The sequence below is a fragment of the Glycine soja genome, chromosome 10 (assembly GCF_004193775.1).
Source record: "Glycine soja cultivar W05 chromosome 10, ASM419377v2, whole genome shotgun sequence".
NCBI lineage: Eukaryota > Viridiplantae > Streptophyta > Magnoliopsida > Fabales > Fabaceae > Glycine > Glycine soja.
The window spans coordinates 40,906,858-41,028,038 of NC_041011.1; the positions used below are offsets into that span (position 1 = coordinate 40,906,858).

Here is a 121,181-nt window from a genome sequence, read left to right on the forward strand (position 1 = left end):
AATTTGATTATTTCTATCTTGGTGCTCAACAGATAAAAATAAATGAAAGGGTACATGTTCACTTACTGCAAATGACAAAGTGCAAGACAGTGACAGAGTTAAACAATACCATATGATGAAGTGGGTGAGTGTGAAATAATAAGTTTACATAAAGAAACATTTATACAATCTTAAAAAAGATATGCCATAGAAAGTCAATCACAGACACAACAGCTGTAAAACAATCAACTGCTGATTATGGCAAAAAATTCATCTTATCATAAGCAAAAATGTAAACTGTCTAAATAAATGTTTGCCAAATTGCCAGTGCACCAGTTTAACAATTTAATCATAAACATTCCTTCTAGTTTTCTTTTTCAACAGCAAGCACACAAATAAGCACTTGATGATTCTGAAATAAGCGATCCACATTTCTAATTTCTAGGGATATATTACATTTCCAAAAAAAGCACTAAATCTTCAATATCGTTTGACCTCTTGCCCAATCAATCACTCTTCACTCCAGACTATAAACAGAGAACTGAGCATGACAGCTTATGCTAAGGAGCAATAAATCGGAATTAAGATTCTAGCAAAGTTCCGTCTGTTTTCAGCAGAAACCATATTTTACCTCGCTGATCAAAAACAGATTTCGAACTTCACCGGAGTAGTACTAGCCCTAGACACATATAAAGCCCCAAATCTAAGTTCCAATACACAAATGAATTCACTAAAAGTACGAATTAAAGTTCCAAACACACAAATGAATTCACTACAAGTAAAAATAAAAAACAATTCACGGCATCTCCTCAATTAATCACAACGAAAGAGTAACATTGCAGGAAGTGAATTTTCAACAATTGAGCAAGAAGAGTGCAAGACCTTACCCAGTACTGCCTCGACAGCGCCTCCGCCACATCATCCTTGTTCCGCGCCGAATCGATTCGATGGCCTCCCAAGCTCAAAAGCGTCGCCGCGTGGATCTGATCCTTCTCAGGATCCTCACGGAACTCCGAATTCGAAGCGCTGATAGCTAGGGCTAGCTGAACCTGAAACTCCTCCTCCGACGAGAAAAAGTCCTGCCGATTCATCACCGGACTCGCGCCGCCGCCTCCTCCTCCGGGAGTCACCACCACCGTGGACGCCGACGCCGACGCCGACGAAGGACTCGCCGGAGTGGCGGCGGAGCTCTGGGACTGATCGGCAACGCACGGCGGCGACGGCACAGACGGTGAAGCCTCATTGGATCGATGAGGATCGTGGCTGCTACCTATGTGCAGCTTCTTGAAGATGTTCTTCATCCTCTCCCTTTTCTCCCCCGTTTGCTTTTCTTTCTTCACTCTCTCACTCATCAAAGCGAAAATTGAAGTAACTTTCCAACTCTAAACTACAATCGGAATCAGCTTTCGTGATTCTCAGCTCAGTGTTCGGTTCCTTTTCTCCCCGATTTCTTTTCCCTTCAATTTCTTCGGTTTTTCTGTGTCCTGTGGCTTTCAGGGTCAAGCAAGGGACTCAAAGGGGAAAAAGTGTTAGGAGGGAAAAAGAAAAAAAAAAAAACTTAGGCGAGTAGAACAAGCGTTGGAATGGCTGGTAATAAAATGGGCTCAGCAATTCGCTAAATAACGAAAATGACATGCACACTTGGATACGCTACGATCACCGCGCTAGATAAACGCGTCAATTCGATGTTGACATGGGAACCTACGTGTCTCATGAATAGTCTACGTGGAACTCATAACATCTTAACTCTACTTATATTATACGCTTTTTAATTTTTCCTTCATCATCCATGTCCTTCAATTGATGAATATTCTCATTAACTTTCTTTTATTATTGATTTTTTTATGTCTTAATAAATAATAATGATTGAATTTTACTTATTTTTCTCTTCCGATTATAATTGTGTTACTTATAATGATAATTTTTTCTCAGATCGATCTCGCAAACTTTTGTTATTCCCATGCTCATGTTTTTTTCTTTCTTTTATTAAACAACCATCCGTGGCTCCTTTCTTAGCTTTATGAACCATCATCATCATATGCAAAAGTTTAATGCAAATGGCTTTTCTGTTTCAATAATTCAAATTCTGTGTACATATTTTCATAAAATTGCTTGCGAAAAATAGTTAGGGAAAAAGTTAAATAGAAGGATCGAAAGTAAAAGAAGGAAAAGAACGTCAAATAAATAAATATATAAGGCTATAAGCATAACAAAGAATATATATATATATATATATATATATATTGTTTAAGAAATACTAATAATTATGAACAGATCATAAAGTTCTTTTTAATCAGATTTAGATCATAAAGTTAATATTGGATTGCATAGTATATTAGAATAATTACACAGCATAGTAAATTGGCGCTTATAATTTATTTATGGTTCACTTTTTTTAACTAAAAAGAATTATATAACACGCTATGCTAGTAAGTAGTAAGAAACTTTTTTATGTGTTTTTTCAAACATCAACGTTTTTTTAATATTTGAAATTTATTAAAAAAATAATAAATTTGTAGTTTCGGATGGATTTTAAATAATAGCAAAAAGGAAAATGCCCAATATAATTTCACATTAATAAAAATAATTTATTTAATTAAATAATTCGTGTTTAATTTTTATCGTGTGTAAAATTATCTTAGACTAACAATAAACATGTACCATGAGTAAAATTAGTCTCTAATTCGATGAAATTAGAAATATCTGTCATCTCTAATCTAAGACAAAAAATACATTAGATAGTATTTGTAATTATATATGGATATGGATAAAAATATAAGTAAAACTTGTAGTACAATGTAACAATCTCAGTGGTATCCCTCACAAGAATCTTGAGTTATTTTATTAACCAATCAAAAGAGTTAAAAAAAAAAAAAGGAAGTTTGAGATTTTAAAGATAAAAAACATATTGTAAATATTAGGGAATTCAAATCAATAAAATGACAAATCTATTGGTTAAGTTTTTTAATCAAACTTATTTAATTTCTAAAGATTTAACTTTTTTTGTTGATTTAATCATTGTTTGACCCCAAAAATAATCAATTAAATATCTATCAATTTTTAGAAAATTCATATTGAATTACACTTTTTATCTAAAAAATATAAAAAAATAGATAAATATTTATTGTCCACGTTGAAAAATCGGTTTTCAAGAACCAATCCCTGAATGTGAACAACTATTTTTTTTTCCCTTACTTTAGAAATCGATTCTTGAATTAAGTTTTTTTTACACGCGTTATGAAATTGGTTCTACGTTTTTTTTATAATGTGGTTTTTAAAAAAAATAGTTTTTTTCAAAAGAAGATTTAAAAAAAATTAACTAGTTTTTTATTTGTTTTAATTTGTGTCAATTTTTTATTTTACTTATTTATATATATTAATTTATAAAAAAATATAATTTATCTAGAATAATATTGTGTGTGTGTGTGATGAAATATATGTTAGGGTGAGTTCTTGTCCAATTTTTTTTTTAAAGTAATGAAATACTAAATATTGCTATTTTTAACTAAATGATTTTTAAATCAACTTTATTTTATTATAATAAAATATTTTAAAATAAATCTATTTAATAATTGAAATATGAATTAGAAAATAAAATACATGGAGGGATGTGTTTAACGTAATGCGTGTAAGTGTTCCTAATATTTATAAAAAAAAAATATTATACTTTAGAGTATCTTCAATGAGAGTTTTTTAAGTGAAAAAACTGTTACTTACATCTTCTTTTCCATTATAGCAAATTTGTGTGGCATGAAAAGTTTCTTAAAAATAAGATTTGTATGTTTTGCAAGAAATTATTTCTTAGCAATAAAAAATAATATTTATATAAAATATAACAATACTATAATTAAACTATAATTAAGTAAAAAAAAATATAAAAGTGTAAATTTTTTGAATTTATCTACAGTTTTTTTTTATCATTGGAACAAAATTGTGTATAAATTTCTTATAATGATATAGTATCATAGTGACCACAAAAAATAATTTAAGAAATTTTCATTGAAGATGCTCTTATCATCTCATTATGTCATGTTAAATATTTTATTTCATTCATGTCTTTCTTTAGCTTCTAAACACATGGTTATAAATTCATGGTATGCAAAATGTTTATATTTCCATGTTGTTATCACAAACTTTGCAGGTGCTCAAACTACAAATAATACAAAATAAAAGTATTTTGAGTTTAAACAATTTAAACATAAATATAGATAATTCAAAAATAAATATTAAAAATAGAAAAAACAGTTAGAAAAACAAAAAAAAATTAAAATAAATAACAAAAAACATAAATAAATAAAACCAGTTAAGAAATATGTTCATGAGGAACCAATTTCATAACATTGTTCCAGGAACTGATTTTTAAAAAGTGTGTTCAGGTTGTAAACAGTATTATTTGTGTAAATATTTTTTCACTTGTATTATTTGGATAAATATTTATTTTATTTACATAAAAAAGTCTATCGAATTAAGCATTCAATATATAATTAATTTTTGAGTTTAATTACTTATTTGATTTTTATTGCTGATCCAAAAAACAACTTGTACAATCTTTGTTTTAATTCCTACACCTGAAAACTAGTTGCTTTAGTACTTACACATGCAAGAGCATGAACCAACATATCTTTAAAGTTAGACCCCACTAAACTCACCCCTTAAACTTTATGATAGAAATTAATTATTAATAAAGTCGATCAAAACATCGTACTTATATAATTGAAAAAAAAAGATGAAATTTAATTTACATATCAATTTAGATTTTATCCTTTTTGAAATGAATCGTAAGCATTCAATTTAATACTATTAGTTGGTAATATCTTGAAAAATAATGAATTGTAAACAAGAAAATTAATTTTTAGATCAATTTAATTTAATTTAAATTCAATCCAACTAATTGATCGAAAAATTCAATCCAATTAACTTTTTAATCTTAATTTTTTCAAAAGCATTAAAAGTCGACAAGCTCATCCATTTAGTAGGCGTGTTTATTTTAAGGCATCAAGATAGATTCTCGAGAATGAGAACTTAGGAAAATATCTCATTCTCATGCTTGGTACAAATTTTGTAAAGACATTTTGAGGAATGATTGATTTCCAAAAATATCAAATGTTCATATTTATGTTACTTCCTATTTCCATGGGAAGTAGTATCTTCCATTCACATGAAAATGAAAGTTATTTTTGTACAATAATTACCTCTTCTTCCACATTTCTTATTTCACTTTTTTTTTAATTAAATAATTTTTTTTTTCTGAAACTACTAACCAGTTAAATTTGGTCTTTAATCAGCTATAATAATGAGCAATCATATCAGAAACATAAGTTATAAATCAATAAAACACGACAAGTTCATAATCTGTCCAATTCGGGTAGGGAGTTCGATTCAACTTTTAAATATGTTTGCTCTACTGTTGCTCTTCCATTCACAAAAGGGAAAAACTTATTAACTCACAAAACATAAATTATTTTTAAGGGTTTAGACATTTATAATGTCATTTTCCAATAAAAATATGTCGTCTTTAATACTCCAACTATAAGACTTGAAAGAATAAAGTAGATAAAAAATACTCGTCATGTTTTTATTGATAGGAAAAAAAAACCTCACATATATGTAATAAGATTTATCTAGCCAGATTTTAATTGAAATATTCCTCAAAAGTTTAAGATTCTTAAGAGTGAAGTAGAAAATAATTTTGAGCTAAGGATTAAAATGTCATTCTAACAGAATGTAACTTATATCTATACGTAATCTATGAAGAAAAAAAATGCATATGCAATCTTCATAGTAATTATAGAGGTTGTTGTTAGGTACAACCAGCATTATTGCTGGTGCATCTAGCATAGTTAAAAAAATTCTAAAATTGCCCTTGCCTTATTTGTATTTGTGGAAGAAGAATCAGAAGCTCGCGGAAGATTGATACTCAACTCGCGGAAGAAGGGAATGCACGAAAGAACGAAAAGAAGGAGCAAAATGGCGAAATAACAAAAGGTTGGGGAGTTGTTGGGTGCACAAAAACATTTTTAAAAATACACAAGGGTATTTATGCCTTTTCATGTTAAGTGCTGGGTGCACCTAGCAACACTCAATCATAGACGGTGTAACTAAAGTTCTTTGGGTATTGCTAGGGGCACCCAACAACATTGCTGGTGCACCCAACATTTTTTATAATTTCCAAAATACCCTTCACCGTGTTTTTTTCTACAAAAAACTGGTTTATTTCATTTTTGTTTACGTTGTTGCTTTCTTTGTTTCTCCGTGGTAGTGTTGTGTGGTATTTGGAGCTTTGAAAGAGTTTGGGGTGTGTTGAAGTTAGAGATCTTTGCTTTGGTGTGTTATTTTTCAACCAAGGTACATATTTTATAACTTTTGTGGGTATGATGTTTTTTTTGGGTACGGGAATGTCGGAATACACTGTTTCAAAGGCACGAAAGAACTTCTTCCGTGAGAGTGCACAAAAGAACCTTCTTCTGCAGTTGAAATTAACAACTGCGGAAGAACCTTCTTCCGTGCATTCTTGCGGAAGAACTTCTTCTGTGAGAGTGCATGGAAGAACCTTCTTCTGCAGCTGAAAATAACAACTGCAGAGGAACCTTCTTCCGTGCATTTTTGCAGAAGAAGTTCTTCCGCAGGAATGCACGGAAGAAGGTTCTTCCGTAATTAATGTTACAATTTCGGAAGAACCTTCTTCCGCAGTTGAAAATAACAACTGCCGAAGAAGGTTCTTCCGTGAGTTAATTTGTTTTTCTAATTTTTAGATTATTTTGTATATGTATGTGTTATATTGGTTAATTCTATTTGTAATGTATGTCAAACATAAAATACATAAGATATTATTATATTAGTTGGTTGAAGTGTTGATTTTTTCGCCTAGGTTGAAGTATTTTTTGGTGATATGAACTATGTAGTTATAATGTTGAAATTAGGTAATTAAAACTTGAATTTGTTTTTTGTTAAATTATATATGTAGATAAAATATTTGTATTAGGTTGTTAAATCTTGAATTAGTCGATATTCATAGTTTGAAGTAATTATTTAGTTAATTTATTTAGGTTATTGTATTGTTCAAATTATTTAGTTGAATGTTGAATTAGGTGATAGTTATAGTTTGAATTAAGATGGACGAAGATCAATGGGCGTATAACAATACGATGTTTGAAGAAGTTGATATGGATTTTGAAGATGAACAACATTGTGGTGTGAATGAAGGATATGTTGATTGTTTAGACGCTTTTAATACTTCTCAGGTAATCATGTTGATTAGTTTCAGTCGTTTGGTTTAATGTATGATTTGTGTAAAAATTAATATGTTGGGGTTGCGTTGTAGGTCTTTGCAACCCGAGACGACATTTTGTAGTGGGCTCGAACGATTGCCCATGAAAACGGGTTTGTTGCAGTAATTATGAGGTTTGATACATATACTGGTAGTAGAGGAAGAACTTCATTTATGTTAATTGGGTGTGAAAGAAGCAGTCAGTACAAATGTAGGAAGAAAAAAATTGTTAGAAGAGACACAGGCACTAGGAAATGTGATTGTCCCTTTAAGCTTCGTTGGAAACTAGCATGGAAGAGAAGGTTGGATCGTGAAGTTGATCTGTGGGATTTACAACCATGAATTGGCGAAGACCTTAGTTGGACATCCATATGCTGGGAGATTGACAAATGATGAGAAGAATATCATTGTGGATATGACAAAGTCGAATGTGAAACCAAGAAACATCCTGCTAACGTTGAAGGAGCACAACGCCAACAGTTGCACAACAATCAAACAAATCTACAATGCAAGAAGTGCATATCGTTCTTCAATCAGAGGAGATGACACTGAAATGCAACACCTAATGAGGCTTCTTGAACGTGATCAATACATTCATTGACATAGATTGAAGGATGAAGTTGTGGTACATGATTTGTTTTAGTGTCACCTAGATGCAGTTAAGTTATGTAATGTGTGTCATCTTGTTTTTTGATAGACAGTACCTACAAAACAAATAGGTACAAACTCCAATTGCTTGACTTTGTGGGGGTGACACCAACAGGGATGACTTTCTCTGCTGGGTTTGCATACCTGGAGGGTGAGCGTGTGAGCAATATTGTATGGGCATTGGAACGGTTTTGAGGCTTATTTTTAAGAAATGATCGCCTCCCTGTTATTATTGTCACAGACAGAGACCTAGCCTTCATGAATGCACTGAAAATTATGTTTCCGGAGTGTACAAACTTGTTGTGCAGGTTTCACATAGACAAGAATGTGAAGGCAAAGTGCAAATCGCTAATTGGTCAAAAAAATGTCTGGGAGTACGTAATGGATAGCTGGGGTACTCTGGTAGATTGTCCTTCGGAACAACAGTTCCCTGAGCACCTTCAAAAGTTTCAAGTAGTGTGTTCCCTGTGGCCAATGTTCGTTGACTATGTATGTGAGACATGGATTGTCCCACACAAGGAGAAATTTATCACGGTCTGGACGAATAAGGTGATGCACCTAAACAACACAACAATAATTAGGTATTTAAATGTTTTATTATTTTAGTCAAGTTTCTTTTAATGATTTTTAGGAACATGATTGTTATTAATTTGTCTTGTCTGTTGTGTGTTTTAAATGTAGGGTTGAATCTGCTCATTGAGCTCTGAAAATGGTATTACATAATAGCCTTAGAGACCTTTGTAGTGTTTGGGATGCCATGAACAATATGATCACGCTGCAACACACTTAAATTAAAGCATCATTCAAAACAAGCACGCATGTCGTTGGAGATGTATATAAAAAAACCTTTTACAAAAGGCTTTTGGGAATGGTTTCGAGGTACGCTTTAAATGAAATTGCGTATGAGTTTGAGCGTGTATGCTATTTCAAAAACAATCCATCTTCTTGTGGTTGTGTCTTGAGAACCACGCTAGGTCCTTCTTGTGCATGTGAGCTACAAAGGTATGATGGTGGCAGCATCCCACTCGATGTTGTCCATATGTACTGGAGGAGACTTAGTTTTTTAGACCAGGGGTTATGTGAGGACGAAGTCAGCATCAAGGAAGAGATGAATAGAATATATAAAAGATTTGAGGAACTTGATGTCTGTGGCAAAGTTACTTTCAAGAGTAAACTTTGAGAATTTGCGTATCTCGATGAGAACTCTATGTGTCCTCCTTCGTCAAAGGTTAACACCAAAGGTGCACCAAAGAAACTGATGAAAATAAGCCAAAGATCGACAAAGTGTGATCTATCATATTGGGAGTATGTTGATGCTTATCATTTAATTCAAAATAGAAACACTTCAATCAGACGTAATGCATCATCTTCTGAACCACCGAAGCCAGCAAGGATGATCCCGATGTTGGATCAATTTACGCCATTTATACAGGGTTTCATTGAGGACATTGTTGATGTGAAAGTGGATGGTAACTGTGGATATCGGTCAGTTGCCATTTTGTTAGGTATGGGAGAATAATCTTGGGCACTGATGCGCAACGAATTGATTAAAGAACTTGGCAAATGGTCGCAAGACTACATAAAGCTCTTTGGTGGCACAGAGAGATTTGAACAGTTGAGGTTGTCCCTACATGTAGATAGGTTATCCAAGGTATGTTGTTTATGCTTTTTTTTTTTATAAATAATGTTTACATGACTGACACATGTATGTTTTTGTGATTTAGGTTAGTGTGGACAAGTGGATGGATATAACGGAGATGAGATATGTCATTGCATCAAGATATAATGTAATCCTTGTATCGTTGTCACGACAACAAAACTTCACATTTTTTCCTCTCAGAAGTCAACCACCGCCCGATTCTTCTACACACCGCATGATATGCGTCGGTCATATGTTTGGAAATCATTTTGTTCAGGTCCATTTGAAAATTCATTTACTGAAATATTTTCAATTATTCAATAACTTGGCTTGTTCGTTTAACTTATTATTGTTATTTCACTTACAACAGGTTTATCTCAAAGATCGTTGTCCCTTACTGCCTATAGCATTGTTGTGGTCAAGCAATTCATATCCTCAGGCAAAACAGTGGTCAATTGCATACGTAGGTAGAATGTAGTAGTACTTAAGCCTAATGACAATTAAAACAATGCATGTAGACCTAAACGAACACTGAAGCTGTAACATTTATGTATTTGTATTTACGATTGGATTTGTCTTGATGTAACACGTCAATATTGAAATACTAATGAATTGTTGCGTGAACAAATCGATGAGCTGGTCCATTTAAAAGCAATGACATGCTTGTCATGTGTCAGTGTCGTAAGTCACAAAGCATTGCATGACGTGACTCGACATTCATTGATGTGATAGGACAAGTAGTGATGTGATACGACAATGACTAACGTGACACGACATGACTATGAATGATTTGACTCGACAGTGATTGACGTGACACGACAATTACTGATGTGACACGACAATGACTAACGTGACACGATATTGAATGACGTGATGCATCTGTTAAAAGTGAAGCCACGCACCTGCATGCCATGTATATAAATGAGATATGGCCAGGCGCCCATCTGTCGCACATCAAGTGGTATTCACATTTTGTCAAAAAAAAAATCGACAAACAATGACATTCTTAGGAGAAACTTCCTCTCAGACGATCGTCAACTCAAGGTTGGCCTTCATTTTTCCAAATGAATTCATTATTCACAACGAGTGTGGGGTTTATTTTCAAAGTTCAACTCCAATGCCCATGCGAGTACAAAACATGTGCGATTTTTCAACTCTTAAAAGTAGAATACACAACACCCTTCAGCTAAACGACAATCAAGTTGTGGATGAAATTCATTACCGGTGACCACTCGAAGATACAGGTAACAAAATTCACTTCCAATGTATGCAATTGAAAGATGACATGGATGTGAACACAATGTTAATGTCTAATGATCGATTTTCATGTGTTGGACCGATTGAGTTGTTATGCACCGTTGGTAGAACACTAGATGAAATTTTAAACTTACTTGAACGCACTATGACTCCTACTCATGATGCGGTTTTGTATTACAACGGAAGGTGGAACATGCCACACCAAAACAACTTTGTAGGTTACGCATTCACAGGAAAAATTCCCCAAAAATTTGATATTACAAAAGGATGTGCCATAGATGAACTGAAGGATTTGATGAAGCAAGTAGCACCTAAAGGGATTCCTCCTCATGGGATTCATGAATCCTAACTTGTAAGGCATTTGTTTTTTCGACAACCTGCTCATTTGGAGTATTCTGACAAAGTTTTAAAATTTGAAATTATTGAGCTGAAATCTGACGATGACGTGCTGAAGGTGTTGGTAGAGTCCAATTATTGGAAACAATTTGTGCCAATAGAAATTTTGGCTCTCTTTAGTAAACCGGTTATGGAAAATGAGGATGAGGTGGTTACGTCGTTGTAGGATTGAATGCTAGTTTTATTTCGCGGTGTTTCATGCGAATTATATTTGTGTCCACCATATTCAACTGAATGTAATGTGTTAGTGTGTAAACAACTCTTTATTGCTTTGTTTACGATTATTGTTGTTTGTATGTGACCTATTTCTTATGTGTATTATATATGAAAAAAGGATGTTTAATGTCGTTGGTACTAATTAATTGTTTTTCTAACTTTTATGACTAATTATAATATGTGTGGAAGCAATGACTTCCAAGGTTATTTTGATGATGCCAAAGAATCAAGAGTTAAGCAAAGTTTCAAGCAAAGATTCAAGAATCAAGTTTCAAGATTCAAGAATCAAGAATCAAGAAGAATTAAGATCAAGATTCAAGAATCACGAGAAGACTTAATCAAGATAAGTATTAAAAAGTTTTTTCAAAAACTGAGTAGCACATGAATTTTTCTCAAAACCTTTTACCAAAGAGTTTTTACTCTCTTGTAATCGATTACCAGTAGCAAAATGGTTTTCAAAAAGCTTTCAACTGAATTTACAACGTTCCAATTGATTTCAAAATGTTGTAATCGATTACAATGTTTTGGTAATCGATTACCAGTGTGCTTGAACGTTGAAATTCAAATTCAAATGTGAAGAGTCACATCCTTTCACAAAAAAGTTTTGTGTAATCGATTACACTGATTTGGTAATCGATTACCAGTGATTATTTCTGAATAAATCAAAAGATGTAACTCTTCAAATAGTTTTTGACCTTTTCAAATTGGTTTTAAGTTTTTCTAAAAGTCATAACTCTTCTAATGGTTCTCTTGACTAGACATGAATAGTCTATAAAAACAAGACTTTGTTTTGCATTTCACAACAATCCAATCTATTAATCTACACATCTATCTTCTCCAATTCATTCTTTACACAAGCAAATTTTCTACATTAATTTCTGAGTCTCTTTGAACTTCTTCTTCCTCCTTTTGCCAAAAGCTTTCCAAAGTTTTCTGGTCTTCTAAACCATGAAAACTTGTGCTATTCATCTTTTTCATCTCTTCTCCCTTTGCCAAAAAGAATTCGCCAAGGACTAACCGCCTGAATTCTTTGTGTCTCTCTTCTCCCTTTTCCAAAAGAACAAAGGACTAACTGCCTAAATTCTTTTGTGTCTCCCTTCTCCCTTGTCAAAAAATTCAAAACGACACAGTCTGAGAATTCTTTTGATTCTTCCCTTTCTCATATACAAAAGATTTCAAAAGACTAACCGCCTGAGAATTCTTTTGTATCCCCATTCACAAAGTATCAAAGGTTTAACCGCCTGAGATCTTTGTCTTAACACATTGGAGGGTACATCCTTTGTGGTACAAGTAGATGGTACATCTACTTGGGTTTGACTGAGAACAAGAGAGGGTACATCTCTTGTGGATCAGTTCTAGTGGAGGGTACATCCACTAGGGTTTCAAAGAGAACAATGGAGGGTGCATCCCTTGTGGATCTTTGCTTGTAAAAGGATTTTTACAAGGTTGAAAGAAATCTCAAGGACCGCAGGTCGCCTGGGGACTGGATGTATGCATTTTAATTTCCGCTTTTACTTTTGGTTAAGTTTCTCTTCTACTCCTTATTCTCTTAACAACATAGTAAAAGTCTTAGAAGAGTAAATTTTTAATTAGTAAATGTTTAGGAATAATTAATTCAACCCCCTTCTTAATTATTCTGAGACCACTTGATCTAACAATATGTTCAAAATTATGTATAATTGTTAAAGTATGTTATTATTATAGTAATTGAATAATAAATTTATATAATTAAATGATAAACCCTTTCAATCTTTTTTATATATAACTTAATGCATTGGTTTGTTTGCCAAGTTTTGTTTTTTTTAATTATTATTTTATCTCAAATTGACGTAAAATGTGGGGGGAAGTGATTTTCTTGATTTCACTTTTTTCCTTTTAATTTCTTAAGAAATTAAATCATTTTTTTGTTGGATAATTCAAAAATAATAAATAATTTATGTTAATAAAAAAATAGAGTAAAAAATTATATTTTAATTAGTATAAAATATTTCTAAATAACTTATTTATTTATTTTCACTCTGTTTTCCATTGTCCCAAACGGGTAAAAAAAAATTATTCATTTATTTTATTTTATTTCTATTTATTCAAATATTATATTTTTTTACAATATTTTCATCTATTTTTATTGTTTGATTTTTTTCTCTATTTTGAACTCATAATCTAAATTAACTTAAAGAAAGTAATTGTTCTTCAAAATCTTTGAAAAAAAATTCCCATGTAATTTTTTTAATAAATTACAAATTTCTGTCTCCCAAGATGAAATAATATTATTTTTTAGTTTCTCCAAAGCGGGAGTAAATCACCTTGTTTCATTATTTTATCTTCTCTATTTTATATATTGAAAAAAAATTAATTTCATAATTTTTAGTTATTTACCTGTATCTTGTTTTATTTGGATAAATACTTTTTAACTCTCTATGTACGTGTGTGTGGTTTATATTTAAATTAAAAATGCTCTAAGTATATTTGTCTTATCACATATATAAAGGAATACTAAAATTAAAACTTTAAATACAATAAAAATATGTATCCTATTCTATGCGTCGTCTTTGTCGCGGCCTAAGGCTTCCATCGTGGTGTCACCTCTAGCGATCCTGAGACAACGAGTCATGATGTCATATAACTCAGTGCCTTCAGTGACCATCCTGAGGTTGAAGATCCGCTCTAAATCCTCAGCAATCACTTGACATCCTTGGCAGTCAACCTGTCACAATCAAAATAACAAAGTTAGTATCAGATTTTTAAAAAATTTAAATTATGAAAAATTACACAATTTTAGCTTACCACGACACCGTCCTCGGTCGGCGTGACGAACGGGTGCGAAATCCGGAAAAACCAATCCATGTAGTCTGGCGCTACCTGGCCAGGAACTACACAGATCTCCCCCGCGGGCACTAGATGGTCTGAAAAGTGCAGCCATCGGTCGTCTATATCAGGACCCGTAAACGAATCACGAACAGGCAACGGAGGGACGGTCTGAATGTACCCGAACTGTCGAAGCACCCGCTCTGGTCGAACGTAGACGACTATCTGACCCCATCTGAGCTGGCCCGTGTAGGTTGAGATCAGGTCGAAGCCCCTAACTACTCGGTGCTCTGCATAGGGCATCCAACACACGTCCGTGACAGGCAGGGCTTCTATACGTGCCCGGTATGGGATTCCCTTGATCCCCGTCATATGAGCCTTACTCGTAAGCCACCTGGAGGCACGTGGGCTTGCCTCAGCATAAGCATCATCAACGATGCACTGATGCATCATCGAAAAGTGCTTGTAAATCCAGCACTACAAACACGAAGTCAACATCAATAAAAAAAAACATGTATTTCGTCCTAGTTCAATTTAAATTATAAGTAACACAATATTTACCTGAAATAATGTCATGTAACCGGTCATCTACCGTGTAAGGGTCTGCGACGCTTCATTCAGATGGTCATACAAGTGCACCAATGCTGCTGCTCCCCAAGAGAATCCCCCTGCTTGGGCCAGGTCCCTGAAAGCCTCCAGGTGCACGACATAAACATGTGTTGCACTCTTGTTAGCGAAAAGAGTGCAACCGACCAAGTGGAGGAGATACGCGCGGGCTGCTACAACCCAACGTCTGGCCTGACACCTGCTCTGATACATTTCCCGGAGCCAGGACAATCGAACATAAGGCCCAGACGCCTGACGGGTCTCAGCTTTAGCCTCCTCAAAGCTGACCTCAAGCAGCTCCGTCAACAGCACGACCGCCTTGGAAGTAACCAACGACTCAAAGGTATGCAACGCGCCAGTGATGGGAAGGTGTAGGAGTGACGCTACATCATCCAGAGTGATCGTCAACTCTCCTACTGGCTGGTGGAAGGTGCTGGTCTCCCTATGCCACCTCTCAACGAACGCGGATATAAGTCCAGGATCAGTGGTGATTACCGAACACCTGATCAGTGGACTCAATCCGGTGGCCGCAATCATGTCTTCTATCTCAGGCGTTGGTCTCCCAAATTTATCTACTTTTCTACCGTGAGAGACCAACTTCAGCTCGGGTCGTTCCTAAATTGAATAACACATAACAGTTTATAAAAATGTCTATATAAAAAACAATCCAACTATAAATAATTATCATATAATTACTCAACGTCAAAATGTAAGTACCTCTCCACTCCAGATGCTATGTGCCACATGCTTGGCAAAACCAGTCAAAACCGATGGGTCGCGTGGCCCACCAGGGAATCCCTCATCAACAGCAGATGAATCCTCACTACCATTAATAGCCACTCCCTCTGCGTCCGCAGCATCGACGACACCTGTCATCTCCGGAGTAACGTTAGACACATGAGAAACATCCTCATTCAACTGAGGTACATCCTCAGGTGTTTGAGTAACGTCCTCAGTCACATGAACTCGTTGCCTACGTACTGAAGCAATAGACCTACGACGCTGAGGAACTTCAGGCTGATGCGCATCCTGACTCATGTCTCTGCCTCTACCAGTTCCTGAGGCACGACCTAACCCTCTTGTTCTAACCATCGTGGAGAATGGTGCCGCCAATGTCGCAGTCGTGATTAAAGAGCATGAGGCGGTCAACTATCAACTTGAGTCTAATGAGTTGGAGAGGTAGTGGTTGAGGTCAACAATGGTGTTGAAGAAGAAAGTGTGTACCATGGATTGAGAAACTTGTAATAAGCACGCATGTATTGCATATTGGTTAATCTGTACTACATTTGTATCATGGATTACCCAATCCAAAATACATTTGTATGTATTACGGAATGTATTATGAATTACACAATTCATAATACATACATGAGTATTATGGATTGATCAATCTATAATTATATAGAAGTGGTACACCACAATGGTGGGTCAATGCATCGTGGAGGTTCATGGTCATAGTCGTGCGCATGATGGTGTGATGTGGAGGTGGCATTGAGTGCAACAATGGTGTGTTGTGTGTAGTGGTGATATATCTAGGTTTGCTAGGGAAATATTAAAATTTTTGGAAGTGCTCCAAGTAAAAAATGGGATGCATCTAGTTCTCTCCTCACAGGAAATCCAAACTATTATTAGAAAAAGATAGAAATCCAAAATAAATACTAATTGGTATCTTTTGTCACCGGAAAGGATATAAAAATAAGCTGAAGTGGCTTTTGCACATGCATGAGTTTTTTTTTTTGCTAATGTAATGAATAAGAAGGGAGAAAAGTTTTTTTTCTTCTCATGCAGCATCATAGTCAAAGGACGTAAGTTCCAAGCTTTTGACTCAAAATACCAACAAGATTTCCATCAATGTCTATGTGATGTTTACCCGGAAGAGGAGATCAGGGAGCATAATAAAATCTATTTCGAATTTGGAGAAGTGAAAATGATATCAATGATAATTGTGCCATTGTTACATAGATCTTTGTCATTGTAGCAAGTAGGTACTATTTGATATATCTTGTCTATCATCACCTTGAAGAGTTTCTTATTGACTTAAGTATTGGAGTGTTTTTACTAGTATTTATCATTTTTTATGATATCTAAGTTGTATCAGAACTCTAAAGAACTAACTAATAATTCAATTTGTCATTTCTCATATACATATGCACTTTGTAATAGCAAATAAATAAAAAAACTAACTAATAATATGAATAAAATGATGGTTCAGGGATAATTTTCAAAATAAATGAGCAATATACAATAAAACATGTTGATGCGGAAGAAGGTTCTTCCGCAAGAAAGATTTCCTTCATGCGGAAAAACATTCTTCTGCAGGTGAAAGATGGTTTGTCTCCTTTGTGCGGAAGATGTTCTTCCGTTCGTTCATGCGGAAGAAGGTTCTTCTGCATGAACCAACAGAAGAACTATCTTCCGCACGAAGGAGACAAACCATCTTTCACCTACGGAAGAAGGTTCTTCCGCACGTTCACGCGGAAGAACCTCCGTCTTCTCCCTTGCGCAACAAGCAAAAACACAGAGGTCGTCTATCCTAAGGCCCGCATACACGATTAAAAGAGAAAGGAAGTTAGAACAGTACCCTAGATGGTGGAAGGTGACAAAAACGCAACAAAAAACCTTCTTAGCTTCGGCAATGGAGGAAGCGCGGAGAAGAAATGGACGCCTGAGGAGAGGAAGGAAGCGCAAAGAAGAAATGGTGCTGGGCAGAAACGTTTTTCTTTTTTTTTTAATTTTTTTTTAATAAAGGACAATTTTGCCAAATCAACTAATTGCTGGGTGCACCTAGCACAGCAACACCCAAGTTCTTTTTTTTTTTTTTTTTTGCTACAATGCAATTAAAGTTCTTAATCACATTAAAACAAAAATCTTATATCTTACATAACACCTAAAATGTATTCACCAAAAAATAAAACTTAAAAGGTGGACCGGCTTATCCCTTTTACTACTGATTACATATTTTTTATTTATTTATAGAAATTAAACACCAGGAATTTATAACAATCATATATTTCGCTGAACCAACTTACTACATATGGTAGATAGACTCTTTATTAATCATTAGAGAGAAAAGTATATAGTTCCATATTCAGTACACATGTATAATAAATCACGAGTATGTGAAGATATTAACCATTGATTTTCTTATAAACGACAAAACTTACTCCTTTTATCCTTGTTCATTTTCGAAGAGTATAGTTCTCTTCTACTAATTATATGTAATACCCTGTCTTGTTTACACTAATTTACCTCACTTAACCACGGAGCTAGAGGTAGCTCTATTAGCTCTTCTTCCTCCTCGTCATCATTAGATATCCAGCCATAGCTAGGTTTATACCTTTTGTCACTAAGTCCCGTCCCAAGTTGTGGGGAATGCGATACATGATTTTCGGCCAAAGCCCAATCTGGCTGAAACTCTGCAAGACAGTAACCTACGAGATAATTAATCACAAATACGTTTAGTTATGCTCTGAACCTTTGCTTGAAAACCAATTAAAAAAAATAAAGAAAATGGATAGTTGATAACCTGATTCTTTTTCTGCCTCAATGGGAGTTTCACTGGCAGCCTCGATTCTTTTTCTGCCTTGATAACCTGATTCTTTTTCTGCCCTGATGGGAGTTTCACTGGCAGCCTTGATTAAAAGTTGATTGGCAGGTTCAATGGGAAGTTCACTAGCAGTTTTTGCAGATACAGTATCCACACCATTGATGGGAAGTTGAATAGCAGTTCCACTGGGTGACGATACAATGTCCATCGCCTGATTAGTTAATGGTGTATCATCAGAAGTTTTTGTGTTAGAGCAAGCTAGAAAGGCACTGTTTGAGCATCCGGCAGGTGTTACCTCATTCGGACCATCTGGATTAGCCTCTATCAAACCATCCTTCACACAAAACAATACAAGACCACAGAACTAGCCCTTGTTAATACTAACTTTATAAGAATATATAGGTCATCAGATCAAAGATCCACCGGCAGATTTCCACAGGGCTGCAGGCCATGTTTTCCAGAAGTAAAAGAAGTTTTCATGGGATTACTCGATAAGATTACATGTCATCTCAATCATTTTTAAAATATTATATGAATCTCTCAAAATTGTAGCCCATGATTCACCATTACTTGGAGCTACTGAACCTCTCAAAAGAAAAGATTTTAATTTACACGTAAAATTAGGATTCTAAAGAAGCAACCACAGGAATTTAAATACAGAATCCTATTAACAAGTATCTTAATGTCTGAATGTCATTAGTTAGAAAATAAAGAAATAAAATGTATTTAATAAAGTACAACATTTAATACACTGACAACTTCAAAAACATTATTTCTCATTTAACATCATACAATAACAAATTAGAAGCTATGGCCTTTGCAAACATGTGTAAGCAGAACAAAAATTGTTCCCTTGGGGGGACGGTGAATCACATAATAGTAGGCATATTTGAAGAACTAATATAAAGTAATTGCATAGAGTCTTTCTTCAAAAAAAATATTACATAGAGTCTCAATCTGGAAAGTAATATGCTTTTGGAGACACAGCAGCTCATTGGCCATTGCTGCCCATGACATATCTAGAAATTGAAATAATATTGAATTTGGGAAGACACCAAAGCTGAAAGACTGAAAAATGAAGGACATATATAAAAACTAACCCATTTCTAAACTTAACATCATCCTAAAATATTTAATTTGGAAAGACATGATTGGCTAACGGTTATAATTAATGTCTCATGTGAGAGACATGTGATTTATGTAGGAATTAATAAATAAATAAATAATAATTATGGACTAAATTATAATTGGGTTAAATAGGAGAGTAACTGTTGGGGAGATTCGAGGGGTACACCTGTGAACCACGAGTCACCACATAAGGAGACCTGACACCACACTCTAACCCAAAACCTTAAGGCTCAGGTTTATGGGTCTTCTCCTAATTTATATGGTGTTCAACCTTTCCACTTCTACCCGATGTGGGACTTCACCTCACACTTGTAACCCAACACATCTCCCCCTCAAGTGTGAGTCTCTTCCACATGATAGTCTCTCCCTCGAGCGGAAGTCTTTATCATCCACGAGTATAGCCATGGCCACCTGCGGTACTTGCCCTGCCCGCTAGCCATTCTGGCCACCTGCGGTACTTGCATAATCGTCTGAGCCGGTCACCAACTTGAACCATCGGCTCTGATACCAATTGTTGGGGAGATTCGAGGGGTACACCTGTGGACCACGAGCCACCACATAAGGAGACCTGACACCACACTCCAACCCAAAACCTTAAGGCTCAGGTTTATGGGTCTTCTCCTCACTTATATGGTGTTTAACCTTTCCACTTCACTTCACACTTGTAACCCAGCACTGCTGCTTGGGAGTAGTGGTTATAAAAGGGATAATACCCACTGATGTGAAATAAGGTCGTCTTAAAAAAAATAGTCAAGGAAGTGAAATTTTCTTTTTCTCCTCTTTCAAGTATACTAGAGAGAAGCTCCACTATGGAGAAAGGAGAAAGGTACGTACTGTTTATTTATTATTTTTTATTTGTGAGAATAATAAATTTCAAGATCCTATTGATTTCCTATAATTGTTAATTTAGGAAATTCTTAAAATTTTTACATGCATGTGTTATAAAATTTATAATTCTCCAAGAATAATTTATTTTCTCCCAATTATACATGAACCTTAATTATGAAATTTAGGGATTTTTTTTTATTGCAAGTATGAAATTTTATGATTGTTAAAATTATCTCTCCAATTTCCGCTGCACATATGGAACCCATCATGATTTAATCTGTTGTACATGTTTTTGTTGTAAGTTATTCTTTGAAAAGCGGAAGTCTGTCAGCATTGCATTTTAGGGTAATTGAAAGAAAGCCAAAGCCGTATGGTTTTAGGAATTCTTGGAATTGCTATTCTCAATCCCACATGCTCATTTTTCCCCCGAATATTATTGTTGAATGCCATTAAAGGATTGAAAGTTTATGTCTTGGAATTAAATTAATGTGAATGCTTTGAAACTGTTGATAGCAATAAATATGTATATGCTACAAATTTGCTTGGACGTGCTTAAATGCAAAAGACAAATAAATGATATGTTTATGATTACCTGTTCTCTATGTTTGCATGCATGTTTGTATTAGAGTAATGTTAACATGTTTGTCTTGACTAAAGACATTATGTTGGACCAATTATGTACTCCTAACTAATGGTCATATTAAGGAGAAAACTAATTTATAATACATGGAAGAGACTATGTTGATTAAATAATGTACAACCGCCATGACTCAAATTGGTTCTTATTCTTAATCATGAAATTATGATGTACCCAATGTATAAAATAATTTAGTCATTTTAATGCGCATTATGTTAGTTTAAACTACTTATTTATTTAGTCCATAATGTTTAGTAATGTCACATGAGTCAAGTGGGAGAATGTAAGAATTAATGTCTCATATGAGAGACATATGATTTATGTAGGGACTAATAAATAAATAATTAATAATTAGGGACTAAATTGTAATTGGATTAAATAGGAGAAATTTGTAAAAGTAACTGCTACTTAATGAGAGTAATAGTTATAAAAAGGATTAATACCCACTAATGTGAAATAAAGTTTCTTTCCTGACAAAAAAAGAGTTCTTTCTAATCCTAGTCATCACGAACATAAAGAGACAGAAAAAATAGTTAAGGAAGTGAAATTTTTTTATCTCTTCTTCCAAGAAAATCAAAGTACACCGGAAAGAAACTCCACTATGAAAAAAGATACGCACTATTTATCTATTATTTGTTATTTGTAAGAATCATAGATTTTGATACGCACTATTTATCTATTATTTGTTATTTGTAAGAATCATAGGTTTCAAGTTGGTCTATAATTATTAATTTAGGAAATTCTTAAAATTTTTACACTAACTACTTCTATTCTCTTTCCGTTGAGTAGAACTTTAGTCTGAAACTCCCAACTTGTAAGTTGGTTCAGTGAAGGGAACTATAAAACAACTTTCAAACAGAAAAATATCAAGAAGTTGGTGAAACTGAACCAGTAACTTGCACCAAAGTTTAAGCTTTTACATCATTAGTTATATTTGAATTATAAGATAGTTTGGAACTAAATGTCAATCTTTTCATATGTAGAAGAACCCGTTGGAAACAAATAAAGGAAAATTGTACCCATTAGGGTTATGATTAGTTTTTACTAGGGACTTCAATGTAAGCATGATGATTCTTCCGCATCAATGGATGGCACTGGGGATTGACCAGGAACGGTATTGTTTTGAGTACTTTTAAGCTCAGGAGGTTTATTTTCCACAGTTTTGTAATGCACAGGCGCCTTGCCCGTTCCTTTTATTTTGAATGGGTTAAGATCTTCAAAAAGGCAACAAGGATCGTTGGGGTTGCTATGACTTATGGGTATATGGTGCAACTTTGATATTCAATCTTGTCCCATCACCAATATTCATTCCAAGAGTCCCTTTGTACATAGAAGTACCAGATAAGGCTAGAAAATTTTCTCGCTGGTTAGGAGTCCCTCTATTGGGAATTTTAAAAGGACCAACACCAGTGTCTCTGCTCAAACCCAAGTTTGAAGGCTCTGGCTTCTCAAAATATGATTTTTAATTCCAGGGCAGTGGATGATATCTTATCACAGGATTTTGATTACTACATTCACCATGAGAAGTTGGGATAAGTCTTGAGTGAAATTCAGTATCCTTAATGGAAGGTAAATTAAACAAAATCTTGGGATTGTAAGACTTGAAGGTCCTATCCTTGGTGCTTAAAATATCAGCTGGGATAAGTGTCCTGGAGCTGCTATGAGATCAACCAAAAACTCCCTTTCACCCTCCAAATTGAAAACATCAAGGCTTATTAAAATAAAAGAAAAATACCACGAAACATCTTATGATAAGAACAAACAAAACTTTGAAAAGCCAAAAAAAAAATGTAACTTTCCTACAAAAACCCTGAGGTATTCATATTTCATACCATTCTACTATGAATTAAACGAGCCAACGACAGAAACTGACTGCCAGATATTTTTTTTGGTCTTGAGTCAAAGATCGCAGGTGTCTCTCAACCACTGGGTCAGAAACTAATCTCGCTTACGATTTGTGGCTGCCACTAACCCAAGGAAATTTTACACACGGTGAGAATCAAACACGAGTTCTCCTGCTAAATATATCGTTCTCACTCATGTGAACGCAGTGGGACCTTAAACCCTTGCGGCAACCCTTTGGGTTCTGGCTGTTAGATATGCTAATTTGTTTCTAGAAAGAGAATAAAATAAGCAATCTAATTCCCAAGAGGCAGATCTTGGTTAAATTTTCCTGAAGTAAATGTTTTGTGCGAGTATGATACTGTTCTGTTCAACAAAAATTGACTCGGTTTTTCACAGCCAGCAAACAAGTCCACAACATAAACACAAAACAGATCAAGATAAATCATAATTATTACGATTGAAGCAATACATTACGACATAACAATAGCAGAAAATGAAAATCCAGAAAAAAGAACGCAGAGACCATATAGTTGCTTGGAGGGTAAGAAACAACAGAAGAAGCGTTACCTGAGGTGAAGAACTGGCTTGTTCTTCAAGAAGCGTTTCGATCAACAGAGAGTAAGCGGATTCTTCGATGAAGACCCAGCCTTTGTTGCCACCGTAAACCTAAATCCACAAACATTATGATTTTGGCGATAAAATAAAATCAAATAATTTAGGTTGAATGAAGAGAATAGTTTTTTTTTTTTTTACTTTGAGGAGGCTATTAACGGCAGTTCGGACGAGTCTGTTGGGGAAGCCGTAGGGTTTCATGGCGTCGAGTGCTGCCTCCATTCGCGACTCGCCTTTCTGCAAATCACAAACACGAATCAGTTCATGGAGAGAAGAAAATAAAAAGTGATTGATTGAATGAGAAAAGAGAATGTGAAACGACATACCTTAGGACGTCGTTTCGGAGCCATGAGAAGAAGAAGAAGAAAAAATTGCAGAGGGAATTGGGTTTATGTTTGCATTTGCTCACACAATGTCAGTTGGTAGTAGTCACTTGGGGTGGCATAAGACACGTGACGGGGACGCGCGAAAATGATGAGACACAGACTGACAAACAGACTCTTCAATCTTTTCAGTTTTCATTATTCTAGGGGAACTCTAAATTTTTAAAATAATAATAAAAGAAAAAAATGAAAAAGAAACAAAACAGACGTTAAATATAATTAATAAAAAAGAGTGACTGAGTAAAAATTAATAATATAAAGATAGTGGAAAGTTACTATAAGTTATAAAAGAAAAATTTGAAAAACTTATGAAGTAATTCAAGGGTGCGTGAATTTGTTTTATGAGATCTGAACACTAAATAAAAATATTTTTTTATTAATAGTTTAGAAATATAGATTAGGCTCAAAATTAGTGGACTCAATCCACACCACTTCACTTCATAAAAATTTATTTTTTTGAGTTTGATTAAATTTAATTTCATAAATGATCACTTAATTCTATAGTTTTAGATTCAATTTAAAATTGTGATTATATTACACATTTTATTTATATTTAATTTTATACAAAAATATAAATAATTAAAATTTAAAGTCAAATGATTTATTTGATCTTTTATTTTATTTTGATATTTTATTTAATTAATTTTATTTACATATTTTTCAAATTGATTTGAAATGATTCTTTTGTTTGTTTTTTACAATAAAAAATTGTCCTTCTATTCTTGTAATGTTATCGCTGATAATGAAATAAATACACTAAATATTTTCATTATATACACTCTATTAAATATATTGAATATTAATATATATATTACTGGAATACGAAATATAAATCAGTTGCAATTTTCTTTTGATGGGGCAACACATAAGAAATATGCATGCATATATCAACACGCATGTTGTAAATGGACGAAAAGAGATTAAAAGGAGAGATATAGTGTTATATTTATAGAAAAAGCTTGCTACTATACATGTAGCATTTTCGGAAAAAAAGGGCAACAAAGATAAATAGACTCGGTTATGACGGAGACGCTCTAAATGACATTTGTCTTCGCTTTCTCAAACAAACGTCAACAACCAATGGTTTCATTGAGCCACACAAAAACAAGTCCCAATTAGTTTCACGCCAAGTGTTGCTGGCAAGTCCACCGTGTTTCTCTCTAACATTCGCCACGTGTCATCACTGCATGCCCCATGCACGTACAAACAACTAATCATATATATATGTGTATATATCATCCATCCTATCTCATTCCACACCCCTTTCAACTTTGCATGCACATCACCAAAATAAAACTAATAGACAAACAGTGTGTTGAAGAATTAAGATGAGTCAAGAACAGCCTCAGAAGGAGAATCATGAGGAGGAAGGAATCAAATATGGAGATGTGTTCAATGTGAAGGGAGAGATGAAAAGCAAGCCGGAGGCGCCGGTGGACGCGGGGATGATGCAAAAGGCGGAGACGGAAACCACTGGTAAGACCCAAAAGGCTGGTGCCGCGATGCAATCGGCGGCGGCGAAAGATGAGAGAGGAGGGATGGCGGGGCACAAAGATAAGAATAACGTTGCCGCTGATGGTGGTGTTAGTGTGACTCAGACTGAGGCTCATCTTTCGGGGAGCCAGGTGATATCGGAGTCCGTTGCAGGACAGGTTCTCCTTATATATATATATATATATATATATATATATATATATACTCACACATTATACGCCAAGAAACTCTAATTTATTATTATCATTTAATTATTTGGATTTTGGAGTGAGGTTTTTGTTTTTAATTCTTTTTTTATTAATTGGTTTTGTAGGTTGTTAACAAACTAGAGGAAAAGAAAAGGAAAGTTAATAAGTTGGTTGAGGTATTAATTCAATCTTTCAACACAAATCATGATATCCTGTATGTTTTACTTATAAGTGATGCTTAATTATTTTTTTCGCCTTAATTAGTTTTCCTGGCATAACCGAAAGCTACCGGCCTAATCTAAAAAAAATTATAATCTTCTACTATATATTGCATGTGTTTCCTATTTTATTTCCACTTCATTTTTTTTAATCTTTCTTTTACATTAGGTTATTATTTGGTGATTAATTACCATATATTCATATTTACATTACGTAATAACCAAAAAAATATAATATGATGGGAATTACGTACTTACTGAGATGTATAGGTGGTGAAGCAATTTAACCAAAAGGCTCCACTGAATACGATGACGCCACCTTCTATTGTTCAAGAAATGGGCGCTGGAGGTGCTGGAAGCGGGATCACCATAGGCGAAGCACTCGAGGCCACGGTTCTGACCGCCGGAAAGAAGCCCGTCGAGTGGAGCGACGCCGCGGCGATTCAGGCCGCCGAAGTCAGAGCCACTGGACGCACCAACATCGTCCCCGGCGGTGTTGCCGCCGCGGCTCAATCTGCCGCCACACTCAATGCTCGAGTTACAAAGGATGAGGAGAAGATCAAACTCGCAGATATTCTCGCGGTACGTCACGATTAATTAATTTCAATCATTTGATAACACACAAGTTGAAGGTTCGATTCTTTTTAACAAAAAGAAAAAAAACTAACAATTAATATTTATGGATAAAAAAAAATAAGACACAAGTTGTTGCTGTTGTTTTCAGGATGCGACTTCGAAGTTACCTTCAGACAGAGCAGCGACTCGGCGAGATGCAGAAGGGGTGACGGGTGCAGAAATGAGAAATGATCCAAACCTCACTACTCATCCTGGGGGCGTCTCTGCATCCGTCGCTGCTGCTGCTAGGCTTAACAAAACCAATACCAACACCTAATAATAATAATAATCATATTTAAACTCATATACCATACCATACCATACCATGTATGTTATCGCTTTATTTCCCTTTTACTTTCTTTCATCCAATGAATGAAAAATGAGAGTGAACAAATCTTATGACCAAGTGTTAATTAAGGTGCTCGGGGTATCTTCAGGGGACCATTTTCTATCAATAATCTTATAAACTCCATTTTCCTTTTAATTCTTTGATCTAGCTAGTTTTCTCCAAAGCAGATGGGTAGAGGTAGACATTTAATCCCCCCCTGCATCTGCTTGGAATCGCTACAACCAGGAGTATGGTTGTAACTTCATGAAATGAAATTCTAGTTTACAAAATAAATAAGAAATACACCTTTACTTTTTAGGATGATGTGTTGTTCTTTTAGACAATTTTCTTTAATTAATATTAAGGTAATTAAAGTGAAAATATGAGCAATAACTTATGATGAGTTGGTAAAAATGTTTAAGTAAAAATAAATGTAACTAATCGGAAAAAGCAAGTTTTGATTAATAGTTAAGTTGTGCATAAAAATAAAGTTGTATAATTTTTTATAAGAACTTCTACTATAAAATAAAAGATATATTTTTCTTTTATAAGTAATTGAGATTTTATGAAATTAGACAAATTCTCTCACGTTATTTTAACGTATTTTATAAGTAATTAGATTTTATGAAATTACATAAATTCTCTCATGTTATTTTAGCATAAGTAATTGAGATTTTAACATACTTTTTAAGTAATTGAGATTTTATGAAATTACACAAATCTTCTTGTTATTTTATCGCTTATAAAAAGAACACAATGTAATATTTTTAAAATAATTAAGAGAGATTAATTTAAGCAATTAGAAAAAATTGATGTAAGGGCAAAAGAATAAGGGGATTTTGTACAATTTTACAAAAACCTGTCACTGTAATTACTCATTCTTTATAGCAATCTATTCATAGTTTTTATTTTATTATTAAATCTCTTCATTAAGCGACTTTATATAATAAATTGTATTTTATTAAGAATATTTTATTGAAAACCGTCTTTATTAAGAAACTTCATATGCTCGTTTTGTTTAATAATTATATCTGGAGTATAATCATGGAAAACATGTTTTTTTTATTAAAAGAATTAAGGAACATAAAGATACCTAAAATGTGTGTAAGTTGTTCTTCGCATCTGATTAGCTGAATATTAAGATGCATATACATTGCAATGACTATAAATAAAACGAGCGAGGATATAACAAATAAAGAATTGCAATATCCCAAATACTTATGATTTTTGCTCCGAGTTTCCCAGATACTTTGATCTTTCGGCTCTATGAACACTTCGTAAAAAACAGATAATTATTCTCCAAAAGTTAACCATCATAATTCAAACGTCATTGTTTTGATATGAAGCGTAGTTTTTCAAATAAATTTGAAAACATATGGGCGCTCATCCTACAATAATTTTCTCAATTAACAACATTTAGGAACGGGGATGGAATTGAAACTATTTCTTCTCCAGGGGACATGTTCAAATCTAATTCAAGAATTCCGAAATATAATGCCCGTTTGTTTCTCAGTCTCCAATCAATAAGATATTAATACATACATTGAGCATTTAAAGGACCAAGAAGGTTAGCACTAACAAACAAACAAAAATAAGGCCTGGGCCCGAGTTTAAAAAAATTGGGCTCAAAGTCAGACTCATTTCAGTGTGATTTGGTACAACAAAATTGGCAATGCAAGGGGCATATTGATCCTCTTACTAGGACCATTTTAACGGATTTCTTCCTCTTCCTTAGCGGTTCCTGTCTTTAGAATATCTGGTAAACCACACAATTCTGTCAGGTGCTCCATTGTTTTTCCCAGATTTATGGCTCTCCAAGTTTTGCCCCAAATAAATTGTATTGGGTTGGAGAACCTCAAACGGTTTAACAATGGACTACTGGAAAACTTTGATCTGTCGTAACTTGAGGTAGGCCAATCATGGGCATGTAGCTGATGGAGCTGAGAAAGTATGGATGACCATAATTTATGACAGGCAACAGAGAAAAGACTGGGAAAACCTCCTACAGGTGGTTCTAGTCTAGTCTACAGAAAAAAAAAATAAATATACAATCCTAGACAAGGGTAAAAGAAGAAAAGCTAGGTATTTCATCACCTTAAAAATTTCGAAGCAAACAACTTATTAAATGGGCTTATCTGGAAGTATTCTTTTCACTCGCCAAGCTGAGCTTTTCCAGAGACAATTCCTTGGTGACTAATCGAAGCAGTACTTGCACCAGCTCCCGTATTCTTAATTCTCTGTCCATCGAAAGAACAAAATTTTGAAACAGAAAAGGAAGAAGAAAGAAATATATAATGAAAAACAGGAAAAAAAAAATCTCGGTTTTCTCTCAATTTTCTAGAAACGAAGGTCCCTTCCAAGATTATATAGTCTTCGTTTAAACAAGCACTTGATATGATTATAAAAAAAAAGCATATGTATTGTTGGACACGTAGGCCAAACTATGCCTTTTGCCATTGTGAAGTGACCTAGCATCTTTTGAACTAGCTTGTGCTGTTGGAGGTAGTTTTGAGATTGTTCGACTACTTTAGAAGATTTTTTTAGTACTCATTATCAAGTTTTTGTAAAATGCATGGATAGGATAAACAAGAACCGTGTAACTTTTGTTTATATTTGTATATCAAGTTTTTCACAAGTCTGTTTCAGTGGTTTTGTGACTTTTGACTCCCGTGACAGACTTGTATCTTCGGCTCCTTATGGGTTTAAATCTAATGACATCTGGGGTTTTCTTTACCCGCTTGTCAAAGAGATTGTCAACCACTTTTTAAGCATATATATATATATATATATGTATATATTTTTTCTTGCTTGATTATTATTAGTATTTTGTTCTGTGAGAAAAATAGAAATAGAGGTTAAGAAAATATAACATTAATGCATATTATGAAATCTCATTTCCAATCTCCAACCAACCCCCGGACATCCACTTGCAAAAAGATTCCACGTGTGTGCATGCCATATAAAGCATGGTTGCTCAAATTTATAGTTACTTTACCTTGATGTAACAAGCTCACAAAAGGAAGGTAATAGCGCAAACAGATGGGGACGGTTGTCATGCTTCTCCTTTTCCCTTGCTAGTTCAGTTCTCAAGAATGGGTGTAAAGGGAGACTGGATGCTGCATCTGGATGAATTACAAGATGCGCCAGTTCTTGGAGAACATAAATAATTTCTTCAAGTCTTGCTTTTGGTAATGGACAGTCACCTGCAGGAAAAAGAAAATAGTTAAGTAGGCAAAAACAGGGAGATGAAATGAAGATTATTGATGCTGTTTATCTTTCATTAAAATAGAAGCACACCTAAGCCATTTTCATCTGTCAGAAACCTGCTCAAGATGTATTCACATCTGGTCATGAGCACTGTAATTGAGATTTTGCTGACTTCAGATCTTGTCATATTCCAATTGACTTCATTAGAATAACTAACCAAACATAAAATCGGTCAACATATCAAGATAATATATATAGTAAAACTAAAAAGCAAAGAGAGAGAAGAAAATAAGGACTAGAGATCAAAGCTAGTTAAAATAAACAATACGTATAAAAAGCAAGAGCGTGGGGGGTGGGGGGAGTCAGGAATTGGTGGCAATCTTATACTTAGCTAGGGCGAATTGATCAGATCTCAACAATGTAAATTTTAGGACATGGATTCATCAGAATTTTTTCCCAAAGAAAGCAGTCAATTGCATACAAAAATGCATGATAAAGGTAGATTACTAAAAGCATCCATGATATCTCACAGAAGAGACATGTCTACATCCATGACATCAATTAAAAGATACTTTACATTCAGAATTTAGATATTGGAGAAAATTTTCTAATATGAACTAAAGAAGGTTTCAAAGGATGGCACCTGCTCAAAGAAAATAACTTCTGTAAACAAGTCAAGGAAAATCTGCTGCAGTGAGGAGGCATAAGCTCTACAGTCTCAACAGGTAATGAGCATGTGCGTGATGCACAACGGTCCAATGTGGAGACCAGTCGCTGCAGAATCTGAGAACATGCACATTGTTAGAACATACGAAAAATATCCAGTAGGATTAGTTTCCCTATTTCTTTGGTTTCCATATCTCCTTATATTTCACAATTTCTTTCCTTATTTGATTAGGATTAAGAGTTTAGTATTAGTATAAATAAAGGTTGTTGCTTTATGTTTTGCATCTCATATACAACACAAGACAATAACAAGAGTATATTATTCAAAATCTCTTCACATTTTCCTCCCTCAATAGTCAATACCTAAAATGTTATAATTTCAACAGTATTAAAAAGGATAAGTAAAATGTCCCACTGAAACCTCAAGCCAATGGCAGGTCCATTCAACTACATAATCTGGAGTGCAACAAAAGCTCAAAACAAGTCCATTTCGGTGACTTTCGCAGCAAACTAAGCAAACAACTTTAGTACCAATGACAAATATATAATCGTTAACCGAATTAATTATTACTCAAAAGTCATGCATAGGAAGGGATGTGTCGTCATTCAATAATAGAGCTAGATCCAATAAACAAAATATAAGAACTCTTAATATTAAATTAATAGATAATTTACATGTTAGTTTCTCCACAACAGTGATACAGAATGATAAGAGGCAGCACCACCATGTGCAAATATAATCATTGTAACAAGGCAGAGTCATATCTTGCAAGAAATACAACTAAAACTTATAAATAGTTTTAAGTATTTTTATTATTCATTATGGTGGGAATCTTCTATATCAACTTTTTTCAATACCTCTTTTATAGTTTTATGGATGATGATTCAAAAGTTAGCAATGCAATTCTTGGACGAAAATTTTTGAAGTGTAAGTACATCATATTATCATTGATGAGATAAATTATATTTATTTTGAGGATATGGGTAAGTGCTGGGGAACCTGATCGAAACTGATACTTAATTATGGAACAATGTGACTAGCTCCTTAAAACAGTAGTCCTCTGTAATTCATCAAAACAGAAAAAGAAAAGATACCTTATGCAACCTCTCCACCAAAAACTTCCTTTCCTCTCTCTCTCTCTCTCTCTCTCTCTCTCTCTATATATATATATATATATATATATATATATATATATATAGATTCCATTTAGACATTATGTTATTCCTGTAATAGAATTTTCTCTCAGCTATCACCATTGCCAAGGTGGGTTGGTTCCATGATCCTCTTATCACCCTACCCAATGCACACCTTCGTAATAGGAGGTCTAACAGTAACTTGAAAACTATTGACAGTGTAGATCTTTTTTGCTTCTAGCTCCATGTGTGGTTACGTATCAAATTATTCCTGTTGGGCTTCTTAATGCTTAAGTATCTTACATATTGGGTTGAGATTATGATGACAAACAACACACCCCTTAACATTGACCTGGTAAGTCAAGAATTTTGTTTTCTTCATGCAGCCTGATCAGCCTAGTCAAACTCAAACAAGCAAGTAAATACGTAACTCAACCCTCTATTACATTGGATGCTCATGCTCATAACAACTTCATGAAGTACAAACTATAACTAACAATATTGGATGAGTTTATTTAAACGTAAAAAAATCAACTTTAAAATAAGCACTTTTTTAAGAAGCAGATAGGATTTGCTTCTCAAAATAAGCAGAAAATTGCTTTTTTTTTTTTTTTAAGGAGAGACAGTTAGGCAAACACACTAAAAAAATAGAAAGTTGCTTATTTTATTAAAATAAGCGTTTATTTCAACAAATAAGTTTAAACAAACTGGCCCATTATTGGTGATTAACTTACATCCGAAGGAGTGTCAACTGGCAACTTAAGGATTGTGTCACCAAGAATATTTAATATGGACATCTCAAGGGACTCATCAGCCTCTAGCACCACTGCTGAGATGGAATTTGAAGGAAGAGCTCGTCCACAATATCCAATTAGGAATATTTCATAAACATCTGCAATTTCTTTCCATATTCGTGTTCTGACAGGTTTGCTAATCGTTGAATCTGGACCTCCATTGGTTAATTTGGTGACATAGTGAACAAGAACACGATTGAATGCTTCAACAGCTAACCTCCAAAGTGCATTATCTGGATTGTCTCTTCTTGTTGTCATACACCTGAAAAGTTAACATAATAGTATTATAGCGCAATACTCATGAATCTATAGACAAAAGGAAGATATATATACGTATCAAGCAGGAGAATATCTTCAGCCATTAGGGTTGCATATTTTATGGCATAAAAAAAGAGCTGACCAAATGGTAAAAAGTTTACAGCTGTCAATTCCAAGTGTAAAAGATGTAGCTTTAGGAGGGGCAACTTCAAAAGTTGTTGGTGAGTGAAGCAGAATGTACTTCTCTTTTTTTCTCTCACTCTTAACAAATTATCAACTACTTTTTGCGTTTCATTCTTCTTCACTTTAACTCCGGGAATAGAAGAGTTAAGTGAAGCCAAAAATCTTTTTATCTCTCTGAAGGCATGCAAATTATAATAAAACTTAAAATATTCAGAATCTTTTCCTTATATCTCAACAGATAAAAGGAAGAGAATTCCTACCTATGAAAAGAACTTCCAGGAGCACACAAGAGTAGCATTCATCTCGAGCAAGACATGCCAAGTCATTTTTAACCCCAGTTTCCAAATTCCAATTTAAACATTTTCGAAAACCTGATGTTTGAAGCTATAGTAACCTATAAACTCTAGAATCCACTATCCACAGAAATGGAGTCTCAGCATTTCCTGGCTAGTGACTACAGTATACAAATCTTTCCAACTAAAATTTTTAAAAATAACTCTCTGACCCTTAAGTGAGTTATCCTATCCTACCCCTTAACTGTAAGTAGCAAAACAGAATTGACATTAATTAAGAGCAACTACTACCTTCCAAGGCTTTGAATAATTTCAGGGTATATAATATACTTTTCAACAGCAGGTGCCTGCAAGAAAAGATCTACTAGCACGGGAACTAGCTTTTCTGCAAATATGTAACTAGGAATGGCTGCAGTTGATCCAGAACCCGGGGATACTGCTATTTTGTTGGGTGATATTGGAGTAGCACCATTAGGTGCATCATAGTTCACCTGAGAATCTGCAAACACAAGCATAGGTTTTACACTTTTACTTAAAGGAAAACTGAAAACTAGATTAGATACAACCAGACACTTCCATAACTAAAATAAGATCATAACCTCTTGCTTGATCGATTTTACCATCCTCATTCTGTAAATGAGAATCCTGTCTAGGAAGATACTTCAGAAACTCTCGAAGAAGAACAGGCCACGTAGAAGATATGTGCTCTGTTGGACGTAACAGCGGTAAGATTTCCAATATAGTCCGTAGCACTGGTGGGACATTCCCCTAGAAAAATGGAACATCACATTCATATGAAAGTTTCTACTAAAAAATGAAAATTCTACTACAACTACAACTACTAAATAGGTTCTTTGAATAACACTGCAGGATACTTGTTCGATGTAAAGTCACTCATATATGCTTTCACCTAACAGCTTAAGTTTTTTTTTGCTTAGTTGGTTGATGACAACTTTTTCTTTTAAAGCAAAGCAAGATTTGAGATACCAAATGCTTTTGTAAAACAAGACTGCAAAGAAATCACTTGGGCCTTGTGCCTTGTTAGTTCACCGTGCTGTGTCATCTATATATTGATGACTCTTTCCTTTGTGTCATTTCAACCAATTCATGATGAAATAAGTAAATATTCAGTTACAATTTTCTCTCTGCCTCTGAAACTGATCAGGACAGCTTGCGCTCATAAAAGTTATGAATTTTTTTCTAATATGATTGTTAGTATAGACCATATATTATTTCCTTTTCATTTTATTCCACTGTGAAGAACTGAATACAAAAGTGAACAATGAACGGGGATACTCCAAGTTAACACTTCAAAGAATGCCAGCGGTGTTTTTACTTATACAACAACAAACTCTTCGGCTATGTAGGGGTTATAAGGTTGAGTTAGTGGTGAAGGGAGAAGGAAGGGGAGGAAAGGTCGTGGGTTCGAATCTTCCCTATTACCAAAAAAAAATAACTAACAACTAAAATTTGCCGATAAAAAAAAAAAAAAAAACTCTGTGGCAAAGTTAGTATAAAGAATTATTAAGGATGCTAATAAAGTTAAAGGAATTTTTTTTTTTGAATGTACAACTAAGAAATCACAAGTGCATAATACAATAAGTTCACAACTTATTGGTAACTATGTATAAAATTTAAGGTGTATGAATAGTATAACAGTTACAATTTAGTGACAAAAACATTTGATTGCATAGTTAATTTAATTTATTTTTCAAGCACATAATAGGTTAGGTTCACAAAGTTGAAATAGCATGTACTCTGTAAAGCATATATGTGATATTTGTAATGTGTTGTGGATTAATATTTTTTTTTCATGTTATGTAAAGAATATTTGCTTGCTTCATATTCCCCAGTATTGTTAGAAAAACTAATGAACATAATAATAACGGTTTGAAGTTCCAATTTACAAGAGAATAAGAAAAAAATAATTAAGAAACATTGATAAAGTTATTAGAAAGTGGACTTACGAATTCCATTTCAAAGTTATCATTAGTCAACATGGCTTGCTTCACAGCCAAATCTATTATTGCTATTAGTTGTGTGTATATGACATCATTGAACAATCCTTGAGCCTGCACGTAAAGCTCTCCTGATAGATGATCAAAATATGAAGTAAATCAGTCTCATGAAATCTGAATAACACTATCTAAAGCTACTTGACTATGGGCATAAGGTACAAACAAAGGAACAACTGTTAATCCATAAGCAATGTATACAGAAAAATAAAAACTTAATTAAATGAAAATCGATATATTACCAAGACCATGCAAAATCTCCTGCGTCACTTTATCAGCAGCATTGCCACGGTAACTAGAAGGCTTTCTCAGAACAAGCTCGTAAACATCAATTACTGAAATAAGGTAAGGCATTGGCATATTTCCCTAATTCAAAAACTTCTGTCAGTACTTAAATGAGTATATTTCAACCAGTTCTACTTTCTTGATTCCTATATTTGTTAATTGATTAAAAGCCAACATGGCTAGTGTCAAAGATGGTCGAGAATCAATTCAGCTATCTATTCTTCATCTACAAACAGAAGATCAACTCCAATTCAGACCATTATCCCTACCTTAGATGAATGAGAGTTAACAGTTGTCTGCAAACAATTTATTGCTGCAAGTGCTACCTCTTTACTACCATTTAAAATGCTATTCTCAACAAATTGAAGCAATGATTCCCAGCCTACACGGAACAAAATTAAATCAGGACTACTTGTAAATTACACCAAATGAAAATACCAGATACATGATCTTTTAATAGTGAACCCACCAGACCAGAAGTTACTTAAGCTCGTGAAAAAAGGAAAGAACAACCGTAATATACGTGCAATTCCACCCAAAACAAGCACAAGAGTTTCATCCCACTGCTTCTGAGCCGTGTTACGACTGCAAAATTCATTAGAATGTACACATATATCAAGTGATTTTGGAAAATTTTATGAGATTACTGAAGTAGCTAACTACAGTGCACCCGTAAAAGGTTTATGCAGTCATGGTATCAGCATAAACACAGGCTAGAAGTCAGTATTATATACACTACTTCTGAGTTTTTCAATCCTACTCTAACTTTTCAGTCTCCCTATACCTCAACATTTTATTAGAACTATTTACCCTCCTCCCTCAGTTTCTATGCTGGTTTTGTGGATCAAAAAATCATATTACATATTCACGTTCTCATGATTTAACACATGAGCTATCATCCATTGATTTCATTGCAATTTGTGGACTGTTAAGTTGTCATTCATTGATCTCTACAAGTTCTTTGCTACGTTTGTTAGTTTATAGCTAATTGTTCTTGAAGCTCCTACAAGTAGATTTGTTAATTGCAAGTCATGATTCTTTGTTTTGGGCAGAGTTTAATCTTCAATTTGTCAGGTTCGGTTTATTGACTTTATTCCAAAGAAGATGAAAGCTTATTGTAGAAAACCAGAATTAATATTATAATAATAGCGGTTTATAGGCACATTATCTTTAATTTAGAGGAAACAGAGTATCCTCTATTAACCTAGATAAAAACGATCCGCCGTGTACTCTGACAGACAGTTTTTACTCAATTTCTCTGTTTTCTCCTATTTTAACATGGTATCTAGATCTTGACATAGGAATAACAAAAATCGTGCCCCACCAGTGACCTATTGTCCCCGGTGAACCTTTCAGCTCGTCGCCCTTTCGACAACCTATTTCAGCATTCCAACAAATTTTCTGGCTTCTTCTCCAGTCATCGGTGCAATTCCAGCAACGTTTCCAACAACCACCAACTCGATCTGGATCACCCTTTGCTGATCTTCTCAGTCGTACCAGCATCAACGTCAGACTCCCTTTTACATGCTCTCATGCACTGATTTTTGCCATGCCAAACAGCACCTCTTGTTGGTGCTTCGCCGGCGTGTGGTAGCGCGTCCCACCACATTTCCGGCCTCTGTTTCCAGTGACTGGCTCACAAAGCCCAGTCAGTTTCGGGCCACTTCGTTTGCTGGGCATTATTTTCCACACTTTTGTTCGCGATTTTTATTCCTGTCTCTCAACAATGGCTTCCATTGTCCTGTCTTTGTCCTACATGCACAGGCCCTTGTCTTTCTCCCAGATGCATTGCCTCTGTCCCAGAAGCAATGGACTTAGTTTTTCAGTTTAAATAATTTTGGGTCTCCAATATTATTGGTTTGAAGCTTCCAAATGTGGTTCTTAAGAAGGTTGGAACTTGCTTTGTTTCCATAAATTATCTTAGGCTGATGGTTATTCTAGCTCTTTGGCAATGTTATCTTTCTAGCAATACTCCCAACTTCGCCAACATCCCTGAGTTGTCTTTCAAACTATTGTTTTTTGTGGAGCTCAATTTTTATTTTTTATTTATTTGTTGGGAATGAGGGCGAGCCCTGGTGCAGCGGTAAAAGTTGTGCCTTGGTGACTTGTTGGTCATGGGTTCGAATCCGAAAACAGCCTCTTTGCATATGCAAGGGTAAGGCTGCGTACAACATCCCTCCCCCATACCTTCGCATAGCGAAGAGCCTCTGGGCAATGGGGTACACTAGTTTTTTTAGTTTTTATTTATTTGTTGGGAATAAATTATTTCTTTGTAACAAGCTAAAGCTTAGTAAGCTTCAGCTTGAGGGGGAGTGTTGAAAATCAGAACTAATATTCTGATTCTACTAATAATAGGCGGTTTATAGGCACATTATCTTTGATTTAGAGGAAGAAAAATATCCTCTATTTATGTGTAATTAATGTAATTAGCCTATATAAACACACATCTGTTGTGTACTCTGACACATGGTTTTTACTTAATTAACACTTACAAAACCTTCAGCTTCAGGAAAAATGTCAATCAATATGGGGAAATTTAGAGAAGTGTTGCAGGATTAAGAAAATAGGTAGTCTTCTGTGCACCCAAACTATGGGCCATGGGGTACAAGTGCCATAATTTAGTCATATTATGATATCATCATCAGTATAATTTATTTCTTTTCAATTTCATTATGGAAAACAATAAGTGTAGTATAATTAGAAAATATAAGATTAGGAACTTCAGGGATCAGCATTATGTACACTGTTCCAGACTATTTTCAGTTAATATTTTTTCCACCTTATTTTTTCCAGATTAGGAACTTCATGTAGTTGGTAAAGCTTATTTTTTCTCCACCTTCCAGTCTCCCCATCTTCTCAAACAAATATATCACATCACTAAGGCTACAAATAAACAAAATATGTAATACAGAGTCAATGTCAATGTCAAATACCTATGATGTATGAGCATGTGAACTGCTTTTCCTCCTCGAGTTCCAAGTTCTTTCCCTTGCCATTCATCTTTTGATGATGTAGCAACCTACTTATCAAAAATCAAATTCAAAGTACATCAGCTTATGATGAAAATAATATCTCGTGTCAACTTCTAGTAGTTTCATCCATACCATATGAGAAGCACGATCCAATGTAGGAAATACATAATTCCAAAGGCAATCTTCCCACATGCTCTTTGAAAGCTTTTGCCCATGCGTTCCTAAAGTTTGGAACAGTGTCCTGACAGCAGAATTCCTCACCTGCAAAACAAAACTCAGTACCAGAAAGCTTTAACATCCAGCAGCAACAATAGTAGAGAGAAATAGAAGTTCGAAGGTCTATTGAAATGGGTTTTGTTATATTGTCCAAATTTCCCTAATTGGTATAGAAGTAGTAGAGAGAAATGGAAGTTTGAAGGTCTATTTAAATGGTTGTAAGTTGTAACATTTATTTAGGGAGATCATTAGGTTTATGAATTATGGTCTTCTTCGTTATGCAATGAAACCCAATTGTGATGCACAAGAGACCCAAGGAATGAAGCCTAGATTTCTGCTATTTTATTATTTCTTTAATTTTCTCTGCAACACTAACATTTTCTATGGTAGACAGCAGTAAAAATCCAACTCATCAAACAATAGTTCCTTTCCTTAAGCTTCCCTAAAACCCATCAAAATTAGAAAACTAATCACAGATAATGTTCACTGCTCCTTATTTGACACTCATTTTATCTGCAAATCTCCCTTACTCTCACACAGACCCTCTGAACCTTAATTCTTATTTCCCACCCCTCCCATTTCCAATCAAAGTGCTCAAACTTATGATAACAAACAAGAAAGAATAGTTATGAGTGGTTTTAAACTCAAAACAGAAGTCAATTTCTAATTTTCTATTGCTATATCAAGCTGGAAAAAAAATATAATTTTAACGCTTAATGCAACTACATGAAGTCTCCCTACTTCTCACTGGGAAAATAAACCCCATCATTCCTCACAAATGATTCTGAAATGCTGCTGGTTCCCTTTCATACAAAGAAGAGAAGCACCCCCAGTACCTAGCCCTAGATGAAGCATGCCATTATTCAAGAACATATTACACTGACATTTTAGATATAACCGTTCATGTGCTTTCACCCTATAGCTTAAGTTTTTGGGGTAGTTGATTCCAGAAATGGTATTATAGCCTCTACGGAAATGAGTTCTAGAGTTTAATCCTTCTTGCAGATTGTTCAAATTAAAAGTTAAATTTCAGCATAAGGTAATATAGGCATTTATATTGTCCTTGCCTTAAGTCCAACAGGTTCTCATGTCTAGGGATGTGTTAGATATAAAACCTATCACATAATTTCCCCCATTGGATTAAGCTTTTGGGATGATTAGACCATGATAGGTCATAAGTATCTTCAACCCACAAGGCTAGGCTTAGCTTATCAGAAGAGAAAAAGGACTCATTCACATAAACCAAAGGGGAAAAAACATCGTCAGTTTGTCACCTCTAAAAACTATAAATTGTTTATGACAATCCTTCAACCAATGTTCTCATCAATGCTACTTATATCAACATACAGCAACAAAGCCATAGACTTCCATAATTACACTTTCGAAGTGTATCAAAAACTGAAATGTGTGATACCTCAAAAAAGAAGGGTCAAGTTAAGAGAGAAAAATTCTTACACACATAATTGGTACTCTAAATGAAACTCAATTGTTAAATAGCAAAATGGAAACAGGGGAATCCATGTTTACACATAAGAAATGCTTCATGAAGTCCTTTCTGGTAGAAAGCAAGAACAGGAAGAGAAAAAAAGTAGAAAATTCCAAAGTAAAGCAAGATTAGAAGTTCATTAATTGTACCTCTGGTCTCTCATCTGCCCCAAGGTTTTGAAGTAATGAGAAAACAGAGAATAGAAGCTTCTCAAAATCAACACCATCTACAGAAGCCTGGTCTCTCACATTATTAGAAATACGTGTTTGATCCTCCATCTTTTTGCTGTCTATCTGCTTCACTGTGGAACCAACACCTGAAAGGTAGAACCATCATAGAAGGCTTGGTATTATTGCAGAAAAATGACAGGTCAAGAACAAGGCTTGACAACAAAATATAAACCTGCTTCCTTTTCTTCAAAAGGTCCATTGAGAAGGCCCTTTGCAATGAAATCAGTCATAGTCCACAGAAGTCCAACTGCTGTCAAGCTTATGTTCAACTCAGTCTTCTGAGCACTGTATGCTCCAGTCACATCAACACATCTGTAATATGTAATAATACACATTAAACAACAGAAGGAGCTCATCTAGGAGCAAATATATGTGTGTATTTATGTGCACAGGTGTACACACACAAGCATGTTAGTATGTATGTGTAGCATTAATACAACTCTAGAATTTGAGCTAGGCCTAACTAAACCACAAAAGTCAGCTCATAAGATGAGGATTGCCCAAGCCTTTATAAGCCATCTTTAGCCATATCTATAGTTGATGTGAGAACTCAACACACATCCCTCACCCAGGATTTAACATCTGAAGGGTGGAGGTTTGCACTAGAAAAGCCATGGGACCAAGTGGATTTTTGGACAGTTAAGGGTGGCAAATATCATATCTATGATAGGCTATGATACCATCTTAAATTTGGGCTAAGCCTAACTCAACTCCAAAAGCTAGTTGATGAGATGAGGATTGCTCGAGCCTTTATAATCTCTCCTTTGTTCATATCTATAGTCGATGTGAGATCTCAACAACAACATTCAATAAGAAACTCAAAAATGTTTTTTTTCCTCAGGATTGCAGCCCACTATAGAATCAGAAAATAAAAGAAATCATATATACACATGTATACAGTATGCATGCAGGTAAGGTGAAACATGAGATCTCACACTTGAAGGCAGTCTGTAGGTAAAGCAGACAGTCCATCGTTCATTATCACTCTTAGGTTCTAGAAAGAAATAAAAACAGGAAAATTAGTACATATGATAATGTTACAGAGAAAGGATAATACTAGAAAAAAATTAAAAAACAGGAGCATATGAATTATTAGATCAAATATCGAACTACAGCAAGTCTTAAAAGAAAACTTAAAATATGCATGAAGCATAAAAGAGGGCGAGCCCTGGTGCAGCGGTAAAGTTGTGCCTTGGTGACTTGTTGGTCATGGGTTCGAATCCGGAAACAGCCTCTTTGCATATGCAAGGGAAAGGCTGCGTACAACATCCCTCCCTCATACCTTCGCATAGCGAAGAGCCTCTGGGCAATGGGGTACGCTAGTTATGCATGAAGCATAAAAAATAAGATTCAAGAAAAGGATACATGACTAAGAGATTAAACCAACAGGGGAGTTATAGAAAATATTCAAACTGATGATAATACGATAATTTGAAATAAATCCAAAGTTAACTTGTAGGTTGTAAAGAGATGAGAATTGACACATAAAATGACAGATTAGATTCATGTTTTGAAAATTGAATATACAGCGTATGAATATTAAATTCATCCCTTGAAAATGCCGTATATAACAAAAAATCATGATGATGATGTGTGTGCCCACAATTTATTTTTTTTTGACATTTAATAGTTCAAAAACTAAAAAAAAAAAAGATGATGAATCAAAAGTACACAGGAGTTTGATGCCAAAAGAGATATAGAATAAAGAAAAGAAAAATACAAAGTCCAAAAAAAAAAATAACACCATACTTATCTGCTAACATCTGTAAAGAAACACGGGAGAAATCCAGCAGACACAAATCAAGGCAGAAGAGCTCTAATGATGATATTCATTAACTTTAGAAGTAGAATTCATAATCCATTTTTTGCAGTTTTAATGAATTCAATTTGCCTAAGTTATGTGTAGTCGTAGATTAAAAATAAAAAACTAAAAGTAGAGCATGCCATCATTTTCAAAACCAACATCAAACTCCCTAATACACTGGAAGTTTCTAAAAGCAATGGAGCTTTAAAAAAAAAGGTTGTGAGAAATATGGAAAAAAACCGAGGTTTTTGAGTAGGTTTGGAAAACAGAAGGAAGGTATGTGAAAAGTGAGGAAAATAGATGGAAGGAAGGTATAAATAATTTAATCTAAAAACTATTACATTAATTCCTTAAAAAGGAAAATTGAATAGAAAAAGAAATATAAATGAGAAGTTTACAGATATAGAGATTATTGAGAAAATTTCAAGGAAAATTGCAAGAATGATTTTCAGAAACAAGATCATAAGTAACTAGAATATACCAATAGCCCCATTGCAGCAATAAATGCTGCAAAATAACTCAGTATACCTGGAAGCCAAGAGTAACAAGATCCTTCTCTGAAACATCTGCTACATACCTTACAGTAAGACAAAGGTACTTAGATTAACCAAAGGATTACCAATAGAGAGGAACATTAAGGGCATAAGAAGGCCAACCTCAACATTTCAAGTATATTAGGCCAGCTGTAATGAAGTTTCTCTCCATATCTCTGAAAGAAATTGTATAAATTAATATCATGTAAACAAACAATGAGGAAATAAAAATCACAAAGAAACTTGACCAATCAATAACAGCATTACCTCTAAGACATGCAAAAGAATTTTCAAAGATCCAATACGAACATCTACACTTTGAGTAGAAAAATAAAGCACCTTTAGTGGAGATATGATAGAACATTCAAGAGACATCAACTTATCAAGATTGACTTCCATCTGCATATCGCGAACACACATTAAGTCCCCTTTAATACATTATGAATTGCCAGATATAAATGGTAGAAGGTCTCACTTCCTGTGATGGTTCAAGAGACTTGGATAGTTTGTAGTCTTGGAACCGGTCAGAACCTAAGACAGCAGATATAGACTGATCAAGTGCATCAAGTGCCATGTTTTTCAAATGTGGATTAGAATTATCAGCTAGCTGCAAAAGCAAGTCAAAATATCAAGTGCAATGAAAATGAAACTAGCATTGCCACAAAAGAAACAACAAGAGACAAAAGGAAACCTCAAGAAAGTGACTAATAACTTGATCCCAAAATGGCTCAACTCCTGTGGTGAAAAAGGATAATATAACATTTTAATACCTTCACTCAAAAAAAATAAATCAAGAATGAATATTCAAAAAATCCAAAATAAGTAGTAAATAGAACCTCACAAGTATCTACTTAGGAAACATGACATGAGAATGAACAATTAAACAGCATCCAGCATAAAAGATTTGCTATCATGCTTAAAGTTATTGGAGCTACATACTGTGAACATTATTCACAAGGATGGATATCATTCTTTCCACTGAAAAGCTTATGCTTCCAATTTTTTGACTAGTTGTTGGTCCCAAACTGCTTGAAGTCATGCATTGATGTGAAAGTTGGCATAATGCAGAGAGGAGAGACTTTACAGCAGATATATGCATCAGAGCAGAGCTCTCAAAGAGCTTTCAACAGAAAATAATATCAGGTTAGATCAATATATTCCCAACAGAAAAATGCAGAAAGAAATAAAATAAATTCTTAAGTACCAATAAAATCAGAAAAATACAGAATGAAACGGAATCAAAGCTTAGATGGCAATAAAAGCAAAATTGCATTCTCAACATTGAACATGAAAAAGGATTTCCAAGGAAAAAGAGCTATAAAAAAGAAAACACTAGAAAAGGATTATCATTAGGACAATTTTAGTGCCATACATGCTCATCATAAGTTGGGTGTAGTAGATGAAAGTTATCTTTTATTGTAACCACCAAACAACTAAAATTAGTTTATTCACCTGAGAGTTCAAAGAAGAGAGTATATTGAAGTCACTGGATTGGGTAGATAACTCCCTTGTGAACTTTGGGACAGGGGTAGAGACCTCCTGCAGATTTAATCATGTACTCAGTAAATTTCTATATAAGACACACCCAAAAGAAATTTCCACCAAAAATATGCAGCATATGAAATTTAATTTCACAAACATCTGAAAAAAAAAGTCATTAGAAATAAGAAGAAATAGAATACAACATGAGAAGAAAAGTGTAACGAGTATGAGTAGTGTATATGAGTAACTCAGTTTAGTTTACCACTGAGTTAGTTAACAGTTAGGTTTAATTACTTTTCAGTTACTACTGATTCTCAACTGAATCTCAACAGTATACACTACTCATATACTCTTACAAAAAGACATCCTCATTAGCAAAGGCAAACAAAAAGAAATAGAAAAATCAAATAAACAAGTCAGAAAAAATAAAGGTCTCCAATTACTTCATGCATTATGTGCTAGAGACAACCCCTTAAAGAGACCTTTTACCAAGCACTAGAGAGGCCAAAAGGAAAGTCCTGTCCCAAAACAGAGTTGTTAGTTGAAAAGCCTCCTTGCCACTCCACAGAACAGCCTAAATAGCACATTAATATAGAACTATTCCATCATCTATTGTACAAACCCCCTGAAGTTGAGTTTAGTAAACTGATCCGGATGGATCAAGCTATAGGACAGCATCACCTGTTATATGCCAGGAAAGAGCAGGTTCTGTAGCCTATAGGTCTCCTAATTGGGTGTTGCTAGGTGCACCCAGCATTATTGCTGGTGCACCCAACACTTAACGTGAAAAGGCAAAAATACCCCTGCGTATTTTTAAAAATATTTTTGTCCACCCAACTAATTTAGGTTGATCCGCATAGGTTTTAGTTGATCCGCAGTTGATATAGATGATCTGCAAGTCACTTGCGGATCAAGTTGATCCGTAAGAAGCTTGCGGATTAAGTTGATCCGCAAGTTGGTTTTTAAGACTTACGGATCAAGTTGATCCGTAAGTCACTTACGGATCAAGTTGATCCGTAAGTCACTTGCGGATCAACTTGATCCGTAAGTCTTTTACGGATCAAGTTGATCCGCGAGTTGATTTTTAAGAAGTGTTTCACGGATCAAGTTGATCAATAAGCTTCAAACGGTTGTAACTTTTGATAGAAATGTCCGTTTGAGGCCCATAATATGTCAAAACGCTCGAAATTGAAGGGGGAATCCCCTGACAAATTCCCGAAGGCGATTTGGTCAACTCATTTTGCTTCTTCCTCGTGCATTCTCCTCGACTAGCGTTTGGCGGCGTGGTGGTGGTGCTTTACGGATCAACTTGATCCGCATGTAGATTTTAAAGCTGCGGATCAAGTTGATTGTTACGGATCAACTTGATCCGCAGAAGAATTACGGATTAACTTGATCCGCAACAGGCTTACGGATCAACTTGATCTGCAAATCTTCTGCGGATCAACTTGATCCGTAATTCTTCTGCGGATCAAGTTGATGCGTAACAATCAACTTGATCCGCAGCTTTAAAATCTACATGCAGATCAAGTTGATCCGTAAAGCTTTTACGGATCAAGTTGATCCGCTACACCTGAACGCACAAGCAACAAAAATGCATACCTCGTATGCCGCCGCCAACCACCGCAACACTGAACACCGCGCTACCTTCACCGAACCTAACCGTTGCCAAGGAACCGAAGATAATACGGCACCGAAGAGAGAAAAGCGAGAAGAAGAGTGCGCAACAATGGCTGCTCTGGTTTTTTAAAAAAAACACAGCTTTTAAAAGGAGAAAGAAGGCAGGGGCAGTTTTGCCATTTTTAAAGAATGTTGGGTGCACCAGCAATGTTGTTGGGTGCACCTAGCAATTCCCCTCCTAATTTGCAGCAAATCATTAGAATATGGTTTAATGACATCTGCTAATGAAAATGAAAGGCTTAATCTTGGAGGGAATTACAAAAGGAGTATTTCACTCTATTTTTTAGAGGGAAGGAAAGTGAAGGGTTTTAGATGAATATTCACTAGGGCTATCAAGAGTCCATACTCGTCTATTGAAGTTAGAGGACAATAGAAAAGGTCTTAATGTTGGTGGTGCCTCATTTAGAACAATTGTGCCATCTAGAATTCGCAAGAAAGATTTCAACAGAGATTCTCTATCTGATATTTTCATTGCACAAATTCCTAAGGAAATAAGAGATTCCAGGCATTGTTATTGACAGAGAATGGAAAGGCTACAAAAGCAACGGTGGGGATGGAGAAACCCCTAATCCAACGGTCCTCACCAAATTTTATACAAGAACAATCACCCATAAAAAGGTGAGAAGAATCAAAAAGGAACTAGTATTATGATATTCAAATACAAACAGCAACACTAAGCAACATGGCAGTACAACTTTAACTTCTATTGAAAAACAAAATAAGAGAAAAGAAACTACAACTTGAAAAGGGATAAGATAACCTACAAAAAATAGAAGACAAAAAACAAAAAGAAACTTCAAAAGTAAGCAATATTGCTCGGCAATGGAATGAAGAGAACATAAGTTGAACTAATACTTGGGGTTGGGGATGAAAGAAGGGACAAAGCAACACTAATTTGTGCTCACTGCAAAAATTTATTTTCAATAATGATAGTCAGTAAAGGGAAGTGAAAATCAAACTCCTAACCACTTGATTAAAAACACTCAAGAAATCAATTATACAAAAAGCTTAACCTATATGGAGAAGGGCCTGAAATTGTTTTGACCTATATCCCAAGCAACAATGGCAACGGGATTCAAACGTTATCTCTGTATTCAACTTTTATTGCTTTCTTGTCATGAATTGATGATTTCTGAAAATATATTGCAAGGCAATTGAAGCCAATTTTCACTGAATAATATAACAATAGATAAAATTACCTGAGTAGTGGCATGTGGAGAATGAATTGCTCGATCTAAAGCTGCCAGAGTTTCCAACACCTGTAGGTATTCATCATGACCACTCATTCAACGGGTAGGATTTCACTTCACAGATAACAGGAGAAAAATATAACATACCAGAACCCAGGATGGGCCCAGAACATTATGCAATCGATGAGCGATGTTGAAAAGGGTTCTCAATGCCTAGTTCACATGATCAGTGTTGATAAAATATGAGTTATTGCAATGACAATCAAATATACAAATCCACAGAAAAAAATGAACAGGTGAAAAACAAAGTTACAATCAAGTGGGGAAAAAATACACATTGCAACCAGAAGGATCACCTGCACATTCTTGGGAGTGAGCACAATGCTATCCCTCTGGTCAACTGATAGTTCTGACCGTTTCGATACAGGAGACGGCAAAGCACTGCTGAAATCTCAAATTTAAGCTAAAATCTCAGTACTGTAAGCTTGAATTCTTGAAAACCATCTTAATAAATGAAAAAATAGAAAGTACTAACTAGAGATTTAAAACGTCATACCTCCTTTTTTCTGTTTCAACAGGAAAATTGATGGTAAATTTACAAAGGGATGCAAGGAAGGAGTTTAAAGGTTCTACGGCTCGGAGAATCCCACACGCCTGTGAAATTGTAAATCCATATATCATTTTAAGTTCAAACCTAATTTCAAATGTCACGGTCAAATAAAATAAAATAAAAAGGAGTTAAAGGCCAAGCTGAGTTACCTGAGTAAATGCCTGGTATCCCTTTAATATTTCCAACACAATGGCCTCTCCTTGTGACCTTCAAATTAACCGCAAGTCAAATGTTAAGGAATATATTGAAAACATTTTTTTTTTATCAGCAAAAGTAAGTATGTATATTGCTTTAGTTCCAGAGGTACTGAAAAGTACATTATAAGTTAATTGGTATTTGGTTCAAAAGCAGACTTAAAGAAGTCAGGATGTGAACCAAATTCTGAGGAATATATTGAAAACATAACAAACAACATAGGGTTAATTAAGATTAATTGAAACCAGCATGGTATAAAATAAATCTTAGATCACTGAACAACATTTTATTGGATGAATTACTCGTAAAATCCAGTAGATTATTAAAGCCCACCACCATGCTGTTCAAACTCAATTTCAGATGAATCGCAAAGAAGTTTAGGCTCTTGTATGACTGAATACTAGCATAATACCAACCATGCTTATTCGTGTTTAATTGTTTATTTATAAGTGTATGTAGAAAAACAAACCTTGATAGAATAAGGGATAATGCATCAAGTATCGTCAACCACAGTGAGTCAACCATTGAGATGCAGAGAACTGCAGTTTTACCAGTCCATTTCACAGGTGGGTCATTATCACATCTAGGGGACTCAAGCTGAATGGACATAGAGAAAGCAGACCATTAAGCAGCATAACCAAAAGAAAATACAAAATGGAAATGGAAATGGAAAAACAACAGAGAGAATATAGAAATTACCTCTCCAACATCTATGGCTGCATCTGTTAAAGTTGCAACAGTGAAGACAACCCCTAATAGGCCTTCAACTGCCAAAGTTATGGCATGTGCTTCACTGGCAACCAAAACTGCAGCATTAGATGCATCATTATCTAGACTCCATTCAATACCTGCAGGAGGAATAACATCTCATTCTTGAGTCATTTAAATACCACCAAGTCCCATATCACTGCTAAACTTAAATAACCACAAAGATTAACTATTAAGTAAAGACAAGACTTCTGGTAACTTTCAAGAAGGTTTAGTAATAGCACAGAAGTATATTACAAACTATCAACCTTATCAGATATACTATGGCATACACATTAATATTTCTTTTATGGTGACTTTGAAGATCAATTCTAATTAACATCAAGGAAAATTTGAGGGTTAGTAAAAAAAATAGCCTGATTAACATCAATAGGCATTTCTCTCTTGTTTTCCTTCTTGGGAGCCACCTCCGTCATGGAGGAGCCTTGCCATGGGAAAAAGAATGGAGGTGTTGACCAGCAAGGGAGCCCCATTGATGCCATGAACCTATGGAGTTGTGGGGTGTAAAAGAAAATAAAACTTATTAATAGTAGCAGTTAAAAACCGCCACCATGTTAAAAGCACTTATTTTAAATGTGTTTAGTAGTGATCAAAATTGGCAGAAAGTGTTAGCACTGTTTGGGATTTAACAAAGATATGATGAAAGGACAACATTCGCAACATTTTGAAAAGTGGGAGGCAAAAAAAAGTTGGTGGCAAAATGTGCAATTAAGCCCTTTTGTTTAGGAGAATTTTTTTTCCTCATCACTCTTCACAATTCTTTCTCTTAGTAAACTTGTACATTTACACGAAAATAATTTCAGCAAATTAAACTTGCCTAAAGGCATCTAGATGTGATCTCTGAATCATTAGGTCGAATAGGTGCTGGTAGTTTGATTAATTTTTCAAAAAAAAAATCAAAAGAATGGAAAGAGAATACAGAAATAGAGGAAAGAGAATCATCTTTGAAGATGCCAAACAATAAACAATACAGGGCAGAAAATATACAACACCAGCACATAAGAGCTATCAGCTAAAATGTGTTTAAGATATGAGAAACCACAACTCTAAAATAAAATAAAACCTAAGGAGCAGAAAAATCTAAGAGTTGGCATAATATCTTGCAAGCATTTTATGGAAACAGGAAATGATTTTAACAAAGTATCAACCAAAATAACGAGATAAACCTATCAATGGGATTGGTTTCAGACTTCCTACTCTGAGTTCAATATGAAACACTAGCTAAATAAGGGCATCAAAACAAATATTTGACTTTGAAAAAGAGATATAGATATCAAAATTGTTCTTCTTTAACCTAAACACGAAAATTAATACCTTTGGCTTTGCTACTAAACATTCCAGCAACAGCTGCCAGGCTCTCCTCACTTGATTCTTGAACCTACAGAATCATTTAAAGTCTCTTCTAACCATAAAATTTATAGACAAAAGACAGAAACCCCCACCCCAAGTATATGCATGCTATGTAACAGCTGGAAGAAAAGATACATTAATTAAAGTCAACTGAAGAAAGTGGCAATATTCAAAGTAAAACACAGTTATACCATTCAATTTTTTCTTTATAATTTGTACCATGACCAAAAACATGACTCAGAAGTCAGAAATGAATGGAAGCATATGCAGTTAAAATCATACCTGTACATTTGAAACAACCCTAGCAAGAGCTTTGACCATTCCCTCCACAACATTTGTATTCTTGGGGTGCCTATGATGCCAATAGATACCAGCAATGAATACATAATATTGAACTTAGGTGATTTTCTTGCAATCCATATATCTATATTACACTAAAATTTGTCAAATACTACAATTATAAACACAGTAAGCATGGCTTCATCAATGCAAAATTAGTAATTGAAAAGGTTTGGATATGGTACCAAACTTCAACACATTTGCACTGGACCACATGGCCAGGACTAACTCGAAATTTCAGGACAACTCGTGTAAGAAAACACAATTAAAGATTTACTAATGCCGTAGTACTGATTACTCAATATATTATAATCCTATCTGGAAGTTTCATATGACTAAAGATTCCTATATCCATCTTTCACTAATAAATTCTTGATAAGTGATGAACTGCCAACCACTGGGCCTCCAATTTGGCATTTTGCGCTTACCGTAGAAGGAATAAAGGGAGGGTCAGGGTAGAAATGGTAATGAGTTGAATGGCAGAGGAAGATTCTGTTGTGAAGGGCCAGAGGGTCTAACCGAATGCACACATGGCAGTGAGGTACTGGAACCATGGATTGGAATATGAGGGGTTGGGAGGGGAACATTGGAGCATCTGGGTGGCTTAAGCCATTCAGGCAGATGTAGAACATTGCTTCTCTGATTTTCTTCTTTCTCAATTCCATATTTGCCTCTTTATTTTCTGTTTCCTTTCATTTCTGATTAATACCAGAACCTATCAACATTGTCGGATTGTTTCATCAAGACAACAGCTACATAGTAGGCAAAAAGAGGGGGGCGGGGGGATGGGGTTGATGGTCACATGCATGGAAAGTCCTTAAATGACCAATTAATCTTATTTTCTACTGGTCAAAAATCAAAACTTATGTTCATTGGAAACTAAAAAGCAATCTTGGGCTAGTTTGTTTAAACTTAAAAAATAAATTTAAAAATTTGCTTCTTAAAAAAAGCATAGAACTGTTTTTTTTAAGTATATTAGACAAATACATAAAAAAGAAAAACTGCTTATTTTATTAAGAAAAACACTTTAAAAAATAATCTTAAACAAATGGACCCCTTATACCATCTGGAAGGTTAAGGAATAATTTAATATTTTCAAGTATACTAGAGGCAACAAAAAATCAATTAGTCTCCAGTCTGGGATTAAAAACTACTCACTGAAGAGAAAATTCTGTCTTACCAAATACCAACCAGAGAAAACTCTTTGAAAGTCCCAAAAATACCTCAATTGTTATTCTGTAACAAAAAACTGAATCTTATTTTATGTTTCTTCATGCATTCAATATGACATGGTCCAATTCTTACAGTCAAACAGAACAAAAGAACTTAAATTAGTATACCAAAGAATCATATATTTCAGCCCATTTATCTTTTTTCAAAGATATAGCAATTTTATTTGAGAGAAAAGAGAGTTTGAATATCCAGATTCCAGAGGATACAGTAAACAATGATAGCAGCAGCAGCAGCAACAACAACAACAACAACAATAACAATAATATAGCATGTAGCCAGGCTGCCCAACCTCTCTGCATGTCAGAAATTGTAACTCCCTTAAAACATCCAATCATTCCCATGGGTAGAAGTAGAACACCAAACAAAAGCCAGACATATAATCTATCCCATAATGCCATAACAAGCATAGGGGCAAAGAGACAACCATAAAGACTGGACCCAAGCATTCAACTCCAGCCACATGCACCAAAGAATTGCATAAACAGCACTTTGCCATGAAAGGCTTCACAATGTGCATACCCTCATCTATGGCTTACACCCTTTTACTAAAGCTCTATCAGTTTTAACACAAACATGATGGGTATAGTTGTATTGTAAATTTTCCAAAGAATCCCTAATTCTATATAAATCTACTACAACAACTAAGCCTTTATCACTTGGTGGGATTGGCTACATAGATCACATACCACCATAGATCACTTGGGGTATAGGTGTATTTTTAATCCTATCTTGTCATGTGAACCCAGTCATCCATCGTAACATTCTCATTTCTACAAAATTAATAAGCTAACTTTTTCGTTGGCTCTTCAACACCCAACATTGTCCCACATATAATATTACAGATCCTATAATTGTGTTGTAAATTTTTGTCCCATATATCACTACAGGTCTTATATAACTGTGCAGTAAACTTTTCCATTAAGCTTGAGTGTTACTTTTCTATCACATATCACGCTCAAATCAATTTTCCATTACTTCCATCTTGCTTGAATCTTGTGGTTGACATCACTCTTTATGTCCCTATTAATTCTATATAAATCTAATTCATTAAAATTTTCAATGGGACCAATAAGCAACAACGTTTAAGGTATCTGGGCGATGCTCATAAGACACACATACTAGTTGGTAAGAGCACAATAGTTATAAGGCATGCCAATATACCAATGGTTCCTGGCATTATGCACATCATCATTAAATTAAGAAGAAAAAAATTGAACTTACATATCAAAATTTTGGAAAAGAATCCGCAATGTCCGTGCCTCAACACAAAACCCCTACAAACCACCATTTCTGGTTGTTAGGTTAAAGACATACTGAGTAAATCAACAACTCACGAAAGAAAAATAAAAAGAATAATACAACATAACTACATTACCCTCAAAATCTCAAGAACAAGAATGCGATGCCATAATGGCAAATCAAGAAAAGTAACCTTCAGTAACATACTAAGAAAAACCTGAAAATTAGAAGAAAAATTTAGCATCTGCCAATTTTGTTGAGATGCAACAAAATTATAAAAGGGAACTGACACCAAAGATCAACATTAGGATGGTATCTTAGATTATTGACAAAGAATTAGCTCTCAGTTGGGAAGCAGTCTTTGCATGCATTATGCTTATTCTACATTACACCATACAATTACCAAATTTATCCCTCTCACTCAACCCAAAAGGGAAATCTGCACTGTCCATTTCCATAACTTAATTGGCATGAGCTGAGTGCCTAGATGGAAAAGGAAATAGGAAACTTACCTCACATTCAGTTATAAGGGAAGAACTGTAAAGTCTTATAATATGAGCAACTGAACGCAAGACCAAACGACGAAAGCTAGGTTCACCAGTTTCTCCTTCAAGCTAATTAACATATTAAAGAATTATGAAAGTATAATATTGCACTTCAAAAACAGGGAGAAGGAATCTCTGGTGAAACACCAGTGTCATACTACATGTTTCAGGGAATTAATTACCTCAGCATTGGTACGAAGTGAAGTCATAAGAAGTGAACAAATTTGCCGTCGTAAAGCCTGACATTTTGAACAAATATATCAAGATAAAAGAACAAAAGATATGCTGGTATAGTACGATTCAAGTAAAAACCAGCAACAGCATTCAGAATTACAATAGACATATTGACCTGTTCATAGGGTAACAATGTTCTGAAGACAGCCACATAATTGGACAAAATGAACCTGTAAAACATGTTTGGAATATTATGATGAAGATTGAAGAGCATTGCAAACTCATGCAATTTCAGTAGAACAATTAAATAGAATTCACCATACTGGTGAAGCCAATTCAAAAGCATGGGATGATCTAATTTGTAGAATATATATGTCAATGTCCTTCACTTAAATGACATTTTAGCTTAAGAGAAAAAAGAATAAATCACCAACTACAGGTATCCCAATCAAATATCTGATTGCAAAGAATCTGCAAAATGACATGAACTAGTAAACCACACATTGCAAAAATATTTCTTACTCAAGAATATCAAGTGCAAATGTCCTCTGAAGAATATTGACGCGTAACCAAATTGCCTGTAGAATAGATGGAGGTTAATGTCATCCAGTAAGAAATGGCATTTAATGAATATCAGAATCACCATTAATGATGTGAATAAAAAAAAACGAGAGCACCTAATGGGTTTCTAGATACCAGAAATTCCAACAAAATGGATTTTTTTTTTTTTTTTGAACTGCCCAACAAATAGTTCCAAATAAATAGTTCCAAATAAGCACATACAGATCCACCTGCGGCAAGAGATGTCAGGTCTTCAAGCAAGCGCAGTCCAAGTTTTCCAGTTTCAGTTAAAGTCTCCCTCATCACAGGGGGTCTTCCAGAAACGGACTCATGATCTAATGATCTGTGCATGATTATAAACACCATGAAAAAGTCATCATAATGGAATTGTAAACATCATGATCTAATGATCATAAACGTAAGTTCAAATCCTGAGAATTAAGAAGTCAACTTGAGGGGAGTTATAAGGTGGTCTGGTGGTTGGGGGGAGGGGCATAAGGGATAGAGTGATAAGGAGGTCTTGGGTTCGAATCCCCCCACTACCATAACATGTTAACTACTAACATTTGCCGATAAAAAACCAACTTGAGACAAAAGCATTAAGCAAGTTTCTATTAACAGGGGGGGAACATACTCAGACAAATTGATGCTACGGTTAACATCACCAGTAACTGAATTTGTCCGAGAGAGCTGACCTCCAAAACCAAATTTGCCAGTTGGAAGAGACTCAGCCAAAACTACACGATCAAAAATCAAGGCCACTGCTTGCCTGAAGGTAGCTGCTGCAGTACTGCAAAATAATTGCATAAGAACACATACAGATACAACAACAAAGCCTTATCCCACTAGGTGAGGTCGGCTAGATATATACATCACTAGGTGAGGTTAGCTGAATCACAATACACACACACGCACACACAGAGAGAGAGAGACAGACAGACAGACAGACAAAGAGATCTTACTTCCGCACACTATCAGAAGATCGAGTGTTTTCAAGAAGCCTGAGACAGATGCCAAGAGCTTGAGACATGGTATCCTGAAATTAACAACATACAATTATAACAAGTCAGACACATATTCAAAGTTAATTCCAGTCTATTTATCTTTCAGAAAAAAAAAAATTTGAAATTGAAATTGAACAGCACTAAGACAGCAATATAATAAAGCCACCCTCCCTGTCATTTTCTTTCAGTATTCACATAACAAATGGGGCAATTTGGCAGGAAGCTGCACCACATAGTGTGTCCAACCCCCAATTTCTCAAAAGACCCAAGTGTATAAAAAATCTAACTTTAAAATCAAACTATCCATCTTTTGATAATGATGTAATATCATCATACTTTGTCTTTCTATTGACAGAAGCATACAGAATCAACACGAAAAAAAAAAAACAATTGATTACCATTTAGCCAACGGCTTAAATTGGGCAATTTCCGCAATAAATCTATTTTGATCATATTTCTGGTCCAGTCCTATCAGATTATAGCTAAGAATTTGTCCTTGGGATTGGGACAGGAGTTTGAAGATGCAATTTCCACTGCTAAAATGTGGCTTTAAGTGGCAGACAGTCTCTACCTGTGGCCCAAATTGCTATAGCCACTATAAATAATGGAATAGTATTTGAGTTGTATTTAGAGAAGGCACGTGATAGTGTAAGTGATAGCAACATGGCCCAATCATCACAGCCCAAGAGGAATACAAGGAGACCTCTCCACCTAAAGGACTTTGTCTGATTATGAAGGATTCGGCATTTAGTCAATTGAGCAGAATGACATGTCCTTAGTTTGTTACAACTACCAGTAGTAGCTAATATTCTCACAATCCTGAGTAGTAGCTAATATTCTCACAATCCTGAATAACTGTTATATTCCAATTCTGTTACTGATAGTGCAAATAGCCAATCATTTGGCCTTTGTACTTGTTTAAATATCACAATGAAGAGTAATGAAAGATAGTCAAGTATTTTTCCTCAATACTATTCTTTAGATTAGCTTGTTATCCTTAACAGTAGTATGGAAACCTAACAACTAGTCCAACCTGCCCACCATGACTGAACACAATACCAAAAAAACCACCACCGACCACCTTAAGGACGCCATCCTCTGCCTCGCCCATAGCCTCAACACCCTCACCAACCACCTCTCCGAATTTTCCCAGAAAGTTGAATCCATCTTGGATCGCCTTTCTACCATCAGTGTCACCTCCCCCACCCCATAGCGTAGCACTCCTTTCACCCCTCGTCCACCCTTTAAATTGGAAGTTCCCTATTTCGATGGCCATGACCCACTCAGTTGGATTTCAAAATCAACCAAGTCTTTGATTACCAAGGAACCCCCGACAATGATGTATCACCGTCGCATCCTTTTACATGGACGGTCCGACATTAAGCTGGTACCAGTGGATATACCACAACGGGTTCACCACGTCCTAGCCTACACTGTTACAAGGTCTGGAATCCTATTTTGCGCCCTCTTACTATGATGATCCACAAGGGGTGTTGTTCAAATTGATTCAACGCGGCATTGTCAACAAGTACTTGACTGAATTCGAGTGCCTGGCAAATCGCATCGTAGGCCTTGCTCCCATATTTCTAATGAGTTGCTTCACTTTCGACTTCACTTCCAAGATTTGACGCGAGGTTCAGGCACTGCAACCGAGTCTCTCCCTCAGGCTATAGCCTTAGCCAAGCTCCAAGAAGACAAGCTCAACGATCATCAACATCCCGTCCGCAACATGTCTTTGTTTTCATCCCCAACTCCGACTACCGTTAGTCCTCATTCGCCCTCTCCCTTGACGTCGAAGGTAGGCTTCAAACACCTTTCGTCAACGGAAATTACATCTCGTCACGAGCAGGGTTTATGCTACCACTACAACAAGAAATGGATTGTAGGGCATCGCTGTAAGGGCCACATTCTGCTCCTTATAGCTGATGATGATGATGGCCTTGAAACCCCAAGTGCCCTGATTCTGCTACTATTGAAACCACCCCTAACGAGGAGGCCTTGCCCACTCCACAAATCAGCATGAATGCCATGTTCGGCATGCCAACACTGGAGATGTTCCGCTTATATGGACAGATTGACGGCCACCGCATCACTATTCTGGTAGACGGCGGTAGTACCCACAATTTCATCCAAACGCAGGTTACCAAGTTCTTGAATCTCCCACTCCTCTCCACCTTCGCCTTACCCGTCAAGGTAGGTAATGGGTCTGTCTTACATTGCACTCATCTCTGTCCACAGAGTCCTCTTCTTCAGTCCCAAAGCTTTTCCATCGACCTCCCTATGAGGTGACTTTTGGCAAACCCCCTCCATCCATTCCACACTATTTGCTGGTTTCTTCTCTGATGGAGGCCGTCGACCACTCTACTCTCTACTCGTGAGGCGATTTGTGACCGTTTGAAGCGGAAATTATCCAAAGCACAGACTACCATGAAGCACTTTGCCGATAGCAAACGACGGGATGTGCAGCATAATGATGGTGACTGGGTTTATGTGAAACTCAAACCGTATCGCCAACTCTCAGTTGTTGGTGCTTATCATAAGCTTTCTAAACGATTTTATGGTCCTTTTCCAATTATGGAGAGTGTTGATGTTGTGCCCTACCACCTTCAACTTCCGGCTTCATCAGAGATTCATCCCGTTTTCCACTGTTCGCTGTTGAAACCTCACCACAGGGACATTCCCACTAAGACTGCCACCTTACCATCTAAAGCAAGGGACCATCACCCCATAATCGAACCCCTGACCTTGTTGGATTGGAAACTGGACCACTCCACTTCACCCCTTGACCAAACAGGTCTTGGTCCAATGGCTCGGTTTACAACCTGAAGATGCCACCTAGGAGGCTTGGGATGATTTATGCATTGTGAATCACCTTGAGGACAAGGTGTTTCCTCCAGAGGTGGGTATTGATAGCAACATGGCCCAATCATCACAGCCCAAGAGGAATACAAGGAGACCTCTCCATCTACAGGACTTTGTCTGATTATGAAGGATTCGGCATTTAGTCAATTGAGCAGAATGACGTGTCCTTAGTTTGTTACAACTACCAGTAGTAGCTAATATTCTCACAATCCTGAATAACTGTTATATTCCAATTCTGCTACTGATAGTGCGAATAGCCAATCATTTGGCCTTTGTACTTGTTTAAATATCACAATGATGAGTAATGAAAGACAGTCAAGTATTTTTCCTCAATAGTATTCTTTAGATTAGCTTGTTATCCTTACCAGTAGTATAGAAACCTAACAGTAAGTCAGTGGTTTTAGAATATAATAATGAACCACAAAGGTTTTCAACTTTTTCACATGCAAAATATACAATCTTCAGGGTCATTCCTGGAAACATTTTAGAGAGTCACAATCCTACAAGCCATATTTTAGTTCCTTCTAAGGTGAAGATAACCTATAAGGAAAAAGTTGTTGTCTAGCCCACAATACTTACTAGATTTAACGCCAATGATCTATCAAATGCATGGAGACCACATAAAACCCTGTCCCAACATTTGTCTGGTATGGTTCTAGATTTTAGAAGCAAGCAACTACTTGTGTTAATATGATGAATTGGCTTAGCAGTTTTGGAACCAACTCTTTGCTGTTTCTGGATTCTGGAAGCTTTGGGATACCTTAGGAGGCTTACTGCCCAACATCAAGGTTTTGGAAAAGGCAAGGACTAAAAAAGGCTTTAGCAGCTGTGCTTGTTTTACTGGTGGTTGTCATCTTTGGTAGAAGTATAGTGCTATAATTTTTTTTGAAACAATGTTCTCATCCATTATATCCTGTAAGATAGATTCCTGTTTTCGATCTCCTTAGACCTTACAGATCAAAGCCAACAAGTCCATGTCACACTATATAATCATTATTTAGGTCTATTACATCTTACATTCAATAAGATCAATATATTATATTTAACAGAGTACAGTCAGCTTACCAGACAACTTCCAGGTCCAGCTAAAATACAGTTTATATACTGTAAACAATAACACACATAGTTCGTGTAGATGAAACTTACCTCGTTTTCAGGGTGCAAACGTGATTGAAATATTATTGATATTGTTTGAAGGGTCTTGAGCTGAACACCCTCATCCACCATTTCAGCATGCTGCACAGGCCAGGGGACAAGAAAGAGAAAGATGGGTAGGTTATTGATGCATGAGTTAGCCTTCCCACTAGAATGAAACTAAAACATAATGTACTAGCTCTTGCATAAATCTAAAAAATTAAACCTAAACATAGAATTGAAGTAACAAGATTTGAAAGTCTCTATAACCAAATATAGTAAGGTCCAGCTGAATGTTTTTAAACCATCATATTTTCTAGCTGAACTGGTTATCTAAGCTTACATCTTTCAGTGTAGATAAAATCTCCGTCAGAGCGGATGGAGAAACAGCATCATGAGATATCAGTTTCTGCAGACACGAAAGTCCAATAATGCTAAGCTTCACCGTCCGCACCTCGCACGCCATCAAAAAGATTCGTAATATGTCATCATTGTGTGCAATTTCACTAGGACTTGACAATGTACGAAGCTGCAAGTGAATAATAAGAAGTGTAAAGAGTTTATAGTTGCCATTCTTTTATCTAGAAGATAAAATGAACAAAACGCACATACAAGTATCCTTCTAAAATTGCTTATTATCAGTATCGTTACACTTCTACATCTAACAGAATCAATTCACAACAGCGTCAAAGAATTTTCCGCCGCACACGCTTCCTTAGACATTGATCCGAGCATCAGTCAAAATTAAAAAACTTTGTACCCCATTGCCCAGAGGCTCTTCGCTATGCGAAGGTATGGGGGAGGGATATTGAGATTACTTCAAACTAACTCCAACAGTTCAATCCAGTTACGCCATTTCAATAGTTGCGATGATCTACTAGCCTGTTACTGGAAATTGAAATCCATAGTCTCATTTTTCTTCCTTCCTTTAAAATCAGTTCCTATTTGCATAATCGAATCGCAATGCAACAGAATCTCGGAGGTGACAAAGAGCTAAAACCAGAATCAAAGATACTAACCTTGAGGATGGCGTGCTCTGCGCCGTCTTTAACAGCGGGATAGCGACGGCGAGCTTCGGCGGAGAGAGCGCGAAGGTCGGATTCCAAGACCGCCATGAAAGCCATCTCGGAATTGAGTCGATGGAGTGTGAAGACTCTTGTCACTCACTGTAATCGGTTGTTGTGAAGTTTCACCACACGGGGACGTAGATCTTGTGCTCGGGAGAGCCGCATAGATCCGCTACGCTTGAAAGACATGGATCGATGGAAAGACAAGGAGCTTTGGGCTAAGACATGTTCGAAGCCCGTTAAGGTTGTTGCTTCCTGCACCACACGTTTCACTACCTGTACTCCCACAATTTTAATATTCCCACATTTCCCTTCCCATATTGTGACTTCTTTCACCTTTTTTCCTCCAAAAGAAAAATGTTACATGAACACCCAATATGTTATTTGATACCTAGAGAGAGGGAGAAAAATATAGGTATGATAGAATTTTTAATGTGATAGAAAGAGAGAAATAGACAAAAATAAAAGGTGTTTAAAATAAAGAGGTGTTTGTGTACCATCACTCTTCCCCCAAATTTCCCTACTACGAAAAGGAAAAAGTTTAATGAACACCCCAAACCCCTATGCAACACCTAGAAAGAAAGAAAAAAGTATAGGTATGAATGTGTTAATATTGTCATGAGAAGATAGAAATAGAGAAAAAATGAGAAGTGTTGATAGAGTATTTAAAATAATGAAATATTTGTATATCATTACTCCTGAAAAAATACTCATATCAATTAATACCCTCATATAATCAATATACTAAATATAGGTGTTTACATTAACTATTTGAGTAGTTAGTAATTACTTGTTGCACAACAAATGCCATTATTTAGCATGTAAGAATGAAATACAATTCTCTCTTATCAAGCTTGTAACAACTAACAAGTCACTAATATAGGACTGTATGGTTAAAGATGGTTTAAAGGAATTAATTAATATTACATATACCAACAAAAAGCATTTATTTTTTGATAATCTATCACTTAGCAACTTCATAATTAAGCGTGTTTGATTTTGAGTAGTTATGTGATGGGTGACCTTCTAAAAAGTTTTTCATAAAGCGTGTGACTGAGAATAAAGTATCCTAAAAAGTCTTGTGTTGATTTGTAGGGATAGTCATTGCTCCTAAAAAGCAGTCGAAAGAGATTGTCAAAGTCTCAAAAAGGACTACCTATAGAAGGTACTAACCAATGGAGGAATTGAGTGAAATGTTACCATGTGAGCCAACCCGACTCACCACAAGTTTGAGCTGGGCCAAGCTAAAAAATTGAATTTTTCTTCAATGTTGGCCAAATTGTAACCCAACTCACTTAACCCACGAGCTAGGTGGGCTCAAGCCAAGTTGAGCTGGGTTAATCCACTTAAACTAAAAATTGATATTTTTAATTTTTATTTTAATATTTTAATGTTGTTGAACTATGACAAATGTTTGGACCAATAGATTTTATTTTAAGACTTTGGCATTTTAAGTCTTTTGAATGATATTTATGTATCCTAGACATTTGAATGGTTACTTGAATGATAATACTATATGCTTGAATGATTATTTGAGATATTTATCTATTATTTGTATTTGAATTAATAAAGTCTTTGATGGAAAAAATATCATTTTTTAAAAAATGAAAAAAAAATAATGTTTAATTTTTTTTATTTGGGATTTATTTTTATTTTTATAAATTTGGTGAGTCAACCCACTTAACCCACTAACCCGTGGTGGACCAAGTCAGATGGGTATTTTCATGACTCACATAAAGGTAAATCGAGCTGACTCGGCTTGTTTAGCGCTCAAATCGTGATGAGCCAATCCTTGTGGGTCAAACTGATCGGTTTTGACACATCTACTCCCAATATATCAATTGATATGGCCCTTAATCAAAATCTTTGTTCCCAAAAAATATTATAATTATATCAAGATTGGAATTCATATGAAACATTTTACTATAAACATAAGACATATCAAAGACATTCTAAACTAGATGCAAAATAGAGGAGAATGGGAAATAAGTTTTTTCATATTCTAAGTTTATAACTATAAAAAAAAACAATTGGGTGAAACTATAAGTCTACAATAAAGGTAAATAAAAAAATTTAAAAGGGGGTAAGAACAAAGAAAAAATATGCTCATACAAATTGTTCCAAAAAGTATATTAAGTTAAACAACTCAAAGTGACATTTCACTACAATGAATGATCAAATACACACAAAATTAAATTGATTGTATAACATTTTAGTTTGCTTGGCAATTATGTGCTCTACATGATTACCCTATGAGGCCATGACACCAACTTAAAGGGTATTTCACAAAAAATCTAATGTCTAATTTTGTATGGAGAAAATGTGAGTAATGTGAATGCAAGTTTACACAAGCTCAATAGTTAGGCTTGCTAGCTATTGAAAAGAACCAATTCGTCTTTTCATTCTCCCACTTCCCAATAACAAGAATGGAAAATTGGGTCTACCGTTATACTTAGTTTTCAAGAAAGAAGAGCATCATTGAATGTCACAATGTTAGTTAGATCTTTATGTGAGGTTTAACAAGAATGGTGTGTGTCAAAGTAAAAGGAACCCTAGGCGCATCAGAGTTAAGTCATAGCTTTTGTCTCTTAATTCATGTCCTTAGTTATAAGAGAAACTTGCATGGGAAAGAAAGCATCGCCAATCAGTCACCTTATAGTTGTTGCAATAATTTATCTATTTGTTCAATACTTAAACCTCAAAGTCATGAAGTTGTTGGAGGGAACTTTTGCAAAGTTTTAGAGTGTGTTTGGTTTGTCGTTGAGTAACCTCAAAGGTTTGTTCAGTTAGAAGCCCCCTCTCACATACTTCTCCATTCAACAATCTTGAAACACACCCTGCCAACAAATATAACACACTCTTAAAGGTTATTTGGTAAAAGATGAAAGATGATGAAAAATGAGCGAAATAAACAATAAAATGTTGTAAAACACACTTTTACTTTTTATTTTAATTCAAATTTTTATATTTTTTTCAATCTACCAAACATATACTTAGTCAAATGATTTTTTTTTCATTTTACCGAACATCCACTTAGTTAAGTGGTTTATTTGCTCGTTAAATTAAACTCAAAACCAAATACATGGACCCTCATTAACTTTCATGTACAAATATATATTTTTCACAACGTGGATTAAACATTGGCTTACCGCGGCCATCACATATTTATAATACATCAAACTAAAGGTAAAATAATTGGGAAGTTATAAGACATCACATATTTGGATCGAAAAGCAAGTGCGGCAAATTATAAAGTAAACAAATCAAGGGATTTTCTTTCAGTACCGTGTGGATTTCTTCTACACCCAACAATTTTATTAAATTTCCAACACTACCCCTATTAAGTTCTTTTTCTTTGTGTGTTGGCTTTATTTTTTCTTCATTCACCAAGTTGTTTTCTTTTCAGCTGAGGTTCTGGTTGTTGTTGTTGTGGCTGGTTTGATCGAGGTCACGGTGGTTGTTCGCAGCACGTGGTTATCGTTGTGGTGAGTGTTGCGATGCAACAACGGAGGAGGTAGTTTTTTTTTTATGTCTGCGAGTTTATCTGTTTGGTAATAAACATACGAATTAATAATTCATATGAATCTTATGAATTGACAATTCATATGTTTCATATGGATTGGCAATCCGTAAGTTTCATACAAATTGACAATCCGTAAGAAACATACGAACTGTCAATCCGTATGAATTATACGAATTGCTAATCCATAAGTTTTATACGGATTGTCAATCCATATAACCTAAAAATATTTTTAAAAATTATTTTTGATGTTTTTTTTTAATTTAGTTATATTTTTTTATAATATGTTGAATTACTCATTTGCTCCCTATAGTTTCATAATTTGTATATTTTAATCTTTATAGTTTGAAAGTGGTATTTGTATTCTCTATAATTTACATTTTAATTCTCTTTTAGTCATTTTTAGTTTAAAAGTAATTTTTTTAATCCTTATAATTTACATTTTAATTATCTTTTAGTCCTTATAGTTTGAACGTGATCTTTTTAATCCTATAATTTATATTTTGATTTCCTTTCGGTCCTCACCATTAAAATATAGTTAATATTATGAATTACAATTAAATAAAAAAATATTAACAAGTAATTCGTAAGTAATTTATCATAAGATAATTTACAATAAAAAAGAGTTGATAATTTATATCTAATTTGTAGCTATATATATATATATGTTGTAACAAGGACTAAAAGGTAATAAAAAGAGTTGATGTTTTTTTTGTAACTGAATGAGTAATTAAACCTTTATAATATTTGTGTAAATATTATTATGTTAACTACTTTATGCAAGTAAAAAAACAATAAAATTGTGCCATATATTAGTTTATGCAAGTCTAAATTTTAATATATATGCTTATCAATTTTAATGTATTATATTATTAAATGCAGTAAAAAAATAATAAAATTGTGTGATAGTATATGTTAAAAAACATATTTATTTATATTGACATATTTATGGAGCATACGAATTGTCAATCCGTATGAAGCATACAGATTGTCATATAATCTATACGGGTATAAATTTCCTAGCACAACACAGAAAATCTTAAACAGAAAGATAGGTACCCACGTCAACGATGATGAAAGCAAGAGGAGGAGAGATCGCAATGCAACAAATCACGAGATGAACAAAGGATGAAGGAGGAGTCACAGTGCAAGGGAGTACGAGAATAACAGCAATAGAGGTAGGGGATGATGTTTTTAATTTTAAGTGAAGAATAATTTCATCAATTCACTACATTATTGGATGTAAAAGAAAACTTCACGGTACACAAAATAAATCCCACAAATCAATATTCAACACTCACTTTAAGTCCCAAATACTTTTATAGTGCAATGAGAAATTTAAAAAGACCGAGAGCCTGAGATTATTTTATATAGTGCAATGAATCAAAATTTCCATTTCATCGTTTGAATAATAAACAGAACAGAATAATTTTTTGTCACAAAGCCAATGTTTCTCAAGGCAAGGCTAAGAAAATTAGTATTGTTTAGAGGAAGAAAAATGAGGAGAATGATCGAGAAACTTTTCAAATTTAAATTGAAAAAATGGAATATTTATTTTTAAAAACTAATTTTTCTTTTCTTTTCAATCAAATAAAATATTTAATAGTATATCATTATATATATTTTCTTCCCTCTTTGATTTCTTTCCACTTGTTATAACACACCGTATAATTGTTGACAGATTTAATTATAGTATAATATATAGATTTGATGAGTTTGATTTACCTACTCTGTTATTTTAATATTATTTAAGGACCCATGTGACAATAATATGCGGTTGTCCATTTATAGGTTGGTGAAGTTGGCAATATTATATGGGTAAAGGTTGTTTTACATATGATGGAAGTTGCGCAGAGGAACAATTGAGATGTTGGGTTATGGAATAGGGAGGAAGAAATTAAAGAGCAGTTGTAGACAAGAGAGAGGATTTTTGTCGGGATTGATCAGGACATAATAACATAGATGGGCTTATCATATAGTGATTTTTGTCTGGTTTTTTATGTTTTTTTTAAGTAGTACTATTTGAGACATAATCCGATTCTAAACAAGTATTTTATTGTTTTTTTATTCAAAGCAAAAGAAAATAAACTTTGCTCGTATTGTTTAATTGATCGATTCTTTTGTCACTTGTTTTAACTTAAGAGATTAGACAGATACTCTGGTCTCAAAAAAAATATGACATGATAATTTAAAAAAATTAGTTAACCATACAATTTTAATTAAAAAATATTTTTTCTCAACTTATCTTTTATTATAATTTGGTTTCAAAAATAAGGAAGAATCATTGAATCTAACACTTCAATGAAAGATATTTTAAAGATAATAATATTAAATAAAATAAAATTAATTGAATTTTTTTTATTTAAAACAAAAGTTGTATTTTTTTTATATTTGAAACCATAGAAAGTAATTAAAAGTATATAATTGACTATTGAAACTTCTTTTTAGGAGATATAAGATTGACCTTGGAAAGAGAGTACTTAAAGATGAAGGTAGAAAGAGAAAATGAGGGATTATTCAAATCTCACTCCTATTATTTTTAACAAAATTAACAAACTAAAATTTGTGAATAAAAAAAACCTCGTTTCCATTAGTTCATTTGGAAAGACTTTGGTTATGTGGTTAATGTTTTTTTTCATTATATTGATAGAAAATAACTCCTGTAGTCTCGAACAAAGTGATTAATCTTAGTTAGAGATCATGAGCATATATAAAATGAATATTTCTCTTTTAACCTGATTTATTTTATATCTAATGATTAACCAAAATTCATTTCCTAAATCACTTCATCAAAGGATACAAGTTGTTACCATCTATTTCACCGATGACTATATTAAGACATTATAATGTATGATCCTTATAATAAAATATTTACGTTCATCTTAATTCTTCGATTATTCTTACATATATATTTACAGGCGTCTTATGAGTGGGGTAATAATTGTTTTATTTTTTTATAAGGTAATTTTACAATTATATCTCATGAGTGTGACTCCCATCATGGAAACAGTTATTTGTGGGAAACAATAAGTACAAATTTAATTAAATCATACAGTTATACATATACATGAATGATGAAAAATTAATTAGTTACCATTTGATGAAGGGCTGAACATGCAATTGATTGTTTCTACTATTATTATAATATATATGTATAGACATACCTAAACAATGAAATGAAAAATTGGAATACTTGTTTCATTTTTTTATTATAAATGTGTTATTGAATAAAAATATTAGATGTACGGAAAATAGTAGTGTTTAGAGGAAGAAAAACGAAGAGAATGAGAAAATTAATTTTGAATATTTAGTTTTAAAAATCATTTTTATTTTTTATTTTTTATTTTCTCTCAACTAAATAAAAAATGAATGTATCATATATACCTTCTCTTTTCTTTATTTTCCCCCTCTTATTAAAACATACTATCCTGTAATTATTGAAAGATTTAGTTACGTAATATAGATTTGATGGTTTTGTTTCACCTACTCTGTTGTTTCAAAATTCAATATTGTTTAAGGACAATAATATTGGTTTTGGCACGATATATATGAATAAAGGTTGGTCCATGTCTTATGGGAATTTTTTTTTCCTAAGTGAAAGACACGAATGTGTTCTAACCATTAATCCCACTTACGAAGTGTGATTCGCAGGTCTCATGAGAATTGCGAGAAGAAATAAAGGTTGGTTGACAACATCTATAACTCCTCCATTGACACTTTTTGTATCCTGTTGTATATATAATTATTTAAATATTTTTAAGAATATCTTTTCCATACAAAACATAGAATTTAATATATATAAAATTTATAATTTATGATTAAATGAAAAAATAATCCTATAAAAAAAACTTAAACAAAGATGTCGATCGCTAATTTAGATGAATATGTTAACAGTAGTAAATAATTAAGAAACGTAATTAATTATGATAGAAGAGTTATTGTTAACACACAATTTTTATTTGGCACACAGTGACAATACTCCAAGGTTCAACTAAGTTGATAATACGTAAACAGCACTGGATGAGTCATGTGATAATTAATTAATTAATTAATGAAGTTGCTTCTGAAGCATGCATGTTATGATCCAACTCTTTAGCAAAGGCTTTCATGACTTGGCTAGGCAAGCAAATCAAAACCAGAATTCCTTCTTCACCCTTGGCATTCTGACTCGGCACATGAAAGTTCACCGCAGGGAAAGCACCAGCACCAGCAACTGCCATTCCACCATACAGCGCATTCCCCCAACCAAAGTCCAAATTTCTGAACCCAGCCTCCGTCGTATCCAACACCAGACACGACCTCACCACAGTGAACAAAGGCCTTCCCTCACTCGCCATCAAATCCGCCACCGAATCAATATACTCTTCGCTCACCTCGCCGCGCGCTTTCTGTATCAACTGCACCGCGTACTCCAGCGGTTTCTCGCAGAGATCTCCGGCGCCCGTCACCGCCGCCGGAAACGCGAAGCAGCTGCCGTAGAACCCCGCCGGGAAGGGAGGATCGAACTTTCCACGCGCGTCGACGATGCACATCATTCTCACATCTTCATTTGGAGGGATTTGAAGCGCTTTCGTGCGGCAGCGCCAGACGTATGACGTCAGCACCTCGAACGTTGTGGCGCGTTGGTCGAGGTCACGGGGGAGGAGGGCGCGGATGGAGGCGGTTTCGGTGGGGCCGAAGAAGAAGGAACGCTGCTCGAAGTCTGTCGAAACGGCATCGTTGGAGTCTGTGAGTTGTTCGTACTCGCGGTGGTTGAAGGTGACACGTGGCGGATCCCTGGCGAAGAGAAGCTCCCTGCTCCACACGGGTTGGAATGGAGGCTCCTTCATGGCTCCGCGTGCTATCCCTGCCACGGTGAGTGTGAAATGAATGAGCCCAACTCCGTCAACCATGACGTGGTTGAAACGAATTGCCAAGATGAAACCACCGCACTTCAAACGGGTCACCTGTGTATCAATCCAAAATCAAAATATATATTCATTCTAAGATATTATTCACTCTCAAATAATTCTTGAGAAAAAAAATTATGATCCAACTTAATCTTCGTATTATTATTCTCTTAATTAACTTAAAAAAATTTAATTATATGTCATATGAAAGTTTTTCTTTTTTATTTTATGATCCAGGTTATTCGTACAAATATTCACTCACTTTGTTTGTGAGAATTTGATTAGTCATTTTTTTTATAGTTTTTCTTCTTATTACATTTTTCATCTACAAAATTTAAATTCAATACATTATTTAAGAAAATTAAATTTAATTTCAGTGGTACTTTTTTCTTGATGTTTTGATTTCTTTCTTTGTGTATTAAAAAAAAGAAAGAAACTTGAACATAATCACGTAATCATATAATAATTTCTTATTAAAAATGAGAAATTATTATACAATTTCAGGTTACTATATATGATTCTTATCAACTTTTATATAGTACGTAACGGGGTTTTATTAATACTTTCTTCTAAAATAAAAACTCAATTATATATCACCATCAACATTCATTAGATTTATGACCATCCATGATTACCTAATAGTCCTGTAAGATACAATTTTTCTTGTTAAATATGGTGGTCTACTATAAAATTCAAAGCGTGGAATTAAGAAATGAAGAAGATATGTGAATGATTAGCGAGACTGGATATATAAGTTGGACCTGTATAAGAAAAATGGGGGCATCAGTGATTCCGTCTGAACCAGGAGGTTGGTAAAGGAGTTCTTGGAAGCACGGAAACGGAGGTTTCAGAGCATCACCGAACTGATCAAGTGTGACATCAGCGTCAGCCTCGATGAACATGACACCCTCTTCGTTACAATCCACCACGAGTTTTCCATCCGAACCTTCTTCCTTAATTCTACCCGCAAACGGGTAGTAGAAAACAAGTGCTTCCGCAAGAGCGTTTCGAATGGCTTGAACTGGGTCCTTGCCTGCCAATGATGGGTCGTTACGGTAGAACTGTATGATTGGAATTTGGGTACGAAGACCCGCCTGAGAATCTATCTCAGATAGGATCTTAATTTCGCGGGGAGTGGGCTTGGCCGGAGCCACCAGCTCCGGTTCACTCCTCCGTACTGAGAACACCAGAGGGGAAGAAGAGGATTCCAACTCCAAGTCGTGAGCAAACGCCATTATTGGTCGTTTTAAGTGTGTTAGCTAGAAGTAGGTTGTGTGAGTCATGGAGTGCCTCCAGAGCGTTTATTTATAAGCATGGAATTGAACATGAGCGTCCATGTATAAATTTCTTTAGGGTGTGTTTGGTAGAGCAAAAGATGAATGAAATGAAATGAAAATTTTAAATTAATATTGAATAATTTATTCATAACCTAAAAATTAATTTTCTGATAAGTTACCACAAGAGTTGTCTAAATCAAGGTGAGGGTCAAGTTTTCCCCAACCTGGGGAGGCAGGTTAGGGTCGGGTTTTAGTATGTCATTCCTCACTCTTGTGTTACATATTTTTTTATAATTATTAATATATATATATATATATATATATATATATATATAAAGGAGATCTCACTTATTTTAAAAATGATTTTTTAGAATTATTTTTCGTTCTTATAATTTATTTTTTTAAGATTTAATAGTTATAATAAGTAATTAATCATTAAATTTTTTTAAAAAATAAACAATGAGGATGAGATTCTTAGAACAAGTGGTGGATCACTCCTTTTATAATATATTATATGTAATTATTAATTATATAATTATGTATTTTTCATATTTTATTATTTATAATTATAAAAATATATAATAATTATTTTAATAGTTAAATAAATAATTATATGACTAATTATATAAAAATAAAAATTATATACTTAGCTAAAAATATAATTTAATTCTTAAATATATTTACAGTATTTATTATTTGTTAGTTTAACGAGATTAAGAATCTCTTAAACATATTAGTTCAAGTAAGTTCCCAATATACATACTATTAAAAAAATACTAATTTTCGTATAATGTCTTTTCTCGTTTGTTTTTTATACAAATTATAGTAAAACATATTTTTTTTCTTCTTTTACAAATACTTGTCAAAAAGTTTATATAAATATTTTCATTCTCAAATTATCTACCCCCCCCCCCCCCCCGTCGTGTCCTTTTTGCTTTTTAATTCTTTTTCACAGATGTATAATAATTAATTGATTCACTGTTTAATTTAGTAATTTTTTCCGCACGAACATGACACACTGCTAGTTTGTAATAATTCTATATTTTTGGAAATCATCATTTTGATGCGTTCCTTTCTTTGATGATTCACGTGTTCATTTCTTTGAGTAATTAATCATGTTTGTCGTTTCTTATTTTATAAAATATCAAACCAATTACCACTACTTGATAACATTATCTTACATAAATATAAGAATAACTAATTATAACTATTAGATTAAAATTAAAAATAATAAATAATTGAAATTAAAATATTTAAATTTTAAATTAAATTATAATATGTCATTAAATCTATAAAAGATTAATCATCACCTATTATTATTATTATTGTCATTAATTATTACGATTATCATTAACAACAATCATAATAACAAGTAATAATATTTAGTTAATAATAATTAAATATTTTAGAACATAATTTGTTTCATAAATTTTTTAAAAATTTAATGACTATATTATATTTGAATTTAATTTTTTTAATTTCAGTTATCTGCTATTTTTAATCACAATCTAATAATTATTATTAATTGTAATCACGTTTTTACATAAATCAGTGTTTTCACAATAATTATATTCATATCAAACCCTACACATTAAAACAAATGTAATTACAAATATAAGTGTGCTATATGTAGTCTGTACACATTTTTATGCTTATTAAAAAGATGTAACTATAAATAGTAGTGCCCCATTTGTACACTCTTTTTTTTTACTTTTAAAAAAGTTAATTTTAAAAATAAAATTTACAATAATATTTTTTAGTCAGCTATTATGAATATTGTTTAACCAACTAGGTTACAGTCTAATTCTATTTGTCCTGTCTGCCTCTTGTTATGCCTTTGACTAAAAAAATAATTTACACATGAAAAGAATTAAAGACAAATTCTCCCCTTAAATACATATAACAATTGTTAATTTAGTCTAAATATATATTTTTAAAAATATTTGTTTTTAGCTTTATTTTTGTACTTTTCATTAAAAAATTATATTTTAACAAATATTTACAAATACACATAAATATTTGAAAATATTTAAAAATTCCATAAATATCACCTTAACAAATACTTGTACAATTAAGAGATACGAGAGACTAATACCGATCCCAACCGTTGCCATCCGAAGTGTGATGTCCCCTTTAGTCCCTAACATTAAAGTTGTTGCGATATGATTATTCATGATACCTGTGATTTTTATCTTCACCTTCTCATTATAATAAGATGTATCTAATCATATATTATTATTTATTAATATAAAATAAAAAATTATGTATTTATTCATTATAAATTTTAATTATATAACAATAAATACTTGTCTTGCATAATGAACCAACTAAAATATTAATTTGTTTTGTTTAAGAATCAATTTCTCATTTCATGCATATTTTTTAAGAATTTTTTCATTAGAATTATTTTAAATATACATTTTAATTATATTAATTTAAAATATTTTTAAATTTTAATTTTTTATTTTTAAAATAATTAAAATTACGCCGAAGCACATATGACACGAGCTCGGAAGAAATAGAATAGTAGAGTCAGAGAGATAATCGTATGGATTAAATACTATTTTTCCTAGTTCCACCGTGACACGTTTTGCAATGAATAATGAGTTTCCTTTTTAGAAATATAGTAATACTTTTTTTAAGGCAAAAATATATACTATAATACTTATACAATAAATTATATAGTACAACAAAGAAAACAAAATTAAAACATAATAAACGATGAATAACAAGAGATAAATACAAAAATTATTATATGAATGACTATATATATATATTAAATAAATTTAATGTTTATACACTTGAGTATAAAATAATTTTATATTATTGTCTGATCATAATTTATTATATATAATAAATTATTAATTTTTAAAACTTTTCACACTTTCATAAGTTTTCTTTTCTCATTTTAAATTATGGCTCAGGATAAATAATGAGTTATATACATCATTCTTTCCGTCTTTCTGTCACAAAGATAAACGTGCTTGGATTGAGAAAAACAATAAAATAAAGAAAGAGAAAATGATAAAATGCTGCAGTTAAAAATTAGCACAGTACCTTTCAAAAAAAAAAAATACCACAGTTGTAATTTTTATTTAGTAGTAGAAAACACAATAACTAACTTATTATTTTCTCTTTTGATCCAAATTCATCAAATGTCGAGAGTTAAGAAAACTCATAATCTTGTATTGTACAACTTGTATTTTATTAATTTTAACACTTATATGAGTACTAATATTTTAGTTTATTCAGTCCAGAAGATGAATATAAGTTATGCTAAAAATTCATAATAAATAATATTTTAATATATAAGTTATGTTATAATTAACATGTATAATAATTACTATTTTAAAAAAATGTTATATTTAAATTTCTAATAAATAATTTAAATTATGATATAATATTATTTTTAATAATTGACATTTTAAAAAATATTAAAATTTAATTTATCAATAAAGACAAAGAAGATGATTTAAAAAATATAACGATTTATATACATAAAATAATAATTTAAGATTATTTAAAATATTACTAGTTACTAATAAAAGCTAATTGTGCTTTTAAAATGAAAAGAATTACATGATAAGCAAGTTATTTTATCACAAAATATGGGCGCATGGCTTTTCTAATGTGCAACAATAAGGGGTCTCGCAGTCTGTGACTCTTGTTTACACTGGTGTAATGTAGTACCATGATTGAGAACCTGGTTCGAAGCAAGAAGTAGCTAAACTCAGCCTCAAAATAAAATTAAATGAAGTTTTAGTTTTCATATTTCTGGTCAAATATAATCAAGATTTTCTTTTATAAAAAATTATCATTTCTTAAAGTTAAGACCTAAGAGAGACTAAATCTTTTTTATTTATTTATAAATTTAAGTATCAAATTAATTAATATGAAAGTATAGGAATCTTAATTACATTTAATGGAAAATATAGACATTAAAAATATTTATCTTTAAAAAAATATGTATAAGGGGTCCCGCAAAAGCTGAAAAGCCCATGTTTCTTTTTATTTTTATTTTTTGACAAAGTCCATGCTTAATTATTGAATTAAATTTTTTAAAAGGAATTATTGAATTACATGGGACCTAGATTTTAATTTAATTTAATCTATGATTGAGACTCGAGAGTTCTACTTTCCAACTAGTAGCTACAAGACAAGTGATAGCGCAGTGCCAATGCTAAGCTAAGCAACAGGACACTAATTGGAACGAGATGAGTAATTTTTCATGCCTTTGTTCATTGATATTGCTATATTTATAAGTGATTACAATAGATGATAACTGCCATCAGAGTCGGTTACTGCTGAACTGGGAAATAACCACTTTCTGGTATGGTATGTAGGTGGTTATAACAAACTTCTACAAGGAGAGTGGTGGAGGCCCAACTGCACTAAGGATATTGGGTCTGTTATTGCCAATATTGCTATCAACACCCCTTACTCGAAACATGTCCTTGTCTTCAAGGGCATATGTTGTCTTCAGGTCCTCCCAAGCTTCCTAAGTGGATTCCTCAAGAGATAATCCCAACCATTGGACCAGTACCAACTTGGAAGGTAAAGAAGTCTTAGTGTTTCACTTCTAGTCCATAATAATAAGGGGCTGGACGAGAGGCATATTGTCCATTATAGGGGAAGGTAAAAATCCGAGACTGCCGGGTTGAAGGCCTTGGTGTAATTTCAGCAATGAGACATGGAATATTAGGTGAATCCTAGATGATTTCGACTATTGGAGACGATAAGCTACGACACCAATCCGCTCTATTACCTGGAATGGGTCAAAGTAGCATTTGGAAAGCTTATTGTAAGTTGCGGTGACCGACTTTTGACAATATGGACGGAGTCTGACATAAACCTAGTCACTTACTGAATAAGTGACATTGCGTTGATGGGCGTCAGCAGATTGCTTCATAGCTGCCTGAGCTTTAAGCAAACAACGCTAGTTGTAAGACGGAGCGGATAAACGCATGTGTAGATAAGAGGGCGTCAATTGCTTCAATGGATGATGATCCCTGCATGTAATTGGGAATTGATGGTGGGGGTTTTCTGTATGTGACTTCAAATGGCAAAAGACCGGTACTGGAGTGCACAAAAGTGTTGTATGACCACTTTGCTAAAGACAATAACTTGAACCATTATCGTGGTCCGTCATGAACGAAGGAACGGAGATATTGTTCCAATATATGATTGAGTACCTAAGTTTGCCCATCTGTTTTAGAGTGGTATGAAGGCTCATCCTGAGTTTGATGCCACTCAGGCGAAACAGCTCCTACCAAAAAGAGCTAATGAAAACAAGGTCTCTGTCGAAAACTAAGCTCCTAAAAAAGCCATGGAGTTTGCAAACGACATCGAGAAAGAGTAGTGCCATTGAACGGGCTGTGTAGCGAATGGGTAAAGCATCGAAGTGATCCCCTTTTGAAAAACGGTCCACTATGACCAAAATAACATAATAGCCCTATGATTGGGGAAGGTCACTGATAAAATTGAGCGAAAGGTCCTCCCATGGCATATTTGGGATGGGTAAGGGCTGAAGTAATCCCGCAGGATTTTTCGTCTCGTACTTGGTCTGTTGGCATGTAGTATATTTGGCGATGAAAGCTCGTAAATCTTGGCCCAAAAGAAAATTGCTTGAAGTTGGTGTAATGTTTTGGAAAATCCCATATGTCCCCCAAGAGGAGTAGTATGGAATTCTTTGAGCAAGCGAGTTATGAATGGATTGTCTGATGGTAACCATATCTTCCTATGGAAGAAGATGAGATCGCGGTCCACCGTGAAACCTTCATGTCTGGCTGGGTGTTCCTTGATGTTCTACAACAAAGATGAATAGCTAGCAGACAAGTGAAGTGACTGCTTGAGTTGTTCAAGGAATACAAAATTCGAAAGTGATAAAGAAAAGTAGCTTTCCTCTGTAGGAGAAACAATGCGAGACAGGGTGTCTGCCACAACGTTACTGGCATCGGATTTGTATTCGATCGTGTAGTTTTAGCCAAGTAACTTGAACAAGTAAACCTGTTGCTCAGGTCTTTGGATGACCCGGGCCATTAAATCCTTCAAACTCTTGTGGTCAGTCAGGATGATAAAGGAATTTCCAAGCAGGTAATGATGCCATATTCGGACAATTGACGTGATGACATGGAGGTCCCGGACATATGTGGACGCCTTCTAGAGTTTGGGGCAAAATAACTTTCTATAAAAGGCTATAGGATGGCAATTTTAAAGCATGACAACCCCCATGGCAGACCCAGAAGCGTCTGTTTCCAATATGAAAGGAATTGTGAAATTCGACGAGGCCAATATGGGAGCCTGGGTCATTATCTCCTTTAGACGGTCAAAAGCACTTTGAGCCTCTAGGTTCCACTGAAAGTGCTCTTTACGGAGCAATGTTGTTAGGGGACCTGCAATAGAGGTGTAGCCTTTGCTGAAACGACAATAAAAACCAGTAAGTCTGAGAAATCCGCGCAACTCGGTGGTCGTTGATGGTCGCGGCCAGGCAACCATGGCTTGAATCTTCTCTGGATTCGATGCCACTTCCTTTTCAAAAACGATGTGGCCAAGGTTTTGAAGATGGTTCCTAGCAAATAGGCACTTGGAGCGACGAAGGTAGAACTCGCCCTTCGCGAGAGTATCCAACACTACTTCTAGGTGGTCAAAATGAGAAGGCAACGAAGGACTATAAACTAATATATCATCAAAGAAAATGACAACGAGTTTATAGAGAAAGGGCTTCAACAATTCATTCATGGTCACCTGAAATGTGGATGACGCGTTGCAAAGGCCGAATGGCATAACGCGAAATTCGTAGTGCCCTTGATGGGCATGAAACAGGGTTTTCAGAATGTCTTCATTAGAAACGCGGATTTGGTGGAACCCCTATCAGAGATCAAGCTTCAGAAACCAACATGCCCATCCTAGTTCGTCAATGATGGGCATGGGAAATTGATCCTTTACTATGACTGAGTTAAAAGCTCGATAATCAACACAACATTGTCATGTGTCATCCTTCTTCTTCACCAAAAGAACAAGGGAAGAAAATGGACTTTGGCTTAGGCGGATAAGATCGATAGTGAGCATAGAGGCCACCTATTTTTCCAGTTCAGCTTTCTGGGAATAGGGATAACGATAAGGGCATACATTAACGAGGACGAAATTGGGTAAAAGTTGTATAAGGTAAGTGATGGAATGTTGAGGTGGAAGGGTATTGGGTTCTTGGAAAATTTTCACGAAACGATGAAGCAATTGGGTTAGCTCCGGTGGTGGTGAGGGATTGTCGGAAGTAGGGGGTGTGGGTTGTTTGGCCTGGTCGTGGAGCAAGGAGAGTTGGAAGAGGGCCGAGATGCTTTCTGTGTGGAACATACATCAAACCTGTTGGGCTAAGACATATTTGGGTTGTATTGGAACACTTGCGTGAATGGCAGTGGGCTAACCCAAGTGGGTAAGTGACATTGTCATTTGGGTGTAGTCTGTAGTGACGAGTCCTAATTCTTTGAGCCATTAGACCCCTAACACCAAGTTCGTGCCGCTGAGGGGAAGTGCGTAGAGGTCGACCACGAAACGATGGTCATGTATCTCCACCGAGACCTGTGGACAAGAGGAGGTGCAATCCATCATGGTGCCATTCCCCACCATAACATGTAGTAAATGTGTTGAAGTGGTCGGGAGGCCGAGGAATTTCGCGATGCGGGATCGTATAAAATTGTGGGTACTCCCACCATCGACGAGGATAAGAACACAGTGGTGGTTGATGGTACCATATACATGTATGGTTTTCGGTGCCGGCATGCCTGCTAGAGCGTTTAAACTAAGTTGGGGTGTGGGCAAGTCAGGGGAACTCAAGGAGGTGTGGTTCAGAACTAGGGTTGGGTTTTCGTCAGGAACATCATTGTCTTCATCAGCGATGAACAATTGGAGGGGGGGCTTGCAATGGTGGCCTTGCACCCATTTTTCCTCGCAGTGGTAGTAGAGGCCATGATCGCGGTGCAACACCAGTTCCTTCGAGGATAGTTGCTTAAATGGGATGCGTGGACTGGAGGGAGCAATGATGGCAGAGGCAAATAGTAAGACATTGGAATAAGAGTGACGAGGGCCCTTGTGGCGATTGCTAAGCTTGTCTTCCTAAAGCTTGGCTAGAGCCACCGCCTATGGCAGGGACATCGGCTACAGGGCTTGAAACTTTGTGCAACTCAGGATTCAACCCTGAAATAAAACAACTAAGGAGGAACGGCAGGGCAAGGCCAATAATGCGGTTAACTAGCCATTCGAAGTCCGTCAAGTAGTCGTTGTTGGAGTTTGAAAAGAACGTCGTGGGAGTCGTCATAATACGATGGGGCAAAACGGGACTCCAACGCATGGAACATGGTAGGCCATATGGTGAGAAAACCATTGTGCGTCATCCATTGATACCAGCAGAGCGCTAGTCCTTCCATATAGAAGGAAATGATGGTGAGGCATTTTGGCTCAGGGACACCTTGATAGTCAAAGAATTAGGATATTTTAAATATCCAGCCCAACGGGTCTTGACCATCGAAGTGAGGCACTTCGAGCTTCAGGTGAGGATGATTGTGTGAAGGTTGCGGGGCTAGAGCTGGGGAACTGGGCATAACGGTCATCACAACCAAACATTCCAAGATGGACTCGAGTTTCTCATTCATCACGGAATCCGACTAAGAAAGAGTGGTCTGGTGTTAGGTGAGGCGAAAGATGGCGTCCTTCAATTGTTCCGTGGTGGACTGTCGTGTATTGTGCTCCGGCATGGTGGTGGTGGAGGGTAGGTCGGACCACTTGATAACACAATGCTAATGCTAAGCTAAGCTACAAGGCACTAATTAGAATGAGATAAGTAATTTTTCCTGCCTTTATTCATTGATATTGCTATATTTATAAGTGATTATAATGGATGATAATTGCCCATCAAGGTCACTTAGTGTTGAATTGGGAAATAACTAATTTATGGTATGGTATGTAGGTGGTTATAAAAAACTTCTACAGGCAAAGTAGTGGAGGCCCAACTGCACTAAGGATGCTCACATGAAGTCATTGAGATAAGTTGACCTTGTGCTTACTCTCTTGGGTCTGTTATTACCAATATTGCTATCAATATGCATGAAAAGGAGCAAGATTTGATCCTCAGCGAGACACTTCCTCTCTTATGATCCTAACCTCCAGTTCCCTACCTTTAGAAAAAAAAACAAAATAAAATTAGCAGTTACAATAATAGCCTTTACACTCTGCAGCCTTCAAAAAAAGCAATAGCCTCTGCAAGGATGTACAGGAAAGAGAAGTTGCAGTATTTGATGTTCACCTTTAGAAGAGTGTTACAATGTAGCTAATCTAATCACGATAAATGTTAGTAGTATCACACTTCTTTAACACACATTATTTCGAACATTTATTAAGAATTATAAAACATAAAAATTTTTATTTATTATTTAATGAGTTTCATTTTTAATATTATAATTTTTAATACATTTTAACTTATAGGATTAATGCACTTGAATAAGATATTATTCATATGTGAAAAACATCTATTTATAAAGAGAAAACATGTGTTTATTTTCTTTCTTGTATAAAATTTCATTAGACTAGTGACAATCATGAATTATCAATCAAACAAAATTAGTGTTTGATTTAGTTGGTTTAGAGGCGTCCCAAGTAATCCCGAGGATTTAGCAAGTACATTTGATGGTTTGTTAGATTACAAAGGTGGTCACTTCTTCTCTGTCTCAATGAAATTTCTTGTTTTTAAATTTATTTATGATAAATATAATATATTCAAGGAGGCAAAATAGATGCATCATCCTTTCCAAGGAGATTAATCTTGTTTGTTGATAAAAAAACAAAAAAATAGTTGATTTAAAAACACCTAATATTTTTTGGTTAATCAAGTATGTTTTAATAAGAGCCTACTAAACTAAAAGAGTAAAAGGACACAAAAATATACTATTTCACTTCCGACTCACCATTTTTTAACAAGACCCTTTCTAAGAACTATTCATAGTCATATAGCTTTTCCGGCATTGAACATTCAATTGTATATTTTTCGTTAATTTTTTTATTCCTTTTAAAAGATACGTAGATTTCTAATCGTTCTGAATAAGGGATCACTGGAGGCTTCTCCTATAAAATTCTTATGTATTATTGAAGTCAAACATATGGATCGTCCTGAATAGGAGATCACCAGACAAAAAAAAAAAAACTATAATACTATCAAATTCGCAGAGCACTGTTACATAGTATTTTTGTTCTTAATCAAATGTCATCTGTTCAGCTTCATGCCGAATGGATTCAAACAATGGTGAAGATAAATAACGCTCCCCGTAACTAGGAAATACCACCTGCACATCAACAGGAGCAAATGACATGATTTAGCATACGCAAATCATTTGTACCTCTAACTAGAATTATCACAAATTCACACACAATTTGGAACCTTGAAGTGTATTTGATTGGTATCCAAGCAACGATAACAATAAAGCAAAAGATGTTACTCAAGTGTATGACGTAAAGATGAAGGCTTTGGCAGCAAAACAGGGGAACAAGACTGTTACTGAGTACACTAACAAGCTTAGTCCTTATGGATGGAATTTGACCAATAAAGATCAAATGTTCTAATGATGTAGCAGTTCTCAAGAAGTCTATTGAGCAATAGAGAGTCTATGAATATGATTTCCATCGCTTGAATCCTGAATTTGATCAAGTCAGGATTCAAATCTTGGGGAAAGAAGAGCTACCAACATTTAATGAAGTAGTTGTTGTTGTACCAAGTGAAGAAATTAGGAGTCTAATGCTAAATTTTCCAACAGTGAAAAACTGAAAACCTTAGCTATGGTCATTGACAGGAAGGTTGACAAATGTGAAGAAGGGTTATGATCAATGCTCTACCTATTAACCTGTGATCCCATGCCCCATCAATAAGAAAATTGCTATAGCAGATTGAACTCTCATAACTGTCCCATCAATGATCTTGAAAATTGTCAATCATGTTCCAAAGTTGTCCACCAACGTCTTTATACAAAAACTTACTCAAGATTTGTCATGTAATGTGGTTTGTTCATGACAATTGTTGTGTGTTTCAGGATAGGAATTTGGGAAGGACAATTGAACATGCTGGAGAATGGAATGACCTTTATTGTCTAGAAGATCCAAATCTTCTCACTCCTTCATATATGAATTTATGACCACCAACAAAGAAAATATCCTACTTTATCATTATCGATTAGGACATAATGTCAAAGATTAGAAACTCACAACGATGAGTTTTCCGGCATTTTCTGGTCTCTTCCCCAATTTTATGGCAGCTGCAGCTGCGGCTCCTGATGAAATTCCCATCTGCAAAAACAAGTAATTATATAATCAGCATGAAAACTGATAATTTAAATATTTGGGATTAGAGAAGTATTGAGTTTGGATTTCACAGGAATAACTGACAAATAGAAACTACTGTGAAATCACTAAGAGCCACAAATTATCATTGCCATACCAACAAACCTTCTTTTAAAGCAAGAAGCTTAGCAGTTTCTATAGCTTCTTCACTTGATATCTGCAGTTTACAGACCTTGTTAGCCTTGACAAAATGCCTTGTAACAGTAGCTAGCTGAGTAAACATTATGTGTGTGTTGAATAACTTGTACTAATTGTAGAGCATTGTCAGTCTTAGCCCGCAATTAATGCCCTGATTTGTGATTCTTTTGCTTATAATTAAATGTACAAGGCTGGGAGGACTTTTTCGCTAGCAATTCAGTGACACTTCTATTTTTTCAAGCATATCAATTTATATATTCTTATAAAATCTAAACATGTTTTATGAATCATAGATTCAGAATCAGTATGTCTCATTCTGAAATGTGAAATAATAGGTTATATGAAAAACATGCTAAGGATCAGAGTGCATGAAAATGGGAAAGGAAACTTTTGACAAAAATGGCCGCACTTATAACACTTAGAAGCATGTGACATTAACAAGCTACTTCAAGTGTCAGAAATGAAAAATAAAAAAAAAATGAAGAGCATTAAGTATATAAATTAAAAAAAAAGAGATTAAAAATGATCTTGTCATGTTTGGTAGGATTAGGAAACAAAAATAACAAAATAATAACCGTTTTCTGATTTTTCCTCTCAAGTATATTTTTTCTTACCATGCATGATCACATATCTTCCCAGAGACAACAAACTATACTCTAAAAAATAATACCATTTATTTTGAAATTTCTGGGCATCTAAGTGAATTTAAAAATAAGAAAAAATACAATTTGAAATATTTGACAGCCACCCACTACAACTACTAAACAAATATTCACTTCCACTCCAACATACTGTTGAGTCATTTATTGGTAACTGAGTCTGAGATATATCTGCATAAAATCTAAATATATTAAGATTATTTGAGTAAATTTTCTGCAAAACAAAAATAACAAATTTTGAGGCTACACCAGGCTAAAAGATAGATAGATTGACTCCTTGGCTATGAAGCATGAACACTCCAGTCCCTTGCCGTGTCCGGTGTCCGACACGCGTATGTGTCAGTGTCCGACACCGACACGACACCCATACTACGTTCTATATTTTGGACATTACAGGTGTCCACGTGTCCGTGTCCGTGTCGTGTCCGGTGTCCGTGTCGGTGCTTCATAACTCCTTGGAAATATAGGTTTCTGAATCAAAATTGAAAATTGAGTGGCAATAGTGTTGAGAGGTACCTGAATAACTTCATCTAGGAGATTAAAATCCAGTACACTTGGAATGAGACCATTACCAATCCCTTGGATTAGGTGATCACCTGAATGTGTACAAAACAGTCACTAAACGGTCTCATATTGTTGTCTAAGGTCTTGCTAAAGCTTAAAGAACAGATATTCAGAGTTGATGTATGCTATCTGAATGAAAAACTCAATTTTGCAATTCAACAAATAACAACATTTAGCAGCTAAATTAGATTTCAAGATGACTTGATAAGTGTATTCTTACATAATAACTGTGGGTTGGATAGTTAAGAAAAAAGGAAACAAGAGAAAGTCATAGGTTCCATACCGATACTATGCCGACAAAATTAACATTTATCGATAAAAAAAGAAAAATATTATATTGTGGAATTGAGATAGCAAAACGACTCGTTTAATTGGCTAAAAGAATGAGCGTAATGGTAAAATTACCTGGCGGTCCTCCACTGAGGACTGCACTTTCAACTGGTTCTATGCCGTACAGCTGGGGCAAAAACGTGAAGTTAGCATAAAATATTACTATTAGGCAAAGCAGAGCAAGCTTGGTAAGGTAAAAGAATTAAAACCTTGACATTGGGGTTTCTCTCCTTGAGGAATCTGCCAGCACCCGTTATGGTACCCCCGGTTCCTACCCCTGCAACCAAAGCATCAACTTTCCCTCCGGAGTCTCTCCAAATCTCAGGACCAGTGGTCTCGTAATGAATCTATAATTACGGATTTAACCATAACCAATAAATGACAAAAAATAATAATAATAAGCTCATATATTTATGTATGACCATATTATAAAGAAGTAGAGAAAAAAAACCGAATTAAAATAATTTTATACTATTATTCTATCACAATCCGTCATATATAATAAATTTATTGATTTTTATAGTAATTAACTTAAAAATAATTTATGATTGAACGAAAAAGAACTTTAAATTATGAGTGCATGATGATTAAATTGAAAGCATTAATACTTTTGGATTAGCAGGATTATCAATCTGGCGGAGCATGTAACTTCCGGGCGTGTTATTCACTATCTCCTCGGCCTTCCTAAGAACTGCATCGGTTCCTTTGGCAGGGTCAGTGAGATAGACTTCAGCTCCAAAGGCTCGAAGTACAATTTTTCTCTCAAGACTCACAGAAGCTGGCATAGCCACTATGACTTTATACCCCTTCAATGTTGCTACGAATGCCATTCCAATGCCCGTGTTCCCACTTGTAGCCTCAACAAGAACACTCTTGAAAACCATCATTTGAAAACAAAACAAAAAAAAACTTTGCAATATGAATAACATAATGATATGTACTTCATGAAGAGCATGCAATGGCATAGAATTTGAAAAAGATTATTGTCCAAGTAAAAACCATATATATATAAAAACCTAAACGAGGGTCACCCATATGATAGGCTGCATGTAAGTTTCAGTTTCATTTGTCTCCTTGAGATAAGTAGAAGGGGTCGGTCTGTTTTGGTTTTGTAGATAATCCAACCAAGTGGATTGGTTTAGTTTAATTTGGTCTGCCTTATATCAACTTGAATTAATTTTAATTGATCCGAAGATCAATTATCAGTTTTATGAATATTTTTTTTATATGAATAGCTATTTCGTAAAAAATATATGACTAAAATTTGTCTTGGCACTTCACAGCATGACAAATCTTTTATACATGTCTTTGATTCACATAAATAAAAAAAATTCTCTTATAAAAAAAATTCATTAATTACGTAGAAAAAAGAATTCATTAAGATTTATAGATAATTATTTATGTATTATCAATATCATAATTTCATAATTTAATATAACTAAAATGTCTAACAAGTAAAATTACACACTATCGTGATCAAAAGTTCAAAATATTATTATACTATAGTTTGACAGGGTTAAGAAAAGAATTGAATTTTATGAGGTGTAGTATAACAAGAAAAACAATATAAGTAGAATAAATAATATATACATTAATTATAAAGTTTTTTTTTTACATTATTATCCAATTATAAACTTTCATGTAAGCTTATTATCTTTTTAAAAAAATCATATTAAAAATGATTTTTTATTGATTAATAATTAAAAAAATTTATTAATCATTCATGCTTATTAGACTCACATAAGTATGTTAAAAAAATATGGATTTGATTGCGTTCAATTTTAACAATAACAAGAAAAAATGGAACTAAATCGAAATTAAAAATAATGTGTTTTTATTATTAGTTTGATCTTTTTTTTTACTCGATACATATGCTAAATCATTTTTTTTTGTTACATATGTTAAATCAATTTGATTTGCTTTTAAACACTCAAAGTGCATGTCAGTTCAATACCAAAAAAAGTGCATGAAAGTTTTTCGTTGTTAAGTCTTTTAAGTTCAGTTTCTTTTTTTCTTCAACCCGGCACAACCCTTTTCCCTTAAATATATTCTACAAGGGAATATATAAACTGTAACGTACGTGACTCATTAGTCATGACTAACCTTTCCCGGTGTAATGAGGCCTTTATCCTCAGCATCTTTGATCATGCTAAATGCTGTCCTGAGTGCAAAAAAGAAGATCATAATTAAAATTTCTGAAATTGAAATCCCGAAATTAGATCAAAGCTCTCTAGTTTGTGAACTAATGTCATGCCTATCTTTGATACTGAAGCAAGGTTGCATGGACTCTAACTTAGCAGCAATGCGGGCCATACACCCCTCCACTATGTTGTTCAGGTATACCATTGGGGTATTACCTATCAACTGCACAGGAAAAAGAAGGATGATAAATGCTTCAAGCATGGCAGAATAACTAATTAAGATGGTGAAGATAGGTGAAATAAAATGTTATTATGACAAAATATATTACTTCAGTGGCATCTTTCTTGATTGCACACTGTGGCTCCATGTTAATTGGAAGGCCTGCAAACTGAACAAAGAGAGCTTTAGGTAAGAAAACAATTATACACACACACACACACACACACACACACACACATATATATATATATATATATATATATATATATGCAAAGAGATATTTAAGTAGACCTTAATTATAATTCTTCACCAAGGGGTGTAGGTGCAGAATAATTCACCAAAAAAAGGGCTGTGCAGAAATACTGAATAAGATAATTGACTAGCTAGCTCTGCCTGTTTCACAATTTATAAACAACCCAGCCAAAGTCTTTCTCATCAGAAACAAAGCTTTGGTTTAATTAGCCAATCATGTTCAAGAAAACAACACAAAACAATTCAATTATGGCACACGTACAAACCGAATACTCGATGCACGAAAAAAGAAAACTACTAATTCGTTTGGGGTTTGGGCAGAGTGGGACAAGTTATTCCATTAAAATAGATTATCTTCATTTTATTAATGACCAATGTTGTTTCTCATGGACATGGGTTGTTTCAGATAAGAATTATTTTAGTGGCTATAAAAAGCCTCGAAGGAGTGGTAGCAGCTGTTTTGTAAAATTAATTCTTGGCCGTATATGGAAACTTTATTTGTTATGCCCTTAATAGCAATTCCGAAAACCAAGAAGTCTTCTTATCCAAGAAAGAAAAAGGTTCCCAAATTCAGCAAGTTGCAGAACCAGAGTGACATGATGAAGGTTAAGGAATTAACGTATTTTACGTAAAACATAGTCATACACTCATACACACATTCACCCAAAAAAAAAGTCATACGTACACACAGACACAGTGCACCGTGAAACTAAAAGTAGTTATTATTGTATTTCTTCAATTCTTTGGAGTTTTGTATAACACATTTCATCGGCACAAGAATCCAATATATGTACTTGAAAGATAATATCTTTTCTTTGTCTTGCAAGCACAGGAGCTGTGTTATACGGACGCGAACAAGACAACACGAATAATTAACTACGTGTTCGGATTGGAGTCTCCTGCCTCTTGACTCACGTCCCTTGTAAGTTGTGAAACAACATGGGACTTCATGCGGCCGCAGTTCTACCGAAAATACAAATGTGCACAAAGTAGCTTATGCGTTTGGACGTGGAATTTAGTGCGCGTTTGATTTGGCAGTCCACAGAATTGATTCTCGGTCCATAATTAATTTTAAATATATTTTCACGTGTTTAATTTCGCATTCGAAAATAATTCAGAATTGATTATAGGTGTAGAATCTGGTTAAATTAACTTTGAATAATTTTTACATTGAATACAAATTTGTATTGAATTTTATTTATAACTTGATTTTAATAAAACATCCAAACATAAATTATATCTCTTTAAAACTAATTTTGACAAATTAATTTTATTATTATTTATCCAAACGCACACTTAATTACTAAGACACAAACACACTTAACTGGTGTGTATGATACAAATCACCAATACTAATAAACTTGTAGATTAACTCAAATATGGTTAGAGAGTAATTAAATAATTTATTTGTTCAACCTGATTTATGAATTAGATGGGTCAATTTTGAATAAAAAGTTGAACTTGTTCACATGGACTATTAATTTGTATAGACACATATGGATTTATTTTATGAGGTGTCAATCCGTATATAGGAAGAAAAAAAAAGAAATAAACAAAGAAAAAGAAGTAAAAAAAATAAAATATATATTTTTTAAATATATTAGATGTAGAAAAAATTTGAAACGGTATATAAAAAATAACCTAACCCTGAACTTGTTTCATAATTTGTGAGTGAGGGTCCATTTCAATTCCAATTATTTCTTGTCTGAATTAGCCGACCAGCGTGAAGGGGCAGATTCTCTTTAGTAAATAAATTTGGGGACTCTTGGGATATGACATGAGCAATTCCGAATGGAAAAAGAAATATAAAAACAGGGTCTTTTCCATTTCCATTTAAATGTCTTTTTCTTTAACGAGACTAGTGGAGGGCTATTTTTAGACAAAGTGTTTTCTTTTTCTTTTTTGTGGATATGTGGGAAATATGGACAGACGATTTTTTCAGTTTTCTTTTCGTATGAAAAAGGTATTTTAAAATGGTGGACAAATTCTATAATAGTTATTTAAAAATTAATTCAAATTCGACAAATTTTTTAAAGGGGAGTTATATCATAAAAGGGGAGTATAAAACAAATTTAATTTTATAGTTTGTGAACTTTAAGTTGAGTAATTTTAAAATAGTGGTCGATTTGTTTAAAGTTTTTGAAGTAAATTTTATAATTTTAAGGATTTTTTTTTTAAAAAAATAATAAAGATCTAGTGATTTTTTTCTTCTAAATTAATGTCAATCAAACATGTTATAAACTTGAAAATTGTTGTCTTGCCTAGACAACAAGCCTTTTGCCCTTCCAAACACAAATAGCCGAGTATCTGCTAATGGATGGAAAAGAAGTTAGTTTGTGCAAAATATCCTGCAACTTCATGTAATATTTGAGGTTGCAACCTTTTCTATGACCATTTTCATACCCACTATAAGGAGATAAACTCAATCATCAACTTGCATGTTGTGTGGTCAGCCATATGTTGAGCCAAGGTTCTGTTTTTGACATTGACACGGACTGATCAAGTCAAGAACATTAATTGTGGACTACTACTACTACTCTAACTTCCGTGTAATCAACTATCAAGCTAACTATGACACAATTAACACGAACGAAATGCAAACACACTGTAGGTCTCATTCTCAAGGGTTTGATTCCATCGTAAAACTCATTCTTGAGTTTTGCTCTTCACTTGTTTGAAACCGCATTTTGAGAGAAAGAAACACACGTCCAACCATATGCTACATATTATATAGCTTTTGCATTAACGTGGAATCTTAACACAGTTCCTAACACACTGATAATTGTCATGTTTTGTCTGGCAATTGTTGCCAAACATAATAGTAATCTCCTTTTGCTTAGGTTAAATTTCCAAATGCACAATAACAAACATATATTGCCAGTGCTTATGGATTTCTGACCTTGGCTCCATTTAAAAGAATTTTTGGTTTTAAATTATTTGGACTTGTCTTTTACAAGCATTTCAATTTGAGTAAATAATATATACACTAATAATCTAAAGAATTATTATACCGTCATTCAGTCACCACTATCATGTATATTAAGTTTATTAACTTTTATAATAATTACTTAAAAATTATACTTACCGCAATTTCTGAATAGTTGATAGTATAAAGTTTTTACGTTATGAATGCATAAAAATTAAACTATTTTGATTTGATTCCATTTGGATGAGTGAAAACAACTTTTGCATAAAAATTGAAGCTTGAAGTGTCAATCCAAATGTTATTCAACTTATTTTAGACCACACTACCGACAGTCGTGCTTGCTTAACGAGTACTCAGTGCGTACTAACCTAAGCTATTTATGCACCTTAGTCAAATGTCATTTGTTCAGCTTCTTTCCTAATGGATTCAAACAGTGGTGAAGATAAGTAACGTTCTCCAAAACTGGGGAAAATCACCTGTACAACAACAATTCAGAATTGACATTAACTAATAATCTACAATTCAATGCCAAACAACATCAAGCAATATTTTGAAACTCAGATGAATAGACGATAGTCATCCTATAACTATCATTTAATAAACTTATTGAAAATTACAAACTTACAACAATGAGCTTTCCTGCATTTTCTGGTCTCTTCCCCACCTTTATTGCTGCTGCTGCAGCAGCTCCTGATGAAATTCCCATCTGAAAAATATGTGTTTATATAATCAGCATGAAAAAATAATAATTTACATATTTTCTATTACAAATGTACAGAGTTCATATTTAATCAGAATAACCAGGTGAAATTTCTGTAAAGCTGACAGCAAGAATCACAAATTATGTTACCATACCAGCAAACCTTCTTTCAAGGCAAGCAGTTTAGCAGTTTCTATAGCCTCTTCACTTGAAACCTGCAGTTCATAAAACCTTGTTGATCAAAATAGAATCCCTTATATTAGTAGCTAGAAGAGGAAACATTATGTAATTTCCATACATCTTAGCATGTTTCAAGTATCAAAGATTCAACATTAATATGCTTCACTGTCCTTGAAGATTGGTGGATCACATATAATAGCTAATAAAGTCCAGATATGTTGCTTTTCTATTTGTATAATATATGCCAAGTATATGATGAGGCCCAAGAAAATTGTTAGGAATAAGATGGTTCAACTTAAAAATGATTAGATGAATAATTTGTTGTAGACTTGTAGTCTAATGATTTTATTTGAGTAAATAGAAATGAGAAAATGACATACATATCTACCTCGTCCAAAGGGTTTACAATCCAAAGCAGATCATTCTAAGACCATCAAGCAACATCATCCTAAGAGATAGTTGTCCTAAGATAATCTGACCTCTCAACAGTTTGAAAACTCTTTTGTTCTAAGACTATAAAACATCCTCAAATGGTTGCTCCAAATGAGACATAGCTTCAACTCAACCTCTAAAAGGAAAAAAACAGCCTTGTATACTGCGCTGGACACAAAAAATAGATATGGCAAAGTAAACTTAGTGCTGCAAAAGTCTCGTCTTATACCAAAATGGAAAGCTTAACTACGAGGCTACCTGCTCTGATTTGCTTGCTCATTCAAAAGTAAAAACAATGAAGAGCTGTATTTAGGCTGAGCATGCTAATTTAATAAGTCTATTTTCTTGATTTAAGATGGCTTGTTCTAAAGCTCATTAACGACTTTTGCTCAATAAGTCCAAATTGCTTAAATTTGGATTTTGTCCTGTTCAGTTATCATACTGAGAAACAAAATGATAAACTAATCATCTCCTCTTTTTTTCCTTGCATCTGTTTGCCTACTATGTTTAATTGATTAATCTGAATCCTTTTATGCAACTCTTTCACATCATAAGAAACAGAAATATATTTCCCAAGAAGATAACAACCTGTGTATTACTACTTCTGAAAAAATACTAGTCCTTTAAGGCATATAACAATTGAATCAAATACAATTGGAAATGTTTGAAAAATACATTCAATACACAATTACTAAACGAATATTCAATTCCACTATTCCATATTGTGCATATAACAATCTTCATGTATTATTCTAGTACATTCAGATAAAGCATTAACAAACTATGAGGTCACTCTTCGGCAAAGAGAGAGATCAATCTAAATAAAAGGAAGTAGCCAGTTTTTGGATCAAAATTGAAAACTGAATGCCAATGTTTTAGTGTTGAGAGCTACCTGAATAACTTCATCTAGGAGATTTACATCCAGAACTTTGGGAATGATACCAGCACCAATTCCTTGGATCAGATGCTTACCTTTGACATGTGTGCAAATGAAAAAAAAATAGTCAGCAAACAGCAGCCTCTAGTAGTTGCCTAAGAACTGCTCAAGGTAAAGAATGATTTTTAAGAATTTATGTATGACATCTCAAGGAACACACATTTAACAATTCAATTGAATAACAATATTTAGTACCTAGATTACAATTAATGTTAAATGATAAACAGGAGGATTGAATCCAGCATCCAACTTCCATCATATAGGTCAGTCAACAATTTAACAGGACATATCCAAATGGGAGAGCATGTTACACTAGCTAATGTCTAATAGTGCTGCCTGAGTTTGTAGTTTTTTCCAGGCCATTTTCATGAACATAAATTCTACTGTTTGGCATATTTCAAATAGTTTCCAAAGGATGATCCAATAAACAGTTTTGATGTTAAAAATGCTTGTCTTGATGGTTGACTTCAAGAATTTCTGCATGAATTAACCACCACACTTAAGGCTTCCCATTGCTATTTGTAGTACATCCTAATTATTACTTATCTCTCAAGGAATGCAGAGCCATACTCCAGGTCTAAGCACATAGAAATTGACAGACCTGCACATAGTCTTGGTAGCTACAGGTTCAGTCCAAGTTTTTCATCTGCACGTATGACCAGATAGCAGATTTTTTCACAAAGGGTCTTTTGGAAGCATGGTTTTATTCCCTGTGTTCCAATTTGAACTCGGTTCCAATTCTATTGTTCAGTGCATATAACAAATTTTCTTCTATACATCTTGATAGAGAGATGAAAATAATATAACCATGAGTCTTGGATGTCTTGAATTTTAATCTTCCATGAATATGATGATAGAGCCCAATAGTTATACAGTGAAATAGACCAGAGAGAAATATACAGAATGGTAAAATCACCTGGCTGTCCTCCATTCAAAACTGCACTTTCGGCTGGCTCCACACCATACAGCTTGGGGGGGGGCAGAAGAAATCATAAAGTTAGTATAAGAAACTTGTTCCCAAGTTCTCTCCCAGTAAAGAAAGTATGCATGGTAAACAAATCAACCTTGATATCTGGGTTTTTCTCCCTGAGGAATCTTCCAGCACCTGCTATTGACCCCCCAGTTCCTATCCCTGCAACCAAAGCATCAATTTTCCCTCCTGAGTCTCTCCAAATCTCAGGGCCTGTTGTCTCATAATGAATCTACAGGGATGACAAATTAAACAGCTGTAATTTTTCTTAACACAAGGCAACCAAATTAGGAATGTGTTGTGAATAATGAGAATACATTTGGATTGGCAGGATTTTCAAATTGGTTAAGCATAAAACTATCAGGCGTCTTGGCTAGTAGTTCTTCTGCCTTCTGAATAACTCCATCAATTCCTTTGGCAGGGTCTGTAAGATATACCTCAGCTCCAAATGCTCGCAGTATAATCTTTCTCTCAAGACTCACATAAGACGGCATAGTCACCTGAAGTTTATAGCCCCTCAATGCTGCTATGAATGCCAATCCTATGCCGGTGTTACCACTTGTATACTCAACCAGAACAGTCTTTTCAACCATTTGTCAAAAATATTAAACTTAGTTAGATAGTATCTTCAACAATACAGACAACATAAGTGCCTGAGGAGTGGAAATACCCAATTCTTCAATATTATAAGCAGTAATATTGGAAAAGCTCAATAAAACATATTTCCTGACTATGATGGATAATTTATGTTATGGACTGAAAGAATTTGAAAAAATTGTCCAAAAGTCCAAACATTATTACAGGCCAAAGTTGAAGGACATTTAGAGCTTATTTGATTTCTTTCTCACCTGTTAGTTTTAAAAACTGTTTTCTAAAACAATTCTACACTACTCAGCAGTCAAATTCTCCTCAAAATCTATTAAGTTTTAAAATTATTTTCAAAACAAGTATTTTAAAAATAAAAATAGAAACAGCCTAGAGATATCTTCTTATCTTCTTCAATTTTCATCTTGTTTAACCTCTTTCTCAATTCCACATTCTACTCTGTATCTTGCACCACTCTCCACTAGCTATTTGAGCATCTTATTTAGTTGCATTTTGAAAACTAAAAACGATTTTGAAAATAGAAATCAAACACGCCCTTACTGATGGAATTGGGAAAACAATATTGTCCAAATAAAAGCCATGTTGAGAAGTGCGCATGCCTGTATTATTACTGGCCTGAGGCCACACAGAGAATCTCCACTCCAAAATCCAGATATGTAAATATATCTTTAACACATCTAACCTTTCCAGGAGTAATAAGGCCTTTTTTCTCAGCATCTTCAATCATGCTCAAAGCAATCCTGATTGAGAAAAAAGAAGATTATCATTACAAATCCACAAATGAAAATCTTAAAAACTTACAGTTCTAGATAGCTCTAGTTTATGAAATCAAGATTGCAGGTTAAGGGAGAAGGGAAGAGGGGAATGGTCGAGGGTTCAATCTCCTCTACTAACAAAAACTAACATTCTAACAAACTAATATTTGCCGATAAAAAAAATGAAATCAAAGAATTCCATGCCTATCTTTGACACTACAGCAGGCCTGCATGTACTCCAGTTTAGCAGCAATACGGGCTACACACCCGACAACAATGTTGTTCAGAAATACCATTGGGGTATTCCCTACCAACTGCACATTAATGAAGAGAAAATAATTAATATGTTTTTTTCAACTAAACATAAAGGGAAAAGAAAATACTGCTAATGGTAGAATAGATAAGACTGTTAAGGTAAAAAGAGGATTAAGAAATAGCTCTACTTCAGTGGCATCCTTCTTGATTGCACATTGAGGCTCCTCCATGCTATCTGCTCAAGAACATCTGCAAGCCACACGAAGTGAAGGGTAATAACATGTAGAAAATGCAAATAGACATTTAAGCATATCATATAATTATTCAGCAGCAAAAAAAAATATATATATAATTAGTCACCAACAATGACAAGCTGTGCCTATTGATTCCCTAAACAAGTTCTGAACAACCCAGTTAATTAAAAATCTTTCAAAAACAAGAACCACCAACTAAAGAAAGCACCATAACAGTTGAACAATCATTGAGCACATATGAGCAAAAACCAAAAACTCAAAGCACGGGAATTTGGAGATCGAAATATTGGAATTACCAATTAGAACCTTACTATTATGTCTTCAATGATAGGAAGATAAAACGTGGAAAACAAAGATGTTTCACTGTTTTAGACTCACAAAAAGAACGAAGTCAGTCAACCAATTGTGGACCGAAATTCATAGAATTGCGTAACTATAGTCAAACAATTTATTTTATTTTATTAAGAATATGATGATAATATTAAGATGGTGGTGTTTTTTCGCTAAGATCCAAGAGCCATCACGCGTTTCTACGGATTAAGAGAAAACCTTAGACGTCGCCAGTGGCTACCGTAAAAAACGTGAAGATAATACAACAAATATAAAAATGGTATAATTACTTGGTTTTCAAACTTATTCTTTTTATTTCTTATGCAATTAAAAAATTTACATAGAGAACAAAATAGATAAATTTAAAAATTATAGGAATTAAATTAAATATTAGTTTGTTTTTGTTTTATTATCATTTTACTTTACCAAAAATCCTCAATGTAAAATATAAATAAAAATTATAAAAAATGGTTTATACGCATATATTTTGAACTTAACGACCTGTATATAAAATCACAATCAAAATAAAGTTTTAGATAAATAATTAAACATAAAAAATGAATAAGAAAAAATCATTCTAAATGTGTTTTAATACGTGTTCGGTTAGATTTAATATTATTAGAAATATTTTTTAAAATTCAAAATATTTGAAATTAGAAATGGAAAATGAAGTTATAATGAGGTTAGAAAATAATTTCTCGTACTATTACAAAAATATTTTGGAAATCCTTTATTGTGGTTCCAATTGGAGCTATCTTGTCTTGTTCCATGTCTTTTTTCCATCAATAATAATACATAAATACTTTACTCCTTAACACTTAGATAGAGGGTAAGAGACAAAAAAGATGAAAGTGTATGTATTTTTTTTTTACCCATAAAAGTGTACCTATATGTGGTACGATAAGAAATAATAAATAAAACATAATAATAATTATTAATGAGGTGTTTGTAATAAAGAAGTGTCCATATATCATTATTTCTTCCTATTGATGGGGCTTAACCACTTAACCATCAAATACATAATAAGAACAACAAACCAAACAATAATATTCATCAGTTTATATACACAAAGCACTCGATCTAAAACCAAAATATGAAGAGTTCGAATGCAAGGTTGTAATTCTTGTATCTGTTGTATCTCTTGAAGTTCCTACTGAATCTTATCCGATCCAATACCAAATTGGCACAAAGATTATAACTAAATCAAACTTGTGGTGTATAGGTTATCAAGAAGGCTTTGTGACCTCTATTACAAAGGGGATGGGAGTTAGCCTATCATAATTTGTGTAATTTGTGACATGGGAATTTGAGTTTTCTCACTTTTAAATCCATATTTGATCTTTTAATTCCATTTATCAGTGCATCAAGTGATGCATGAACTGTAATTTAGAAATCATTTCAATTTAATCTGGGAGAGATACCTCAAAGGAATAATGTTTGTTGATGTTTAATTATTTCATACACTGAAGACGAAAATTGTGAAAGTAGACCCACAAATAAATATGTAGAGAGAGACTCAACAAATATATTTCATCATTTTCATGCTCTGTGCCCTTGGAAATCAATACAAATTCATGTCACACATACAAATTCCAGTAATTTCAATCAAACTCTTTGCTTTAGCGATTGTTCTTATTAATGTTATGAAAAAGGAAAAACAAAGGATACAAATCCCACGAGTGTTCTTCCGTAAAATGTATTGAAAAAACTTACTTTTAGGTCATCTTCATCAATAAAGAGTTTCAGTGCTAAATTAAATATAGATGCTTATTAGTAAACAACTATTGGAGCTAGAAGAGTGTAACCAATTCTGCATTGGTGAATGAAAATTAAAAAAAAAATGCCGAGTTAGAGGCAAAAATGGCTTAAATTATAAAAAGTAAAAATAAGTTATATGTCATTTAAGATGTGTAAAAAGTAAATAAGAGATACGTTAGAATGCATATGGCCTTACAGACTGAGTTTTGCAGATTAACTTGTCTCAATAGTGGAGTCTTAAGTGGGATAATATCCTTAATGTGTTATAAAGGGGGTGTGAAAATGGGAGAAAAGTGGGATATTTTGGGAATATAAATAACCAACAAAAGAAGTGAGAGCGTGAAGAGCAAAGGAGGAAGTGTGAATAGCATAGACGATTAAAATCAAGAGATAGCCCAAGATACTAAAAACAAAACAAAAAAATTTCTATAATCAAGCTTGGTGCTCATGGGAATAGAATTGGCTCAATTACACGTAGCAAGCGGTCTTTGATTTGATTGTTTTTTTTTTGTTATTATTTTCACTGAAAGTAGAAAATGGTGATGAAAATATATTTGGTTGGATTTTTGAAAATATTTTCTAAACGAATTAAAAATTGTAAACAATAAATTTTGAATGTTTTCAGTTGAAAACAGAACCCTTATTTTGGATAAAATGAAAATACGGTGACAAAAAATATAATTTTAAGTAAATCTAAAAATACATTTTTTTTTTAAAAACGCATTTTCAGTATTTTTATTTATTGAAAATAGGAAACAAGAAGTGAAACTAAACATGTTTTCAGACTTCTATATTTTTTCAAAATAAAAACAATTTTCAGAAAATAAAAATCTAAATTTTTTCTTTTAATTTTTTGAAGTAACCGACATGATTTGAGTTTTTTATTTTTATTTATTTGTTAGTAACGTCAATGGAGGGGTTTCGAACCTTATATCTCGCAACATTTGCCTGAAGTGCCTTGTGCGCACTTCCGCTGCTTATTCATTTGATTTGTTGAACTTGAAGGCAATGCAGATGGAGGGTGAGAAGCAGCAGAAGTTTGATGTGGACCTTGGTAACCTCGTGGCTTTCGACTCCTATCACACCTTCCCTTCTCAACCACCTCTTTCTAGGTAACTTCTTCTTCTTCTTTCATTTTTGACACTGTCCTTGCTTACCTTAATTGAACCTAGGGAGGACCTCATCAAGCACTGTTTTCTCAAAGGCACTCACTTGGTTCAAGCTATCGCAGATGCCCTCTTTACCTTACCATTAGCCGAAGACGTAGACGGAGCTGAGCTTTTACTTCTACTATGGGAGTGCCAGCGTTTTACCGGTGGCTCGCCGACCGGTACCCACTCTCCATCGCCGATGCCGTCGAGGTTGACCCCTCCGTCGCCGAAGACGGCGTTCCGTTGCCTATCGACGCGTCTAAACCTAATCCCAACGGCATGGAGTTCGACAACTTGTACTTGGACATGAACGGCATCATTCACCATTGCTTTCACCCTGACGGCAAGGTTAGTACTTAACGTTTCTTATTTTCTCATCATTATTCCGAGCGTGAGTGGAATAACAAGTTCCGAATTTCCGTTTCAACTTCCCGTTTGAAGTTCTGCTACTGATTTTCTTAATTCAATTCGATTAGGTTTTATATAGTGAACTGATGTGATGTGATGTGATGCTTTGTTTCTGAGTTGCTTAGTGGTTTTGGTGAACTTACATTACTGTGATTAATATGTCTTCAAACGCAGCTGGCACCTGCTACCTACGATGATGTGTTCAAATCAATATTTGATTACATTGACCATCTCTATTCGTTGGTTCGTCCAAGGAAGCTGCTCTACCTTGCCATCGGTATGTATGAGTATAAATTTATCATTTATTTTCTCATTTTCTTTGTCATGTAAATGCAACAAATTAACATGATTCGTTTCGCAAGTGTTGGATTTCTGATGTTAAAGTTAAACCTGTCATTGTACTCTTCTCTTCCTCCTTAGTAAATTTTCATTTTCTAGCAAAATGTACTTGACTCACATGACGCAGAACAACACAAGAGTGCTCCTCTTGGCTAGTACTCCCCTGAGAAACCTAGAGTACTCCTCTAAGATGGAGTGCTCCTTTGACTCAAATCATTTTATGAATAAAGAAAACTCGATATCATGTGATAATCAAAAGCTTATCCATCTATAGACCCAATAAAGGCAAACATCCTGATAAGCTATTCTTATTCTATGCTAGAATAAGATAATTTGAAATAAGAAAAGGCTCAAGAGCTCTATAATGTAACTGTTTAAATAAGTGTATAAGGTGAAGATCAAGACAGTTTCCACATTAAAACTGAGCCTGGTGAATCAAAACTTACGTATATCCAACTTTCCTCTAGCTACAATCTTTCTGTCTGACTGCAATGTTAAGAGTCTAAATTTTTTATTATGTAATTTTCAAACTGATAGTTCCCAGATTCTGTTTTTACTTTAAACCCACTTTCTCATTTCATCTGTTTCTTTATTACACGTACTTTTGTTACCCCTTCAGTTTTTGCCTCTTGTTTCCTTACTTTGAAATTTGCAGATGGTGTTGCACCAAGAGCCAAAATGAATCAGCAACGTTCTCGGCGCTTCCGAACTGCAAAAGATGTAGCTGAGGCTGTAAGAATGTTAATATGCTCTTGCTTACAAGGGAATCCTTATTTGCAATGAAGGATGAAGTTTGAATTACTGTGCTTATGTGTAATATGATAGGAGGCTGAAGAGGAAAGGCTGAGGAAAAAATTTATGAGTGAGGGAAAAGTTTTGTCTTCTAAAGACAAGCCTGAGACTTCAGACTCAAATGTCATTACCCCTGGAACTCAATTTATGGTAGTGCTGTCAGTGGCTCTCCAGTATTATATACACACTAGATTGAACCACAACTCTAGCTGGCGGAATACAAAGGTGCTATTGCACCTCATCCAATTAATTCTCTATTCCACTTGATACCTTCAAGATTGGATGATTCCTTTCTGTAGAGTAGTTCCATCTATTTTTTTTTCTTTATACAAATCTGGTTTTCAGGATACTTTGTCTCTATATATTAATTTATGGGGCTGCATTGGGTGATTAATTATTTGAGGTTATACTGTCTGATTCAAATGCACCTGGTGAAGGAGGAAATAAAATAATGGAATACATCTGGTTACAACGCAACCTTCCTGGTTTCAATCGAAATACTCGTCATTGTTTGTATCGGATGGTGAGTTTTTGTCCTGTTTTGAATTTTCATCTTATCTGATTTAGGTGTTTTTATCCTTTCCTTGATTTTTGCATGATATGTTCCTTAAACCAGGATGCTGATTTGATTATGCTCTCCTTAGCTACACGAGGTTCACTTCTCAGTATTGAGGGAGGTTAGTTTCCAATGTATGAAATTTTTTATGATATTGTTATCTCATTGATCTCTATGGATTGTCTCAAATGATTACTTAATGCATGGACAGGTAATTACTATAACAGGATAAGTGTTTTTTGTGTGGCCAAGTTGGCCATTTTGCAGCTGATTGTCAAGCTGAGGATTTCGATACTCCTGATGATAGCTCAATTCACAAGAAGAAATATGAGGTTGGAGAATTAGATTCCAGTATTTTGATTTAAATCTTTATTTTTCTATTCTGTTTATTTTCTATTTTAAACTAATTCATGGTATTCACAGTTTCTTAACATCTGGGTGCTGCGTGAATATTTGCAATTTGAATTGGAGATACCCAACCCTCCTTTTGAGATTGACATTGAACGAATAGTGGACGATTTTGTATTTCTATGCTTCTTTGTCGGCAATGATTTTCTTCCGCATATGCCAACATTAGAGATCAGGGAGGTAAGCATCCAGAAGGCACTGTGTTATTCTGAGGAATAATTTGAAGGGTTTTTCAATATTCAAAGGATTAAATTGATAGTTTATTTAGTACATGCATGAAATTCTTAGATTTACTATTTTAATTTTTTTTATTAATAATTAGAATTTTACATTTATATTTTAAAATTTTAGTTCTTATTTTAAAGAAGTTAAACCCCACTTATTACAACGCCTTTAGTTTTAAAAATCCGATTCTAAAAATAAAAAGGATTTTGCGTTTGACTCATGAGATACACTTCTACGTGTTTCACACTAAATTAGATAAATTGATGGATAATGTAGTTTATTGCGAAATTATGCTGAGCTTTCATGAAAGTATGAAGTTCACTGTTCAAGCCCATCATTTCAAGAAGAACAAAATTTATAAACAGCAGTTTTTTATTACCTTTTTTTAACACTTCGAAGTGTTTCCCTTGCATTCTTTTTTGCCATGTGATCGGCAATTTGGCACTGCCATTATTATATTTAGGAATTTCGAATTTTGAAGTTGAAAAAGTATGATCGCACGTACGCAGAAATGAAAAGTGATATCGGATAAACTAATAATTGAATTAATCCGAATAAACAATGTCTTTCAAGTTTCAACCCATGCCCCAGCCTCTTTCCGAGTATCAGAGGATCCAAATCATTGGAAGGCAGAAATAAAGTGCACATTTCAACTTTACCTGAATCAAATAGTAGTAATAACTACCGAATGGCATTATAACTGACAACAGAAATTGCTCTTCATTCCAATCTCAAATCTTCAACTTTCAGGACTTCCATACAGCAAAATCCACAAATGATCACACTGATGAGATACCAGGAGAGATACGAGAATGACCATCCAAAAGAAGTTTCAGGATCTGGAATATGCCATTGCATACCACTATCCTAAACACAGCTCAGAAAGTACAAAACCCAAAAGCCCTGCGGGATACATGTAATTTCGTAAGAAAATTCACCCAAAATTGCATACTAAACAACACATCAAAATACAAGGCCGTTCATCTTGCGCCAATTCCTTGACTCTATCTGTACATGTAAATTATTAATTAGCCAAGAAGAAATTTTACAAAAGTCAAATAAACAAAAATAAGAACGTTTTATTGAACAAATACTGTATGCAATAATCAAAAGCTATACTGAAAAAAAGCTAAACTATATAAAAAAAAAATTACAAACTGTCTAGCTACCCCTATCAACCATTAGTGGATTATGAGTACTGTAAACACCTGAAAGCTCAGTTTTATTTTGGGTTATACTCCTCCAGCTGATCGCAACTCCTCGAGAGCAACCTTGATCTCATTCTGCACCAATTCCAAACGCTTGGAATACACTTCCAGCTCCAAAATCTGTTGCTTCCTCCACTTCTCATCCATCGTTGTTTCCCCAATCCTCAAATTCAATAAAGTCATTGGCATTGTCATTTGAGTTTGCAAGGAATTCAATGCAAGCCCTCCTCCAACTCCAAACCCTCTTCCCAATCCCATGCCACCAGTACCACACACCAACTCCTTCAACACCGGCGACACGCAACTCTTAACCGTCTCTTCAATCAAACCCTGTAAGTTATGCCTACCATTACAATTCTCATTATTATTATTATTATTACTATTGCTATTATTATTATTATTGCCAATACAATTATTATCTCTATTCAATGTTGAACCGTCGTTCAACTCGCGCTTCTGAGGCCGCGACCGCTTCCGCGAGATAGGTGTCTTCGCGGAATTGCCGAAATTAGGGTTAGGGTTGATTTCGTCGTCGTCTTCGACGGGACCGCTTATTGGAGCGGTGTTGCTCCATATCCTGCGTGAGATTTCGAAGGTGGCTTTGTCGTGAGGGCTCTTGAAGGAGACATCCTTGCCGGAGCTGATTTTGGTGACGACGTTGCGGTACTTCTTCTTCAGCCTTCGGAGCTTCTCGACGAGCTGGTTCTTGTTGAAGCCGAGTTGGAGCTTCGACTTGATTTGGTCGTAGAACAAGGCGGTATCGCTGTGGTGAGAGGATCCTCGCTGCGCCGTGTAGTCCAGAAACCCCTGCAAGAGCCCGATCTCGTCCTCGTCCGTCCACAGACGCTGGAACAGTCGCCGCGAATCGTCCAGCGCTTTTTTCTCCTCGATTAGCTCCGGGTGCAGTGGTTTCAGTGAGGAATCGGCGACGGCGGAGATCGGGATCAACGTGGTGTCGAGTGTTTCGGAGGCGGTGGAAGCGGGCGGCGCGACTGCTACGACGGCGAGGACGAAGGGAGGGGGTTCGGTTTCGTCGTCGTAGTCCTCTTCGTCCTCTGGAGTTTCATCGTCGTCGTCGTCGTCGAGATCTTCTTCGGGGAAAACGGCGTCGTTTAGATCGGATTCCATGGGAGTGAGTCGGTTAGGCAAAGGGTCTAATGGGTGCTTTGCTTTCACGGGTTTGTTGGTGTAACTTTTCACTCACTCGGTGGCAATAAGAATCAGAATGAGAATCTGGGAGGTCGTTTATTAGTTAGTGGACCAACCCAGTTGCCCCACATGATTTTCTTTATTGCTTAATTTAATAAGTTTTTGTCAACTTTTTATCAAATTATTATTATTGACTCAAATGTTGATTTAATATTTTTATGAATCTAATTACTATAATATATTCATATGACAAAGATTTTAAATTAACATTTACCTAATGATTGTTATATATATTGTTATTTTTTATATTATTAATTACTTTAAAAATCATGTAACTGATTTATAGTATAATTTTTTACAGTCATAATGTACCAAAATTAAATTACACTTTAATTTGATTTGTCTTCTAAATATTTTTATTATTTTTTATCCTTGTTAAAAAAATTAAATAATTTTTATCATCACTTAACAATCAAGTTTCGTGTATGTTGTCACAAAATAATTGTTTGGAATGATGTCATTATATAATAAAATCAATTAAAAATATATTTATAAGACTAAAAACATGATTAAGTTTTTAAATTATTTGATTGAATCTCTCACAAAATATTGTAACCGATTAAATATATAGTAAAATTGATGTTAAAATTTAAAAATAAATATAAAGCTAAGATTATGGAAAAAAGAACTTATAATTTATCAACAATAATATATTTTTATATAATAAATTAAAATAGAGAAAAAATATTATACATTGATAATGTAAAAAAAATTACACAGAAATCTCATCACAATTTAACATATATGGTAAATTTGTTAACTTTTAAAATAATTATTTTAATTATTTTTCATTCTTAGTAAAGCTAAGAAAAAAAATTATTTTTTAATTTCTGTTTTACTTCTTTCTTCCCCGTAAAGATATTAAATGGAATAAACTATTTTTTCATTGAAATTTAAAAAATGAACATTTAAATATCCTTCAAAAACAAATAAATAGTTCCAAAACATATAAAATGTAGTTCACCTTGTTATACAACAAACTATTATTGCAAAAATGAGTGAATACAACTATCATTAAGAATTTCATCTTTAGACAAAAAGTGGAATACCACAAGGGTATCCTTTGTAATTGATACATGTTTTGTTAAACTGTCCATAAGAACCATATTCTCTTTAATCTCATAATTAGATGTTCTCAATTATTCACAAAAAAAGGCATTCTCAATTCCAATATTCTTTTTTCTTTGCATATGCATTTCATATATTATCATCACAATTATTCAAAAAAAAAATATCTCTCAAATATCTCAACCTATCATTTTTTTTATTTGTATGATATTTTTTAGAGAAAAGGAATTGTATACTTGTAAATATAATCATCCAATTATAACCTATTATAACCTATTATGATAAATTTATTGACTTTTAAAATAATTATTTTAAAAATGTTTTACATCGATGTTTTAACCTAAAATGTTTTAATCTTAGATACACATTAACTTTTTGGACCCATCTAAAAATTGGTCTTCCTTATACTCTTATAGACACTACTATTGGGTTGACATTCATAAAATGATAAGAGCTTACTTGAGTCCAAATTGAAGAATCTTACACCATAGAAGTTTACACAAGCAAATTAAAGTCAGTTTTTATTGTAATGTATTTTAAGCTTGTTAGAAAATATAGTTAGATGAACAACAAATTTTCTCTGATTTTGCTGTTAATGTCATCGAATAAGTATATGATTGTGATTGTCCTAGCTAAAAGTTTGTTAGGAATGCTTTGAAATTTCAACTAGTAATGAACGTTAGTTTGGGAGTTATGTGAAATCCTTGGCAATCCAATTTATTTATTTTCCAATTACTACTTGTGCATGCCATTCTTTAGAGAACTACCACACCAATATAACAGCATAGATTCCATTTGAGAACTCCTTATTTGAAAGCAGCAGTGGGTTCTAGCTAGGATATTCCACAAAACCCATCAATCCATTAACTTTTATTATTAAAGCTCATTTTATAGCAGACAAACATCACACTGACTTGGTCCATAAGCTTCCCTTCTGTCCAGCAAACCACCATTACCTTAATATATCCTCAATAAGTCTTCAATTTAACCAAGTTCCACAACTCTTATCCATCCAAGATCATAACCCTAGCCCTTGACATCAATGTTTCCTTACTATCCTATTCCAATAAACCATGTAATGGAATTAGGGGATTCGTTTAAAGATTCATATAAGCAAAATACCAGTAAATGCATATGTTTGAGTTTATAAGCATCTTGTTGAAAAGTTGAACAAGCATAAGACATCATAATATATATCAAACAAGTACCATCATAAATACATGCACACACAAAGAAGAAATCACATAATTGACCTCTTTCAGTGAGTTAATAAAGCTCCACTTTACACTATCTTCAGCTTCAAAGGGAAGTAATATATTACTTGGATATCCTCTAAAGTGTACCTACAAATAAGAGGCTACAGAGATTGAATATTGTTGCACGTGGAAATATGATTTTTGTAAGGGCCAGTAAAATTTTTGTAGTAAATCAGTCCTAATTTCTACAACAACTCTTAATTTTTAATGTTATTTGATTCCCCAAGTCCAGGAACTTTCTTAGTTTCTTGAATAACAACACCACCAAGCAAGTAGAGATGTAGTGGGAAGAAATCCAAAAGGTAGCCTCCATAGAACATAGAGCTACATTCATATGATATTCAAAGAATTTAATTTCTATTCACAATCTGTATAACATTTCACACCAATATAACTAATGGAACTTTTGGTCTGCTTCTTGGCTAACGTTCACTGGGAAGTGAAACCACACAGCTAACAGAGTAGGTAAGGGAAATGAAACCAATTGTCACAACGAGAAACTAAAAAGTGAAAGCTTGCAATACAAATATACAATGGCCCACAATATTCATTAAAATCCGTTAGTCTAAGTCTCTTTTCCAAGTTTCCATAACAGCATATCCTCATAAATTAAAGAACATAAAGCATAGACAGAAGATGAAAGAAAAACATTCCAAGTGAGAGCTTCGTGTTTCTTCTCCACAAGCTGAGATAGAAAACAGAGAGAGTAGATTGATTTACCTATGAAACTTCCATTTTTGTTCTCCTTGCAGGCGAAGCTTACCGTTTCTTCTCCTTGCAGGCAGACCCCCTTCTTTCACCTGCGCAAAACACACAAAGAGTTAGCCAATGGGTAAAAAAGAAAAACAAAACTGGAGTCAAGAAAAATATTACGAACCACTACCAAATACAAACGTCAGTCACAGGACGGCACGACGGTAGCGACGATGTGGGTCACAGGACGGCTCGACGGCAACGAGCGTGCGATGGCGGCGAGTGTGATCGACTGTGTGACGGCGGAATCACTACCAGATACAAACGTGAGTGACAGAAGGCTAGGGTTGGATTCCTTTTGTTTGGGTAAAATTTTAGATTCCGACGAATGTATATTTTGTCAGAAAAATTCGTCAGAAATTTCGCCAGACAAAAATCTGTGAGTAAAAATCCGTCAGAAATTTATCTGTCGGTCATTTAAATATTTTTAATGGAATACATTCGGTGAAAAATATTCTATTAGGAATAACTATTTTTTTTTTTGTCCTGATCTTCAGCGCATAATTAGCCATACAAACAATTCAGAGTTTCAACAAGGTTACGAGTCGTTGAATTGGTTATTGTCTCTTTACAAAACAAACTTTAAACTTTAAAATAGAATTTAAATATTATTGTAACCGTATATTTCTTTCATTCTACCGTATGCTATCTTTATTTGCATAGAAAATATTCTTATCAAATGATATTTCTGTTACAATTTGAATCACACTTTTCCGTAACTCATAAAATAGGTTTAATGGTAAAATTTGTTATTCTATTTTATCCGTTATACTAAATGGTCCTTAAAGTAAATTTTTTTTTTTACCATTATACTTAATTTTCATTTGAATATTTGATGAAAAATATAATATTAATATAAGTTTTATGTAAAAATAATTTAAAATTCAAATTTTATTCTTTTTTAATTTATTATATTTTTATAATCTTATATATTATCTTTTAAAATATAATATAAGATTAAATTCTATTTTCATATAAATTAAAATATATATACTTATATAAGTTTTATTTTTATTTTATATATTATATTTTTATAATTTTATGTATTTTTATCATATTATTCATAACTTATTTTATAAAGTAAATTTATAATATAAATGTTATCTTTAATGTATATTTTTTAACATAAATTATAATTTTATAAAATGATAGTATTTTATTATCTTTTTAATATTTATATATGTGACTTAATGACAGTATTTTTTTCTATATCAAGATATTCTTGTTATTTATTATAATAGTATTTTTTAAATTTATATTAACTTTATTTAATCAAGGAATGAAATTTTTTTAAAGAATTAAATTATACAATAAAGATACATAATTAAGTAACATGACAATATTTTCTATTTTTTAAAATATTTATGTATATAATTTATTGACATTATTTTTTATCTATATTATAATAAATAACATAAATATCTTAATATAGATAAAAAAACTAAATCACAAGTATTATTTTAAAAGATAAATATAATATATAAAATAAAAAATAAAATACATAAATATACATATTTTATTTTATATGAAAATATAATTTAATCTTATATATTATATTTTAAAAGATAATATATAAGATTATAAAAATATAATAAATTATAGAAGAATAAAATTTGAATTTTGAATTATTTTCTATGAAATTATATTAATATTATATTTTGCACCAAATATTTAACACTTAAATGTGATGATAAAAGAGTGTGTTTTTTTTATTTGAAAGATCATTCCTTAAGAATATTTTTAAGGATTTGATGAGTGAGAGTTGAGATTCTTATTTTCTTTAATCTTTATCTTTATTTATATATTTCATCTTTTAAATATATATCTCTTTTATCTATATCTGTAAATTAAATTTAAGTTATTTACTATAAATTAAAAATATAAATTATATTTATTTAAATACTATTTATTATAAATTTTAGTTATTATATAAAATAAATATTTATCCTAATTTGAACACTAATATACTACTAGTTTTTTTGTTAAGAGCTAATATACTACTAGTTTACTTGTTCACTTGTTGCAGGATTTGGGTTATATAATAAATGGTTTCTTTCACTTTCATGTGATGTCAAGTCAACATGGCTATTTTTTTTAGCACAACCAATGGAACTTGAAACCTAGGGAATTCCCTGATTTTAAATTTGTTGCGTTGCGTGTATATCTCTATCTAAATCCAGCAGGGTCGTTGAAAGTTGAAACTTCAAACCTTGAAACTTTGCAGAAACTCCCTGCTTTTAGGTTTGTTTCATTTCATGAGCCATTGACGTGTTCCGTTCACGCAATCAAATACTAAATATTTTTGTTTAATGATAAACGCATATTCCAAAATGATGAGGTATACGGTATACCTTTCTCTTTGAACAAATTACACCCATTTTTCTTATATGTTTCAGACTTATTATACTCGATCTCTCTTCTTGTTTTACTCCTTAAGAAAACACAATTAATTATTGCAGACACGGTCATGTGCCTTGCACACGTGTGTATTTAATGAAATACACGTACCAAATTACCCTTATCTTTTCTTCTCCATGGTCAACCATTGATCCCTCAATAATGGGCATTGGGCATTTCCAGAAGACCAGAACCAACAAAATTTCCAGCTCCATGTGCCTTGTACAGTAACATTATCCTTTTTCATTTTCGGAACCAACAAAAACTTCAGGTCCGTTTTGAGCAATGGGCAGCCACTAATGGACGAGATATATAGGATAGAATGAAAACAAATAAATAAACAAGAAAAAACGATAAATACATGATGAGTTTATTTAAACTTTAAAAAAAATAACTTAAATTAAATATTTTTTATATCAGCATTTTTATTTCGTAAAAGCGAATAGGATTTGTTTCTTAAATAAGATTGCAGAAATCTGTTTTTTTCTAAGCAGAAGTAATTTAGAGAAATATACTAAAAAGTAAAAAAAAATACTTATTTTTATTTTAATAAAATAAATTTAAACAAAGTAACCCATAATTAGAAAAAAGACAAATATAAGAGGATAAAAAATATAGAAAAATAAGTCTATGTGTATGTCTTGTATGTCATAAAGTGTCATACAACTTAATGTATCGTTTGATAGAACGGAAAGAAAAAAAAAATGAAATTGAGAAGAAAGATATAAAATTTGAAGTTAAAATAATGTACAGGAGTCTGGAACTATGCCAAAATTTGAAACTTTCCACACATTTCCATTTCTTTCCTCAACAATCCAACAAGGCCTAAGAGTTGACGTTTAAGGTAATTTATAAAATTCTCCTCTTTTGATTCACCAAGCCCCCTTTTAAGACAATATTGTAATGAAATTATTAAATATCAAAACGGATAATATCTCATAGGTATATGTAATAACTTTATTGATCCTAATATATTTGAGGTGAAAACAGAAATCATACAAGGAGAATTAATCACTTTTTCTCCTTAGCCTTGATTATGAAACTTATTTTAACACGTCAAAAATTCTTACATGTCTTAGGAATCTTGAATCAAGATTAATAGTAGTTTATAAACACACTTCATCCCTAACCAAGAATACAACAGCAGGACAAAGCCACCAAGTATGACTTTATCGATAATTAATTTATGTCAAATACTTAATCGATTGTATTTAGTGAATCTCTCGTTTCAATCCAATCATAGAAACATAGTCTTTATAATTAGTTAAAATTTATTGAAAAATATAAAATCATAAAAGAGACATGTTAAACAAAAAAAATATAATTTAAAAAAAACAAAAGTTTCAGTCAATAATAAAAAAGAGAAAATTTTAATAAGAAATGTATACAATTATTCAATCACAACTTGTTACATATGATAAATTTGTCAATTTTTAAAATAATTATCTTAAACTAATTCAAACGATAATTTATAATTGGATGATAGTATAAAACAGTTTTACATTGTCAAAGCATACTCTCATATATGCAAAAATATGTTGTAAAGGGATTTTTCTTAAACAATATTTTTTCTTTTCCAATCCAATGGTTAAAAACTACATGTTAAGATTTTTCCATCTAACATTTTCATTTGAAAGATAGGACCCAGAGTTTTTTTTTTAGTAGAAAAAATCATTTTGGATGACTTTTTGTGGATCACGTGATGTCATATAAGATATACGAATTTTTATCATATTTTACTTTAATGGTAAAATCGAATTTGAATTCTTAGATTTTATTTCCTTAAAAAAAAAAACCTCTATTTTCTCTCAAATGGCATTACAAAAGAATATTTTAAAAAATTGGAATTCTTAAGAATTCTTTTCTTAAAATTCAACCTCCGATATGGAGAACTCTTGAAAAAAAAAAATAATAATAGATCTAGATCTTATAAATAGAAATTATTGAGCTCAAGAATTTCACTTAAAGCTCTTGGGAGACTAATATGATGGGATTTGTTAATTGTTAGAGTTTGAGTTAACAATTCACCAAAGATAACAAATTTCTCATATCATTTTCAAGGACTTGCTTTTCATCTTTGCTGCTAAATTTCAGGAATATGAAATTTATTGTTGTTGGTTTTGAAATTTATAAAAAAATATATATAATTGCACATGTTTTATACTTTATTGAATGAATTTTGCTTACAGTTTTATATTTTTAAATAAATTTTAACTAATAATAATATATTAAAATACTTTATATCTCAATAAAAACAGTTTTTTGAAACAACTGGTTAGTTGTAACCTCGGATCTAAATTTATGAGAGTGTTTGGGAATATCCAGCAGAATGTACTACCAAATCCCAATTCATTTACGATAAATAAAATAGTGATTCCACACCATGATGTTTTGTCTCACCATCTATCACATAATTAGGGCTACAACATCAAAATAAAAAGAATTATATTACATATAAGAACTTTATAAAATACATTATACAATTCTATTTTTTTCATTATCTCTTGCTTCACATCAATTATATATTATTGATAACATGATTTTTCTACATGTAACTTTATATTCACGGATAAACATGCACCCCATTTGAAGGTATATATAGGAAGAAAAAGAGAGAGATGAAAAAAAAAGATAGAAAATAATAATAAATATGATAAATGGCGGAAAGTTTATAGAAATACAATTGAGTAACACATGTTTTTTTTTTAAGGCATCATGCATATTAGTTAATTAACAACTAACATATTTATATATATGGGAGGGGGGGGGGGAAATGATAAATCCTCCGAGACAAAGAGACCAAATAACTGCCGAACCATTCAAAAGCTTACACCTGTCAACTATTCACTTAATTTTTTTTTTTTTAAATTCCTTCCAAATTGATTCCTTGTTTCACATCTCTCTTTTTTTAAAGATCCATGTCATCTCTTTCTAAATTTTCAGTCCAAAACCCTTATTCATGGATGAATCTCTTGGGATTATTCAGAGCAAAGGAATAAAGATTCTCACCCACAAAAAGTTTATTTTCGTTCACAATCTCAAATAAAAAATGAGTTGTTGTTTAGATAGCATTTGGGAAGAGCACACTTCCTCGTGTTGTTTACGAGAATCACAAACCTCGTTACCAACCTGAGGCACGAAGGTTCTGGAGTTCGCCATTAAAATGTTTATGCCATCTAAGTGGAAAGCTTGAATGTTATATGTTCTTTGTATAGTTTTGGGTTTACGCCATCTAATTAATGTTCTTTACTTGCCAAGATCCACCAGCTATTGTAACTTTTCTAATAATCCAACGTTGACACTTTAAATGAATAGGTACAAATCACTAAGAATGCCAAATACAAATTCAATGAATAAATAAAACCAAAGTGTGTTAGAGTACACAAATGTCAGTTTCTACATTTGTAGGCTTTGAATTCCCCAGTTTTGAAAGTGCTCATCCTGAAATGTTGGGTCGGTGGGGGAGGGTGGAAAGGTGGGATAGGGTGGTGGGTGATTGTGTTGTTGAAATTCGTGGGACCGAAGGAGGAGAAGCTGTGTACAAGGGAGTTGTGGAGGGAAGTGAAAATCATGTATGATTTGTTTAGTTGTACGTGAGTGATGAGGAAAGAAAACGAGAGAATGAAAGAGAATAAATGAACAAAAGAGAAATAAGTAAGAAATACGGTATCTTGAGTCATCTTTCATTTTTTTTTCTTTTCAGGATATTTATGTGATTCATTCATTGTGCAGGTGCTTTCTCTAACCATAGTGCTCTATGACTATGAGACAATAAAAATAAAATAAATGCTGACAGGTGTCAACCTTATGTAGTTCGATAGAGTAGTCGACTGATTTTGTTCGGTGGATATAGAAGTCTTTGTATATATATTTTTTTAAAAAAAGTCTAACTCATAATTTTCATCCGAATTTGGATCATATGATATGAATTTATAACGATATATTTTTCCCTTATTATTGTGGAGGTAATAGACATGCATTCTATTGATAGCAAATGCACAACTGCCATAAACGAACAAACGGCTACCTTGACACTCTAATATGCGAAAAAAGGAAATGTGATATCTCCTCAACAATGCTTTCCCGGTTGGTTTCTTGGATCTTGTCGCCCTCCTCTTCTGAAGAAGAAGAAGAAATCCTTGACATCATCAAAGATAATGACATTAACCATGAAAACGACCAAAAGTTCAACGTAGAAGATGACAAGAACGACCATTTTCTTAACTCATGCGATGTGGACGACACCATTCCCATTGCACTTGCCGTTCCCAATGCCTCCCCCGCCGTGACAGTGGCCTTCCCGGCCAATGACGAAAGAAACACCGTCCCAACCACCGCCACTGTGGCCACTATAGTAACACGCTCAAAAGGGCAGCGCAACGCCAAGTATTCCGGAATGGTGAGACAATACCAAAGGCTGTGGACGAAGGAGGATGAGATGGAACTGTTGAAGGGATACCTTGATTACGTCAAGCAGCATAGAAAGGAAACCACCACCCTTCAAAACGTCGTAGTTTCATTGTATGATCACGTAAGGCCCAAACTAAACATCGATTTCAACAGAAACCAGCTTGTTGAGAAACTGCGTAGGTTAAAGAGAAAACACAAGTTGGCTTTGGGAAAAGGCAAGGACAAGGAGGTTCCCTTTAGGAACCCCCAGGAGCAGGCCATTTTTGAAATTTCCCACAAGATTTGGGCCAATGACACAGATAATATAATAGTCCAAGATGCCTTGGATGGTGATGAATCAGGACACACTCCTGAAAGTCATGATCATGTTGGCAACGTCAAGGTGAAGATTGAACAAGTTGACAACAGTGATGAAATAGGCAATAGAGTGCCAAAGCGGTTGCGGCTAGATGATGCAGACGATATGAACAGAACAAATGACCAGAACAATGGTGATAGCATACAAGGCTTCATTGAGGACACCATGAGGTCCTGTTTCTCACCATTGCTGAAGGAAGTGTTGGATGAAGCACAGGAAGAGTCACTTCCTGAGTTGGAGGCAATCCCAATGCCGCTATGCTCCGGGGAAGTGGACCATGAACAATGGAGAAAACGGAGGATTTTGGAGTTGGAGGTGTATGTGAAGCGGTTGGAGTTGTTGCAGAATCAGATCAAGTCTAGATTGGAAGAGTTGCGATCTAGCTGAGGATGGCATAAGTTTTTTATTGCTCCCAAATGTGCAGAATCAGCATGTTCTTTATTCTACACCAACAATTGTAATGAATAGTAGAATAGCTCTAGCAATTCTGTAATGTTTTTGTAGTAGACAAGAAACTTAATTATATATATATATATATATATGTGTGTGTACGACAAGATTGGATTCTTGTGCATGATAGGCTAGTCATTTGTATATTCAGTGCATGATAGGCTAGTCATTTATATATTCAGTGCATTATCAGCCCCCAATTGCCTCGTTCTCTGGTTTGATCTGCCTTTCTCTCCTACGAAACTCTCCAACAATCGAACAAATAATCAATAAATTTAACGTATCAGTATAATAATTTCCAATGCCTTGAGCAAATAATATGAACAAACGAAACACCAGCAAAAGAGCATGTAAACTTTATATTTCTTGAATTCATGAATGTAGTTATAGTAAGAAATTGAAAGTTTTCAGAACAATAGTATCTTGGGTTCACTTTTAATTAGTCGATTCAAGCAAATCAATACAGAGTAAACTTGGATTTTGTCTTCACAAATACCGTCAGCAATAACAGCACCACTACCGTCGGCCTTTTTGATCTCTAATTGAGTCTTCCTGAATTTTGCGTTATTAGCACGACACATAAGATTCTAATTAATTAAGTTAATAAGTCTGTTATAAAATAATTAATGTCATTATATATAACACTAAAACTTCTAATGTATATTTAATGTACATAAAAATTTATATAATAAATTTTGTGACAATTAATTTTGATCTAATAATTAATTTGTTTATATATATAAATTATAAATTTATTAACCATCAAACAGATCATTCAAAACTTAACGAAGTCAAAAATCATTTGAAGTGACTCAAGAAAAATAATACAAACAAATGAACAGAAACATGAACGTGCAAATTTTATATTTCTTGAATTATTTCTTTTTTATCTAATCCTCCGGATTATCAGGAAAATGAGACCTGACTAATCCAAAATAAAGTCTGACAAAAATTATTATTTTTGTCCAAGAATCAAAAGTTTTCCTGAACAATTGTAACTTGCGCTCACATTTAATAAGATGATTAAAGCTAACTAATCAGGGAATAATAAACTTGTCTTTGGTCTTCTCGAATACTTGTTCTGCCATTACAGCAACACTACCTTCAGCCTTTTTTACCTCTAAGTTGAGTTTCTCATAAAAACCAGTGTCCTTCAGTGCATCAGCAATGATACTCTCAAACCCAATTGCTACCGCAGCTTCTGCTTTAGCTCCATAAACCAGTTTCTGTTTCAGTGTAAACAGAATGAAAAATGTGATACAATTTCATAAAAACTAGAGAAACATGGTGAGAAGAAAATATGAGTAGTGTGTGGCAAGCTCACCTTAATTTTGGAAAAATGAATTGCACTAAGGCACATTGGACAAGGCTCGCAAGAAGCATAGATTTCAGAGTCAGCAAGTTCAACTTGATTCAGCTTTTGACAAGCCTACAGATGATATCCAGCTATAGCATGAGGTCCAAAATTGATAGAAAATGACATTATGGTTTGACCAATATAAATGTGGTTTCTGATATAAAAGTAATCATAGCCTCATTACATATATTATAGACTAATGTCTAATGCATTTTTCATGTTAGAGCAAACAATGTAAACTTCCCGAAGCTTGAGTTCGAAATCTGTCCGAGACAACCAGAGCTGATAATAGATGATTGCAATGTAAGATTAAAGAATGCTAAGACTACAACTTATTTGGTTTGATTCTGCGACCTCTTTGTTTTGATATTTGATCCATTCTTTAGGCATGTGATTTCACAAATCAACAAGAAATTTCTTAACGAAAAAAATAACAATTGTGAATTTAACCTCTCTTATAGCAGTAATCTCAGCATGGGCAGTGGGATCAGCATTTCTTACAACCATGTTATGACAGCTTGAAAGTATTTCATCGTTTCGAACAATAACTGCACCAAATGGGCGACCATGGCCACTTTCAACCGCCTTATATGCTTCTTCAATTGCCATAGTTAGGAACTTGTTTTCTCTATCCTCTGCAGCTGGTATAACAAGAGAAAATAACACAAATAAGGTAATCTACAGAAGAACATGTTCAATAAGGAAAACGGATTCTATGGTGGATAACTACAAAAAGGGCAAGGAAGAAAACGAATTTGGAAAACAAATAATCTTCGGTTCAGATATTCTATTCAGTGAGCTACAAGAGCAAATTGGAATTGGTGTATAATTTAAAAATAACAACGAGACTTAGGATCAAATTTTGAAGCAAAAATATGCACTTGGAATTTGGATTCAAAAAATTAGATGGTATTTTGCGTTTGGAATTTGTTCAATTATTTATACGTCGTTAATGTAAACATTCAATCTGGTTTTTCATCCATAGTCAAAGCACGATCTCTTTTGCCTCAAGTGAGTGACGAATTGACAAATATTACATTGCATAGACAACAATTGAAGAGGAACAGTTTTTGACTAGATGCAAAAGCGAGAATTATGAAAAAATTTACCATTAGAAGTAGCAGCATCCTCCATGATGGTATTAGGATTGGACGAAAAAGAGGACAAGGAAAATAGCAAGTGACTGATAGTAAAAAGGTTTTCACTTGAAAAGAGAAGCAAACACAAACAAAAAACAAGTAAAGAGATGCAAGAGCTCAAGATCTGGCCTGCGCATCAAGTGTGAGGTGAAAGTCATCGCAATATTATTTAAAACAATAAATGTGGAAATTTTTATAGAGTCGGTGGCTCCTTGTACGACTTTGTAGACAAAACACCAAAAACTAGCCTACGAAAATTCAGTCATCACAATACATAAAACAATAAATTAAACTTGATATTTCATACATAATGTAAGTCAATTTTTCCCGCATCGAATAGAAGTGAAAAGATTGAACACCATATAAGTAAGAAGAAGACTTATAAATTTGAGTCTTAAGGTTTTTGATTAAAGTGTAATATCAGGTTTCTTTACGTGGTCCCTCCTGGTCCACAGGGATAAATCTATCCGGTGTTTACTCCCCTCAAGTCTCTCCAACACTGGCCTTGTGTGGATCTTGTGGTCTCTATGCTGGACAGTTGCAGATGAAGCAGAAAGTATCAATCATACCTTGCCAGATGAAGCAACAGAAATAGTTTCATCTTTGGCTTCCAACACTATAACAAAAGCCGGGTAAAAGAAAGTATCAAACAATCAGATCCTTGGTTAATGTAAACATTGAATCTGGTTTTCATCCGTAATCAAAGCACGATCTGTTTTTGCCTCCATATTACACTACATAGTTAAACACACTAACGACAAGAATTGAAGAGGGTCGATTATTAAGCATAAGGGAAACAAAAGTAGAAGCAAAAGGCAATAATTTATGAAGAATTTTACCATTAGCAGAAGCAGCAGCATCCTCCATGATGACGGAAAATGGAAGTGGTGGAAAGTAAAAACGATACGGAAAAAGAAAAGACTCGAGGCCGCGAATTTGCCTTCAAAATTAAAAAGAGAAGGAAAGACAGACAAAGAGGTAAGTAAGGTAAGGACGCGCAAATACAGTGACAGTGATGTCAATGTTTTTTGTTTTTTGTTTTTTGTTTTTTTTTATCCCGTCTGTTTTGGGAATATCCCAACAAAAGCCTAACACGAAACTGTTTTCGCTGCCCTATAGAGTCTTTGTCATTTTTTGTTTTTTTTTAAAAAAAATTTCATATAAACTATTTAGGGTAATTTAGGTTATGTTTGAACCTGAAAATTTATTTTATTGAATCATAATTGCTTGCTAAAATTATTGTGAAGTAGTTTAAAAATATAAAAAATAAAAAATTATATAAATAGACATTAAATTTTATCTTAAATAAAAAATATTTTAAAAAATCTAATAAATGTTTAAGGAGAAAAAGTGAGTAAATATAAAAATTTAAAAGTTACATGCTAGTGTCTTAACAAATATTATTTTAAGTGGTATTTCAAAAAATACTAAAAGTTACTAAAAAAAATTATTTATCAAATATTCAAACAAATTTTTCAGCTAACTACTAAAAAAAATTAAAAGATAACTAAAAGAAAATCTAATAAATGTTAAAGGACAAAAAATAAATAAATATAAAAGATTAAAAACTAATATCTTAAAAAATATTATTTCAATGAGTGTCTCAAAAAAACACTAAAATTACTAAAAAAATCTTATCAAACCGTCAAAAAACTATAGAATAACTTAAATGTTTTACCAAAAACCATTTTAGTTACATTTTGATTTTTAATTATAACAATAATATAAAAATGTTTTACATCTTCAGTACACACATCAAACTATTTAAATATTTATAACACCAAAAGATTTATACATAAATTATTTAAATATTTTGCACGAGAATGTGTTGATTATTGATTTTTTTTGGTGTTATTGATATTATATCAATATTTTAATAGTTTCAATTAGGTTAATTTATCAAAGAATTTTGCGGTGATTCATTTTCCAATATTTTAATAGTTTAAATTTGGATAACACAAATTACGACGGTAAACTCTCAGAGAAGTTGTAGCATAATCGGGTCTTCAAGGTTTTATTTAAATGAAAGTCTCACCTTTTAGCTTTATTCACAAAATAATGTATCAAATTAAAGATTATCAAATATCAAATATCAAATATAATTAGAAAAAAAATAATGTTGAAGTAGACAATCATAAATTCGCCACTTAATCCTAATTTCTTACTTGTTAGTTATAGAAAACACAATAGAGAAAACATTAGCCAATCAGTTTAATTTTCTTTTATTACATTAGTACATCAAATAAGATAAATAGAAGACAAAGCTAAAACATAATATTGAGTAATCCTATATATAATATCAAATGAATTAGTTTCTAATACCGAAAGTATAAAAAGCGTCTTACATCCGGAACTTGGTTTCTCTTTGTATATAAGTTAAGATACACATTCAAGATGATTTCACGTGAAGAATATACAGGTTGGCACTAAAAAATTCACTTAAAAAATTTAATCCTTTTACTCTTTTAAAAAAACAAAAAGTATTCACTAAAAATTGGAAAAATAAAACATATATTCTTGAAATGAAATAACTGAGACACTAGTTTTTTCAGGGATCAGCGTATCCCTGGTAATTTTACGAACAAGTTCATATATTCAACCTAAAATTAATCAAATTCAGAAATTACTTTGGTTCAAAATACCAATAAACAAATTTAACTTTTCATAATTCCTCGCCAAGTCCAATAATCTATTTACCAATATCAAAACGAAATTTTGAGTAAGAAATATCTCGAATGATTTGGATCACATATTTTTCAATTGTAAGGGGGGGGTGTTTGGTCTCATAATTAATTGTATATAAATGAGTCCCTTTTTTGAAGTAAAAAGAAGAATAGACAAGAAATTCTAAATTGCAACTGAAGAACTATAAATAAACTACCGCAATACAGCCCTCGTATATGTTCGATCGATCGATCGTCAACCATTATTCAACCAAGATGAAACCATATAACCAGATCATCTCACCTGTATACAATATTTACACAACGTAATGAAATCGCGTGCAATATTGTGCACAACATAGAAGAATTTCAACACAGTCCCAACATATATACTCTTCAAAACAAGTTGCATTTAAAATATTAGACTATTATCAGTCATAACAAGGCACTTAAAATGATTTTGTGACAATAATCGGCTGGTTCATCCCAAATCAAGAAACACCAGAATTCATTATCAAAATACTAAATATTTGAAAACAAAGTGTTCAACTGAATTGTCAAAATTGATCATGCCAGTACCCAATCTCTAGTTATAACTGAACATCAATTAACACGTAACACTTACAGCAAAATATCTCATTCTAGGAAGCTATTAGAAAATACCGATAGCAAAAGAACCTTAAAATCAGGACAGGATGTTTGAAAACTCATTTCTTTTTTCCCGCCTTTGCAGCATCAGATGCCTTGGTCTGCAAAAATAACAAATGCCAGAGGCTATTAGTATATAAAAAATTATATAAGCTGTAAACAATAGTCAACAATACACAATTGTATTACCTTCTTAACTCCACGAATCTTCTTAGCTCTATTCTTTCTCTCCTTCATTTGCTTCCTTGATTTCTCTACTTTGGTATCAAGTCCATTCTGCAATAAAAGATTTAAGTTTTGTTGGCAGAAAGAAAGAATCAGGCAGAAATAACACAAAGAAATGGAAATAAAATGTTGTAATTCTCAAATGTCATAATTAACAAGGAACAAAGGTGAGACTCAGCTATCAAAGTCACTTAGCTGCTAAAGTAAAAAAGAGCACCACTAGTCACATACAATATCCAAAAAGAAACCATTAATACCCACAAAACACGCAAGCAAACACTATTATTTCAGATGGACGACAATCACCGTCCCCAACTACAGAGCACACTCGTTCAAATGTTTTCCATAAAACCCTTCAATGGTTTACAATTAACCCAACTCAAGAGGAAAGGCAATCAAACTAATCAGAAAAAAGAAGCAGTAATGATAGAAAATGATCGCTTTATAAATTTATAAACAGACCATCTAATATAAAAAAAAAAAAAAGCATTCAAACAAAGCCAAAAAAATTATAATGACAATTGACACAGAAAGATTTAATGAACTCACCCTGATAAGCCTGTATTTAGGCTCATACTTCTTAGCATTCTCAACTGAATCATAGATCAAACCAAACCCAGTGGACTTGCCACCACCAAAATGAGTTCGGAACTTGAAGACAAATACAGTGTTGGTGTCTTTCACGTCATACATTCTTCCCAGCTTCTCCTTCAGTTCAGCCTTCAAGCCAAACACAACAAATTAAACAGGTAACACAATTTTCAACTAGTAATAATAATATTAAAAACATATCATTCATCTGCTTCAGTAAAAAAAAAAAGGAGCTTCACAAATTCCGCAATCACAAAAAAATCAAAAAAGAAAAATACCTTGGAAACATTAGCCCTCCCTGGATGAAGGACATCAACGACCTGCATCACACAACTAAAAGGTTAGCCATAAAACCCTAGCAATCTCTGCTAATAGGGATCAAGTGGTTCAAGTTCATAATGACACAAATCGGCTAGCTATGCGATTAAATTAAATATTTTGATGAAAACAGCAACAAATTGGGTCTCGAATGAGTGACATTGCTTTCAGAATCGAAACGATAGAGGGAACTCTACAAAATCAAAATGCATGATATAAAGCGAAGATCAGAGGACGAAACGAGAAAAACGTACGAACTGCTTTCTGGAGAGAAGCCTGTTTGTCATAAACTTCCTGGTTCGGATGGTGACTGCCTTGTCCGCCATGTTGTTTAGTGCCGGCTACTGGAGCAACTGGTATTCTCAGCTCGACACCACAAAGGAGGAGAAAGATTAAAATGCTTAACCCTAATGTTTTATAGGCCCTACTTTAATGGTCTTTTTCGTTTGGGCTGGGTGTCCAATTTGAGCCCGTCTAGGGTCTGAATGTATATGAACGATGAAAGTTTCTATTTACACTCTACCTTATTATATACTTTCCTTTATGATTTTTTATTTCCAAAATACCCTTATTTTGAACTTTCCTTTTGTAATTCTTTTAACTTGTTCTAGACTTCTGGAGATGATTTTGTCTCCCCCTCTTTCTCCATTCCTCTGCTGCCACATCAATCCCTCTTCCTTACAAACCTTAAGCTTCATGGACCCCGATGACACCCGCACTACTACTTTCTTGGATTCGAATTGTTTCATAATGCCACAATAGATATTAGCTAAATATTGCATTACTAGCTTAATACCTGTGTTATATACACGGATATTGAGTTTAAACTATATTTTTTTAATTATTTTTATATAAAATATAATTTTTTATTATTAAGATATGTTTTATTTTACTATTAATTTGTTAATTTCTGTAAATTAAAAAATGATAATGAATGATTACTTTATTTAATATAATTGTATATTTATCTTTAATCACAAATGAAAAAATTATTTATATTTTCATAAGAAATAAACTTTAAAATTACTTTGACTAAAATAAATATAATAAAAATTATTAATATAAAATTAAAATTAAATTTTCTAGTGTTATTAATTAATTTAAATTTGAATATATAATTGTATTATCAATTAGAATATAATTACCTCAATTTCTGTAATTTAAATAATAATAGTAAAAATTATCGAAATATATTTGAATCAGAATTATTTGAATTATCAAAATTTCTATAATTTTAATCAGAATATATTTTAATGTTCAATAAGAAAATCATATTAGTTATGATTAATTTAATATTTTTTATTACATTACAGTTTCTTTAACTAATATAACTTTGTATTTTCATGATATTTTTTTCAGTTGTATTTACTAAAAATATTGAAATGTCTTAATTTAAATTTAAATTTGTTACAAATTGGAATCAAAATTAATATCGGGGTTATTAATTAAGTTGCTTCAAAAATTAAATGAAATTTTTTAATTATAATAGAATACTTTTTTATTTAATTTACCTTTTTAAACTTTGAATATCATCTAAAAATCTTTTAACCTTAAAATAAATGATAAAAAACGTCATCTCATTTCCGTTGAAAATAAAGAAAAAAAATAAATTACATCAAGGTTAATTATTTGAATTAA

At 33.6% G+C, this 121,181-nt stretch overlaps 13 protein-coding genes, 1 long non-coding RNA gene and 1 pseudogene across 46 annotated transcripts in view; 4 read left to right on the forward strand and 11 right to left on the reverse strand.

The window, feature by feature from the left end:
• Positions 1 to 1,550, reverse strand: part of LOC114369603 (serine/threonine-protein kinase EDR1-like) — an 8,039-nt gene extending 6,489 nt beyond the window's left edge. The window contains exon 1 of one of the 2 annotated variants that reach the window (XM_028326834.1): positions 867 to 1,550. In XM_028326834.1, the coding sequence (XP_028182635.1) occupies positions 867 to 1,331 (465 nt within the window). In that variant the 5' untranslated portion in view covers positions 1,332 to 1,550. Of the gene's footprint in view, positions 1 to 861 lie in introns of both variants that reach the window. The other variant, XM_028326835.1, reaches the window with a different exon arrangement.
• Positions 1,551 to 13,938: 12,388 nt separating this feature from the next.
• On the reverse strand, positions 13,939 to 14,795 carry LOC114371761 (protein MAIN-LIKE 2-like). Its single transcript, XM_028329104.1, has 3 exons — positions 14,769 to 14,795; positions 14,187 to 14,684; positions 13,939 to 14,106 (listed from the first exon to the last, which is right to left on the reverse strand). The coding sequence occupies exons 1-3, from the start codon at positions 14,793 to 14,795 to the stop codon at positions 13,939 to 13,941; spliced, it is 693 nt and encodes a 230-aa protein (XP_028184905.1).
• On the reverse strand, positions 14,796 to 15,905 carry LOC114371762 (protein MAIN-LIKE 2-like). The gene is made up of 2 exons (XM_028329105.1): positions 15,531 to 15,905; positions 14,796 to 15,428 (listed from the first exon to the last, which is right to left on the reverse strand). The coding sequence occupies exons 1-2, from the start codon at positions 15,903 to 15,905 to the stop codon at positions 14,796 to 14,798; spliced, it is 1,008 nt and encodes a 335-aa protein (XP_028184906.1).
• Positions 15,906 to 17,823: 1,918 nt separating this feature from the next.
• LOC114369380 lies at positions 17,824 to 23,862 on the reverse strand. 2 transcript variants are annotated; one of them, XM_028326604.1, is made up of 5 exons: positions 23,737 to 23,862; positions 23,552 to 23,647; positions 23,366 to 23,464; positions 18,340 to 18,694; positions 17,824 to 18,229 (listed from the first exon to the last, which is right to left on the reverse strand). In XM_028326604.1, exons 1-5 carry the CDS (start codon positions 23,758 to 23,760, stop codon positions 18,054 to 18,056), a joined length of 750 nt encoding a protein of 249 aa, XP_028182405.1. In that variant the 5' UTR covers positions 23,761 to 23,862; the 3' UTR covers positions 17,824 to 18,053. The 2 variants fall into 2 exon arrangements, with proteins under 2 accessions (XP_028182405.1, XP_028182404.1); XM_028326603.1 differs by having other exon boundaries at positions 17,938 to 18,244.
• Positions 23,863 to 25,058: 1,196 nt separating this feature from the next.
• On the forward strand, positions 25,059 to 26,930 carry LOC114369373 (late embryogenesis abundant protein D-34-like). 2 transcript variants are annotated; one of them, XM_028326592.1, is made up of 4 exons: positions 25,059 to 25,445; positions 25,601 to 25,651; positions 25,964 to 26,275; positions 26,418 to 26,930. In XM_028326592.1, the coding sequence occupies exons 1-4, from the start codon at positions 25,122 to 25,124 to the stop codon at positions 26,583 to 26,585; spliced, it is 855 nt and encodes a 284-aa protein (XP_028182393.1). In that variant the 5' UTR covers positions 25,059 to 25,121; the 3' UTR covers positions 26,586 to 26,930. The 2 variants fall into 2 exon arrangements, with proteins under 2 accessions (XP_028182393.1, XP_028182394.1); XM_028326593.1 differs by having other exon boundaries at positions 25,059 to 25,418.
• A 1,103-nt stretch (positions 26,931 to 28,033) lies between these two features.
• Positions 28,034 to 60,304, reverse strand: LOC114369849 (protein MON2 homolog). 4 transcript variants are annotated; one of them, XM_028327114.1, is made up of 45 exons: positions 60,098 to 60,304; positions 59,422 to 59,607; positions 59,091 to 59,180; positions 55,041 to 55,114; positions 54,713 to 54,868; positions 54,301 to 54,421; positions 54,040 to 54,095; positions 53,693 to 53,747; positions 53,526 to 53,582; positions 53,311 to 53,412; positions 52,935 to 53,015; positions 52,781 to 52,833; positions 50,270 to 50,339; positions 49,952 to 50,015; positions 48,569 to 48,717; positions 48,339 to 48,466; positions 47,824 to 47,881; positions 47,621 to 47,718; positions 47,421 to 47,508; positions 47,212 to 47,277; positions 47,074 to 47,133; positions 44,165 to 44,251; positions 43,652 to 43,832; positions 43,404 to 43,447; positions 43,188 to 43,319; positions 42,980 to 43,111; positions 42,836 to 42,888; positions 42,708 to 42,756; positions 41,311 to 41,369; positions 40,548 to 40,687; positions 40,295 to 40,461; positions 38,576 to 38,704; positions 38,405 to 38,490; positions 35,941 to 36,056; positions 35,741 to 35,853; positions 35,429 to 35,552; positions 35,139 to 35,260; positions 33,771 to 33,939; positions 33,463 to 33,670; positions 32,378 to 32,699; positions 30,487 to 30,626; positions 29,934 to 30,055; positions 29,632 to 29,839; positions 28,731 to 28,873; positions 28,034 to 28,576 (listed from the first exon to the last, which is right to left on the reverse strand). In XM_028327114.1, the coding sequence occupies exons 1-44, from the start codon at positions 60,200 to 60,202 to the stop codon at positions 28,768 to 28,770; spliced, it is 4,926 nt and encodes a 1,641-aa protein (XP_028182915.1). In that variant the 5' UTR covers positions 60,203 to 60,304; the 3' UTR covers positions 28,034 to 28,576; positions 28,731 to 28,767. The 4 variants fall into 4 exon arrangements, with proteins under 4 accessions (XP_028182915.1, XP_028182916.1, XP_028182914.1 ...); XM_028327115.1 differs by having other exon boundaries at positions 28,034 to 28,873; positions 47,421 to 47,505; XM_028327113.1 differs by having other exon boundaries at positions 28,034 to 28,873.
• Positions 60,305 to 67,559: 7,255 nt separating this feature from the next.
• LOC114372606 (benzyl alcohol O-benzoyltransferase-like) lies at positions 67,560 to 69,848 on the reverse strand. Its single transcript, XM_028330255.1, has 2 exons — positions 69,316 to 69,848; positions 67,560 to 68,611 (listed from the first exon to the last, which is right to left on the reverse strand). Exons 1-2 carry the CDS (start codon positions 69,787 to 69,789, stop codon positions 67,706 to 67,708), a joined length of 1,380 nt encoding a protein of 459 aa, XP_028186056.1. The 5' UTR covers positions 69,790 to 69,848; the 3' UTR covers positions 67,560 to 67,705.
• A 10,070-nt stretch (positions 69,849 to 79,918) lies between these two features.
• Positions 79,919 to 86,302, reverse strand: LOC114372547 (cysteine synthase-like). 8 transcript variants are annotated; one of them, XM_028330157.1, is made up of 12 exons: positions 86,197 to 86,302; positions 85,551 to 85,652; positions 85,369 to 85,428; positions 85,153 to 85,262; positions 85,002 to 85,059; positions 83,507 to 83,770; positions 83,108 to 83,245; positions 82,974 to 83,025; positions 82,521 to 82,600; positions 81,305 to 81,364; positions 81,073 to 81,153; positions 79,919 to 80,159 (listed from the first exon to the last, which is right to left on the reverse strand). In XM_028330157.1, exons 3-12 carry the CDS (start codon positions 85,405 to 85,407, stop codon positions 80,070 to 80,072), a joined length of 972 nt encoding a protein of 323 aa, XP_028185958.1. In that variant the 5' UTR covers positions 85,408 to 85,428; positions 85,551 to 85,652; positions 86,197 to 86,302; the 3' UTR covers positions 79,919 to 80,069. The 8 variants fall into 8 exon arrangements, with proteins under 8 accessions (XP_028185958.1, XP_028185957.1, XP_028185956.1 ...); XM_028330156.1 differs by lacking the exon at positions 86,197 to 86,302 and adding an exon at positions 85,778 to 86,107; XM_028330155.1 differs by lacking the exon at positions 86,197 to 86,302 and adding an exon at positions 85,774 to 86,107.
• A 2,343-nt stretch (positions 86,303 to 88,645) lies between these two features.
• On the reverse strand, positions 88,646 to 93,982 carry LOC114372134 (cysteine synthase-like). Of its 5 annotated transcripts, none has more exons than XM_028329554.1 (11): positions 93,838 to 93,982; positions 93,461 to 93,521; positions 93,222 to 93,331; positions 92,945 to 93,002; positions 91,974 to 92,237; positions 91,751 to 91,888; positions 91,603 to 91,654; positions 90,642 to 90,721; positions 89,293 to 89,352; positions 89,063 to 89,143; positions 88,646 to 88,913 (listed from the first exon to the last, which is right to left on the reverse strand). In XM_028329554.1, the coding sequence occupies exons 2-11, from the start codon at positions 93,500 to 93,502 to the stop codon at positions 88,824 to 88,826; spliced, it is 975 nt and encodes a 324-aa protein (XP_028185355.1). In that variant the 5' UTR covers positions 93,503 to 93,521; positions 93,838 to 93,982; the 3' UTR covers positions 88,646 to 88,823. The 5 variants fall into 5 exon arrangements, with proteins under 5 accessions (XP_028185355.1, XP_028185356.1, XP_028185359.1 ...); XM_028329555.1 differs by having other exon boundaries at positions 88,676 to 88,913; positions 93,823 to 93,974; XM_028329558.1 differs by having other exon boundaries at positions 88,676 to 88,913; positions 93,833 to 93,964.
• Positions 93,983 to 96,542: 2,560 nt separating this feature from the next.
• On the forward strand, positions 96,543 to 99,603 carry LOC114372135 (annotated as a pseudogene).
• A 414-nt stretch (positions 99,604 to 100,017) lies between these two features.
• Positions 100,018 to 105,258, reverse strand: LOC114372132 (probable transcription factor At3g04930). Of its 14 annotated transcripts, none has more exons than XR_003658155.1 (4): positions 105,112 to 105,253; positions 104,955 to 105,034; positions 104,232 to 104,321; positions 100,018 to 100,396 (listed from the first exon to the last, which is right to left on the reverse strand). XR_003658155.1 is itself a non-coding variant. In XM_028329553.1 (2 exons), the coding sequence occupies exon 1, from the start codon at positions 101,827 to 101,829 to the stop codon at positions 100,726 to 100,728; it is 1,104 nt and encodes a 367-aa protein (XP_028185354.1). In that variant the 5' UTR covers positions 101,830 to 102,018; the 3' UTR covers positions 100,018 to 100,396; positions 100,702 to 100,725. The 14 variants fall into 14 exon arrangements, 2 of the variants coding, with proteins under 2 accessions (XP_028185354.1, XP_028185353.1); XR_003658157.1 differs by having other exon boundaries at positions 100,394 to 100,501; XR_003658156.1 differs by lacking the exon at positions 100,018 to 100,396 and adding an exon at positions 103,670 to 104,036 and having other exon boundaries at positions 105,118 to 105,258.
• LOC114372136 lies at positions 100,916 to 105,477 on the forward strand. Its single transcript, XR_003658164.1, has 2 exons — positions 100,916 to 101,033; positions 105,016 to 105,477. It is a non-coding gene; the product is annotated as an uncharacterized LOC114372136 (long non-coding RNA).
• Positions 105,478 to 110,770: 5,293 nt separating this feature from the next.
• Positions 110,771 to 112,539, forward strand: LOC114371763 (probable transcription factor At5g28040). The gene is made up of 2 exons (XM_028329106.1): positions 110,771 to 110,956; positions 111,376 to 112,539. The coding sequence occupies exons 1-2, from the start codon at positions 110,771 to 110,773 to the stop codon at positions 112,537 to 112,539; spliced, it is 1,350 nt and encodes a 449-aa protein (XP_028184907.1).
• Positions 112,540 to 113,437: 898 nt separating this feature from the next.
• On the reverse strand, positions 113,438 to 116,087 carry LOC114372608 (guanosine deaminase-like). 3 transcript variants are annotated; one of them, XM_028330261.1, is made up of 5 exons: positions 115,938 to 116,079; positions 115,069 to 115,714; positions 114,410 to 114,600; positions 113,927 to 114,031; positions 113,438 to 113,828 (listed from the first exon to the last, which is right to left on the reverse strand). In XM_028330261.1, exons 2-5 carry the CDS (start codon positions 115,091 to 115,093, stop codon positions 113,640 to 113,642), a joined length of 510 nt encoding a protein of 169 aa, XP_028186062.1. In that variant the 5' UTR covers positions 115,094 to 115,714; positions 115,938 to 116,079; the 3' UTR covers positions 113,438 to 113,639. The 3 variants fall into 3 exon arrangements, with proteins under 3 accessions (XP_028186062.1, XP_028186063.1, XP_028186061.1); XM_028330262.1 differs by having other exon boundaries at positions 115,533 to 115,714; positions 115,938 to 116,078; XM_028330260.1 differs by lacking the exon at positions 115,069 to 115,714 and having other exon boundaries at positions 115,938 to 116,087.
• Positions 116,088 to 118,216: 2,129 nt separating this feature from the next.
• On the reverse strand, positions 118,217 to 119,953 carry LOC114369487 (40S ribosomal protein S24-1-like). Its single transcript, XM_028326719.1, has 5 exons — positions 119,798 to 119,953; positions 119,504 to 119,545; positions 119,184 to 119,354; positions 118,599 to 118,685; positions 118,217 to 118,510 (listed from the first exon to the last, which is right to left on the reverse strand). The coding sequence occupies exons 1-5, from the start codon at positions 119,867 to 119,869 to the stop codon at positions 118,469 to 118,471; spliced, it is 414 nt and encodes a 137-aa protein (XP_028182520.1). The 5' UTR covers positions 119,870 to 119,953; the 3' UTR covers positions 118,217 to 118,468.
• Positions 119,954 to 121,181: the final 1,228 nt, after the last annotated feature.

Bases quoted from the DNA above. Each gene is read 5' to 3' on its own strand.
- LOC114372132 (XM_028329553.1), bottom strand. From the start codon at position 101,829: ATGGAATCCGATCTAAACGACGCCGTTTTCCCCGAAGAAGATCTCGAC.
- LOC114371763 (XM_028329106.1), top strand. From the start codon at position 110,771: ATGTCAGTTTCTACATTTGTAGGCTTTGAATTCCCCAGTTTTGAAAGT. The intron at 110,957-111,375 runs GTATGATTTGTT...TTCTATTGATAG, and splicing joins TGGAGGGAAGTGAAAATCAT to CAAATGCACAACTGCCATAA.
- LOC114372134 (XM_028329554.1), bottom strand. From the start codon at position 93,502: ATGGAGGAGCCTCAATGTGCAATCAAGAAGGATGCCACTGAA. The intron at 92,238-92,944 runs GTTAGATGTGTT...ATGGTTGAAAAG, and splicing joins GCCTTATTACTCCTGGAAAG to ACTGTTCTGGTTGAGTATAC. The intron at 89,144-89,292 runs GTATGGTAACAT...CATATTTTTCAG, and splicing joins CCTTGAAAGAAGGTTTGCTG to ATGGGAATTTCATCAGGAGC.
- LOC114372608 (XM_028330260.1), bottom strand. From the start codon at position 115,965: ATGGAGGATGCTGCTGCTTCTGCTAATG. The intron at 114,601-115,937 runs GTAAAATTCTTC...TTGTTATACCAG, and splicing joins TGCTGCTGCTTCTGCTAATG to CTGCAGAGGATAGAGAAAAC. The intron at 113,829-113,926 runs GTGAGCTTGCCA...ACACTGAAACAG, and splicing joins TTCATTTTTCCAAAATTAAG to AAACTGGTTTATGGAGCTAA.
- LOC114372547 (XM_028330157.1), bottom strand. From the start codon at position 85,407: ATGGAGCCACAGTGTGCAATCAAGAAAGATGCCACTGAA. The intron at 83,246-83,506 runs GTATTAATGCTT...CCGTAATTATAG, and splicing joins ATAATCCTGCTAATCCAAAA to ATTCATTACGAGACCACTGG. The intron at 81,154-81,304 runs GTATGGCAATGA...TTGTTTTTGCAG, and splicing joins CTTTAAAAGAAGGTTTGTTG to ATGGGAATTTCATCAGGAGC.
- LOC114371762 (XM_028329105.1), bottom strand. From the start codon at position 15,905: ATGGTTAGAACAAGAGGGTTAGGTCGTGCCTCAGGAACTGGTAGAGGC. The intron at 15,429-15,530 runs GTACTTACATTT...TATTCAATTTAG, and splicing joins ATAGCATCTGGAGTGGAGAG to GAACGACCCGAGCTGAAGTT.
- LOC114371761 (XM_028329104.1), bottom strand. From the start codon at position 14,795: ATGACCGGTTACATGACATTATTTCAG. The intron at 14,685-14,768 runs GTAAATATTGTG...TCGTGTTTGTAG, and splicing joins GTTACATGACATTATTTCAG to TGCTGGATTTACAAGCACTT. The intron at 14,107-14,186 runs GTAAGCTAAAAT...TGATTGTGACAG, and splicing joins CGACCGAGGACGGTGTCGTG to GTTGACTGCCAAGGATGTCA.
- LOC114369380 (XM_028326603.1), bottom strand. From the start codon at position 23,760: ATGGCTCCGAAACGACGTCCTAAG. The intron at 23,648-23,736 runs GTATGTCGTTTC...TGTGATTTGCAG, and splicing joins CTCCGAAACGACGTCCTAAG to AAAGGCGAGTCGCGAATGGA. The intron at 18,695-23,365 runs GTAACGCTTCTT...TTTTGTGTGAAG, and splicing joins AAGCCAGTTCTTCACCTCAG to GATGGTTTGATAGAGGCTAA.
- LOC114372606 (XM_028330255.1), bottom strand. From the start codon at position 69,789: ATGGCGTTTGCTCACGACTTGGAGTTGGAATCCTCTTCTTCCCCTCTG. The intron at 68,612-69,315 runs GTCCAACTTATA...ATTGATACACAG, and splicing joins CCCCCATTTTTCTTATACAG to GTGACCCGTTTGAAGTGCGG.
- LOC114369487 (XM_028326719.1), bottom strand. From the start codon at position 119,869: ATGGCGGACAAGGCAGTCACCATCCGAACCAGGAAGTTTATGACAAAC. The intron at 119,546-119,797 runs GTACGTTTTTCT...TGTGTGATGCAG, and splicing joins TTCTCTCCAGAAAGCAGTTC to GTCGTTGATGTCCTTCATCC. The intron at 118,511-118,598 runs GTAATACAATTG...TTATTTTTGCAG, and splicing joins AGATTCGTGGAGTTAAGAAG to ACCAAGGCATCTGATGCTGC.
- LOC114369849 (XM_028327114.1), bottom strand. From the start codon at position 60,202: ATGGCTTTCATGGCGGTCTTGGAATCCGACCTTCGCGCTCTCTCCGCC. The intron at 54,096-54,300 runs GTATGTGCTTAT...TCTATTCTACAG, and splicing joins CTCTTGCCGCAGGTGGATCT to GCAATTTGGTTACGCGTCAA. The intron at 38,705-40,294 runs GTACAATTAATG...TTTGTTTTGCAG, and splicing joins GGGCAGATGAGAGACCAGAG to GTGAGGAATTCTGCTGTCAG.
- LOC114369373 (XM_028326592.1), top strand. From the start codon at position 25,122: ATGAGTCAAGAACAGCCTCAGAAGGAGAATCATGAGGAGGAAGGAATC. The intron at 25,652-25,963 runs GTATTAATTCAA...TGAGATGTATAG, and splicing joins AAGTTAATAAGTTGGTTGAG to GTGGTGAAGCAATTTAACCA. The intron at 26,276-26,417 runs GTACGTCACGAT...TGTTGTTTTCAG, and splicing joins AACTCGCAGATATTCTCGCG to GATGCGACTTCGAAGTTACC.